Here is a 144,179-nt window from a genome sequence, read left to right on the forward strand (position 1 = left end):
TAAGAATTTTTTTCCTTTTTTTCGAATTTTTTTATTTTTTTTCGAAATCAATGTTTGGCCATAAAATTTCCAATTTTCACTTGAAGATGAATTTTGAAATTTTTCGAAAATTTGAAAAACTCCAAAAAACTGTTCTTCAAAATTTTCACTCAGATAACTTACAAATTCAAAAAAAACCCAAAATTATATTCATGTCCAAACACAACTCTAATTTTCAAATACCATTTTTACTTGAAAAATAAATTCACTTTTTTTTGGAATTTTACAATTCTTATGTCCAAACGCCCACTAAGTGTTCTGATCCGAACCCTTCCAAACCCGAACTAATCATCCCCGCAAGTCATAAAACAGTAAAAGTACATACGGGGAGTCTTATTTAGAAGAATGGGGATCTAGAAAGCAAAACGACCGGTCTAATCGTTACACCAAGAAATCAATTTTCATCTCTTAAAATGAAGTATTCTTTTAAATTTGTTAGAAAATACAACTTTTATCACGTTTGTATTTTACAATGACAATAAATAAAGCACGTGAACAAATGTTAGAGTTTATTTGTCACAACATATTTTTCTCACACATGCAATTAGATGTGGCACTTACAAAAAGGGATATCAACGCCGATAACATGCAAGAGTTTTGATATGATGGAGCAGTTAAAGCATCAAAGAGAACATACACCATAACATTGATTATAAAGAAGTCTTAGATCGGATACGATTACATTGCATATTTCTATACTATATCTAACTAACTAAAGTAAATTGATCATTTTGCATATTAGATGATGTCTAATCATTTTGAATTCTAGTTGGTAATGTGATAATACTGACTTTGAGCATTGAAATGATTATTGCATTTTTTCATGTCAATTTTCTAATTAAATCAATTTGTTGTTACTAAATATAAATAATTGACTGAACTCATATATAAGATATTATTATTATTTTTATTACTATTATTTTTGTTATTATAAAAGTACACATGTTCAACGCGAAATGTCGATGGGCTGAATATTTACATGCAATTATTAACTTTGCAAGGCACCTGTTTACAGTAACTATTTAATTAAAACTTGCATATTCGGACAAACTACAAACTTGACTCATAGTAAGAATTACTAAAACATGCAAAACAATACGAATATATATTTGAAAGAAGAGTAATTCTCCTACTTGGTAATTAGTGCAACACGAAGTTACTATTATTTGTGGAATCTAGTAATTAATACTAGCTAGTAACATATCATGTGAAGAATTCAAGGATTTTGATTCCCAATTGCTGCATCATCTCCTTCACCTTGGCCACCAGCAAATACACCATTACCATTAGAACTACTACCTCCATCGTCACCAAAACCAAAACCTCCGCCATTGCCAAAGCCTACACTAGATCCGAAACCTCCGGCACCACCAATGATGGACCCGAAACCCGTTCCAGCTCCAAAACCTAATCCACCACCGCCTAGGCCACTTCCACTAGATATTCCCCCAAAAGGATTATTACCAAAACCGCCTCCAAAACCCGGCCCTACACCAAAAGCGGGCCTACCAATCCCGTGACCGCCTATGCGACCAAGGTATGGCGGTAAAGGGCGGCGAAAAAGCGTCTTCTGTTCATCTTCGGCTTTTGTAGCTTTCATGGAAAGGCTCCTTGCATTGGTTGGTAAAACAAGTGCACTAGCAACAAGGACCACAATAATTAGGAGAATATTGGTAACTGCCATTTTCAGAGTTAATTAGTAGTACTAGAGATGTAAAAGATGTACTTTTGAGTGTGACAAGTTTGAGATTGGGAGCTGAAGTTATATAGTAGCCGAGAAATTGAAGTAATAAGGAAGAATGTGAGAGTTAGGATGACATATACTCATCATGCATTGCGCGTTAATTGTCTATATTTTGTTTACAAAAAGCCAACTACGTCTTTTCAGAATTAAGAGACCAAACCCTCTCAACTTCATGATCAACCTAACTCTTCAATACAGCAAATTAAAGCAAATCAAGTTATTACTTCAAATTAAATGTACATCTTTATTCATTGTATTCTGGTTCTTCTTCCTTTTTTATGTTGGATATTAATTATATCACAGCATTCACTTTTTCCGTTGGATGCTTTATATAGTATAAGTACCTTAACAAAAACTTAACAAGATATATGGTGTGTTGAATTGGGTGATCTCCCCTAAGATCTCCTAGACTACACATAATTTAGATTAAGACCTGCAAATGCCAGGGACCATGGGCAGCATTCATGATTTAATTTTTTGTCGGCTCAATTTGGTACTTAACGAAAAACTTTACAAGATAGTATGGTGACTTATATTCATGAGTCACCATCCCAATATTTCCAGACTACCATAATGTAGCATAGTAGTATATCTAGAATGCTACGGACCGTGGCAGTAATATTACTCCATTTTTTTGTCGGTTTTTTTCTTTTCTTATACTACTCGGCAAAAAAATCTAATAAGATAGTGTATTGAATTGTATGACCGCTCATTATCTAGAATACATACTCCTATAATATAACATAGCATGTACTATCAAAGTGGTCATATATAGTTAATTAGCTTCAAGTTTCATTGTCATCCTTAATAAAAAACAACCAGCACATGCTTAAGTCCATAAAATTAACTCATGAGAGAAAGGGTAAGTTGAAGATATAATAAAATAAAATAAAATGTATTTTCTGTACAGGATCAATTTCACATACCACTGTACTTTACCCACTATATTAATAAAGTCATGAAACAAATTTTTTTTCTTATCAAAGTAATTAAACTGTACCCACCAAAATTTTATACAAAAACATTTATATTCTTTGTTAACTTTCATAAGATTTTAAATATACGAACTTCTTATTTGAAATCTTAATTTATCTTTTGGTTATTCTACTTTAATATACTAAGGGATATACATTTTGTTGTTCAAAACTAATTAGTACTTGTCACCCTTTTAAAATGAAAACATTATTTAAACTAATTTTATATAGGATTTTCATTGTACAATGAGGTTAAGTGTATGATTTTGTCATTTTGAAATACAAAAAGTGTATCTACGACTTAATTAATCATATTATGCAGGTGGGTGAGTGTAGTTTACCGTTTCATAAACTATTGTGTGATAAACTCTGTAGAAGTTGTGACCTCCCATTTCCTTTTCTTGAAAGTTTGGCAGTTTATAATTTATACATGGGACTTTGATTAGCTGCGTTTTCTAATATATGACTAGTGGTGTTGTGAATCTGGTACCGTTGGCGCTCCACCGGTTTTGGGTGCATTTTTGGCCAATAATGTCAGGGCAAACATAGGACCAGAGGTACTTGTTTTTCTTTATTTGTCTGTTGCTATGTTTTGAAGTGACATGACTTCTCCAAATTTGCAATATTACTTGCTTTCGAGGAACTTAAGCCGATTACGAGCTTTATTTGGTTAATTATTTTTTTTCCTTGAGACAGATAACTCCAAATAAAATTACTCATTTGTGAATTCTTTGGCTGCTAATTAGGATGAGCAGATCCACAAAATACTTACGTTGAGGCTGTGCAATCCGAAGAACATTGGAATGAATAAGTTACTAACTGCCACTCTTTTTAAACCAAAACAACCTTATAATTAAGCGCTTCACTAGAAAACCTCAAGGATTTTCCACTCTCTTTTCTTCCCATGATTGAAACTTTTCTCGCTACTGATCTTGATGAAAAATCTAGGGCCACTCAGGGGGGGCGGTGCAATGGGATTGGTGGCCTGTATCCAAACCTGGAGGAAAAAGAATGTGCAATTCAAATTGTATTTCAATGACCCTTGTTTTTTGGCAAGAATAAGTAGACAAGCTTGAGGAAGTGGAAAAAAGTAGAGGGCATGATTTTATGAAGTACAAGTATTGAATAAATTGAAAGCTGCAAACCTTGCTTGTAGCTCACTTGTGTGCTCAACTACCTTCCAATTGTAACGTGAAAGTCTAGAAACATTGGTTAATTTATGGCATTTGCTTAGTTTTAACAGAGTAGTAGTGATGTTACTTTTCTTCTATCTAGACAGGGCAATTTTAATGAAGCAAAATAACAAATCCATGGAATATTTTGATCTATTTTTGAGAATGGTAAATAGATCCCAATTAAAATCTAGCACTAAGATGGTGCTAAACAAACTGTACGAGTTTAGCAAAAAGCAAAAGTTATATCCCTTTCTCTATTCCTGTGGGATTCCATGAGTTCTGCAATTGATTTTCAGCCTCATTTCCAATTTCTGGTCTACAACAAAAGTAAAACTAAAGAAAATATAGTTAACTTCATTTTCTTGAAAAAATTAGCTCTATTTTTAAAACATTTGTTGTTACTTTCTCTCCAAATAGTCCACGAAATGCGTGTTGGGACGGATTTCCACGAAGCTGTCTTTCTTTACTCAAACGTTTCTGATTGCAGCAACTTAGAAGGTCTACAGCAAATTCAGGCATTACCCATCAAAGACCTGAAATGTTCAAGAATAGCCGTCACAGTTGGGTTGTGACAGAACTACGTAGGAATAAGTGATTTGCACATTCTGGTTGCTCCCCACATAAGTAGCATTTGCAGCATAAGGTTATGCATCTTCTCTGAAGGTTGTTTTGTTTAAGGCAGACATCCTTAGCAACTATCCATGTAAAAACAATCACCTTATAAGGGGTTTGTTCTGTTGTTCTTTAATAGTTAAAGATATGCAACATGATTGCATGGTGAAAAAACCTTGTGTTTACCCTTAAAATGGATACCAATTAAATTTGTATACGATTTTAAGAATATGTGAATTGATTCAACACAAGTAATCAAGAATGTTAGATAAACGAATCAAAGATAAAATAAATAATCAAACCAGTTGTGGCATTAAGTCCGGGCTCGGATTTAAGCTTAACAATAGTTTTGCCCTCGATCGGACCCTCGATTCGGAGCCAAATGTTTATGAAGAACTATGATTAAAATAAGAAATTCTCAATAACTAGAAAGCAGAGAAACAAATTTATATTGCTTTGATATGCGTATTACAATGTGTATTGAATGAAAAAACTTCCTCTTTATATATAGTAAGGGAGTTTCATCCCTAATACAACTCTAAAAAGGGTAAAACAATCATTCTTTCTCGTCAATTACTGATATGCTACCGATGCCGGGCGAGATTCGCGCCGTGATATCCGGTCGGGTGCGGATATCACGGCTTTCTGACAGTCATGTGCAACCGTTCGTAGTGCTTTCTGAGGTTTAGGAGCTCGCTCTGGGTCCCGGTGGCGAGCACTCTGTTCGGCCCCTGGTACGAGAAGTCCCTGGCTTCGATTACGATCCCATGCAGTCATGTCTTCACTTCGTTTGACCCACCGGGAAATCGGGGTATATGTTACCCTCGGTTTTGCCCGTATACAGATAGTCCTCTCGTTTCCTAGAGAATAGGTTTGCCGAAACGATGGAAAACGATAGATGTTCCCTGGTTCCTTCCTTCGTACGTTACAACCGAGACGACGAAGGAGCCGAAATATCCCATCAGTCGCGTCATTCTGACTTTGGACACGTGTCAACCATCGGCTGGTCGCCTCCGAATGTGAAACGTCGCGTAATGATTACGTTTTCTCCTATAAAAGCTTCGACCTTTTGTACCTTTTCCACATTTCGAACTTAACTCTTATGTTCGAATTCCCTAGCAGCTTTCAACTCTTTTAAATCTTCATCTTTTTACCTCCAACCTTCAAATCTTCATAATTGTTCTTAAGTTTCTACCCAGATCTTCATCCTACCTTCAAACCTTCATACATTTTCTTGGATTTTCAACCCAAAACCTCATATCTTCACTCTCAAACTTCAAATCTTCATAAACGCTTTCCAAATCTTCACATATTTTCCAGATTTACGATGGCCAAGACTTCCAAATCAGTTCCTCAACAGGCTGCCTCTTCATCTTCTCACCCGACCACAGGTACCGAGGACGCCGTCCCCAAAGTAGTTGTTCTCGAGACGGCTGCTCCCGAAATGGCTGCCGCCGAAACGGCCCTAGAGACCCCATGAAAAGTTTTATTCCCGGGGGTTGTTCGATCTTAAACGACTTCAAAGTTAAGAAGGCCTCATCCAAACAAGACCGAGGTGAAGGGGCATTGAGATATATATGCTGTGTCACCGAAGATACCCTTCCCATTGTCCAAGAGGGCTCTAACTGGAGAGGTAAGAACGTGGTAGTCCCCGGGCCTGAGGACGATATCACCACTCATGAGTCGGGGTATTTAAGTATTTACACTTATGCCTTCACACTAAGTCCAGTAGACTCAATTGTTTTGGACTTCTGCAAGAGATACGAGGTGTGCCTTGGGCAAATCCACCCGTCTCTTTGGAGGATCGTGATCCTCCTTCGTTATTTTGTGAATAACATTGAGTCTCCTCGGTTCACCCTCGACAACCTACTCCATCTATAAAGTCCCCAAATTTTTCAGGGGGGACTAATCAATCTCACCCGCCGAGCCAGCAACGCCCCCTTTTCGAGTATTGACGAGGATCGAGACCGAGGCTGGTAGGGGCGCTTCATTTGGGTGAAGACTGAAGATTTGATCCCTCCCAAGTTTCTGCCATTCCCTGAGAAGTGGAATGCATCTCGTAAGTGTACTCCTTCCTTAAGTGTCGAGTTTTATTTGTTCCCTTTCTCACAGTCAATATTTGTGATCGTGCAGCTCGAGCTCGGGTTCCCAATGTGGTCCCCCAGCTCAAGGAATGGATCGAAGGCATCTGCAAGCAGATGTCGTATTTTGAGTGCTCTTGGCGCAAGCTTTCGAAGGGCTGATGGGAGGCCCGTTCACATGGTAAGTGTCTTTTTAGAACAGATATTATTACACCCCGAGCATATATAACGCTGACCCTTTCTCTTTCCTTCGCAGGTTTGCCTAAGACAACTAAACTTAGGCTGCTGAAAGGGGACGAGGATGTGTCCTTGTCTATTGATCCCTCCACTACAGGGCAGGCCCAGGCTGCTGCGGAGGATAATAAGAGAAAAAGGAAATCCTTGGGCTTAGAGGGGCCCGAGGTGAAGATAAAAAAGAGGTCAGCCACTTGGGCCCGTAAGCCCAAGAAGAATACCGGGTCCCGGACTACGATTTGCTTTACCGGCTCAGGGATGAGACTGAAGAAGATGATATCTTTATCTCCCACGGATCGACCCCTGCCAGGAAGCAGGTGGCAACCGAGGAAGCGAGCCATGAGGTCGATCTCCCTCTGACTCGAGAGGCCGAAATGGAGACCTGAAACCTCCCAATAAGCCGCCTCTGTTCCAAATGAAGCGACCAATTTGATAGACATCGTGGAGACGCCCTCCTACACTGAGTCCATGCTTGAAGAGGCCCAAGTAGGAAAGGAGAAGTCAAGTGAAGGAGTTCATGGTGCGGAAGACCTCTCCGTTCCTTTTTTGATGGTGTGGACATGTCCACTTTGGACGACTTTATCGGGCTGGGCGACCTGGAGATCCCGAAGAAGGACATTCCTTTAGAAACTGGCGGACCGAGTTCAAGCCCAAAACTGGTGAGGCAGTTTCCTGCTCTGAGTGTGGACCCCGGCCACAAGAGAATAGTCATTCTTACGGTCCTGGAGGATGCTTGGGTTTTATCTACTCCGGTGGGCATAGCTAGTTACCTCTGATGTCTGGTGACCGAAGAGGATCAGGCAAAGATGAATGAGGTGGGCGCGTCGAGTCTCTTCAACGAGGCTCATCGGGCGTTGAACCGGGTAAGCATCAATACTCCTTTGTGGATTCCATTTAGGCTTCAATATCTCTTATTGTTTTTGTTGCTTTGTAGGCCTTAGTGCTTCACCAGGAGAGCTTTCTCAGGTTTCACTCCGAGATCAATCAGCTCGAGTTTGAGTTCAAGGAGTATGTTTGAAAGAAGGATATGTACAAGCTCCCCTGTGATCAACAAGACGGGGCCATCAAGGACCTCCAGGCTGAGCTGAACCATACTTAGAAGGAAGCTTCGACCCTGAGGCTAGATCATGCCGACCTGGTCAAAAAGTTAAAAGTGTTTGAAGTTAAAATGAGGAGCTAGTCATGGTGGCTAACGACAAAACCTCGCAAGTCCAACAGAAGATCGACCAATTTCGAATAGAGATGAATGAGGTCCAAGCCATGGCCGATGGGTGGAAGAGTAAAATGGACCTGCTGGCATCGGTAGAGGTCCAACTATGGGTGGCGAAGGAGAAAGCTGACAAGTGGTCTTAGCTGAATGATGACCTCCGAGCACAGTTGAGCTCGGCTATCATGGAGAGAGACACCCTCGGTAGAGAATACGAGGTAGTGAAGTCTAGGTTGGATACAACCTCCGCCGACGCTGATGAAATGGTGGCCCAATACAAGGCCGATGTGGAGGCAGCCGAAGTTCATGTGAAGGCAAATATCAAATATATGAAGCGGCTATCCCAAAGAGAGACCCTCGAGGAGATCCACGCCCGAGGTTTTGACCTATCGTCTGAGATCTAAGAAGCTAAAAAATCCGAGGCCGAGGCAAAGAAGCTTTATGAGTGCAAAGGTGCTGAAGGCTCCGAGGGATCCGGAGGTTCTGACGGCACCGGCGAAGAGTTGGGCCCTGGCAAAGATTAGGCGTAGATGCTTTAGTACTTTTTTAGTTTTTTGTCTTATGTACATTGTTTTGTTTATTTTGAGGCCGTTTTTATTGGGCCTTTGTAAGTATATTCCGGAATATATAAAACTTTTCCTTTTCTGGCAATTTCAAGTCTTTACTTTTTCAGCATCTCTTCATAATTTTTATTCTTGCAATGTTTCTAATGCCTTAGCATAGAATCAAATGTAGTTATAGGGCGTCCGATTTTTAGAGGTCTGAATGAAGCCTGACTTCGATACAACGAGGCTTTAAAAGCTCGGTGTGACCGAAAGTTTTTTCAAGATTCTTAAGTGAATTTAGATGATGCTTTTGCCGAGGGTAACCAGCAAGTTTCAATTTTTTATAAAGGCCTTAGTTTCTGATTACAAGCTTCGTGCGTCTCCGAGTCATTTTTAGGGCGGTCGTAGCCTTTTGCATTTTGTCACCGCCTAATAGGTTTGGTGCTTCCAGGATTTGATAGCCCAGTTTATCCGAATATTTTCCGGACGGTAGTCCCTGAGTAGGGGTAGCCCTTGGGCTCGATAGAAAAATGATAATTCCCGAGTAGGGTAGCTCGTGGGCTCTTATGATCTGGAATTTAAGAGGCAAGGAAATGTGTAACAGCAAGGGTTAACTTTCTTTCATTTCTGTGTGTAAAGTACATGACCGAAAGCGCGTAAAAGCTTGTGTTATGGCTAAAGTGGAGTATGTGGGCACGGTTCACACGACCGTTTGGCCCTTACAATGAATCCTAACCACCGATCCTTAGCTTCTAACATACAAGGTTTTCTTTTTTCAATTTCTAAAAACCACATTAACCCGAGGTGATGGCCCCTACTATTCGAGGTCAAGCTTGAGAGGGTTCGAATACTATTGATGCGAAATGAACGCCCATTGACTCCAGTTTGATACCGGCCTTCGAATCTAAGCTAGCACGTTTTACTGTTACCTAGTTAAAAACATTGTCGAAAAACCCATTTTGGGACAAAACCGGTTCAAGCTAAAAAGAGTGCAACACATGCTTTCAAACTTAATAGCCACATCCATTCTTGAGCGTTGCCTTCAAGTGTCAGTCCGATTGATAACATGATTAAAGAGTAGTTGAGATCATACCTTAGGAGTAGTACCATTTTAAGTGTGTCCCAATTGTTTTGTAGTTGCACACCATTTCCTGCTTCGTGTTTGTATGAGCCTTTGTCGGTAATTCCGATGACTCAATACGGTCCTTCCCAGTTTGACCCCAGCTTTCCCTCATTCGGGTTCCGGGTGTGTAATGTTACTTTCCTCAACACCAAGTCCCCGATCTTGAAGTATCGGAGGTTGGCTCTTTGGTTGTAGTGTCTTTCTATCCGCTATTTCTGGGTGGCCAACCGGACTAAAGGTGCCTCACGCCTTTCATCTAATAGTTCTAGGATCGTGACCATGGCCTTGCTATTTGACCCTTTGGTTGCATATTGGAATCTGAGGCTCGGCTCTCCCACCTCGACTGGTATCAAGGCTTCGGCCCCGTGGACCAACAACAACATAGTGGCCCTGGTACTAGACTTCGAGGTTGTACAATATGCCCATAGGACTCCGGGCAAGATTTCTTTCCATTTCCCTTTGGCATCGGTCAACCTCATTTTTAGGTTTTGAAGTATGGTCTTGTTTGTTGACTCCGCTTGTTCGTTCCCACTAGGGTGGTAAGGTGTTGATATTATCTTTTTAATCTTGTGGTCTTTGAAAATTTTGTTTACCTTGTTGCAGATGAATTTCTTCCCATTATCACACACAACTTCGGTCAGTATCCCAAATCGACATATTATGTGGTCCAAGACAAAGTCAATGACTTTCTTCTCCCAGACCTTTTCAAATGCTTGGGCCTCGACCTATTTGGAAAAATAGTCATCCATGAACAGTATGAATTGAGCTTTACCGGGGGCCCATGTCAAGGGACCGACGATTTCCATCCCCCATTTCATAAACGGCAATGGGGATAGGACCAAGTGTACTAGCTGCCCAGGTTGATGGATCATTGGTGCGTGTCTCCGGCCCTGATTAATTTTTGAACCAAAGACTTTGCCTCCGAATTGTTTCCTTAAGTGCCTTCGTGAACTTCCCTCAAGGATTACTCGGTATCTCCCGGCCCCAAGCATCTGGATAACGGGCCATCGAATGTTCTTCTGAATAATGCCCCTTCGACCAGGCTAAATTCAACAGCCTCGGTATGTAGGGCTCTCGATTCTTTGAGGTCCGAGGGCAATTTCCCAGTTTTTAAGTAGTCTATGTACTTGTTCCTATAATCCCAGGTTAAACTTGTTGAGTTTACTTCGGCATAGCCTTCTTCTATCACCGACTTCATGAGTTGTACGACTGTTCCCGAACTAAATTCATCATCATCAACCGATGATCCCAAGTTAACCAGAGCATCGGTCTCGCTATTTGGATCTCGGGGCACGTGCTGTAGGGTCTACTCCTTGAATTGATGCAGCATTACCTGTAACTTGTCTAAATACCTTCTCATTCATTCCTCTTTTACTTCGAACATCCTATTGACTTGATTTACCACATAGAGGGAATCGCACTTAGCTTCGACCAGCTCGGCCCCAAGGCTTTTAGCCAATTCGAGACCTGCAATCATCCTCATACTCTGCCTCATTATTAGTCAATTTCACAGTTCTAATAGACTGTCTAACTACATTCCCTATAGGGGGCTTCAGTATGATGCCGAGCCCAGACCATTTTGCGTTCGAGGTGCCATCCGTGAAAAGGGTCCAAACTCCAGAGGTAGTCCCTGAGGCTAACAATAATTCTCTTTCGACTTCGGGCACTAAGGCCGGCGTAAAGTCAGCCACGAAGTCGGCCAAGATTTGAGATTTTATGGCAGTTCGGGGTCGATACTCGATATCGTACCCGCTGATTTTGACAGCCCATTTGGACAATCGGTCCGAGAGGCCGGGCTTGTGCTTAATGTTCCTCAATGGGTAAAAGGTTACGACACATATGGGATGACATTCAAAGTACAGTTTTAGCTTCCTGGAGGCGCTTAACAAATCGAGCCCTAATTTTTCTAGGTGAGGATATCTTGTTTCGGCCTTGTCTAGAGTTCTATTGATATAGTAAATAAGAAATTGTGTACCTTCCTCTTCCCGGACTAAAACTCCACTTACTGCCACCTCAGACACCGCCAAGTAAATGTACAGTTGATCATCCACCTTCAGAGTGTGGAGCAGGGGCGGACTCAAAAGGTATCGTTTGAGTTTCTCCAAAGCTTGTTGGCATCCCGGGGTCGAGGAAAAATTAATCTTCTTTTTCAATAGTGAGACAAACTGATGGCTTTTGTCCGAGGACCTCGATATGAACAGGCCTAGGGAAGCCATACGTCCGGTCATCCTCTGAAGGCCTTGACGTTGTCCATCACGATGATGTTTTCTATGGCCTTTATCTTGTCAGGTTTAATCTCGATCCCCCGATTGGATACCATGAATCCTAGGAACTTTCCCGATCCGACCTCGAAAGCGCACTTCTCCGGGTTCAGCTTCATATTATTTTTTTTCAATATGTCGAAGGTTTCCTGCAAATGTTTCAAATGGTCCTCTGAATTGAATTTCCTATCTGTTCTTCGAACATCCGGTTTACTGGGTGTTGATAGGTGGCACCAGCATTCTTTAATCCGAATGGCATTACATTATAACAATAGGTGCCAGATTTAGTAATAAAGGAAGTCTTTTCTTGGTCGCTCTGGTCCATCCGAATTTGGTTGTACCCGAAATAGGTATTGAGAAAGTTGAGTATCTCGTGCCCGGCCGTCGCGTCAATCATTCGATCGATGTTAGGCAAAAGAATAGAATCCTTAGGGCATGCCTTGTTCAAGTCTTTGTAATCTACACACATTCTTAGCTTATTTCCTTTTTTAGGTACTACCAATACGTTAGCTAGCCAGTCCGGGTACTTAACTTACTGGATGGACCCTATTTTAAGGAATTTAGATACCTCGTCCTTGATGAATGCATGCTTGACCTTGGACTAAGGTATCCTCTTCTACTTAACCGGATGGAACTTTGGGTCCAAACTCAACTTATAAGTGGTTATCTCCGGCGGGATCCCTGTCATATCAAGATGGGACCAGGAGAAACAAGATATGTTAGTTTTAAGAAAATTAATGAGTTCTTTCCTGAGCTCGAAGGTTAGCCCCGTACCCAGATATACCTTTCGATCTGGTAGGTGTTCGGTCAATATGACTTGCTCTAGTTCTTCGACCATTGATTTGGTGGCGTCGGTATCATCAGGAGGTATGAAGGATCTCGGAATTTCGTAATCATCTTCCTCGTCAGCTCCTCAATCCTTCGGCCCGACCAGGACCGACATCAGTGGTTGCTATTTGACTTCGGCCTTTCTGATCGGCTCTGTGTGCCTTAATGTCAGGACGGCGGGCATCGGGAGCATTTCATCGACTGCGAACATTTCCTCTGCAGCCGGTTGTTCTCCATATACCGTCTTGCTTTCTTCTGGAGTAGGGAATTTTAATTCCTGGTATAAGGTCGAAGGTACTGCTTTCATGTCGTGAACACATGGTCTTCCGAATAGAGCGTTATATCTCATGTCCCCTTCGATCACATAGAACTTTGTTTCCTAGATGGTCCCGATGGTGTTCACAGGTAGGGTTATCTTCCCTTTAGTGGTTTCACATGCCATGCTAAACCCATTCAATACCCGGACTGTTGGCACTATTTGATCTTGTAACCCCAACTACTTTACGACTCTCGATCTGATGATGTTGGCCCAGCTACCTGGATCAATCAACACACGTTAACTCGAGATTTATTGATAAGTACGGAAATTACTAGTGTATCATTATGAGGTTGTGCGATGCCCTCTACATCCTCGTCACTGAACGAAATGGTTCCTTCAGAGATATAATCTCGGGTGCGTTTCTCCCTTGTGATCGATACTTTAGTGCGTTTTATCATCGGCCCTTGAGGTATATCGCCCCCTCTAATGATCATGTTGATGACGTGTTGGGCTTCCTCTTGTTCAGTTTGTTTGTTGGCGTCCCTGTTTCTGATTTGGTTTTTGACTCGATCACTCAGAAATTCTTGTAGGTGTTTGTTATTAAATAACCGGGCAACTTCTTCTCTCAATTGTCAGCAGTCCTCTGTCCTGTGGCCATGAGTGCCATGATACTTACACATCAGATTAGGGTCTCTCTAGGTAGGATTGAACTGCAATGGTCGAGGCCACTTGGTCTCCTTGATGCGCCCGATGGCTGATACGATGCTGGCTGCATCAACATTGAAGTTATACTCTAACAATATCAGAGCTTCCCTTCCCCCGCGCGGTCTATCGAAATAATTTTTGCTCATCAGGCCTCGGCTATTGGGCCCTCGATCGCTTCTCCCTTCGTTCCTTGTAGAGTTGCGCCCAGACCCATTTCCCTTTCGATCTGTACCGTATAGTTGGTAACGATCCCAGACCGGCCTTGATTCATGGTCGACGACTCTCTTAGACCTGTTGTTGGTTCTGATGGGATAAACGGATCCAGAAGTGGCTCCGAGTTGGTCATGCTCGACTTTGATTTTTGACTGATACTTGTTGTGGACGTCGGCCCAAGTTATTGTCGAGTACTCTACCAAGTTTTGTTTTAGCTGCTGTGAAGCCAAGGAGCTTCGGGGGTTAAGTCCCTGAGTGAATGCCTGAACGACCCAATCGCCCGCAACCGGAGATAAGTCTATTCGTTCCATTTGAAATCTTGACACGAACTCCCTAAACATCTCGTTGTCCTTTTTCTTAACCTTGAAAAGATCTGATTTTCTGGTCTCGGCCTTAATGGCCCCTGCATGAGCCTTTACAAAAGCATCTGCGAGCATAGCGAACGAATCAATGGAATTCAGGGGCAAGTTGTGGTATCATATCATTGTTCCTTTTAATAGAGGTTCCCCGAACTTCTTTAGTAACACATACTCAATTTTGTCATTTTCTAAGTCGTTACATTTGATGGCGCACGTATAGGAGGTCACGTGCTCATTTGGATCCGTGGTTCTATTATATTTTGGAATATCGGGCATATGAAGCCTCTTCGGGATTGGCTTCGGCGCCGTGCTCTGAGGAAAAGGCTTTTGGACAAATTTCTTGCAGTCTGGGCTTTTCAGCATTGGAGGCGCTCCTGGGATTTGATCGACCCTTGAATTATATGTCTCTACCTTCTTGTCGTTTGACTCTATTTTCTTTTCCCCTGATTTCACCCATTTCGTTAATGCTTCAAGCATCTTCATTACTTCGGGTCTGACACCGGTCTCAGTTCCAGCCGGCTTTTCGGTGATCTGCTCATTTCTCTAGGTGTTTTCCCAAGATAGTTCGGGCTCAACCCTGCTGGGGGCGCGACTTTGATTTTGCAGCTGCGCTATCGCCGCCTGTTGGGGCTGTAACATTTCGAAGATCACTCGTAGAATGACCCCGTCGCCTTTGCCTTCGAGCACGCCTTGAGTCGTTGGTCAGGCTCCTCCGCGGAAGCTGTTCTCAAGGTCGGTAGACAGGTTGGCGGCGATTGCCACATGCAAGTAAGCATCGACTGGTTCTACAACTGGGACTCCGTTGGGATCAGCAGGGGGTACCTCATTGCTAGGCACCATATAGTTGTTCTCGCCATGATGGCCATACTCAACATCAATTTTCAAGTGAGCAGATTGAGAGTTTTACATTTTTAAGGTGTCCTGAAATTGAAACCTTAAAGAACAAGCGTAAAATAAAGTGTATTATGGAAATTTGTATCAAACTACCACTATTACCCTTATACCCACGGTGGGCGCCAAACTGTTTGAACTTAAAATGGATAAAAATTAAATTTGTACGTGGTTTTAAGGATATGTGGATTGATTCAACACATGTAATTAAGAATGTTAGATAAACGAATCAAAGAAAAAATAAATAAGCAAACCAGTTGTGACGTTAAGTCCGAGCTCGGATTTAAGCTTAACAATAGTTCTGCCTTCGACCGGACCCTCGATTCGGAGCCAAATGTGTATGAAGAACTATGATTAAAATAAGAAATTCTCAATAACTAAAAAGCAGAGAAACAAGTTTATGTTGCTTTGATATGCGTGTTACAATGTGTATTGAATGAAAAATCTTTCCCTTTATATAGTAGGAGAGTTTCCTCCTTAGTACATGTTACAACCCATGTTTTCGTACGTACGAGTACGTCGTAAGTCAATTGATGTAAGCTCAGAAATGAAATCATATTTGAAAAGTTTACAAAGTAAGATAATCATGTTACCTCTGAGGTTACAAATATTTAAGATCATGAACAACAAGTACAAAGAGGGTTGGACGGTTCAGAAGCTAAAGCAAATGCAGAAAACAATGCTTCGTCGAAAGTCGACAAGTTGGGAATGTTATAACATGTACCTTTGGGGTGAGACTAGGGTGCTTAACATAATAAGGAGATTATGTTATGATTTATATTAGTCGTACGACATCCGTGTGTCATGTTTTGAAGTCAAGCGAGTTGAGGAACAAAAGTCGATGAAAGTCATCACAAGTTACATTCATACGTTTTACTGAAACTTTGGGTCCAATGTAACTGCAATATTCTCCTAATACTCTTAGAGTTATGGGGTGTTATACCCATCAAATTAAAGATCTATGAGTCTATTTTCCAACGCATTAAACCGTTTGTCAATACGACATCGGAGTAGAGAGATATGGTCATTGTTGCGATACTGCGCAAGCTGCTAGGTGACAAGTAGGTGTGTCACCTACTTGCTTAAATGAGAGCCCAAAAATGGGCCATTTCGGGTCATCCAAATAGGCCTTTTAAAGGCCTATTTTCTTCATATATTAGACTTAAAATAGAGCATAATAACCAGACATAAGCTCTGCAAAATTCCTCCCAAAAAAACTTTCCCACAAACCCTAATTGATTTTCTCTCCATTTCAAGTTCTAATTGGAGGTAAAACCTAGAGTTTGAAGAACCAAGATAGGAGCTGAGTTATCCAAAAAATAAGGTGAGTTTACTGCTCTCTTTCATCCATTTTTTCTGCTATAAATTCATGGTAAGTCATTCTATACTTGTAAGAACTCACGGGACGGTGATCGGAAGCCGTGAGTTTGAGTTATTCACTTGTAGCGGACTATTTTGTGGACTATTTTATGGACTGTTTTGTGGTGCTGCTGGGCAGCGTGTTTTACTACTGTTTTGTGGAGTTTTGGAGGAGGAAGGGTGTGGAGAAAAACCACATAAATGCAGGATGTTGGGCTAGTTGTTCATCGTAACAATTTCGGGTTGTTGACACTACTACGGTGGTCGTTTTGTGTACGAAGAGATTGGGGTGTGTTGGGCTGTTTTGTAGTATTGTGTGGTGTGCATAAGGTTGGAAACTAATGTATATATGTTTTTATTATTGTTTTTGGTGTTGTAGTGTTATCTTGAATTTGGAGGAAGTAAGGATTATAGGGGAGATGCTGTCCGTTTTAATACAAAATAAGCTTATCGTTCGTTGTGCGATAGTTGTACCTTTCGTAACTTAACGATAGCATTATTATCATTCTTGTAGATTAAGGTGCAAAGAGGTGAGTTCAACTTGGTGATTGGAAAGATTGTGATAAGGTATGTTAAGGCTAAACCTTTCTTCATTTTGGCATGGTCTCGTAACTACATGAGTTTGATAACGAAGCATAAAGAGAAGTTTGTATTCCTAAATTTATTCACATTATCCTAGTCTCAGAAGTTATAGTATTCTCCCTTATCGGGACTTCATATTCAGTTTAGTATTGGCTTATTTCAGCCAATAGAGCATAGAGTGTATATATATATACAGTGTTACAGTATTTTTACCACCATCGAGCTATAATCGGTGGGCAGGCCCCTATTGGGCAACCTCTGATCAGATGGTAAGTTATATACCGAGCCTACTGTGGCCGAGCGCCTATGAGCGAGCCCAGAATGGCCGAGATACAGAGCCTAGTATGGCCGAGCGCCTATGAGCGAGCCTACTACGGCAGGGCAGTTACACATACCGAGCCTTATAGGGCCGGACAACTATTTTGTATACTATATGGAGAGAGTTGAGTCAGTATCAGCAGGTAAGCATATCTTCAGATTATTTGTGACTCCCAGTTACATTTCGTTATTATATCATCAATTCAGTTTAAGCTTTTAGTTATTTTGTTGCCTTACATACTCAGTACATTATTTGTACTGATGTCCCTTTGCTGGGGACGCTGCATTTCATGCCTGCAGGTCCTGATAGACAGCTGGATAGACCTTCCCAGTAGACAGAGCCAAATATCAGCTTGGTTGGTAAGCTCCACTTCCCCGGAGTTACCAGGTCTAGACCTTGGAGTCCGTTTTATATATATACAGGTTTGATAGGTAGGTCGAGGCCCTGTCCCAACCATGATACAGTTCAACTATATCTAGAGGCTTGTAGATAAGTCCTGTATAGTTTGTATAACACTATATGAGTTTTTGGGTATGTTTACCCCTTAGATGAGACAAATAATATTTCCAGATGATTCAGAATATGGCCTCATCGGCCTAGGTTGAGGGTTATTCCTCTAGAGTTCACATTTACAGAGTGGTACGCTCGGGCCGAGTATGGTACCGGGTGCCGGCCACGCCCCTTCAGGTTTGGGACGTGACAAACTTGGTATCAGAGCAGTTCTATCCTAGGGAGTCTACAAGTCATGTCCAGTAGAGTCTTGTTTATCGGTGTGTTGTGCACCACACTTATAAGCAGGAGGCTACAAGGCATTTAGGAGTCTGTTACCCTTCATTCAAATCCAAATCGTGCTATAGAGCTGAGTCATAAGAGTTCGAGCCAAAGCTTATGTTTGCTAATGATATAGCGATGCTTTCAATTAGAATAATTATTGCTAGCTAAAGGTCTAATACAACAACAGGTAAAAGCATTAGTAGAAAGAGAATTCTTGACTACGTGGCCCTGTTTGAGACCCTATTAGATTGTGCTTATCATATGTGCGAATTTCCCATTTACCCTAAGACGGGAATATCTAACATACCCCGTGAATAGCAGGCCATGGGAGTATCATAAGTTAAAACTATAAGTTTCAACATGTAACAGAAGCATGGTGAAGAAGGGTACGAGGTACCTAGTTAATTAAGACTGTCCGAATTTCCACGTCAGGCAGAGAAATAAAAGAATTCTAAGTTACCTTCAACAGAAATAGAGGTATGTACAATTGGCCACACACATCTCAGTTATGCCCTATGGGAGCTAACATATATAGTTTAAGAGAAGGATGGGATATCAAGATCCAGCTTGGGTTAGAGTAACCCGAAATGGTGGATTGAGCCAGGGGAGCTAAAAGTGAAACAATGTTTTGTTGAAGTTTTCAGAATAATGCGATAAACAGAAGTATTAGCAAGAGAATAAGAAGAGAAAAATGAAGTATTATGAGTAAGATGTAATAAATGGGTGATAATGGTAAATCAATATATGATATGATGACAGAGTTTATAGTCAAGTGAAAAAAAAAAAAACAAGAGGTGACAGGAGGTCTTGAGACAATAAAAGAGTATAGGCCAAAAGTCATATTCTAATTTTGAGAAATGAGTTGGTGCGTCCAACGTGATTACCAAGACAAAACAATTTAGACCGCCCGGAGTAATAGAAATTAGCATGGGCTTGTGAACAAGATAAACTGAATATCAATTAGGGATCGAATGAGGTGATGATAGTCGACATCAAGTGAATTTCAAAGATCGCATTCCGGCAATAATACAATAGACAACAGAAGAATAACCTTTAAAGGTCACTCAGGAAGACGCTTCCCTAAAGCAAGAACTTTGAGCAAAGTTAATCTTAAGGGACTAAGTGTTCTAGTTACACTAGGTATCTTATACCATCGTGTGTAAGATATTTAATTATCCTTGTTACATAAGGGTTACTGCAAGGCAAGTAAGAGTCAATAAAGACGTGAAAAGACGTCGAAGATGAAGAGGTAAAATATTTATAAGTAAGTTTTTATAGCATTACATGTTAATACTCCCCTAAAGGGGGGAAGATGGTGTAATATGGTATTAAGTCAGTGTTAAGTGGTTCAGGTAACTGTGGAATAGTAAAGGAAGAATGCAATAAATGATGAAAGGAATGATATTGCATTTATTCAGATCCTACAGACATGATACGAGTCCAGAACATTATGCAAGCACGACACCGAGGGGAGGCAGTAAGGGTTCCCACACTAGATGTTATTGATAAATAAGAACAAATGAACACTTGATGAATTAGGAGCCAGTGCAAAAGTTAAGTTAAGGTAGAAGACATAACCCAAGAGTGGTTACCCAGAAGGTAAATATGAGCATGGACTGACGAGTAGTTAGTAGTTCATTCAGGAATTCAGGAAGAGCCTAGTCATGGCTAGACAAGAGGTTCAGATAAATCAGTAGATTATGCAAGATAAACGAAGTGAAACCCAGCATAGGAAAGTCGATGTCGTATCTATAAAGCCTGATTAAAAAAAAAAAGTACCAGTCTCATAAGGAGTAAGTATGAAGCTCCAACCAGATTGTGTACACACTAGAGTTGCAAGTTTATAGTAGAGCTTCAAGTTGTGGATGTGAATTCTACCTATGTGGAAGAGAGGTTATGAAAGAGACAGAAGATACAATGCGAGATTAAAAGCTAAGTAAGGTAAAGGTTAAGACGGTACGAGATGCACAAGTGTAGGAGGTTGTGAATAGTCCATACATCAGATAGAGGGCTAAAAGCACCGTGATTCAGTATCCACAAATGATAGTGGTGTTGTCAGTGGAATATCTTCTAGCCTATAGTTTCCAAGTACCGAGAGGTCTGGTTAAGAGATTAAAGAAGAGTTAGAGACGGTTTGATGTCTCGCTTGAAGTTCCATAATAACATAATGAAATGTATGGTGCTAGAAAGTTAAAGGAAGGTTGTGAGTACTATAAATAAATATGTGTAGGTCACAAGATAAAGTATGGTAGAGCAACAGGGTTTTAGGCTGACATGAGTAAGGATAAGCAGAGGTGGCTGAGAAGCTGACGAGAATAGGTAAGGCCTCAGAATTAAGCCCATCAAAACAAGAGAGCTGATGGTTTCCGTAAGTTAAAAAAAAACAAAAACTCAGTATAGCCTGAATGAACTTAGAGGAGTCTAAGACTATGAGCAATTTGAAGAGATGCAATGTTGCCCTGGTAGTAGAATAAGGGTGTAATTATGATAGATAAGAGGATGACGTTAAGGCCATTGATTGGTTAATGATTCAAAAAGAAGGGATTTCATGAATTGCATGAGATTAGAATACCCCTCATAAGATGAATCACGTTGGGATGCGATGAAATACGGTTATTGAAGTATAGTATCGCCCCTAGGTGGATCGAGGAAATAACTTCAGATGTTCTCTGATGAGACGTGATCCCTAAGGACAATGTATTACCTAAGAGGTTTCAATTTATCAGTGGTAGATTATAGATCAACATTAAGATGAATCAACAATAGGCAGATAAAAGTTCCAAAGTATGAGATGATATTAGGCCGTCATTCTTAAGATGAACAGTAATGAGGAAGAACTAAAGGACTTAGATTTATACATATAGGATAAGCAGCGAGAGGGTAACCTGGAGTTGGGTAGCAAACCTCGACAATAATAAAATGAAGTAAGTGTGATGGTGTAGTATAACCTACCTAGATGTAGTAAAGCCATAAGGATATATTTATAAGGCTACGAAACAAGATATCGCAACAGTCGTAAGTTTGACAAAGTACCGAGCAAAGAACTTAACTACACCTATATATACCGGGAGGAACAACTTGTCATAGTTCTATATATGTTCCCAAAGTGAGGCCTAGAGATTGGCTAAAAGCTGGAGGAAAAGGAACAGAAGAGTCGCATAGGCGCACATACAAGGACAAAGTCGTACAGGCTGCATGACAGAATGTCGCAATAATTACGAGGTTGGAAGGATTCAGACCAAAAGTCGTAGTGTCAGAAAGAGGCCTAAAGTGGGGAATGCCCTGGCCTATGGATTTATTCATAGAATAGTTGCCTAGATGGAAAGGCCAGCAATAAAGTATTTATGAGAGCTATAGGTTATCAGACTGATAAGTGCACTAGTCAACATTCGAGGACGAATGTTCCAAAGGGGGGAATGATGTTACAACCCATGTTTTCGTACGTACGAGTACGTCGTAAGTCAATTGATGTAAGCTCAGAAATGAAATCATATTTGAAAAGTTTACAAAGTAAGATAATCATGTTACCTCTGAGGTTACAAATATTTAAGATCATGAACAACAAGTACAAAGAGGGTTGGACGGTTCAGAAGCTAAAGCAAATGAAGAAAACAATGCTTCGTCGAAAGTCGACAAGTTGGGAATGTTATAACATGTACCTTTGGGGTGAGACTAGGGTGCTTAACATGATAAGGAGATTATGTTATGATTTATATTAGTCGTATGACATCCGTGTGTTATTTTTTGAAGTCAAGCGAGTTGTGGAACAAAAGTCGATGAAAGTCATCACAAGTTACATTAATAAGTTTTACTGAAACTTTGGGTCCAATGTAACTGCAATATTCTCCCAATACTCTTAGAGTTATGGGGTGTTATACCCATAACTCCCAGATGGAAAGGCCAGCAATAAAGTATTTATGAGAGCTATAGGTTATCAGACTGATAAGTGCACCAGTCAACATTCGAGGACGAATGTTCCAAAGGGGGGAATGATGTTACAACCCATGTTTTCGTACGTACGAGTACGTCGTAAGTCAATTGATGTAAGCTCAGAAATGAAATCATATTTGAAAAGTTTACAAAGTAAGATAATCATGTTACCTCTGAGGTTACAAATATTTAAGATCATGAACAACAAGTACAAAGAGGGTTGGACGGTTCAGAAGCTAATGCAAATGAAGAAAATAATGCTTCGTCGAAAGTCGACAAGTTGGGAATGTTATAACATGTACCTTTGGGGTGAGACTAGGGTGCTTAACATGATAAGGAGATTATGTTATGATTTATATTAGTCGTATGACATCCGTGTGTTATTTTTTGAAGTCAAGCGAGTTGTGGAACAAAAGTCGATGAAAGTCATCACAAGTTACATTCATAAGTTTTACTGAAACTTTGGGTCCAATGTAACTGCAATATTCTCCCAATACTCTTAGAGTTATGGGGTGTTATACCCATCAAATTAAAGATCTATGAGTCTATTTTCCAACGCATTAAACCGTTTGTCAATACGACATCGGAGTAGAGAGATATGGTCATTGTTGCGATACTGCGCAAGCTGCTAGGTGACAAGTAGGTGTGTCACCTACTTGCTTAAATGAGAGCCCAAAAATGGGCCATTTCGGGTCGTCCAAATAGGCCTTTTAAAGGCCTATTTTCTTCATATATTAGACTTAAAATAGAGCATAATAACCAGACATAAGCTCTGCAAAATTTCTCCCAAAAAAACTTTCCCACAAACCCTAATTGATTTTCTCTCCATTTCAAGTTCTAATTAGAGGTAAAACCTAGAGTTTGAAGAACCAAGATAGGAGCTGAGTTATCCAAAAAATAAGGTGAGTTTACTGCTCTCTTTCATCCATTTTTTCTGCTATAAATTCATGGTAAGTCATTCTATACTTGTAAGAACTCACGGGACGGTGATCGGAAGCCGTGAGTTTGAGTTATTCACTTGTAGCGGACTATTTTGTGGACTGTTTTATGGACTGTTTTGTGGTGCTGCTGGGCAGCGTGTTTTACTACTGTTTTGTGGAGTTTTGGAGGAGGAAGGGTGTGGAGAAACACCACATAAATGCAGGATGTTGGGCTGGTTGTTCATCGTAACAATTTCGGGTTGTTGACACTACTACGGTGGTCGTTTTGTGTACGAAGAGATTGGGGTGTGTTGGGCTGTTTTGTAGTATTGTATGGTGTGCATAAGGTTGGAAACTAATGTATATATGTTTTTATTGTTGTTTTTGGTGTTGTAGTGTTATCTTGAATTTGGAGGAAGTAAGGATTATAGGGGAGATGCTATCCGTTTTAATACAAAATAAGCTTGTCGTTCGTTGTGCGATAGTTGTACCTTTCGTAACTTAACGATAGCATTATTATCATTCTTGTAGATTAAGGTGCAAAGAGGTGAGTTCAACTTGGTGATTGGAAAGATTGTGATAAGGTATGTTAAGGCTAAACCTTTCTTCATTTTGGCATGGTCTCGTAACTACATGAGTTTGATAACGAAGCATAAAGAGAAGTTTGTATTCCTAAATTTATTCACATTATCCTAGTCTCAGAAGTTATCATATTCTCCCTTATCGGGACTTCATATTCAGTTTAGTATTGGCTTATTTCAGCCAATAGAGCATAGAGTGTATATATATACAGTGTTACAGTATTTTTACCACCATCGAGCTATAATCGGTAGGCAGGCCCCTATTGGGCAACCTCTGATCAGATGGTAAGTTATATACCGAGCCTACTGTGGCCGAGCGCCTATGAGCGAGCCCAGAATGGCCGAGATACAGAGCCTAGTATGGCCGAGCGCCTATGAGCGAGCCTACTACGGCAGGGCAGTTACACATACCGAGCCTTATAGGGCCGGACAACTATTTTGCATACTATATGGAGAGAGTTGAGTCAGTATCAGCAGGTAAGCATATCTTCAGATTATTTGTGACTCCCAGTTACATTCCGTTATTATATCATCAATTCAGTTTAAGCTTTTAGTTATTTTGTTGCCTTACATACTCAGTACATTATTTGTACTGACGTCCCTTTGCTGGGGACGCTGCACTTCATGCCTGCAGGTCCTGATAGACAGCTGGATAGACCTTCCCAGTAGACAGAGCCAAATATCAGCTTGGTTGGTAAGCTCCACTTCCCCGGAGTTACCAGGTCTAGACCTTGGAGTCCATTTTATATATATACAGGTTTGATGGGTAGGTCGAGGCCCTGTCCCGACCATGATACAGTTCAACTATATCTAGAGGCTTGTAGATAAGTCCTGTATAGTTTGTATAACACTATATGAGTTTTTGGACATGTTTACCCCTTAGATAAGACAAACAATATTTCCAGATGATTCAGAATATGGCCTCATCGGCCTAGGTTGAGGGTTATTCCTCTAGAGTTCACATTTACAGAGTGGTACGCTCGGGCCGAGTATGGTACCGGGTGCCGGCCACGCCCCTTCAGGTTTGGGACGTGACAGTACAACTCTAAAAAAGGTAAAATATTCTCCTTTCTCGTCAATTACTGATATTCTAGCAACGTCGGGCGAGATTCATGCTGCGATATCTGATCGAGAGCGGATATCATGGCTTTCTGTCAGTCGTGTGCAACCGTTCGTAGTGCTTTTCGAGGTTTAGGAGCTCGCTCTGGGTCCGGGAGTATTTTCTTTCCAGGCCCGTTGGCGAGCACTCCGTTCGGCCCCTGGTACGAAAAGTCCCTAGCTTCGATTCTGATCCCATGCAGTCAAGTCTTCGCTTCGTTTGACCCACCGAGAAATCGGGGTATATGTTACCCTCGATTTTACCCTTATACACATTTGTTGTGCATTCTCTAGATCAAGCTTCTCATCATTGGAATTTTGTCGTTACGACTTAGTTCAAGTGGTAACGATTGAGGGGCTTATCACCAGGGGCGTAGGTACCTTATCTCAAGCGGTGTTCCGTGACACCGCTTCGTCAAATTTTTTCGTAAATATGTATGTAAAGATCATAAGAAAAATAAAAATATTTAATATGAATATATAAAATTACACCACTTATTTCTGGAAAGTCAATGGAATAGCGAACTACTTAGCCAATTTGGATTAATACACAAAGTAGAGTTCTTTTTTCACACAGGATTTGGATCTCCCTCTGGTAGCTAAAAACCTTTTGAAGAATGAAATTAATCGTTGGCCAAGCTTTAGGATCAAAGCACAAAGAAGACTCTTTTCTTTTGATTATGGATAATTGTGATATAGTAGTAATTCAGTTCATAGATGTTTTGGTACATTATCATAGAGTACAAATTGTAAAGGAGTTGTACTCCTCAACATTACCTCTTCAGACGTATGTATGTAGTAATCCTTATCATCAGGCATTGGAAGGTAAGGTTTACGTCCTTTTTCATGTACTCTTCTTTTGTTATATATACAGGTAGAGGTCCAGCCTAACCCCACACCGATAAGGTGACCTTTAAAAAAATACCGCTTATTATTATAGTGATTTATTTATTTGTTCACTTCTTCAAATGTTGACACCGCTTGTCAAAATGCGTACGCCACTTCTTATCACTTAGGTCACATGTTCAAGCCCTCACCATACAAACTAAGCCTGATATTTAAGTGGATAAGGCTAGAGGGGTGGGCCTATTATCCACTAGTTTCAAAGAATGCGGTTGGTCCTAAGGGTTAGCCGCAGTCAAATTTCTCGTTCATAAAAAACCCTCATATTGAATGTAGTATCTGTGAAAATTCAGTTGTCCTCTGTATCTTGACGTCGTATAAGTTTCTTCTAAAATTCAATTATCCACATATTCATTAAATGATTTGCCTAGGAAGAATCAGGTATCTTGCTACTCTGAATAAATCAGGGAATTGTTAATTCAATGGTGAAATTTTTCTGATCTTTACCATGTCAGTTTATGATAATAAAGTTCTTGTCATATCTTGTTATTCCTTTAATCATACATTGTCTTCATACTAAAACCCTGACATATAGATAGATGAAAAACAATATCTACATGATTATGCAACTATATAATTTTGAATAGTTTAGGATCTTCAACAGTAACTTTCATGGTTATACAGAAAGGGGCATTGGCTTTCCTTTTCTGATTTTTTGAAATCTTTTTCTCTTCCTTCTTCATCGGGTCAGGTAATAATAATAATAATAATAATAATAATAATAGTCTTAATAGTTTACATTGTTTCAATGATGGGATTTAAGCCGCCACCTAAACCTTAGAAGCCAACACTTACCTCCATCGTCTAACATCCCCGTTCCACCATTATGCCACCATGATTCTCATCTAATTCTTTTTTTAAAACTAATCAAATTGTATGTATTCAGTCTTGTCTGCTCTTTGTGGCAGTATCTGTCCTTTGTGAGTGTGGGTTAGTGAGTTATTTTGTTTTATAATTATTTTTATTTTTATTCATGACTGGTTTGGTTTTGCGATGAATATTGAAATGGATGATATTTCTCATACAGTTGAGGAGCTAGAGGGGTTAGATTTGGGAGAACCAAAGGTCACAGAAGAAACCAATTATGATCTTTGTCTGGTATGTAAATTGCTAACAGGCAGATCTATCAATGTTCAAGCAATGAAAAATACTCTAGCAAGTATCTGGCGACCTAGGCATCGTGTGAAAATAAAGGTATTAGGAGGGTATTGTTGCCTGTTTTTCTTCAAGCATGAGTTTGATATTCAACGTGCTATTGAGGGAGCGCCTTGATCCTTCAATAATCATTTATTATTATTACAGTCTAGAAAAGGGAGAGGATCCGGAGCAAGTGAAATTATTTCACTCTGAGTTCTGGGTTCAAGTGCATGATCTTCCTTCAGATTACATGTCTAAGGTAGTGGTTTGACAAATTGAAAATTTTATTGGGTCCTTTTTTAGTTGTGATTCTCGAAAAGTTACTTAAAAGCCTAATATTTTTATTCATATAGGGTACATATTGGTATCCGAGAGCCATTGAAATGTTATAAGAATATTGCTAGGTGTGGCAAAAATATTGCTAATATTAATTTTCGTTATGAAGGACTACCATTTTTTTGCTTTATTTGTGGTCATTTGTGACACGAGGATAATATTTACGAGACTAATTTCATGTTACCACATGACAAGATTATTAAAAATTGGGGGCTTTGGCCGAGGGCAACTCCAAAGCAGAGGGTGTAGGCGGCGGTGTCATGGTTAGATAAAGATGATGCAGATAGTAACTTTAAATATGCAAAAATCTTTCCAAGAGAAAGGGCCTACGTGGAAAATATGAAGTTAGGGCAAAGTGCCGATCTAGTAAAGGGTGTGGCGTCTGACACTGTTGTTTCAATTGAGCCTAAGCATTATGGAAATAATATTGAAGACTCTATGCTGGAAGTTAAAGATTGACTCTGAAGTTCAAGTTTGGGAGTACCATCTTTCACTCTACATGTTTCTTCAACAATAGAGCCAATAAAAAAGGCCCGCTGACAACCATGAATATCCTTAGTTGGAATTGCCTTGGTATGGAAAATTCGCGAGCATTTCGCACTCTTAAGGAGCTAGTTAGAGGGAATAAGCCAGATGTAATTTTCTTGATTGAAACTCTTGATGTTGCAAAACTTGAGGAAGTTCGCAATGAAGTTGGTTTTGTTTATTCTTTTGCTGTAAATATAATTGGTAGGAGTGGTGGTTTGGCAGTATTTGGAAATAATAATAATCTTATGCACATAAAATATTATTCTAATAATTTTATAGACCTTATTATTTCTCATATAATCGAGGAGGAGTGGGGATTAACGGATTTCTATGGCCTTCCTGAATGTCATAGAAGGAGAGACTCTTTGACTATGTTGACTCATTTGCCTTCTATTTCTCGGTTACCATGGTGTTATATAGGGGATTTTAATGATATTTTTGTTGTTAGTGATAAAGAAGGAGGTGCGGTCTATCTCAGTTATTTAATTGATGATTTTCGAGATACTCTGAGTAATTATTGTGATCTTCATGATTTGTGTAATGCCAACCGGTCATTTTGTATATTAGAATTGTGTTTCCTTACGTGATGCTTCCCGTATATGTATTTGATGTCTTATGACTTGTGGAGATGTTTGATTTGATTTTGGGAAGGTTTAAGAGTGAATTTGAATACTTAGTTTTATTTTAAAAAGCTTAAGTTGTAAGTTGACCAAGGTTTGATTTTTGAGTAAATGACCTCGGAATGGGATTTGATGGTTCCCAATAGGTTCGTATGGTAATTTTTGGACTTTGGCGTATGTTCTTATTTGGTTTTGGATGTTCTCAAAATATTTTGACTCTATTTGTCGAAAGTTATCAATTTAATGAATTTGAGAGTTTTTAAGTTTGACCAATAGTTGACTTTGATATTATCAGACTCTAATTAATCTTTCGAGATTGAATAGGTTGGTGTTGTTGTATGGAACTTTTATGTGAAGTTTGGTTGAGATCTGAGCTGCGTGGGCATAAATGAGACGCTTGGTTGGAAGAATAGAAGTTCTTGAACTTAAGAGAATTTGAACTTGTAGTTTGATCTTTGATTCTTAAATGTAATGATCTCCTATGTCTTTGGAGGCTTTGGATAGATCCGTATAGTATTTATAGACTTTTTGGTATGATTGGATGGGGTCCTAGAGGGCTAAGGTAAGTTTTGGACCACCCAGAGAATGTTTGAAGTTGGCTGATGTGCTAGAGTCTTGTGTTCATCGCATTCGCGAGGGGTTTCTCACTTTCGCAATGAAGGATTTGGGGTGGGGGTCATTTGTTCTTCGCGTTCTCAATGGGTGAGTCACGTTCGCGAAGGCTTGTGGTAGTGGTGCTTCTCGTTCGTGATGAGGCAGTCACGTTCGCAAAGAAGGAGCTGAGGTTGGGAGATTGGCCTTCACATTCGAAGGCAGGGCCGCATTCATGATGAAGGCTAGGTAAGGGGTTTCACGTTTGCAAGAGTGATATCGTGTCCGCGAAGAAGGATTTTGTGCAGTGACATTTTGTGCTTCGCGAACATGAGGATTGAGCCGCGTTTGCGAAGGGTATTGTTGGGCAGACTACTTAAGTACTTATTTCCGGATTTTTGACCATTCTCTCATATTTTGAACCCTAGACTTGGAGAGAGGTGATTTTTCAAAGACCACAAGGTAGGTCCCCTTTCTCTCATCTCTTTCCGCTCCCCCTAACTCTCTCTCTCCTCTCCTCTCTATTCTTTTTCTTTGTGCACTTCTCCCACCGCTGGCGACCTCGCCAGTGCCAGCGCCGTCGCTTTCTTTATCCTCTTTCCGCCTTTCTCTCTCACACCCTCCCGTTCTCTCTCTCTTTGTGTATATGTGGGTACGTGTTTTCGAGCGTACAATTAAGAGGGCTGATTGAGTTCCGACAAGATCCAGTCACGCGCTGGCATGTCATCACCACTACAGTCAGATTTTCAACTAGATTTTGCATCACTGGTGGTCTCCCCCTCAACTGGATCTGTCCCACCCGATGTCACACCACTTCCGACATGATCCAGCAACTCCGGTCATATCTCCGGCGAGGTCCATTGTCTCCAGCGACTGTCATTCCTCCCTCTACAAAACCAGGTTCTATCGTTCTTGTTTTTTTTTTTGGATAAACTTTGTTACAGTTTGTTTCTAGTGTTTTCGTTATTAGTCGTTTTGTTCTATTTGTGGCTACTCTTTTTTTTATCACTTGTATTTGCATCCAGGCATTTTCGTATCGCTTAGCATATTTAGTCTCGCTTATCTTGGTGCTACTGTCATTTCTAGTACATTAGTCTTCCTTTATTTTTTGTGCTTTTTATCTTTGGACTATATTCCCTTTTTAATTCACTGCTGGTTTTGTGATAGTGCTTGCTTAGTGTGTCTTAGATTATAGTGGCTGTAACGAATGATGATAGGCTAAAGTCATGTCCTCGAGGGTCCTCGGGGGCGGGGGTAAATGGGTAAAGGTGGTAAGGGGCCCCCCAAGCTGAGAGTTGGGTCTTGAAATATAGGGACTTTGACGGGTAAGTTTATAGAGTTAGTGAAGATTCTCCAAAAGAGAAAGATCAATATAGCTTGTCTCCAGGAGACTAGATGGGTGGGAGCATTGAGCTCCCATCACATTCCATATGATGTAGCTAACCATCATTTTGTAGTTGGAGGGGCTGACTATAAAGAAACCTTTTCCCTTCCCTAAGGAAGGCTTTGTTCGTAATCACTTGGTCTTTTCCCTCTTTTACTAAAAACGATCAGAGTCATTGAAGTGGTTGGGTAGTTCAGCCCCTGTTGGAGCTGGAGCGCCATTAAGAATCTGGCGAGATCATTCGGGCAAAGTACAATAAATGCTTCGTTGTAATGCTCTTTGAATTCGACCATCTTGAGAATGTCTACTGTTAGAGACTCTATCCTTGTTATGCTAGAATCTTCTAGTACTTGAATTGTCATTGCGTCGGGGCGTTTTAGGATGTCCAGAGCATGACTTACCCATATTTCTAGGTCATCTAGGGGTGACTGGTTAATTGAAGGCCAGATCTGCTGGTCTGGGCATAGTTGAACCGAAACAGGTGGTTCTATCACCAAAAAAAAGAGTTGTAGGGGAATATACATGCTCGTATCTCGAAAAAAGGATATTTGGAAAAGCTCGGCTCATCAGAGTATAGATAGTTTGGGAGTTGAGGGTGAAATACCCTTCCATGTTCTCGGCTTGGAGGCCGATGTTTGACGGACTAGGTTCATGGCCTCCATAGTCACCCAAGCTAAGTGATCCGGGTGCTAGATTTGAATTTTAATTGCCTTGTACCCTCGTGGTGAAAGAGTAGTCCATGGTCTATCCCTGCAATGCTAGCTCTAGCCATGAGCTTGGTACATGCTTCGATAGGGGAGGAGTCGTGACTATTGTCACCGGCATAGTTGATGAGGGGGTAGGAAGATGATTGGCAGACATCACGATGCAAGGTGGGTGAGATATAATGCTCGCGTTGATATTAAGGGTATGACCATTTTAGAAGAAGGATTAGGGATTCTATTTGGTGACGAATTAGAGTCATAGTGCGCTATGAGAGATTGTGCACTAATTGTGATATCCTATATAGTGATTGTGTGTATCACTTCAGTGGTGAGGGAATAATTATTTAGGTCAGATACTCGATTTACCATGGATATTAGTGAGTTTCAAGTGTCGAAGTATTCAAGAGAGAAATGAATAGGAGCCAAATAGGCCTTGTTAAAGACAAGTACTCATATAGGTGTAGACTTGAGACTGGGCCCTAATTCCTTTTTTAAAACTAGACCGCTCTGTGTTAGAGCACCATATATGGGTGCTGAAAGAAGATTTTTGGCTTTGGAATATTGGGGCATGAGCTCTTGAAGGGGTCCAGTTTTAGAAGGGCCTGAAAGGTCCGTCCTTTTATCTAAAATTCTGGTCCGTATTTTTCTTTTTAGACTGGGCTTGTCTGCACACCCTAATTTTGGGTTGCTTTTATTTTTTACATGCCTACCATCATTCCAGCCCGTAACAGTAGAAATGTCCAAAGTTGACTTTAAGATCTTCATAGTTAGAAGAGAAAATTGGGCTTGTCATTAATATGAGTATTCAAATTTTTTAAAGAAACTTACTTGTATTGGTATTGTATTATTTTATCTGAGTTGGGTGTTGAGCATCAAAAACAATAGCTTTTGTAAGAGCTTTCTAATTTTTAATATGTGAGAATTTTTTTGCCTTCTTGTAAATGGGACTGTTTTTCATTCTCCCAGGTCAAATCCATTGTGATGTTGCAACGATGTGCTTGCTACTTCCCCCACCGGTTTAGTGGTGGTGTATGTGTAGTTATTGAAGACATGCATAATCCTTCCACATCCTTTACATAAAACACCCTCTCTCACATACATGATTGTTTGGTTGTGTTTTCCAGTAACTACTGAAGTTCGGACAAGGATATACAGTGGAATGTGAATACAAATTCTTGCATATCTACCCCTGAGAGTAGAGGACATGAACATATCTATTCCTAGGAGTTTTCCTAACTTTCTACCCACCTTCTTTGGGATTGAAGTATCATAAAATTCAGTAGGTAATTGAGGAATTCTAACCCATATAGTTGTGTAAGATATTATTGCTTCCTCTAAAATAAAACTCAGCTCCACTTTCTTACTGATAGAAAGTTGCTTGAGATAGACTATAGCCCCGGGTACAAAGCTTTTATCATTTTTTCTTCGAAGCGGAACTTAATGGTATAGATATCCCAACCTAAATCAATCAAAATTAATTTTTTCAGAAGCTCTTCATAGCTCATTCAGAAGGAATTGATACACATGCCTAAAACTTTTATGATTATGGAGAAACGCCATGGCTGGCACAATATTTCCTCTTCTTCGGCTAAGAGCGAGATGTCATCTTGAAGAACTTTGGGATGCATTGAGGATTTCGCATTATTCTCCAAAGTGTAATAGGTGTTGGTTGTAGTGGGTGTTTTCTGTATTAGCATTTTGCGGTAGGAAAATGTAAGAGTAATTTTATCTATCAGAGTATTTGTTTCATCCGGTGATTTGGGCGGTATTTTGGATAGGGTGTCCACCATAGGTGGGTTAGGCATTCTTTTGGGCTGGTGACTTAGAGCTTTCACTATCAGTTATATATCTTTTATTTTTATTTTTTGATTAGATAAATGTAAATCAATATATATGTAATTTATAACTTCAGGGGATCGTATCATTGAGTATCGCATACTATGCGCAATGGAGAAAATATAACCTATCTTTGTGACTGCTTTCAATCTCATCATAATGATCATTGTTACCGTAATGGGGTCTTTCGTTCTTGCGCCAAAATTAAATACAATCATTTTGTCAGAAAAAATTACGGAGGTAAGCAGTATTACTGTTGTAATTTGATTGGGGCGGTTCTTTATAAACCACCACAATTAATAGGGGCAAATTTAAATGCAGGGGGTTTTCAGAATGGTCGTGACAATAGATGGGATTGACAATTCTCCTCAATTTATCCCCGCAAAATAACCTTTTTGGAAATAATTTCATATCTTTTATATGGTGATGATAAACTAGTCTTATGTGATTCTAGTGTAGAACAACTAATACATTTAAGGTTGATTCTGATTATGTGATTGTGTTTGTGGTAGCTTTTGGACTACGTGTGAACTGAGTGTTATAGAATGAATCTAGACACTTGTTATAGACTGAATGTAAACTCTTTCTTAGTAGTGTACATAAATAGCAGATTTTTAGGAATGTCTTTTATTTCTTTCCTTAGTTAGCACCTGATAATATAAATTATTCTCTCCATTTTGTGCACATGGTATCAGAGCTGGTGTTGGGTCTGAAATTCGGGAGAGAAATAAATGATCTCACTAGAACTTAACTGGTTTTAGGTCAGTCCTTTGGTCTGGCGAAGTAACTCTCACCACCAATCCTTTTGATATACATGTTTCCAGAATCTGGTGGCCAGATTCATTGTTTGTGAAGTCCATGCACCGGTAGAGGAATTATGATATAGTCTGCTCCGACGGCGCTTGAGGGCATGTAAAAGATCGATTGGAGACTTAGTTCATGTTCCTAGGTCACGTCATTATTTTTTTGGCCTGTCTCTGGTGGTTTATACTCGAACTAAACACGATTTTAGAAGGTTTTCTTGTTCCCAGGAAGTGCTGCTCATTAACAGTCTCGTCGGAAAGTCCCAGGTTACTGATTTCCAGCTAAACTTTGTTTCTTCTATCTTGGGTTTGGTCCTTCGTAGCTACCTACCTATTTGAAGTCTGAAGATAATATGGTATTTTTGAGTTCTTTTAGTGGTGGAATAAACTTAATTATTCTTGGTTGTATTTTCTGGTGGAGTATATTACTGGTTTATGTGATTTGTTGGTGCATCATTGGTTCTTTGATTTTGGTCATATTTCTGGTGGAGTATATCTTTATTGACTATCTGCTTAGAACTTATTTAATCTCTCCTTGAATATATTTCGTGAGTTTTGTTAGTTGAAAATACAGAATGACTATAAACAGTACGCAAGGAGGAAATAATTCTACAATTCCCAGTCCAACAATCTTGGTTACGGATGAGTTTCTTGAGTTCCTTCAATATCTTAAATCAATGAAGGAATCTTCTTCAGTTACTACTTTTGTTGGGTCAGATAAGACATGTCTTATCTCCTATTCATATAAATGGGTGATTGATTCAGGTGCCACAAATCATATGACAGGTAAATCAAATATTGTTTCTAACTTTCGATCAAACAAAGTACCCTCTTCAGTTACTGTAGCTGATGGAACAACTTGTAGCAGTGTTGGATCTGGACTGTTAAACCAACTTCCTCTATTACCCTGTCATCTGTATTAAGTCAACCAAACTTGGCCTTTAATTTGATTTCTGTTAGTAAATTCATCAGAGACCTTAATTGTTGTGTAGCATTCTTTTCCCAATTATTTTTTGTTTCTAGATCTTATGACGAAATAGATTACTGATAAAGGACATGTATCTCGTGATATATATATCCTTGATGAATGGGAGCCACAGTCTATTACATGCTCTAGTATCGTGTCTCCTTTTGAAGCACATTGTCGATTGGGGTATCCCTCTCTATCTTTATTGAATAAGCTTGTAAGGCCCCATAAAATTTTACAAAGGAAAAATAATGTTTCATAGTGCCGGAGTAGGATCACGTATATTTGTAGATTGTAGAAATTCTTCACGTCGAGCTTGCGCACCGCGGCTCAGACTTTTTGGGTTGAACAATATACCGGATGGTAAAGAAAACTTTTTGGCAGAAAAGTGTATTTCTGCAGTCCATTATGCGATCGCAGAATCACTCTGCGGGCCGCATAATGGCTGCAGAAATGAGGCAGGAGAGGGTCAGCCTGGAAGCAATTATGCGGTCGACTATGTGACCACATAACTATTCTGCGGTGCATTATGCGACTGCAAAATAATTATGCGAACCGCATAGTGACCGCAGATACGGACAGATATTTGGTCATTTTGGTCAGCAATTATGCGACCGATATGCGGTCCGCATACTGATTATGCAATCGCAGACCTTGTTCCGGAACTCCATTTTAAGATTTTTTAAACCCGACCTTATCTCGTTAAAACACACCCCATGGACCATTTTGAGCATATTTTCTGATATTTTTAAAGTAAGAGAGAGGGTCCTAGAGGGAGAAGTGATCTTCATCAAATTGTTCTTGAATTCTCACTTAAAACTTGTAGATTATCAAGAGAGGCACCTAGGTCTTCTTCCTAATAGGTAAGATTCTATTACCCAATCTCTTAATTTCAAAATGTAACTAGAATGGGCCATTAATAAGGTAATTCATGGGGATTGGAGTTCTTACCTTGCATGCATGTATCCTTGTAGTATGTGGGAAGATTGTGAGCTACTAATGGTAGAGAGTCGGTTGAGAAATGATTGAATCTTCCACAAAAAGAGCCTTAAAACATTGATGCACACCTAGTGTTTGATGGTATGCTCAAATGAGCCAAAACTATGTTCATCTTCCTAATTTTGGTTCAATTTTATTATATTGCTAAAATAGATTGAATTTGCTAATAGTCCGGAACATCTTAGAGTTTTAAGAGGCTCAATTGAGGTATATTGGCTAAACCCCCCCTTCTTCTTAGAATCTAATCCCACGGTGTTCATGTAATTGGAGTAAGTCCTTGATCATTATTGAATTGGCTTTTCCTAATGTGGTTGTGTTGAAGGATGTTTGTTCAATGTTTATGTTAAATGCTTCATCATGTCATCTTGCCATTTGAGAATATGTTCAAAATGTGGAATATGTATTAGAAATGTTAAGACTTCATGTCAAGATTGAAATAAAGGTTGTTTTGCCAAATTGTATGAAAGGCCCCTATGTGCCTGAGATTTCCCAAATTGCTCATATGTGAATTAATGTCTTGAATGGGAAGCCCTATTGATGACGATAATGATAATGAAATTTGAAGGTGGAAAAGAGAACTGGAACTATGAAATACAGCCAAGTGCCAAGAATGACTTTGTAATCGTAATCACTAGTGCCAATAAATTGAAAGTATATGAAAGAAGTTCGATGTGAGATGATTGACTGAAGAAGATAATATCTCAAATGAGATGGCCTAGCCGATCGGGCCGAGATCGGATTCCGTGTAAGAACATGGTGGTATTGTGAATGAAATTATGGTAATGTCTCAAATAAGATGGCCTAGCCGATCGGGCCGTGATCAGACGCCATGCCGCACACATGGTGGTACTGTACCGGAAATTATAATGAAATTGTGGTAATGTCTCAAATGAGATGGCCTAGCCGATCGGGCCGAGATCAGACTCCGTGTAAGAATACAGAGGTATTGGGAATTGTGGAATATTAGTACTAAAGGTCACCCAACCTAGTAATATAGAAATTGTCTTGAAAATGTATATGATCCTTAACTTGTTGTTTTACTATTATTTGAAGCCCTTATTGAATTCTTGATTGTCCCTCTTGTATTATTATTCATTCTATTGAGTTGGTGTTTAGCTATACATACTAGTTCTATTCGACGGTACTAACGTCCCTTTTGCCGGGGGCGCTGCATCTTTAAATGGATGCAGGTGGTCACATAATAGACAGTGCGGATCTTAGATAGTGCTACATCCTCTTCTCAGCGGACTCGGTGAGCCCCATTTCATTCCAGGGTCATGTATTGTACCTTTTGTTTATATCATGGTCATTTTTGAGGTATAACCAGGGCCTTGTTGCCGGCACCATCTTTACTCTCTTTTGTATCTTTAGAGGCTCCGTAGATACTATGTAGGTTATATATGGGTGTTGGTTTGATCACTTGTTCCACTTGAACTATAAGAAATATGTATTTGGACACTTAAAGGTGCAATGACTAATGGAATGATTTAGGATTGTATGAATGAGATTCCTACTGTATAATTAATGAAACCACGCCTTTTCTTGATCATGGGTTAATTGGGTAGAAAGTATCTAACATGCTTGCTCGGCCGAGTTCACTCGGTTGAGCGTCGGTCGCGCTTCCCGAGGATGGGGCGTGACAAACTTGGTGTCATAACCTAAGGTTTTAAAGTGTCCTAGGATGTCTCGGAGCCGTGTCTAGTAGAGTCCTTCTTATCGGTGTGTTGTCGACCACATCTATAAGTTGGAGGCTACTTGGACATTTAGGAACAATAGCCTTCTTTGATATTCTGGATCGTGTGATGAACTAATCGTGCAACTGTTCCTCCTCTAACTCGTGCATTCCTTTAACTTTCAGTATATGGCACCTAAGAAGAGAGCAAGAACTAGCCCAGGAGCCAATGTCGCCCTAGGAGTGGCAGTTGACCCTTTACTTGATGATACGGGTGAACACGGTGAGGATAATCCCCCGACTGCTACACTACCTGATTCCACTACACGGTGAGAATATCCTTTACCTGATATTCCGATTCCACCTCCAGCCCCGGCTTCCGGCTCTGGTATTTCTGATGGGGATCTTAGGGGAGCTATTCAGATGCTAACTCAGATAGTGGCTTCTCAAGCCCAAAGGTCGAATGTTGTACATACATCCTCTAGCCAGCAAGGGGATTCTAGTGGTTCCAGGGTGAACAGGTTTCTGCAGTTGGATCCTCCAATGTTCACGGGTGCTAATCCCGAGGAGGATCCACAGGACTTCATTGATGAGATGCATAAGACTCTCTGGGTTATGCGCACTACTGAGATGGAGGGAGTGGAGTTGGCCATCTGCCGCCTGAAAGGGGTGGCATATTCGTGGTTTGAGTTGTGGGAGGACTCTCGGGAAGAGGAAAGCCCTACAGCGAGATGGAGTGAGTGTGTGGATGCCTTTATGGACCATTTCTTGCCTGCCGAGACTAGGGCAGCCCGTGCTATAGAGTTTGAGAATCTTGAGCAAGGGAGTAGGAGTGTGTGGGAATATCACATGGAGTTCGCGCGCCTGTCAAAATATGCCATTCTCATGTTGCCTACTATGGAGGCTAAAGTTCATCGGTTTGTGCAGGGCCTTAGCCCCTTGGTTATCAATGAGGCCTCTACAGCTACCTTGAATTCGAATATGAACTATGGAAAAATGGTAGCGTTTGCTCAAGCTACAGAGGACCGCAAATTGAAGAACAGAAGGGAGCGAGAGGATACGAGCAAAGCCCGGTCAACGGGCAACTTTGGGGAGTCATATGGTTGGGGAAGATCAGCTTTCAGGGGAGGGTTATCAGGGCCAACCCAGTCTCATGCTCAATCTTCAGCTAGTGCACCGCCAGCAGGGCACAGTCAGCAGCAGGGGAGTCGCTTCAGGCCCAATCAAGGCAGCAGGGGACCCCACCATCAGGGCCGATCAGGAGGGAGGTTCCCGCAGCAGCGGAGGCCCCTATGTCCCAGGTGTGGGAAGATGCACTCGGGGATTTGCTACATGGACTTACCTATATGTTACGGGTGCGGATTGAGGGGTCATATTCAAAGTGAGTGTCGTTCATCCCGCCAGGGTGCGGGCAGAGGCACATCACAACCATCAAGTTCTGCAGCTGCTACATCTTTAGCACCCCCTTCTAGCTCGAGGCCCTCCGGCACCAGCAGGGCGTGGTGCAGATAGGGGTGGTGTGCAGAGTTCAGGAGGACCCATCCGTTTCTATGCTATGAGCGATCGCCGGAATACAGAGGCTTCTACAAATGTTGTCACAGGTATATTAACTATCCAAACTCATGATGTATATGCTCTTATTAATCCTGGTTCCACCTTGTCATATGTTAACCCTTATGTTGCTATGGAATTTAGGATAGAACCGGAACAACTTCATGAGTCGTTCTCTGTATCTACTCCAGTTGGTGAGTCTATTGAGGCCGCATGAATGTATAGGGGTTGTGTTGTCACGGTGTGTGGTCGGGACACCGTGGCCGATCTCATTGAATTGGGGATGGTTGATTTTGATGTATTTATGGGAATGGATTGGCTTTATTCATGTTTTGCTAAGCTCGACTGCCGAACTAGAACTTTGAGGTTTGAATTTCCAAGTGAGCCAGTTATTGAGTGGAAGGGGGATAATGTGGTGCCGAATGGTAGGTTTATTTCTTACTTTAAGGCCACGAAGATAATTAACAAGGGGTGTATCTATCACTTGGTCCAGGTTACGGACACCGATGCTGAGGCACCTACACTCGAGTTAGTGCCTGTTGTGAATGAATTTCCGGAGGTCTTTCTTAATGAGCTCCTTGGGGTTTCGCCAGACAGGGAGATTGATTTTGGGATTGATGTGATGCCAGGAGCGCAGCCTATATCTATCCCGCCCTACAAAATGGCACCAGCAGAATTGAAGGAACTAAAGGAGCAGTTGAAGGATTTGTTAGAAAAGGGTTTTATCCGACCGAGTGTGTCGCCATGGGGCGTACCGGTTCTTTTTGTGAGGAAGAAAGATGGATCACTGAGGATGTGTATTGACTACTGGCAGCTCAATAAAGTCACAATCAAAAAAAAATACCCACTACCAAGAATAGGTGATTTGTTTGATTAGTTACAGGGTGCTAGATACTTCTCCAAAATTGATTTACGATCTGGGTATCACCAATTGAAGATCAGGGAGCAGGATATTCCGAAAACAACTTTCAGAACTCGGTATGGGCACTTTGGATTTCTGGTAATGTCTTTTGTGCTAACAAATGCCCCTGTAGCTTTCATGGATCTTATGAATCGAGTTTTCAAGCCTTTCCTCAACTTCTTTGTGGTAGTGTTCATTGGTGACATTCTTGTGTATTCACGAGGTCGGGAGGACCACGCCGATCATCTCAAGGCAGTGTTGTAGACTCTTCATCAGCACCAATTGTATGCGAAGTTTTCAAAGTGTGAATTTTGGATCGAATCTGTCACATTCTTGGGTCATGTTGTCTCTAGAGAAAGAATCAAGGTTGATCCTCAAAAGATTTCAGCAGTAAAGAATTGGCCTAGACCTACAACGCCCACCGAGATTCTCAGTTTCTTAGGCTTAGCAGAGTATTACAGGAAGTATGTGGAGGGGTTCTCTACTCTTGCCTCCCCGTTGACTAAATTGACTCAAAAAGAAGTTAAGTTCCAATGGTCTGATGCTTGTGAAAGGATCTTCCAGGTGTTGAAATCGAAATTGACTACGACGTCGGTGCTGACCCTGCCAGAGGGTATAGAAGGGTTTGTGGTAAGAATTGGACTTGGGTGTGTATTAATGCAACACGGCAAGGTTATAGCCTATGCTTCTAGGCAACTCAAAAATCATGAAAAGAATTATCCAACACATGACTTAGAACTAGCGGCAGTGGTTTATTCATTGAAAATTTGGCGACACTATTTGTATGGGGTCCATGTGGATGTATTTACAGACTACAAGAGTCTTCAATATAGTTTCAAAAAAAAAGAGTTGAATCTGAGGCAAAGAAGATGGCTTGAGTTACTCAAGGATTACGACATCGATATTCTATATCACCCGGGGAAAGCCAATGTTGTGGCAGATGCTCTTAGTCGGAAATCTATGGGTAGTTTAGCACACTTGGAGGTATATCAAAGGCCATTGGCCAAGGAAGTCCATCGATTGGCTAGTTTGGGGGTTGGCTTTACGGACTCTGGTGAAGGAGGTGTAATTGTGCAAAATAGGGCTGAATCATCACTTGTTGTGTAAGTCAAGGAGAAGCAATACAATGATCTATTTTTGGCGCTATTGAGGGAGGGGATTCAAAAACATAAGACTACGGTTATTAATCTTGGCATGGATGATGGTACATTAAGGTACCAAGGGCGACTATGTGTTCCGAATGTAGATGGTCTCCGAGTAAGAATCATGATCGAGGCTCACGCTTCTAGGTATTCTGTGCATCCAGGTTCTACGAAGATGTATCACGACCTCAAGGAAGTCTATTGGTGGAATGACATGAAAAGGAATATGGCGGACTTTGTGCCAAGGTGTCCGAACTGTCAACAAGTGAAGGTCGAACATCAACGACCTGGTGGGTTGGCACAGAACATAGAAATTCCAATGTGGAAGTGGGAAATGATTAATATGGACTTTGTGGTAGGATTACCGCGCACTCCGCGCAAGTTTGACTCAATTTTGGTGATTGTGGATCGACTCACGAAATCAGCACACTTCTTGCCGGTTAAGTCTACCGATACAGCGGAGCAGTATGCTTAGTTGTATATCAAAGAAATAGTCAGGCTACATGGCACTCCAGTTTCTATCACTTTTGCTCGAGGGGCTCAGTTCACGGCCAATATTTGGAAGGATTTTAGCAAGGTTTGGGTACTCAGGTGAATCTTAGTATAGCTTTCCATCCACAGACCGACGGGAAAGCAGAGCGGACTATTCAGACGCTTGACGACATGTTGTGTGCTTGTGTTCTTGATTTCAAGGGTAGCTGGGATGATCATTTGCCACCCATAGAGTTTGCTTATAACAATAGCTTTCATGCAAATATTCAGATGGCACCATTTGAGGCATTATATGGTAGGAGATGTAGATCTCCTATTGGGTGGTTCAAGATTGGGGAAGCAGAGTTGATAGGGCCAGACCTTGTGCATCAGGCTATGGAAAAAGTTAAAATCATAAAGGAGTGGTTGAAAACTGCTCAGAGTCGTCAAAAATCATACTCAGATGTTCGTCGTAGAGACTTAGAGTTCAAAGAAGATGATTGGGTATTCTTGAAGGTTTCCCCCCTGAAGGGTATTATGCGGTTTGGAAAAAAGGGGAAATTGAGACCGAGGTATGTCGGACCATAAGAAATCATCCAGAGGATCAGTCAGGTGGCATATAAGCTTGAGCTACCACCCGAGATGGCATTAGTGCACCCAATATTCCATGTCTCCATGTTGAAGAAGGTAGTTGGAGATCCGTCAGCTATTGTGCCGGTTGAGACCATTGAGGTTAATGAAGAATTGTCATATGAAGAGATTCCAGTTGCCATTCTTGATAGGCAAGTCCGAAAGTTGAGGAATAAAGAAATTGCCTCCGTGAAAGTGTTATGGCAGAACCAGCGGGTTAAAGAGGCTACTTGGGTGGCCGGGGAAGAAATGAAGAAAATGTATCCTTATTTGTTTGAATGACAATGTATTTATAAAGTTGTGATCTAGAAAATATTATAAGACTTACTTTCTATGAATTATGTATGATTTGTAAATTTGATGTTAAGGGTGTTCGGTTCTGGTAATATAATTACTTGTGAGGCCACAGTTGGTGTTGTTTTGTATTATGTTACATCGTTGGATTATGTATATGATGTTAGGATGTGTGACAGGTGGATAGGCCTAGTTACAAAGGGAACTCTGGCGAAACTTTTGGAAATTTAGGGAGTTAGTCAAATTTGGGGTTGCTGGTGTGTGGTATGAAAACCTGAGTTGCATAAGATGCTAATAACAGATTTTGACCCTCATTCGGGGACGAATGATCCTAAGTGGGGGAGAATGTAAGGCCCCGTAAAATTTTACAAAGGAAAAATAATGTTTTCATGGTGCCAGACAAGGCTCACGTGTTTGTAGATTGTAGAAATTCTCGGACTTTTTGGGTTGAACAATGCACCGGAATGTAAAGGAAAGTTTTGGCAGAAAAGTGCATTTCTTGGTCCATTATGCGACCACAGAATTACTCTGCGGGCCGCATAATGGCCACAGAAGTGAGGCAGGAGAGGGTCAGTCTGGAAGCAATTATGTGGTCGCCTATGCGACCGCATAACTGTTCTGCGGTGCATTATGCGACCACAAAACAATTATGCGAACCTCATAGTGACCGCAGACACAGACAGATTTTTGGTCGTTTTGGTCAGCAATTATGCGACCGATATGCGGTCCGCATATTAATTATGCAATCGCAAACCTTGTTCTGGAGCTCTATTTTTGGGTTTTTTAAACCCGACTCTATCTCGTTAAAACACAAACCAAGGACCATTTTTATCATATTTTCAGATATTTTTAGAGTGAGAGAGAGGGTCCTAGAGGGAGAAGTGATCTTCATCAAATTGTTCTACAGTTCTCACTTAAATCTTGTAGATTATCAAGAGAGGCACCTAGGTCTTCTTCCTAAGAGGTAAAATTCTATCACCCAAACTCTTAATTTCAAAATGTAACTAGAATGGGCCATTATAAGGTAATTCATGGGGATGGGAGTGCTTACCTTGCATGCATGTATCCTTATAGTATGTGGGAAGATTGTGAGCTAATAATGGTACAGAGTGGGTTGGGAAATGATGGAATCTTCCACAAAAAGAGCCTTACAACATTGATGCACACCTAGTGTTTAATAGTATGCTCAAATGAGCCAAAACCATGTTCATCTTCCTAATTTTGGTTCAATTTTGTTATTGCGAAAATAGATTGAATTTGCTAATAGTCCGGAACATCTTAGAGTTTTAAGAGGCTCAATTGAGGTATGTTGGCTAAACCCCCACTTCTTCTTAGAATCGAATCCCACGGTGTTCATGTAATTGGAGTAAGTCCTTGATCATTATTGAATTGGCTTTTCCTAATGTGGTTGTGTTGAAGGATGTTTGTTCAATGTTTATGCTAAATGCTTCATCATGTCATCTTGCCATTTGAGAATATGTTTAAAATGTGGAATATGTGTTAGGAATGTTAAGACTTCATGTCAAGATTGAAATAAAGGTTGTTTTGCCAAATTGTATGAAAGGCCCCTATGTGCCTGTGATTTCCCAAATTGCTCATATGTGAATGAATGTCTTGAATGGGAAGCCCTATTGATGACGATAATGATAATGATATTTGAAGGTGGAAAAGGGAACTGGAACTATGAAATACGGCCAAGTGCCAAGAATGACTTTGTAATCGTAATCACCAGTGCCAATGAATTGAAAGTATATGAACGAAGTTCGATGTGAGATGATTTACTGAAGAAGGTAATGTCTCAAATGAGAAGGCCTAGCCGATCGGGCCGAGATCGGACTCCGTGTAAGAACACGGTGGTATTGTGAATGAAATTGTGGTAATGTCTCAAATGAGATGGCCTAGCCAATCGGGCTGTGATCGGACGCCATGCCGCACACATGGTGGTATTGTGCCGAATATTATAATGAAATTGTGGTAATGTCTCAAAGGGGATGGCCTAGCCGATCGGGCTGAGATCAGACTCCGTGTAAGAATACGGAGGTATTGGAAATTGTAGAATATCGATAGATAAGGTCACCCAACCTAGTAATATAGAAATTGTCTTGAAAATGTATATGATCCTTCACTTGTTTTTTTACTATTATTTGAAGCCCTTATTGAATTCTTGATTGTCCCTCTTGTATTATTATTCATTCTATTGAGTTGGTGTTTAGCTGTACATACTAGTGCTATTCGACGGTACTAACGTCCCTTTTGCCGGGGGCGCTGCATCTTTAAATGGATGCAGGTGGTCACATAGCAGACAGTGCGGATCTTAGATAGTGTTGCATCCTCTTCTCAGCGGACTCGGTGAGCCCCATTTCATTCCGGGGTCATATATTGTACCCTTTATATATATCATGGTCATATTTGAGGTATATCCGGGGCCTTGTTGCCGGCACCATCTTTACTCTCTTTTGTATCTTTAGAGGCTCCGTAGACACTATGTGGGTTGTATATGGGTGTTGGGAATGTTAAACAAGTTATGTTGTGTTTGATCACTTATTCCACTTGAACTATAAGAAATATGTATTTTGAGACTTAAAGGCGCAATGACTAATGAAATGATTTAGGATTGTAAGAATGAGATTCCTACTGTATAATTAATGAAACCACGCCTTTTCTTGATCATGGGTTAATTGGGTAGAAATTATCTAACAGGCTTGCTCGGCCGGGTTCACTCGGTTGAGCGTCGGTCGCGCTTCCCGGGGATAGGACTTGACAAAGCTCTGTCCTTAGTTTCAGAATATTTCTTCATTGGATTGTGAGTCATGTCAATTTGTAAAACATCATCGCATATCGTTAGGCCCAAGGGTTAATAAACGACCTGAGTTAGCTTTTGAGTTAGTTCATTCTGATGTTTGGGGACCATGTCCTGTTGTTTCTAAAACCAGGCATACGTATTTTGTCATTTTCGTAAATGTTTTTTTTCGGATGACTTGGATTTACTTTATGAAAAGTCTCTCTAAAGTGTTTACTCACTTTTCTGCCTTCTGTGCTGAAGTCAAAACTCAATTCAATGCTTCGGTGCATTTTCTAAGGAGTGATAACACTAAAGAATACATGTCAGAGTTATTTCGATCCTACATGAGGCAACATGGTGTACTACATCAGTTTTCATGCGTTGATACACCCTTTCAAAATGGAGTTGCTGAGAGGAAGAATAGGCATCTACTTGAGACAACTAGGGCACTTTTGTTCCAAATGAAGGTTCCTAAACAGTTCTGGGCTGATACAGTCTCCACGGCTTACTTATTGATTAATCACATGCCATCTTCTGTGCTTAGTGGTAATATGCCTTACAATGTTCTTTTTTCAACCAACTCATTATTTTCCGTAGAACCTAAGGTGTTTGGAAGCACATGTTATGTTTGAGATGTTCGATCATTTGTTACCAAGTTGGATCCCAAGGCATTGAAGTGTATTTTTCTTGGTTATGTTCGCCTTCAGAAGGGGTATCAGTGTTATGCTGTTGAACTTGGCAAATATCTGGTGTCAACTGATGTAATATTTTTAGAGACTATACCATTTTTATATGCACCTCCCGTCTCTACAAGTTAGGGGGAGGAAGATGAGTGGCTAGTATATCAGGTTGCCCGTACTTTGACAGAACAATCAGATGATGTTCCTCCATCTCCTAGCTCTTCTATCGAGCACCAATCAACTATTGTGCCTTTATCACCTGGTTCAACTGTGTTAGCAAGACCACCAATTATTCAAGTTTACTTGCGAAGGCGAGAGACAAATGGTACATGTCATGCACCAGTTCCTTCGTCATCTGATCCTCTTCCGCCTGATCCTCTAGAAGACCTTGACCTTCCCATTGCTTTATGAAATGGTACATGTACTTGCAAATCCACATATTCTATTGCTAATTTTGTTTCCTACGATCATTTATCCCTTGCGTCTAGATCTTTGATTGCGTCTCTAGACTCCATTTCTATACCCAAAATGGTGAAAGAGACACTGAATCATCCTGGATGATCTGAAGCCATGCTTGAGGATATACATGCCTTAAAGGAAAATCATACTTGGGATTTAGTGAATTTAGCTAGTGGAAAGAAAGGAGTGGGATGCAAATGGATCTTCACGGTCAAAGTTAATCTAGATGTATCTGTAGCGAGACTTAAGTCCAGACTTGTGGCCAAAGCGTATGCTCAGACTTATGGAGTGGATTATTCAGACACCTTCTCTCCGGTTTCTAAACTTACTTCTGTCCGTTTGTTCATTTTTCTAGCAGCTTCTAAGAATTGGCCTTTGCATCAATTAGATATTAAAAATGCATCTCTTCATGGTGATCTTCATGAAGAGGTGTATATGGAGAAACCACCTGGTTTTGTTGCTCAGGGGGAGTATGATAAGTTTGTCATTTGAAGAAGTCCTTATATGGCTTGAAGCAGAGTCTCCGGGCTTGGTTTAGAAAATTTAGTGAGGTAGTTCAAGAATTTGTGCTGAAAAAGAGAAAATGTGATCATTCAGTCATTTACAAGCAATTAATAACAGGATCTATTCTCCTGGTTGTATATGTTGATGACATTGTTATTACAGAAAGTGATTATGCAGGAATCTATTCTCTCAAGTCTTTCTTGCATACTAAGTTTCATACGAAAGACTTGGGACAACTAAAATATTTCTTGGGAGTAGAAGTAACTAAATGCAAGAAGGGGATTTTTCTATCTCAGAGAAAGTATATCTTGACTTACTAGAAACTGGTAAGTTGGTTGCCAACCTTGCAGTACTCCAATGATTCCTAATTTCTATCTTATGAAAAATGATGGCGATCCATTTAATGATCCAGGTAGATACAGGAGGTTAGTTGGGAGATTAAACTATCTCGCTGTGACTCCTATATATATTGCTTTTACAGTAAGTATGGTTAGTTAGTTCATGTCCGCGCCCGCAATTAAATAAGGGAGGTTTTGGAGCATATCCTATGTTACTTAAAAGGAGCTCCAGGACTTGCCATATTAATAGCAATCACGGTCATTCTCACATTGATTGTTTTGCATATGCGGATTGGGATGGATCCAAGATTGATAGAAGATCTACTACTGGTTATTGTGTATTTGTAGGTGAAAACTTGATATTATAGAGAAATAAGAAACAAAACATTGTATCTTGGTCCAGTGTAGAATCTGAGTAGAGCAATGGCACAATCAACATGTGAGATAATGTGGATACACCATCTTTTAACTGAAATAGGATTGAAGCGTCCTACTCCATCAAAGCACTAGTGTGATAATCAAGATGCGCTCCATATTGCCTCAAATCTAGTGTATCATGAAAGAACCAAGCATATTGAAGTGGGCTGTCATTTCATTCGTGAGAAGATTCATGAGAACCTGATTTCCACTAGCTACGTGAAGACAGGAGAGCAACTAGCTGATTTGTTCACTAAAGCATTTAATTGCACTCGAGTTGGTTACCTTTGTAACAAGCTGGGCATGATCCACATATATGCTCCAGCTTGAGGGGGAGTGTTATAGAATGAATCTGGACACTTGTTATAGAATGAATGTAGACTCTTTCTTAGTAGTGTATACAGATAGCAGATTTGTTGGAATCTCTTTTATTTCTTTCCTTAGTTAGTACCTGATGTACATATATTTATATTGCTTACCTCTTGGAATGATAATATAGGTTATTCTCTCCATTTCGTGCACATTGAGGAAAGACCTTACGTGGCTTTCTTTTGTACTAATAAACGGTGGTTTCAGGATGGGAAACGGTTAAAATGATAAATGGTCATGGACCTTTGGAAGAGCAGTTTCTTGATATTTTCAATTTGGTTCAACAACTAGAAGCTACTTTGGACGCTTAGAAAAGACAAGATGGATGGAACATAAACTTTAGGAAACACTTAAAATGATTGGGAGATAGACAGAGTAGTTGATTTCCTTAAGAATTTAGAACATTTCAAGGAGTAGAGAACAATAAAGATAGACTACACTGGAAAAACACATAGTAAGGATGTTTCAAAGTCAAGTCATCTGTCACTACACTTACTATTGGTGGGCAATAGACAAACTCATGTCCTTGATATTTCTTAATGTTCCACAAGAACTAACTTACTTTTCTTAGTTGATAGCCAAGAAAGCATGTTTAACTCTAGCAAATCTCCAAAAGAGAGGATGCCGACTATGCTTTAGATGCTACTTATGTGGAGAGAAGTTAGAAAATATTTGTTCATTGTTCCAACATTGCTCCTTAACATAACAACTATGTCAGCTTTTGAATATAGTGGGCAGAGGAAGAGCCAAAGTTTTTAAGTTTATGGGTTCTGAAATTGTTATGGAACCATAACTCGTCTTAGTTACTAGGTTCGTAATTAAATATTTATATTTATATATATATATATATATATATATATATATATATATATATATATATATATATATAAAAATAAAAATAAATTTTCTAATATAAATACAGTGTTTAAACAAAAGTGGCTGGGTTCGGCCGAACCTGCACCTAATGAGCTAGCTCTGCCTCTGGTGGTGGGACTTAGATGAACAAGTCCTAGAAGTACATGAGAGATACTTAAATACTGGAGCTGCGAAGATCTAAAGGTACTTGAGGCAAATAAACAGTGGAGTGTTCTCCCTGCTTGCATATGGTGGATAGGGAGAAAGAAATTGTGATGACCCGACCGGTCGTTTTAATTATTTGCATTCCGTTCGATGGTTCGAGGTCATGAGTAGCTTTGTATGATATATTATGACTTGTCTGTATCATCGGTCTTAGATTTCGGGTAATTCGGAATTAATTTGAAGAATGATTCTCATTTTATAAGTTTTAAGTTGGAAGAGTTGACCAAGTTTGACTTTTGAATATTTGACCCCAGATCGGAATTTTGATGGTTCCGTTAGGTTCGGATGGTAATTTTAGACTTGGGCGTACGCCCAGATTTGCACTTGGAGGCTTCTAGAAGGTTTTGACCATAATTGGCAAAAGTTGTCAATTTGAAGGTTTGAAAAATTCATAGGTTTGACCGGGAGTTGACTTCATCGGGTTCGGACTGTTGTCTCAGGAGTTGGAATAGGTTCGGTATGTCATTTGAAACTTGAGTGCAAAATTTGAGGTCATTCCGAGTTGATTTGATATGGTTCAGAACGAGTTTTGAAAGTTAAAAGTACAAAAGTTTATTAAGTTCGATTTGATGTGCGGTTCGTGATTTTGATGTTGTTGTGTGTAATTTGAGGCCTCGAATAGGTCTGTGTTATGTTTTGGGACTTATTAGCATGTTTGGGCACGGTTCCAAGGGGCTCGGGTTTTTTCAGACGAGTTTTAGATTATTTTGGTCATGTTGGCAGTTCTGGTGGTGGTTCTTCACACCTGCGCATATTTGGCCACAGGTGCGGACTCACTTATGCGATGGAGTGATCCCTTCTCCGAAAATGAGGTGTCCAGGTGAGTTCCTCTTTTGAGAAGGATTTAGCACAGATGCGGAAGCGCTTCTGTGAGGTTTGGGTCGCTTCTGGGAGAATTGGGCATGAGTTGGGTTTCCGCTTCTGCGGTTGCACATGCACTTCTGCTGAGTCGCAGGTGCAGAAGATTTTTGCGCAGGTGCGGTCTTGGTATTTTAAGCTTTAGTCGCAGATGTGATAATTTTTCTCACAAATGCAAGGCTGCAGGATCGGTATTTTGTCCGCAAATGCGGAAGTGCTGGGCAGGAGCATATATATCAAGGTTTAGGTTTATTTTATCACAACTTGAGATTTGGAGCTTGATTTTGGGTGATTGTGGAGAGAATTTTTACCACATGGATTAGGATAAGTATTTTTTACTCGGATTTGATTATATTTCATGATCCTATCTTCGATTTTGGCATTTGATTGATGATTTCAAAAGAGAAATTTGGGGGATTTTGTCTAAACTTTGCTAAGGTGAATATTTGGGATTTGAATATGGATTCGGGGTCGGATTTGAGTGAAATTATAGCTTGTTTGGCCAAGCTTCTCAGCATGCCAAAAGTACTTTTTTCTTCTCAATTTGAGGTATTTGACCAAGCTTTTTTTTTTTTGAAAAAAGTGCTTTTGGCTAGAAGCAAAAATAATTTTGAAGAAGTAGAAAAAAGTAGCTTCTCCCGAGAAGCAGAAACAGTTTTGACTTTTCTTCCTATCAAAAATGCCCTTTGCAAAATATTATATATACCAAAATAACCTTACTTAGTTTAAACTATTAAGTAATATAAAATGACTTTTGGGATGAACTTTCATATTTATTAGATGTTTTTTGATATATTTAAATTATCTTGAAAGAATAAAGTACTTTTCAATTTTATTTTTATATTTTACTTAAATAAAATAAAAAACTTAATTATTATCTTTAATAATAATAATTTATAATTATTTATCTACTTATATAATATTAACTATTAAGCAAATCTTTTCATGTCCTTATTTATAATTTGACACATAAAAGCACTTTTTGAAAAGCTTGGCCAAACACAAATTATTGTTCAAAAGTGCTTTTCAAATTGATTAGCCAAACACAAACTACTTTTCTCTAAAAGTATTTTTTTGAAAAGCACTTCTCAAAATAAGCTGATTTTTCCAGCTTGGCCAAACAGGCTATTAGTATAGTTGTACTCATAATTGAATGGGTTGTAAGAATTTGTGAGTTTTGTCGGGTTTCATGGTACGGGCTCGGGTTTGACGTTTTGGTTGACTTTAAGTATTTGATTAAAGATTCGACCTTTATCGCTTGGGTTTGTTTCCTAAGGCATTATTTATTGTTTTTGAGTTGCTTTTGGCTAGTTTCGAGCCATTCAGAAGTTGATACGCGCGGGATGGCATTTCTAGAGTATTGTTTGGCTTATTCAATATTTGTTTTGGCTTGCTTAAGGTATGTATATCTAAACTTGATTGAGGCACTAGTTGTTTGAATTATTTGTGATAGCTACGTGCTATGAGTGGGCATATGTGTGGGGTGTGAGCCCATGTGAGTGTACCGGGGTATTCACTCATGCTTAGGGTAGTACTTAAGCTATGATATGCCTAGAAATGACTGTTAAGCTTTAAGTCATAATGTTTCTCATATTTGTAACCTTGTTGTGAACTATTTGAGCCATGTTAGAGGTCACATAGAGGCCAATTCCCTGAATGAAGTTGATAATTGTTATTTTTATGATGAAATTGCCGATTTGAGCTATAATACAACACCTTGCACATGCCTACACTTTAGCGTGTCATTTATACCAGCCCTAGAGCATGAGATATGTTATTAATTCATCCTATACATGTATCCTTGTACATCTACAAGTATACATGAGTTATCCGTGTGATTGTTATATTATTAGCACATGAGTTGTCCCTGCAACAAGTGAGTTATCCGTGCAGATCCGGTTATTGATATTATTGGCACGTGAGTTATCCATGCAGCACGTGAGTTGTTCGTGAGGTTTATATTATTAGCACGAGAGTTGTCCATGCAGTACCTAAGTTATCCGTGCAGCGTGTGGATACAGATCCATCCATCTAGGGTCACCCTCTCATGTTTCTCTCTTGATTGTGTACATGCAATTGTGAGAAACCGACGGGTTTCTAGTTGATGTGAGCTCTGGGGAAGCTGGTTATTTTTGGATTGGGTTGCTCACCACAACATGCCTTATTGGCTTATTGGTAATTGGATCGGGTTGCGCGGCGTGATGGACTGATATTGGATTATTGCATTTCTTCTTTACTAGCAATTTCCTTGACTGTTTACCTAATTTACTTAAATATCTTCTTTATATGCTGGATTGTTGACTGAGTAGAACACTTTAAAAAAAAATTGTGAGCACCAAGGTGGTTTTTACCTGTGATTTCCTAATTTGATCATATATCTGTTCTATACCTGTTGGAAATTGATAAACTATACAAGTGATAGCGAGTATCATTTATAATTATTGCTTCTATTACCTCGCCAAGGTTAGTTAGGATACTTCTTGAGTACATGGGGTCGATTGTACTCATACTACACTTATGCACCTTGCGTGCAGATCGTGGAGTTGATGCTTGTAATGACCCAACCGGTCGTTTAGACTTTTAGAACCCCATTCCTCTAAATAAAACTTCCCGTATGTGCTTTAAATGATTTATGACTTGTGGGGATGGTTGGTTCGGGATTTGGAAGTGTTTGGGTTGAAATCGGAACACTTGGTTCCTTAAGTTAGGTTTAAAAGGCCAAGTTTGACTTTGTCACAATTTTGAGCAAACAGACACGGATCAGTGTTTTGATAGTTTTTGTGGGCCCGTATTGTGATTTGGAACTTGGACGTATGCCCGGAATCAAATTCCGAGGTCCCTAGCCCGAGTTATGGATTTTTGATGAAAAATATTAAAAGTTTAAGTTCAAATAGTGATTGGATGTCTAATTATGTGCAAACGATCTTGAAATAAACTTTTGATGATTCCAACAGCTCCGTATGGTGATTTTGGACTTAGGAGCGTGATCGAAATTTTATTTAGAAGTCCGTACTGAAATTAGGATTGAAATGGCTAAATCAAGAATTTAAGTTTGGAAATTTGACCGGGGAGTTAACTTTTTGATACTGGAGTCGGAATCCAGTTCTGAAAATTTTCATAGCTCAGCTATGTCATTTATGACTTGTGTGTAAAATTTGAGGTCAATCGGAGTTGATTTGATAGGTTTCGACATCAAATGTAGAAGTTGGAAATTTTAAGTTTCATTAAGCTTGAATGGGAACATAGTTTGTGGTTTTAGCGTCGTATTATGTGATTTGAGGTTTCAAATAAGTTCGTATGATTTTTAGGACTTGTTGGTATATTTGGTTGATGTCCCGAGGGCCTCGGTTGAGTTTCGGATGGTTAACAGATTAAAAGTTGGACTTAAAACAGATGCTGCAATTTTTCCTTTCTGCTGGAAATTCTGGCCCAAAATAGAGGCCCAAAATCGAGGCCCAAGATCGAGTCCCAAAATCAAGCTCCCAAGATCGAGGCTGAGCATCGAGGCCGAGGATCGAGGTTGTGGATCGAGGGCTGCCTGGGCAGAATTATAAAAGAGGGCATTCGTCTCATTCGCCATTTTTAACAAACTGGAGCTTGAGCAGAGGCTATTTTTGATAGATTTTCAGGAAAAAGACATTGAGGTAAGTGATTCTAACTTGGATTTGGTCTATAAACACAAATATATCATTGTTTTCATCATTTAATTAGTGTTTTGAGATTGAAATTTGGGAAATTTTTGGAAATCTCATAGAAACGAATTTTTGAGATTTCGGTATCGATTCGGAGTCGGATTTGTGTGAAACTGGTATGGTTGGACTCATAATTGAATAGATTATCGGATTTCATAATTTTCGCCGAATTTTGAGATATGGGCCCCACAGATGAATTTTTAATTAATTTCGGGATTTTTATTGAAAATTTAGTATTTCCTTATAGAATTGATTCCTATAAATTTTAATGATTGTATCTAATTATTTTGGCTAGATTCGAGCTAGACATAGTTGGATAATCGAGGAAAGGGTCTACTAGTAGATTAAATTGGAGCAAGATGGGGTAAGTCTCTTGTCTAATCTTGTGAGGAAAAAATTACCCCATAGGGATTAAATTGAATAATTGTTGCTAATTGCTGGGGCTACATACACAAGAGGTGACGAGAGTCCGTGCGTAGCTACTATAAATGCTAAAGTCCGGGTAGTTTAGGACTCAAAGCATAAATTACTTGTGTAAATTGTATTCCTTGATTAATTAATATTAATTGATATATATGAAGATATTGTATATATATATATATATATATATATGAATATGAATATGAATATATGAATATATTGTGAATTGTTAGATAAAGATATTAAAGGATGGAAATCTCATACGCTTGATTTTCTGTTTAAATCAATTAATTGTTAAGAGAAATTGTTCTTCCTCGTGAATTTTATCTTATAATAAATATACTCTGATTTCGGAGGTACATAAGAAAATGTCCTCCTCTCTTGTGGAGCGGGCCGAATGCTTCGGCAGGATAGATGCATCAATGGATCGTGCCGCACGTCCCTCGGCAGTGTACACGACACTCTGGATCGGGCCGTACGTCCTCGGCAGAAATCGTGCTTAATAATAATAATAATTACATGATACTTGAACAGATTATTACAGCTTGTAAAGCTATTTGATAAATTAAAAATTTATTAAAATTGAATTGCAGCTTGTAAAGCTATTTGATAAATTGGAATTTTTATTGAAATTGAAGGATTTAATTAATAAATTAGAAATTATTTGAATTGAAGGAATTTAATTAATATATTGAGAATTTTTGGAATTGAAGGAATTTAATTACTTATGCTAGTTCAATAAAATTATTGTTAACTCTGTGAATCACGTTGATATAAATATTTCTATTCATGATTATTTAATATTATTGACCCATAGTGAATGTCATAGTCGGCCATCTCGTCTCTACCTCTTCGAGATTAGGCTTGATACTTACTCAGTACACGTAGTTTTCGTAGTCATACTGTACTTGCTGCATATTTTATTGTGCAGGTACATATAAGTATAGCGGCCTTGTGGGCGCAGAGGTGTGGTTAATAATTGTGGGGATATATATGAGCTGCATTCTATATTACGATCCGCAGCTAACAGAATCTCTTTCAGAGTTATTATATTTTCCTGTCTAATTTGTATTCTGGACAGATGCTGTATTTTATTTTAATTCCCTAGTAAATGCTCATGCACTTGTGATACTGAATTTTGGGAATGGTTGTGAATTGTTTAGAAATTTAGTTGCAAAAATATTTATCACTTACTCTATGAGTTTTATCTCTACAATTTTATTAAAGAAAATTTTTATTCCAAAAATACTAAAATGAGTAATTAAGTTAATTGATTATGGTTGGCTTGCCTGACAGTGGTGTCCGGCGCCATCACGGCCTTTTTTTGGATTTTGGGTCGTGACAACATGGTATCAGAGCACTAGGTTCACTTAGGTCTCACGAGTCATGAGCAAGTCTAGTAGAGTCTCGCGGATCGGTACAGAGACGTCTGTGCTTATCTTCGAGAGGCTACAGGGCTGTTAGGAATACTTCCCTTTTTGATTCCTCATCGTGCGATTCGATTCCTTTGAGGCTTATGCCTTCATTTCCTTCCTACTCAATCTTAGGCGACGTGAAGTGCTTGTTATAAATTGGTGATCGAGGAAATTTTTAATGGTACTACAGATGTAGTACATGATGCTTCTCCCTGTGTAATTAATTGGGCTATTGTCGTCATCTTGCGAAAGGCCGCTCTGTCATTTAAAATTAAGTATCAGTACTACCTAAGGTTTTGAGATTTGGCATTGATCGTTATGATGGTTTGTGCGTTGTTATCGCATAGTGTTTATGAAATGGTAAAATGCCCGTCTATGTGTCAGGGTAGTAAACGACTTGAAAGAAGGTTTTTCTTAGTACATGATTCAGAGGTTTCATGTTTTATTTCCAGCAGAGAAAAAGGCAATTGGGCTGTGAATGTTCAGGTTTGGGGTTGATAGAGTAACGAAGCCTGATATTTTCGAGCGTGGTAGAGTTCTCAATTTTGATGTTGTGTCATCGCCTTGTAAAATGCGTTAAGGTTCGCCGGTGTTATGGTTTTCTTCAACTCGCCTTCACGACAGGGTGTTAGGAATTGGTATAGTGGAAGCAGTCGTTAGAGATCGCGGTGTGCAGTGATTCAGGATCGAAGCTGCATTTCTAGTATTGATGTCTTGAAAAGGATGATCGTCAGAAAGGTTTAAAGCTGGTAACAAGCTATTGGTTCAAGTGCTATAGAGACGGATTTTGAGTTAAGGCAACATCTGGGCAGCGAAGGATGAGGAAGGACATGTGGAAGGTGTCTTGCGGTGGTTAGGTTCCGAAAAGGCCAAGTGTAAGAAAACAGAAGTCGAGTAGTTGCTTAAAGGAGAAGGGTTTGACCAAAGTGGGAGAGTGGCAAAGTAGCATATGGGTTACCTGGTAGGATGATTACACGTCTTGAGAAAACGTTTTGAGTGATTTGGGATGTAGAATGGACAGTGACTAGGTCTACGGACTTAAATTGTAATATTAGCCGCTACATTTAGGAAGATTGGATACAACATGAGGGAGTTGCTTGATATGAAGAAGGATACAACATGGCTTTGGATTGGAATGCATTGTCGCACCTTTAGTTGATGTCCACGAGGAGTGAACAGACTGATGCATCTGGTGAATGAGCTTGGACTCATGATGATCTACTGAATTCATAGTAATTACACCCAGTGCAGTGACGTTGGAATATGTCAGCATGTAATTTCCACATGTGGGTTATCTCCTGTAAACAGGTTAGCAGTCGCGTGGTGTTGACGAAGCTTCTGCGAAGAATTATACTGGCTACCCGATAAGAGATTTAATATGTAAATGTGGCTACTGGTTCGGAGTGTCTATTAAAGGTTAATAGAAGGATTTCAAAAGGAAAAAATTTTTGGCGAGTTGCGTGTACAGGATCATGTCAACGATGAAGAAAGAATCTCGGTGGATTCCAAAATTTTGTAATTGTAGCTTCAAGCTAAGTAGGAGAGCCCCACCGTCTATGATTGGATTACGTAGTGTTAACTTGTGCGGTTTCTGGTTATCGATGTATTGGTGGGTCATTGCAATTTGGGGAATGTGTGCCATATTTGGCCTTATCAATTCATATTCAGGTTGGTGGGAAGACTCAGAGTTTATGCTTCGTGTAGATGTAATGCACAGGGAAAGTGATACAGTCAGGTGTTTCCTTGAGAAAGTGTCCATGTGCTAGCAGGGCCTTGGAGTTGATCATGTATGGGAACAAGTCAGAGCAAGTGACTCAATAACAGTCCTAGTGGATTCAAAAATTTAAAGTGTGGTTTCTAAGGATCTCGAGTCTATAGTATGGTTGAGTATCAAGCTTTTGCAGCAGAGTATGAAACGGGGCTTGGAGTACTCTACGTTATCTTCAGGTTGTGGTGTAGCATTGGAAAAATGGAAGAAAATAACTTCGGATTCATAAAAGAAGTATCAGAATGGGTGTACCAGTTGAAGATGTAAAAAGTGCGCACAAGGAGGGATATGAGATAATTAGTGGGTTTTGAAATAGCGTGGTCTCGTGAAATAAGGTCACTTGGGATGAGTGCGGATTTGAGTTCGTGATGTAATGAATGGAGCTATTATTATTTCTAAGGCAAGTTGAGAGTAAATTGATAAAATACGGATCAGCTAACAATAGTTGAATCGGCATGATGGTGGCAATGATCAGTTCCTTCAGCGCATAAGAGTTATGCATGTAATTTGTGGCGGTATGTGCGAGGCTTGGCGGCCACCGTAATTGATTTTATTTGGATGAATTCAAGTATTATGACATGTTATGTGTAGAGGGATCCCATAAGAGTTATGATGGTTTAGACCACTACTTGAGGCCGGTAATTTCTACGGATATGGGAATTCAGTCACGTGTTGCAATGGTTCTCTTGAAATGAGTTAAGAAGAAGGTTTCTATATGATGAAGTGTTTACCCTATTAGTGGTTCGGGAGTTATGATGGAATTCTTGTACTCCTGCGCATTGGCGTGGTTAAGTGCACTAAGTAGCATGGGATTCGAAAGTTGAGGATTTAAGATTTCAGTTCGGTGTTGACCAGGATGTCATGAGCTCGGATGAGCAGGAAAGGGATTTAGATGTTTAAAGTAAGATGGTATTGTTTTTGGCATCATCTAAGGTCGATGTTAGGTGTAAGAGACCTTGTATATTGATTTGTGGATTCTTGATATGCTTTACAACATTAGTGTAACCGGTAGCATGGATGTGCAGACTTGTTACCTGGTGCAAAAGGTTGTGGGAGCATGTCTCACGGCAAGATTGTGTAAGAGTGACATGTAGTCACTTGATTGAGTAAAGATTGAAACCAAGTATGAAGATTGTGGTAATATCGTTGATTTGAGAATTTATGCCTGGAGGGCGCTCTGTTCATTTGGTTGTGGACTGTGGAAATTTGTTCCGATTGTGATGGCTATTCTTGTGTGCTATGGGAAAAGGGGTTATTATGGATCCTTGAAAGGTTATTAGCCTAGCACAGTGCGATCAGAATCGGCTTGAGGTCTGTGGATGGATTTAAATATGAATACAGGCTCTATATCAGGTCGGATGTGTCCATTTCAGCATAAAAGCTCCCTATGGAGGACTATTTGGACGTTGGATGTCGTTTCATCGTCGGTTATTTCATGTAATACTATATTGTGTCGTGTGAGTTATGAAACGACTTGATAAATTTCTTATGTGATGAGGTTTCGCGTAGCGATGTTGTTATGTGAGCAAGATGGCTCTCGAGATTCAGATCATATATCGCACCTTAGTTGTGCTTGAGTTTTGTAGCGTATGGCATTGTCGGTCCTTCCAGGGATGATATTATGCACTGAGCGTGCTTGTGTCCGATATTCGGATATTTTGTAGTAATGAGAATTTTAGCTCGGTAAGTATTTTCTTATTGATTCTTTTTGTGCGGATCGGGTGGCATGCCGCCACGGGTATGTTGTTTGGATCGGGTTGCACGCTGCAACGATATCATGTGTGGATCGGGTTGCATGTCACAACAGTGTGATGTTGAGTATAGTCCCCTATATTCTATTTTGTGTATTTGTGTCCCATTTTCTGAGGAAGGTTCATGACACCTTTTCAGTTGTCTAATTAGTCACGTGGGTTGAATAATCCTTTCCAGAGTTTGATTTTCTTATGTATCGGAATCGAGTCTGTAGCTTATTAGCTCATTGTGGCGTCATATGAGGCTTTTTGATCATGTTTGAGGTGGTTTATTGCCTGATCAGCTTATACTTGGTGAGACGAGATTATTGGATTTGGGATCAGTGCGATCGGATTATATGGAGTGTAATAAAGAGCAAATACCATTATTTGGTTATAATGAGGCAATGGTTCTTGTCAGAAGGAGAAACTCAATAATTGTTGACTCGGCAGTTGATTATGAATTTCTACACATTTCTTCCATCGTGGAAGCATTTCAAGAGTTGGAACAGGACTTATATGTATCATGAGGTGTGTTGTGAACATCATTTTCGTGGAATTTTGGCTATTGTTATCAGAGGATGTTATTATAGTCATATGAATAATGCGGTGCATGGTCTAAACTCAACAAAGGTATCCAATCCTGTATTGGTGCATCGTGTAGTGATTGATACGACATTCATATGTTGGAAACAGACATGGTGGAGAATTCTGGATGTTAGAATTGGGCTTTAAGGCTTATTATCCTAAATAGAGTGGAGAATTTTCAGATTGGCTCAAGTTAATGTGCTCAACTGGGTGTGGTAGCATGGGTAGGTGCACGAGGTGTTAAACAGTGATTTTGGATAACTCTGGAACACTCCTTAGCATGTTCGAGGACGAACGTATATTTAAGTGGGAGAGAATGTAATGACCCAACCGGTCGTTTTGTCTTTTAGAAACCCGTTCCCTTAAATAAAACTTCCCGTATGTGCTTTAAATGATTTATGACTTGTGTGGATGGTTGGTTCGGGATTTGGAAGTATTTGGGTTGAAATCGAAACACTTGGATCAGTGTTTTGATAGTTTCTGTGGATCCGTATCGTGATTTGGAACTTGGGCATATGCCCGGAATCAAATTCCGAGGTCCCTAGCCCGAGTTATGGAATTTTGATGAAAAACATTTAAAGTTTAAGTTCAAATAGTGACCGGATGTCTAATTATGTGCAAACGACTCCGGAATAAAATTTTGATGATTCCAACAGCTCCGTATGGTGATTATGGACTTAGGAGCGTGATCAGAATTTTATTTGGAAGTCCGTAGTGAAATTAGGCTTGAAATGGCTAAATCAAGCATTTAAGTTTGGAAATTTGATCGGGGAGTTGACTTTTTGATACCGGAGTCGGAATCCAGTTCCGAAAATTTTCTTAGCTCTGTTATGTCATTTATGACTTGTGTTTAAAATTTGAGGTCAATCGGAGTTGATTTGATAGGTTTCGACATCAAATGTAGAAGTTGGAAATTTTAAGTTTCATTAATCTTGAATGGGAGCATAATTCGTAGTTTTAGCGTCGTATTATGTGATATGAGATTTCAAATAAGTTCGTATGATATTTTAGGACTTGTTGGTATATTTGGTTGATTTTTCGAGGGCCTCGGGTGAGTTTCGGATGGTTAACGGATCAAAAGTTGGACTTAAAACGGCTGCTGCAATTTTTCCTTTCTATTGGAAATTCTAGCCCAAAATCGAGGCCCAAGATCGAGCTCCCAAGATCGAGGCTGAGCATCGAGGCCAAGGATCGAGGCCGAGGATCGAGGCCGTGGATCGAGGGCTGCCTCGGCAGAATTATAAAAGAGGGCATTCGTCCCATTCGCCATTTTTTAACAAACTGGAGCTTGAGGAAAGGCGATTTTTGATAGATTTTCAAGGAAAAGACATTGGGGTAAGTGATTCTAACTTGTATTTGGTCTATAAACACAAATATATCATTGTTCTCATCATTTAATTAGTGTTTTGAGATTGAAATTTGGAAAAAATTTGAAAATCTCATAGAAACGAATTTTTTAGTTTTCGGTATCGATTTGGAGTCGGATTTGTGTGAAACTGGTATGGTTGGACTCGTAATTGAATGGATTGTCGGATTTCGTAACTTTTGCCAGATTCCGAGATATGGGGCCCATAGACGAATTTTTAATTAATTTCGGGATTTTTATTGAAAATTTAGTATTTTCGTATAGAATTGATTCCTATAAATTTTAATGATTGTATCGAATTATTTTGGCTAGATTCGAGCCAGACATAGTTGGATAATCGAGGAAAGGGTCTACTAGTGGATTAAATTGGAGCAAGATGAGGAAAGTCTCTTGTCTAATCTTGTGAGGGGAAATTACCCCATAGGGATTAAATTGAATAATTGTTGCTAATTGCAGGGGCTACGTACGCACGAGGTGACGAGAGTCCATGCGTAGCTACTATAAATGCTAAAGTCCGGGTAGTTTAGGACTCAAAGCATAAATTACTTGTGTAAATTGTATTCCTTGATTAATTAATATTAATTGATATATATGAAGATATTGTGAATATATATATAGTGAATTGTTAGATAAATATATTAAAGGATGGAAATTTCATACGCTTGATTTTCTGTTTAAATCAATTAATTGTTAAGAGAAATTATTCTTCCTAGTGAATTTTATCTTATAAAAAATATACTCTGATTCCGGAGGTACATAAGAAAATGTCCTCCTTTCTTGTGGAGCGGGCCAAACGCCTCGGCAGGATAGATGCATCTATGGATCGCGCCGCACGTCCCTCGGCAGTGTACACGACACTCTGGATCGGGCCGTACGTTCTCGGCAGAAATCGTGCTTAATAATAATAATAATTACACGATACTTGGACAATTTATTATAGCTTGTAAAGATATTTGATAAATTGGAATTTATTGAAATTGAATTGCAGCTTGTAAAGCTATTTGATAAATTAAAATTTTTATTGAAATTGAAGGATTTAATTAATAGATTAGAAATTATTTGAATTGAAGGAATTTAATTAATATATTGAGAATTTTTGGAATTGAAGGAATTTAATTACTTCTGCTAGTTCAATTAAATTATTGTTAACTCTGTGAATCACGTTGATATAAATATTTCTATTTTCATGATTATTTAATATTATTGACCTGTAGTGAATGTCATAGTCGGCCATCTCGTCTCTACCTCTTCGAGATTAAGCTTGATACTTACTGGGTACACGTTATTTTCGTACTCATACTGCATTTGCTGCACATTTTATTGTGCAGGTACATATATGTATAGCGGCCTTGTGGGCGCAAAGGTGTGGTTAATAATTGTGGGGATATAGGTGAGCTGCATTCTATATTACGATCCGCAGCTAACAGAATCTCTTTCAGAGTTATTATATTTTCCTGTCTAATTTGTATTCTGGACAGATGCTGTATTTTATTTTAATTCCCTAGTAAATGCTCATGCACTTGTGACACTGGATTTTTGGGAATGGTTGTGAATTGTTTAGAAATTTAGCTGCAAAAATATTTATCATTTACTCTATGAGTTTATCTCTACAATTTTATTAAAGAAAATTTTTATTTCAAAAATACTAAAATGGGTAATTAAGTTAATAGATTATGGTTGGCTTGCCTGACAGTGGTGTCTGGCGCCATCACGGCCTTTTTTTGAATTTTGGGTCGTGACAACATGGTGATTATGGTGGAAGCCAGTGTTGAAGACGTACCTGACTTCCAGACATAACTACCACTTGTTCTTGGTAGTTTAGACTTGAGTTTCGTTTATGTATATTTCAAACAGATGTTGTAAATATTATTTCATACCAGCTTTGTTATTAAAATTCCGTTATTTACTGTTATTTGTCTTACATAGCGGGTTGGGTTAGGTGCCACCACGACTAGTTGGATTTTGGGTCGTGACAAGTTGGTATCAGAGCTCTAGGTTCATAGATTCTACGAGTCATGAGCAAGTGTCTAGTAGAGTCTTGCGGGGTCGGTATGATGACGTCTATACTTATCTTCTAGAGGCTACAGGGTATTTAGGATAAACTTCCCATCCTTCTTTCCTTATCATGCGACATTAGTTCAGCTTGAAGTGTATCTTTTTGAATTCCTTCTACTCACCCATATGTTATGTTGAGCGCCCGATATCAGCTGTGCATTAACGACTTGTGATCCCACGGATGAGGTGCGTGATATGTTTTCTATGAAGTGGTAATGGGCCAGTCTGGAGAAATTGAGGCCAGGTTTAGACATTAGCTGGGGCTCGATGGTTTCGGTTATGTGAGTATGTACTTTTTGATTTATATGTCCGATAGTGTCCCTAGAAGTAGGGCTAATGATTCAGTGATTGGTTGGATAGTTATACGATGAGTATGATGTGGCTGCGGGATGTGTTTAGATGGCTTTGATATGACGAGAAGATTTCGCTTGGAATGTGAAAAAGGACTATGGGTGATTGATTTCTCTCTGGATGTGTTGTACAGTCTCGAGATATGTGCGTGTTGAGGGTTCTTTCATGTTGTTCATTTATGGAATGAGTTAGATTCTCATGTCTTGTTGATGAGTTCAGACTCAGGAAGATTAAGTGATTGCATAGAGGATGTGGCCATGGTAGGGCATGGTGAAATTCCAGTTTGAGGCTAAGCAGATGGGTTATCTCCTGCAGGATCACTACTAAAAAATTAAGTTTTAGCGACGGACAAATTTTGTAGCTAAACAGAAAAATCTGCCGCTAATCTCATTTAACAACAGATTAGCAATGGATTATCAAGAAATTCTTCTATCTACGAGCGTTTTAGCAATAGATTAGCGACGACATTCATAGCTAATTCTAGTTTTTTTTGTAGTGGGTGGTCTACGGACGTGTGATCCCTATGATGTTATGTGGAGAGTTTCTTTCTACCAGTGGGTGGTATATATGTTGTAATTTCAATTTGGATAGATTGAAAAAATTGGCTTGACTGTCACGTGGATGAATGTGAGTTTCGCAGATGATTTAAGGTATTGTATGATTAGCGCTACATGAGTTCATGAAGGATTTGGCTAAGTTACGGTGCGAGATTGTGGCATTTATGAAGTAAGGGCATTGTGGGTTATTGGATTTATGTTCTATGGCTTTGAGCCAAGTGGGGGAGTCTGCTACAGACGATCAAATTGCTTAGTTGTATGTTGTATTGGTTTCGGTATGGGGAATAGTAGTGGATCGGTTATGACTTGAAGAGGTTGGTTTTGAGGAAGACTTGAGCAAGAAAATTTTGGGGTGTATGATGTATTACACGTTATGGATATAGGGAAATAATGGAATGCTTTGAGTTTGTTATTCGTGACGGATGTAGTGTGCATATAGTAGAGATTTACTCGGTTGCATTAAGATGGGGTTACTTCTTTGGGGGTTGTTGTGTTAATGGAGCACAGATCGTTTAGCTCGTTTGGGTGGAGCATTTAAGATTAGAATAGGGTGGATAACTCTCGAGAATGGTTCTAATAAGTTCAAGAGTCATATGTGGTATTTAAGGAATTTTCGGATTTGTATATGGCTAAGTTTGAGATTTGCATCAGAGGATGTCGGGACTTGCGGTATTTCTGTATCATTTGTGATTCTACATTTCAGCATTTAAGAGATTAAATAAACAACTTTAGATTCACATAAGGTCACTTCAGAGTGGGTATCTCGGGTACGCTATTTTGAGTATTTAAAAGGGAATACAATGGCTTATGGGCTTTAGGACGACGTGGTTTCATGCTAGGATCTCCTGTGGTGAACATTGAGCTAAGGATCATAGTGTACTGGCAAGGAGAAGTGTTAACTTGAAGACAATTTGGAAGGAACCCGGAGAGGTAGGACAACTTGGTAGTAGGTTGGATCAGTATGGTAATGGATATGATCAGTTCTTTTGGTTCTTAAGATGTAGTGAGGCTTTACAGGTACTTTGTGGCAATTCTCTTGTGCTTGGCAATCTACGAGACTTGGTTGAGTTAGAGGAATTCAGTTCTGATGGCTTGGTTATGTACTAATGGGTTTGAAGATTTCTCAATGATTTCTACCACGACTTGAGATGGGTATTTTCTACCGGTATGAGGAATACGTTATGCGTTGTAATTTTCTCTTGGATGGGATCAAGTGGAAGGCTTCTAGCTGATAGGGTATGTATCCTACTTATGATTCAGAGTTGATAATGAGGTTCTCGTATTTTCACATGATGGCATGATAGATGCGATGCTAGTATGGATGGTCTCAAATATTTAGATGAATGCTAGCAATACTTGGTATTACCTGAGAAGAGTATACAATTCAGAAAGGCGCATTGTCTTTTGACTTGTGGGTGCTTGACTGGTATTATGGTAATCGCCTAGTTGATCAACTGTTGATGTTCAGATTTTGCTATGTGGCACGGAATGATTATGGAAGTAATTCTCATAAGATGATTCTGCATGAGAGATATGTCGGTCATTTGTGTGGTCGAGTCAGGATCAGATATGGAGATTTTTGTATTCTCGTGATTCGGAGACTGGAGTCTTATAGGCAGATTGTTTCTTGGTCGCGGACTGTGAAGATATGGCCAAAGTTAGTCAGCTGGGAGTATTGTTATGGTTACATTATTGTGGACCTTTGGAGGGTTATTTATCTATTTGAGGATTTTCGGAGTTGATTTGGGGACCCATTGGTAGGCTTAGTGAGGATGCGTATTCTACACTAGGTCAAATTTGTTGACTCAACACTGTTATTGTTGAGAGGTATGTCCTTCGGTTAGAGTTGATCTTGTTTATGTTATGATATTTTCTATGTGCTACTCTTCCATGCTATGATGGGTTGTGATCTATTGGTTATTTGCACACATGATGCGTTCTGTTTGAGCCTCGTGGCAAAATTCGAGCGACATGGTTTTCATGGTGTTGAATGGTTGATTGCGCCTTGGTTATGTTCTTACGGGTTATGGTATATTGTTCTATCCGTTCCTCCATGATTAAGGTCATGCACTTCATGTGTTTGTTGTTGATTTGCGTATGGTTGTTGATTTTGAGCATTATGGCTCGAGGCATTTCATGTTGACCGGAGTTTAAATTGGGTCACGCCCTTCAGCGGAGTTATGTTGGGATATGATCCTTTATGTTGATTTTGTATTTTTTGGTTCTCCATGTGTGTTGGGTTTATAGCATTGCGCTTATGGTGGTACTTGTTGAGCTTGCGGAACGGTTCTCTCATTTGAGTCATTTTTCCATTTTGGGTACATTTGAATTGTTTCTTTTTAGTGCACGATTTGTGGATTTAGGTTGTATTGGTGTGTCATGTCAGTAGAGTAGCTGTATTTGATGAGATGAGGTCATTGGACCTAGAATGGGTGCTATCGGATTTGATTTACGTTATATTTGGAAGAATCATGTCATTAGTCAACTTAGAATTTGGCCATTGTTCTTATCGGACGAGAGAACTCCATGACTGTTCATATGATGAGTGATTATGAGTTTCTGCATGTTTCTTTCATCATTGGCAGTGTACGAAGTTTTAGAACAAGGTTTTATTTGATATGAAGTTTGTTACCGGTACCAGATTTGTTAATGAGCAGTTATTGTTGTTGGAAGATATTGCAATGAGTATCTGAATTATAGGGTATATCATGTGATTACATCTTGGATTACGGTTATGGCTTGATACAGTTTGTTTAGACTTATACAGTGTATAGATGCGAGAATCGGGTCTTGTAATGGATTCCGAATGTTAGAAATTTGGTTCCAAGGCTTATGGACTAAGGTTGAAGGAAAAATCTTTAGTTATGTGGAGTTGACAGACTTATGTTGATTGGAGTGACGTGGGATTACTCTCGGGTATGTGCATGGTGAGTTTACATAGTGATTTGATGGCTTTGGAATGACTCTTGGCACGTTCGAGGATGAACGTATGTTTAAGTGGGAGAGAATGTGACGACCCGACCGGTCAGTTTGAGCATTTGCATTCCGTTTGATGGTTCAAGGGCATGAGTAGCTTCGTATGATGTATTATGACTTGCGTGTATTGTCGGTCTTGGTTTTCGGGTATTCGAAATTAATTTGGAAGAATGATCCTTATTTTAGAAGCTTTAAGTTGGAAGAGTTGACCAAGTTTGACTATTGTGTATTTGACCCCAGATCTTAGTTTTGATAGTTCCGTTAGGTTCGGATGGTGATTTTGGACTTGGGCGTTTTTCCGAATTTGCATTTGGAGGCTTCTAGAAGGTTTTGGCCATAATTGGCAAAAGTTGGCAATTTGAAGGTTTAGAAAGTTCATAGGTTTTACCGAGAGTTGACTTCGGTGTTATCGGGTTCAAATTATTGTCCCGGCAGTTGGAATATGTCTGTTATTTCATTTGGAACTTTTATGCAAAATTGAGGTCATTCCGAGATGATTTAATATGGTTCTACACGAGTTTTGGAAGTTAAAAGTTTAAAAGTTCATTAAGTTCGATTTGATGTGCGATTCATGATTTTGATGTTATTGTGTGTGATTTGAGGCCTTGAGTAGGCCCGCTTTATATTTTGGGATTTGTTAGCATGTTTGGACGGGGTCCCGAGGGGCTCGGGTGTGTTTCAGATGAGTTTCGCATTAATTTGGTCATGTTGGTAGTTCAGGTGCTGGTTCTTCGCAACTATGCATATTTGGCCGCAGGTGCGGACTCGCTTATGCGATAGAGTGATTTCTTCTGCGAAATGGAGGTGTCCAAGTAAGTTCCGCTTTTGTGAAGGATTTAGCGCATATGCGGAAGTGCTTCTGCGAGGTTTGGGTCGCTTCTGTGAGAATGGAGCATGAGCTGGGTGTCCGCTTCTATGGTTGCACATGCGCTTTTGCAGAGTCACAGGTGCGGAAGCTTTTGTCGCAGGTGCGGTCTTGGTCTTTTAAGCTTTAGTCACAAATGCGATAATTTTGCTTGCAAATGCAAGGCCGCATGTGCGGTATTTTGTCTGCAAATGTGGAAGTGTTGAGCATGAGCATATATATCGAGGTTTAGGTTTATTTTATCACAACTTGAGATTTGGAGCTCGATTTTGGGCGATTTTGGAGAAGAGTTTAACCACATGGATTGGGGTAAGTATTTTTGACTCAGATTTGATTATATTTTATGATCCTATATTCGATTTTGGCATTTATTGATGATTTCAAAAGAGAAATTTGGGTGGGGGTTTGTCTAAACTTTCCTAAAGTGAATATTTGGGATTTGAATATTGATTCGGAGTTGGATTTGAATGAAATTAGTATGATTGGACTCGTAATTGAATGGGTTATCCGAATTTGTGAGTTTTTTTGGGTTCCGAGGTGCCGGCCCGTGTTTGACTTTTTGGTTGACTTTGAGTATTTGATTAAAGATTCTACCTTTATCGTTTGGGTTTGCTTTCTAAGGAATTATTTGATGTTTTTGAGTTGCTTTTGATTAGTTTCGAGTCGTTCGGAGGTTGATACGTGCGGGATGGAATTTCTAGAGTGTTGTTTGGCTTGATCGGTATTATTTTTTCTTGCTTGAGGTAAGTATCCTATCTAAACTTGATTGAGGCATTAGTTGCCTGAATTATTTGTGATAGCTATGTGCTATGGTTGCGCATATGTGTGGGGTGTGAGCCCATGTACGAGTACCGGGGTATTCACTCATGCTCGGGGTAGTGCTTAGGCTTTGGTATGCCTAGAAATGACTGCTAAGGTTTGAGCCATAATGTTTCTCATATTTGTAACCTTGTTGTGAACTATTTGAGCCATGTTAGAGGTCACATAGAGGCTAATTCCCTGAATAAACTTGATAATTGCTATTTCTGTGATGAAATTGCCGATTTGAGTTATGATAGCACACATTGCACATGCCTCCACTTTAGTATGTCATTTATATCAGTCCAAGAGCATGAGATCTGTTATTCATTCATCATATACATGTATACTTGTACATCTGCTTCTATGTAATATGATTTTGACTGGATGCCTGTGAACACGCTAGGCGGCTTATATTGTTATGCCCGAGACTACGCCGGGCGGATTGTGATATTGTGCATGTGACCACACCGGGCAGATTGTGATATTGTGCATGTGACTAAGCCAGGCGGATTGTGATATTGTGCATGTGACCACACCAGGCGGATTGCAATATTGTACTTGAGAGCACGCCAGACGGATTGTGATATTGTACATTTGACCATGCCAGGCAGATTGTGATATTGAGCCTGTGACCACGCCACATGGATTGTGATTATTAGTCTATGAGTTATCCGTACAACACGTGAATTGTCCGTGCAGTTGTTATATTATTAGCACGTGAGTTGTCTGTGCAGCACGAGAGTTGTCCATGCAGATCTAGTTATTGATATTATTGTCACGTGAGTTGTCCGTGCAGCACGTGAGTTATCCGTTCAGCAAGTGAGTTGTCCGTACAGCGTGTGAATACGGATCCATCCTCCTAGGGTCACCCTCTCATGTTTCTCTCTTGATGGTGTACACGCGGATTGTGAGAAATTGACAGGTTTTTGGTTGATGTGAGCTCTGGGAGAGCTGGTCATTGTTATTTGGATCGGGTTGCACACTACAACAGGCGTTATTGGCTTATGGGTAATTGGATCGGGTTGCGCGCCTCAACAGACTGATATTGGGTTATTGTATTTCATCTTTACTTGCAATTTTCTTGACTGTTTACGTGATTTAGTTGTATATCTTCTTTATATGCTGGATTGTTGACTGAGTAGAGGCGCGTTGGTGGGAAAGTTGCGTTGTTTACGTGATATTGACTGGCTTATGGGTAATTGCATTTTTTATTATAGGAAAGAATAATCGTTTTTTTACCTGTGATTTCCTGATTGATTATATATATGTTCTATACTTGTTGGAAATGTATGAATTTTATAGCGAGTATCATTTATAATTCTTGTTTCTATCATCTCGCCCCGGTTAGTTAGGATGCTTATTGAGTACATGAGGTCGGTTGTACTCATACTACATTTCTCTACTTTTTAACTCTTATCATTATCATTAAATTGTGTCTATTGTCATTTGGCTTAGCTAGCGGGTTTGGTTAGGTGCCATCACGACTAGTTGGATTTTGGGTCGTGACAGAAATGCGAGATATTTTGAAGGAAAAGTCAGCTCCGTCTAGAAAATCAAGCTAAATTGTATACTTTAATTTTTATTTTGGTGTAAAGAGGACTTCCAATTGATGGAAAACAGTGTTAGATACTTTTGCTATTTGGACTATCGTATGTTTTAAAGCACAGCCTTAGTGCTGGATTAAAAAAACGGTTATTCTTTCCTATAATAAAAAATGCAATTTTATATGAGACATGTTATGTTTTGTTTTCTTTTTACAAATATTCGTGAAATCTCACTAGTTGAATAATGGTTGAGAGATTGACTGAAGGAGTAACTTGACAGCTGTAGCCTAGTAATAAAGAAATTTTGCCGATTCCTTTAGCTCAGCATTGCTCTAAATAAAGTGATAATGATGATTATGAAGTGTTTTATGGGTAAAATTCATAGTTCAGTGGATGTTGTGAATATAACTTTTATGATCCCCTTTGCCTTGTATATTGCAGGTATGGTGGAAGCTATGTTGACTCTGGCATCATAGTGTTGAATTCATTGTCATCACTTAATAATACTGTTGCATGTGAGAATGACCTATGTGGAACTGTGAATGGTGATGTAATGGCATTTAGAAAGCACAGGTAATTATTTCTACGCCTGTAACTTCACATAATTTATCCTCTTCTCTCACTCAATATAAAATCTCATTTTAGACTTTCATATATCATAAAAACTATATATATTAAGAAACGAGTTGCTTCATACAATCCAAGATTCAGAGAATTTAAGTACTTGTGCAAAATTGAAAGCTTAATGCATCTGAAATATATAATCAAGCAACAATCGTACATGAGCAGATGGTTTGTTTCCACCTAGTGACGATTACTGACAAATTGAAGCCTAATTTTTCTAAGTGCTGAGAGAGCATCTTCCATGCTAATTCTTGCATCAGGTTTCACTAAGGTGCAGCTCAAGGCTAATTCCATGATAGATAACATACACTGCATCTTTGTGTCGTTTTTTTCATTCCCTGCCTGTACCAAATTAGCATCCACCACCTTATGAATTCCATTTGGAAAAGAATCACTAACCCAGCATCGTATGCTCAAGTCTCCAGTAAATGCTTCATCACTTGGTCTCATTCTTGTAAGCGTCTCCATCATCAAAATGCCAAAACTATAAACATCGCAGCTTGTGGATACTATTCCATCTTGTCCATACTCTGCAATCATGGTCAAAAATGATAAGAAAAGCTTCCTAGTTATGGAGGAATATGCTAAAGCTTTGAGTATCAAACTATTTCCCAGGGGAGAAAACTATTTTGGGTATTCTAAGGATATAAAGAAACTTTTAAAAAGTTCTATTACCTGGAGCAATGTATCCAATGGTTGCAATAGTCCTTGTTTGGACAAAAGTCTCCCCTGCACCTAGCAATTTGGCAATGCCAAAATCACTGACATGGCCAATCATGTCTTGATCTAGCAAGACATTGCTTGGCTTCAAGTCACAATGCACCACAGGTGTTGAATAGCCATTGTGGAGATAGTCTAATGCTGCAGCCACATCTATCATTATATTCAATCTCTGTAATAAGTCCAAGAATAAGTTGTGAGAGTATAACCATTTATCAAGTGTCCCATTGGGCATGTATTCCAAAATTAGGGCTTTGAAATCAAGGTTGGAGCAGCTGGTGATGACTTTGGCCAGATTTCTGTGGCGAAGGTTCCGAAGCATCTCACATTCTGTGTCAAAACTTTTGAATGCACCCTCCAATTGCACTTTGAATACCTTTGCTGCCAAAAGAGTACCATCCTTAAGTGTCCCTTTGTAGACCATGCTGAAACTCCCAATACCAAGCAAGTTGCTTTCATTAAATCCTTCAGTTGCTTGTTCAAGTTCATAATAGGAAATTCTTTCATGTCCTTTAAATTTCACCAGAGACGAATCTGCTTGACTTGCATTCTTCTTCATCTTTCGCAACCTCAAAAATACATAAAAGAGGGCTAATGCAAGAAATACTAGACCCACTCCCAAAACGACAGACAAAACCAAAATTTTCTTTTTCCTCTTGGGAGATTTGGTGACACATGGTGGCACGTGAAATTTAGAGTCACCGCAAAGTGCATCATTGGGCAAGAAAGATTGACTTGTGGCATTTGCAAAAGGACCACCAGTGGGAATTTCTCCACTGAGTTTATTGAATGAGAAGTTCAGGTACTTGAGATACACAAGAGCTTCTAATGACTTTGGTATTTCACCAGTAAGATTGTTATAGCAAAAGTCCAAGAATTCCAAGGCCAACATTCTTCCAAATGAATTTGGAATAGGCCCATATAATCTATTATGTGCTAGAGAAAGTTTGATCAATCTATCCAGACCCACTAGAGTGTTAGGGATCTCACCAGAAAAATTATTTTTGGATAGATCAATGAGTGTTGCAGCCTTTATATTTCCAACCTCCAGAGGAATTTTTCCACTTAATAAATTGGATGTAACGTTGAATTCTACGAGATCTTGAAGGCTTCCTAAACTTGCAGGTAATGTTGAATTCAGCCTGTTATAAGCTAGATAAAGATTCCTCAAACTGGTAATGTTCCCTAAGCATGGAGGCACTGAACCAGAAAGCTGGTTTTCCGACAAGTCTAATGCACCGAGATTCTTTAAAGTGCAAATAACATCTGGTATGGTTCCTTCTATCTTGTTTCTTTGTAGGTAAAGTTGTTGAAGATTCAACATGCGTTGGATAGTTTTTGGAATATGTCCAGTCAACTCATTGTTAAGCATATTCATCCTTGTCACTCCAGTAAGATTACCAATTTCTTCAGGAATAATTCCCTTTAGTTTACAAGCATAGCTTTCAAAAATGTGCAGAGAGTCAGAGAAATTTCCAACAGATGTAGGAAAAAACCCATGCAGGGGATTCTCAGATAAACCTATTACTCTTAGTTTTCTACAGTTTGTCAACGATGTCAAGAAGCTCAATGTTGAATCACTATAAAAATTATTATACTGCAAGTTCAAAAACTCAAGATGTTCTAAGTTACCAAGTGATTTAAGAATTGGACCTGTGAAACTGTTGGCACTGAGATCAAGTTTTCTGAGTCTTGAAGAATTTGAGATAGAAGCAGGAATAAAACCACTCAGATTATTCAATGCACAATTGAATTCTACAAGGCTGGGCATTCTATGGCCTAAATCTGAAGGTAGAGTACCTAAAAGCCTGTTTCCGTCAAATGATAGGTACTGAATTGCTGACATGTTGAAAATGCTTGTAGGGATGGAACCAATAAACTCATTCCCGAATAATCCCAGCAACTGTAGTTTCTTAAGATTACCTAGCTCCACTGGTATCTCTCCTATCAAGTGATCGAGGGAAATATATGAGTACCAGGGAGAAAAGGAGAACATTATGTTTAAGATTTATTATAAGGAAATATCATATTAATTACCTTCCAAATGCATATCTCCAAGATATAATTCCATAAGAGCTGTTAAGTTGGCTATCTCTTTTGGCACAGTTCCAATGAAATCATTGCCAGACAATGACAACATCTGAAGCTTTCTGCATTTTTCTAAGTTTGGTGGAATAGTGCCATCTAGATAGTTGTACGAGATGCCAAATTTTTCCAAGTTTGGAAGGTGGTCACATATCGTTGTTGGAAGCTTACCAGTAAGATTGTTGTAGGTGAGACCAATCTTTTGCATTGGTGTAATGTTATAGATTGATGGCGGTATAGAGCCAGTGAGCCGGTTGAATTGCAGGTCTATGAAAGTCATATGACGAAGATCACGGAGTTCTCGAGGGATCACTCCTTCGAGAAAGTTTTCCTTTAGTGTCAACACCTCCAGTTTTGTTACATTGGAAAGGGAAGATGGAATTTTCCCCGAAAATTGGTTGCTCGAAAGGTACATGTATCGGATGTTAGATAACAAACTTAAAAATGGTGGGACGCCACCAGTGAAGTTATTGATTGTGACATCAATCAGTTTCAACCTCTGCAAATGAGCCAATTCTTCTGGCAACTCCCCATGGAAAGTGTTGTTACTGATGTCGAGGAAAACAAGAAATGAGAGGTTTCCTAGATGCGGAGGAATGGTACCATGAAGTTGCATGCTAGAAATGTCTAAAGCTGTGACTCGATGGTGGCGAGAGCTGCAAGTGATGCCAATCCAGCTACAAACTGGGCTGGAAGAAGACCAGTTGCTTTGTAACAAGTTGTTAAGATCAGAAGAAATGTGAGATTTCAAGGCAAGAAGAGCTGCTTCATCAGTGTTAATGTTGGGTACAGTAGCCACTGAAGTATGGTGATGAAACAGAATGAGAACTGCAAGAGCAAACAGGAAATCGAAACTTCTGCCCATAACTATAACATGCATGTTTCTGTTTTTCCTAAAACAAGAATGGATATGGAAAATCATTAATCTTAGATTGTCTATTTATGGAAGTGGGCATTGGCCACGCTACAGGCACAGTTCTCTTTTGCCTTAATGAGATGTGCCAAAACGTCAACCCGGATGCCCTTTCTTTCTCTACGGCATTAAATTTATAAGTTGACTATTTAATGATTTCAAACTCATGATTAAGACTTAAGAGTGTCAATTATGAGCAGAGGTGGCAGAATGGGTAAAAGAAAATAGTTATCCAATCATATTATCCATTAAAAATGGGTTGGATGATAGAACTTTTTAAAAATGGATTGAGTATGAATAAGAACTATATTATCCACTTAGAAAATGGTTAACCAATGGATAACTAATGTGTTTAACTTTTACATTTATAAAGCCTCAAATTAGGGTTTCTCAAGTTTGGGAGACTAGGAATTCCCCCTCAAGTGATCATATTCAAGAAGCCATGGATAATATGGATATCCATATTATCCGCCGAATAACTCCTTTTTTATCCGTCTCAAATACGGATCGGATCGAATAATTTATCCATTTTTTGAATTATCCGTTTTTAACCCGCGAATATCCGGCACGACCCGCCCATTTGCCACCCCTAATTATGTGTATTACAAGTTGTATTAGTGAAAGTCAGTCAATTTGTACTGCGTGGGGCTGCTGATTGTTGAGGACTAGTAAGCTACAATATGGCATTGAACGACCCATATCATTTGTGCAACAACCTAGTAGTCATTACAACGTATAGCAAACTAATACGTGTACAACTTATTGTGCAAAAGAAGATAAAAGAGGAAAAAGATGGGATGATTTTGACAAATAGCCACTTTTAAGGCTGCTAATGTAGAATATAACCCACATTTGTACACTAACTGAAAAAATAGTCACAATTAAAAAGTAACAGACACCCGCTTCTTTTTCATCGTCTCCGCTTCTTCTGCGCACTGTTAAATTTGATGGCACTACCAAGCTACACCAGATAACTATGGAGAGTTTCCTGTGAAGTTTTCCTTTCTTTACCTAGTTCTAAAAGGGGAAAAAATTAAAGGAGAAGTAGGGGTGGTGGGAAATGGTGTGGACTGTTTATGATTGCAACTCAGTTAATCACTTTGTATTTGTTTGGTTTGCATCAAACTTGCAAACCATCTTTCCAATTGTTGAATAGCTTGGTTATTTATGAAAGTACAAGGGGGAGGAGGGGGATGAATTGTAGCCAATTAAAATCTTGGTTGACTAAGTGTGAGTTTAGTCGACTAGGTTTTGTATAGTGAACAATTTCAGTAGGAATGAAATAAACAAACGGAAAGGTTAAAAAAGGCACAACAGTTTTGATACTGGTTACCTACGTCCAGTTCCCTTGGGTCACAAGGGTTCTCTTAGATCTTTGGATTACAATAGTGATGGTTTTAGTACGTTCACCATCAACGATATTCAGCAATAATGTTGACACAACTCTCTTTTTGTGTTCTAACTCTTTCTATCTTTTGTGACAGTTGTAGACTCAAGAATACAGTGTTTGTACTAAGAACTAGAAAGGCTTAGAGAACAGTTTGTGTAGTTGCGTGAATCTTCTTCTTGAGATTGCCTGTCTTCTTATAGGAGAGTTTGAATAGTCGTTGCAGATTGATCTTTGATTGAGGCACAGAATCCTCTAAGAGATTTGACCCAAGGGGTGCCTCTGAATCCTGCACGTAAGATGGGTTGCATTCGTTTACATCCTTTCCCTTTCATATCCAAATTTCGGGGAGTGATTTGTGGCTTCGATTTGGTTGATCAATATTCTGATTCTAATTTAGTCCTTGAAGTATGGCCTGATATTCTCTAGCAGCTGCACTTGATATGTTTCCTTGTTGAGACAGCCTAGATATCCTTTGATTGAGACTAAAACGTTTGGACTTATTTTGTTTCCTTTTTTACGGCTTTGACTTCCTTTGATTTAGCATTGTTCATGTTGCCTTTGATCTCGTTTCCATTCTGATATCCTTGTCTTTGAACTTTCCTTGACGATTAGATTTGCACTATTGTTGTCATTGAAACTTAGATGTAACAATTTACACATTAGTCTTCAAAATATATGAGCATCTGAAACAAACTACACATAGAAAATTCTTACAAAGCATTTAACGATTGTAAGAAAATTGCAACAGAAAGCTAAGAAGAAATAGGATAGGTAATCAGAAAGAGATGAGAACTAGACAGAATAGGGGATGAGATACATACTTAGAAGATAGGTGAGAAACAGAGACTTGAGTCGAAGGTGTAACATAATTCGCATCCTTCCTTCTTTTTAACTCTTAGTCCTTTTTAACCACTTGCTAATTGGGTATGGATCCCAAATAAAACTCTCTAATAATTTACTTGACCCAATAATCCCAATTGACCCAATCTCATTCATCTCTTCTAGTCCATAGGCTCTTACGGAGTCAGCTTGGTTCACACAACATATGAGACGAAAACTACTGTACTAGTCAGCTGGATATATGTCCTAAAGTTCTGTCCGGTAAGAATCCGGACCTCGTCCTAGAGTTTACTTGTATAAGTTTCGAAATCCATGACACTATATTGGCGAGATGGTTTTGCTTTTTTCTAAAACAAGAATGGAGATGTCACAACATTGATCTTAGTCTATAGGGATGGCAATGATACAGTGTGAATGCAGGGTGGTGCGGCTTTGAACATGTGCATGTTGCGGGTTTCGGGCGGGGGCAAGTTCAAATCCCGACACAAAATTAAGAAAGAGATGAATCTATTCAACACAAATCCTATTGTTGTATTGGTGAAAAATCTTTTTGCTGGCCATTTTAAAATCAACGCCATCCCCTCGAACACACCCCCTACCCCCGAGAGAGAAAAAAGTAGTTAACTAAGCAGATGAAATGACAAGTATGCTTTGATAGTTGAACAAGGAAGTGCCAACAATTTCTTCTAAAAGAAGTTCTTTTGATTTGTTTCGTCTATGTAATTCATCTAGATTAATTATTGTCAATTTTTTTCTATCTCTGTTAAAGTCCTAATAGCTCAAAAGTATATTCTTCAGCAAGACATATGATTGAAGCAACCGAAATGCCTCTAGTCTTAGGTTAAATTCCCAGATTTGAAATCCCAAAAGAAACATTCATATTGATAATAGATACTCCCTCCGTTCACTTTTAGTTGTCAAGTATTCTAAAAATAAATTTTTATTTTTACTTGTCACTTTTCGCATATCAAGAAAAAAAATAATTTATTTTTCCTATTTTACCTTAGCATTAATTACTAATGCCAAATTATTTTCCAAATCCATTAAGACTATACATCAATTAATATGGGTATCATGGTAAATTATGCACTTAATTTATTATTTTTTAAGAGTGTGCAAAGTCAATAATGAACAAGTAAAAGTGAAAGGAGGAAATACCTAAGAAAAAGGAAAAATGAATTAGTTTAATGATATTAACTAGCTTAAACAGTTTGTGCAGAAAATTTAAAGTAATTAAAAAAATAACTTTTGTGGGGCGGGTGACCGCGGGTGCAGGTGCGGGGCAGGTGGATATGGGTGCACATGAAATTTTGTGGGTTAAAACAGAACCGGCACCGTACCGCCCCCATTGCCATCCTAGATTGTCTATTTAAAAATATCAAATTCATTAGACTAATAATGTTGTTAGTCTCTGGAGTGTTTTCTGGTTAATAGTGTCAGTTGTGTACTACATGTTGTATTAGTGAAAGCGCCACTGACGGGATATTTTTGACTGGTCTGTCTCTCTTTCATTTCGAGGAAATCGGGGGAAGGAGTCTGAACTGAAATAAACACTAATATCTCTAAGAGGGACGTGGAGGCTGGAAAACAAGGAGGATAGGAGTTTCTTAGTGCTAACGGAAATAAACAGTAATGTGGTAAATTAAGAAAGAAAGACTTTAATTTGATGTGCTAAAATAGATTGTTAATTAAGAGACAAGTTCTTGCATTTGTTCATAGTTTAAGGTGATGGATAAGATGAAATCTTTCAGCCTCTCTACTTTTAGTTTGTTGGGAGCTCAATAACAGTTCCTTCTCCTATAGTGTTGTTTTTCCTTTTGCTTTGAGAATTCTGAATTCATGCAAGTTTTGCCATTTTCTTGACATATATTTGATGAATCAAGGAGTAAATAATTGTCAAGATAATTCTTGAAGAGGCAAAATTACGAACAAATAAGACAGAGGAAGAAAATGTCAAAGTAAAACCAAGTCAAAATTGTGTACTCCAACTTATGGAAGAGGGCATTTGTGACCCTACAGTAAACATGTCTCTTTAGCCCTTATGAAAACGTCAACCTGGTTGTCCTGTTCTTCCCTCAGTTCTGGCATTGCATTTATAAATTGACCATGTAATGATATCAAAGTCATGGTTAAGACTTTAGAATGTCAATTTTGGTACTAGTGAAATTAAAGTCGGTCAATTTGTACTAAGTATATTTTTGAGTGGTTGTGAGGGAGCACAAGTCTGTCTCTCTTTATTTATCGTGGGACTTGGGAGGAGGAAAGTGACAGCAGAACAGTGCTGCTGCATTATTTTTTCCTGGAAAACTGCAACATGGCATGGACAGCCCTTATCATTTGTGTGATAACCCAGAGTCATTGCAACGTATGGAATACTAATTACGTCTACAACTTATTTGTGCAAAAGAAGAAAAAAGAGGAAAAAGAAGGGATGATTTTGACAACTAGCCACTTTTAAAATTTTATCAACAATTGTATAGTAATTGAAAAATAGCCATAACAGGGCCGGAGTGAGAGTTTAGGTTATGGATTCGGCCAAACTCAGTAACTTTCATCCAAATTTTGTATTTGTCTAAAGAAATTTATTTAATATATATGAAATATTAATTTAGAATCTATTAATATAAAAGCCTAAAATCTCGAACTCATAAGTTTCAAATACTAACTCCGCCTCTGATCACAACTAAATAAAGCAGCAGTCACATGCTTTTATGTGATTTAGACAAATAGCCACTTTTAGAATCTAATTAACATCGTTGTTTTAACCTCTAAGTCTTTCTTTAATAGTATTCCAACAACATTTGTAAATTGAGTATGCATCTCTACCTTCACAAGGTAGGAGTAAGATCTGCGTACATATTACCCTCTTCAAACCCCACTTGTGAGAATACACTGAATATATTATTGTTGTTAGTAAATTGAGCCTAAAGCCATTAAAGGAGGTATGGAAAAACATTGATAACACTTTTACTGATTAGAGAAGAGCTGAATGGATGACTAACCCACGATATATCCTCTAAGGATTTTGTTGAAAATAAGCAAGTAATAAGAAGGTTGAAAATTTATAAAATGTTATTAATCATAAGGCTTTAAATAGGCATATAAATAAAGTAGCAGACTCCTCCTACTACTAAAGTATTACTCTTACTAAAACTAATAGATCGAATATTCCAATAGATCAAATATTAAACTCCTCCTACAACTTAACAACTAATCATCCTAAAAAAAACTATAGTAGTAATAGATGCAACATCCAACACTCTTCCTTTCTTCGGTTGGTGCAATCCAAAAGAGCTGCTCCTCCTCAATTTCTGATTTGGCGATTTGTGCTTGTGGATTCTTTTGAGTGTTTATGAACTTGCATCCTTCCGCAGCAAGACTTTTTCTTTTCTTTTCTTTTACTTTTTCCTTTTGGTTTTGTGCATAAATAACAGTCTCAACAATTTTATCTTGTTTGAAAGTGCGTCTATGTAAGCTTTCATTTGAGCAATAATAGGATTTGCAAGGAATGGTTGCAAGGATCTTTCTTTCATTATAACATTTCATAAATAATAGGTTTCATTTTCACATATCAAATTTGATAGTTTTTACCGTTGAAAGTTTATGGGGCATTCAAAGATAGACTATTGCTTCTCATGATTGCAAAATAAAATTAAAAGTTGATAAGGGTTAACATGGGTATGACTTATAAATCAACATGAGTATAATGGTTTAAAGTGGTTGAAATGGTTCTTTTTCAGTGAACTTATAAATCCATCAAGATTAATAGAGGCTCTGATACCACAATTAGGATTTTTCGAAAGAATGTAAGTAGCAAAATTACGTTTACTTATCCTTAGAAATTAGAGTAAAGAATATGTTCACTTAATGACTAGTAACATTAATATGAAAAATCAAAGGTGAAAGGGACTTGTGGACTATAGCTTTCATTTGAAATTTCGATGGCAAGACACGTGCAAGACTGGTAAACAAAAATATTAACACTCATCTCTTAATGAGCTTTTCATGTAGTGTTTGCTATATATTCTAGATTTGGATTAAATTGTTTAAGTAAATTCTAGGCTGAGGAAGTGGTGAAATTCCTTGAGCTAATGGATTTTCAATAGAAAAGTGATCTTTACAATTAAGAATACTAAGACGATTAATTTAACATAGCCCTTTTGGATTATGAAGTAACTAGTAAATTTAATATGGTTGACGAGATCAAAAGTTAGGACAGAAGTTCTTACTTAAGAGGTTCAAAACAGCCATTTCTGTCTAGATAGAAAACATTCTATATATCATGTCTATTCAAGTTTCACAAAAACTCAATATATCGTAACTTATATAGAAAAAACCATCACACTCTATCATATGAGTGATGTCTAATGTGAAGATTAACACCCCTTTTCATAATGTCCCTCTGCTTGGGACTTATGAATTTAGGCAAGATATAGAACAATCTAGTAGAGAGTATTTTTAAGATAATTATTATGTTAAATGAAACATAGCAAAGTTTGTGGATATAACTTAAACACATTAAAAGATATACTTTTGTCGACTAAGTTTGTGCTACAATATCATATACTAAGATCTTCATCTACACTGTCAACTAGTTAAAACTTTACCTTTCTACTTTTCGTTTTAGTTTCTTTGGTACCAATTTTTATTTCTATTTTTTTTAGTTCAAGAAGTAGAGAAAAGACTTGAATAATATATTTACAAATAGCCCCAAAATGCACAACATTTTAGGGTGTAGAATACTATCACTAAAACAATAGCATTCTTTTGAAAGGATTTGTGTGTTGTAGCCAGGGACAAAGCTATGGTATTAGTTATTGATTTCAGACTAACCAGTAGCTTTTACTTAGACATGTATTTTATATTAGAAAAATCCATTAATATTTATGTACTTAATTAGGAACTCGATAACAAAAATAAGTTAAGGGTTTGGAATAATATCGCAAAATTAGATATGAGATTAATTTATCACGCATTTGTTTAAAAATTTTCTGATTCAAAATTAGTAATCTCGGGATTAATTTATCTCACAACTGCAGTATAATACTATCTCACATTGAGGGTGAAAAAATAATCATGAGATTATGTTGTGTGCTAAATCAATCGAGCACACTACTATAGCTCTAAAGAACTAGTTAATTTGAGGAGAATAGTCCCTGAACGATGCTACAACTATGGAAAATAGAGAAAGGTTGTGAATAGAGAAGAGAGAGAAGAGTTTATTATCAGTAAAATTGTTTCCCACTCTTTACAGTTGATTCACTTTATATCTTCCCCCAACCTCAACTACTAACTATCCTTTCCCCTTATTAACCGACTAACAACTTTTCTAACAGCTCTTAACCGTATAACTAACTTCTCTGTAGTGACTGAACTGCCCTTATTATTCCTATACAATTGGCTATTGTACCCTCCTTATTACGTTGGTACACAAAAAAGTCCCCCCTACTTAAAAGTCTTTGTCCTCGAGGACAAAAGAAGGAAATTGCTACTTAAAAGAATGAGCATCCAACCAAGTGCTATCCTCTTTGGGACAATTAAACCATTTGACTAACAACATCTGCCTGCTATGCTTCATGATTTTCCTAGTCTCCAAAATTTGCTCTGGTTCCAAGATAACTTGGCCATAAGAAGATAAAGCAACTGCTAGTCTGACACTGCTGGTGCATTACTAATGTGTTTTTTGAGCTGAGAAACATAGAAAGTAAAGTGAATTTTAGTAGAGGGAGGTAGCTGTAATTGATAGGCAACATAATCAACTCTTTTGAGAATTGGGAATGGCCCAAAGTACTTGAGGTTGAGTTTGTGGTAAGAATGTCCCTTCATTGATATTTGTCTATAAGGTTGTAACCTTCATACACCATATCACCAACTGCAAACTCCCTGAAAGACCTCTTCTTGTCCGCTTGTGTTTTCATTCTGGACTGCGCTACTGCTAGGTGATGCTTCAGGAGCCTAATAGTGCTCTCTCTAGCTTGTAAACTCATGTAAACTTCATCCACCATGGAGCTATAAGGAACATAAGGTATTTGAACTGGGGTTTCTGACCATGCAGAATTTCAAAGGGAGTTAACTTGGTGGAAGAATGGTAGGTAGTATTATACCACCACCCCGCCAAAGAAATCCAATAAATCCAGTCTCTAGGCCTGTCACTGCATATACATCTGAGATACCCTTCCAAGCATTTGTTTACAGCTTCAGTCTGGCCACCGAATTGCTGGTGATAGGCAGCTGAATGGTGCAACTGGACACCTTGAACATCAAACAAGGACTGCCAAAGTTTTGTCATAAACACCACATCCCTATCCGGGGCGGCCCGACGTATTTTGGGGCCTAAAGCCAAATTTTAACGAGGGGCCTTAATGTTTTAATTTTTTTATTATTATTTGAAGTCAATTTTTCTAGCTTTTTTAGATGCAAAGTTACTAATAATTTTCTTATAATTAATTTCTCCTAATAAATCTTTCTCAATTGACAATATAGCTAACCCATTTAATCTCTCTTGAGACATTGTTGATCTTAGGTAAGATTTTATCAATTTTAATTTTGAAAAACTTCTTTCCGCTGAAGCAACGGTAACTGAAATTGTTAACATTATTCTATAAGCAATATAGGCATTTGAAAAAGAATCAAATCTCTTTATTTGATTGAGTGTATCGATTAAACTATTATCTTCTACTTGTACTATTTCTAAAAATACTTTCAACTCAGAAAATAAATCTAAACTATCAATATCGGATTGATTATTATGCTTTAAGAAAAATTCAAGATTAAGACAACGTGTTTTTAAATTTCCATCATTTAGTGATCTTAGTTTTTTACCACTAAATAGAAAACCAAAAATATTTTCATATGCTTCAAATTGTTCAAATCTATTTTGAAGTGAAACAATAGCCTTGTCTACAATGTATAAAAAGTAATCAACTCTAAAGGACTCTTCAAGAGATTTTGAGATTTCATTATCAACATTCTCATCAAATTTTTTCTTCCTAGATATCACACGTTTCTTACGAAATTCGGATTCGATATTCATTTCAAATGCAATTTCTTTGGCAGAAATCATCGCAGTTACAAATTTTTCTTCTCTATATTTGTTAAAAAAAGAAATCAAACCTTTTAATTGATCTATGGCAACATCAATATGCATGTCTTTTGACTGCATACTTTTGCTAACTGAATTAACAACAAATAATATATCATACCAAATAGTCATACCCAATAAAAATTCAAAATTTTCGAGTTCATATGTTACTAAGGAATTAGCTTCACTTTTAGTTTTTGGATCATCACTAATTTCTACTAATTTCAATAAAGCATCTCTTATTTGTGGAGTTTGAAATCTTATTGCTTTAATACTTTCAATACGACTTTCCCAACGAGTTTGTGACAATGATTTAAGAGTTAGACTAGGTACACTATCCTTTAATAATTTCCATCGCTTAGTAGAAGATGAAAATAGTGAATATATACGTTGTACCACTCCAAAAAATGATATAGCTTTTGTACAAGAATTAGCCATATCACAGAGTAACAAATTTAGATTATGACAACCACATGGTGTATAAAATGATCTAGGATTTACATCAAGAAGTCTTTTTTGCACTCCTTGATATTTTCCCTTCATATTTGACCCATTATCATATCCTTGCCTTCTTAAATTATCAATATCAAGTCCAATATTTTTTATTTCATCTATAATAACTTCAAAAAGACCTTTTCCGCTTGTATCATCTATTTTTAAAAATTCTAAAAAATATTCATTAATTTTTATTGGAGTTGCCGAAATATCCACACTCCGCAGTATAAAAGGCATTTGTTCTTGATGACTTGTATCTGGAGTGCAATCAAGTATGATAGAGAAATATTTTGCTTCTATAATTTTTTCTATAATTTTATTCTTAATTTTACTTGTCAATAAGTTTATCAATTCATTTTGTATTTTATGCCCAAGGTAATGACTATGAATTTCATCATGCTTAATTCGTCGAATATGTTCTTGCATGACAGAGTCAAATTCTGCAATCATTTCAATTAAACTTAAAAAATTTCCATTATTCTCTTGATATATCTTTTTATTTTTTTCTCTAAATGCTAAATTATTTTTGCCAAGAGTTTTGATCACGGCAATAATTCTTGACAATATATTTTTTCAATACTCTCTATCTCTATTGATTTGTTCTTGAACTTCTTTATCGATTGTTTTATCTTTTTGCAGTCTTATTTCTAAATCAATCCATGCAGCCATGTTAATAATATGTTCATTTGTTGTTTCATGAGTTTTGAGCTTAGTACTAATATTTCTCCAATCATTACTACCTTCACTAGCTAGTTTACTACTATAAGTTCCGGAACTCAAACTAAACAACTTACAACAAAAATAAAATACTTTATCTAAGTCTTTAGAATAAACTAACCATCTTCTATCATGTCTTTCACCATTCACCAATTTTTGAATATAATGTGTAGTAGAAAAATGTCTTGAAAATGTATCATTCGGAAAATTTGTGTCAGTTATTCTAATCGGCCCCTTTTCTACTAATAGATCTCTCAACTTTGTATCTACATTTGTCCATTGACTAGGATCATATATATTTATATGAGTTGAATTATTTATTTCATTCATAAGCATCAATGTATTATTTTGAGGATCTATTTATGACTTGTCACTTACTTGTTCTTTTTCTACTTGAATATTATTAATTTTTGAATTATCTAACTCAACTGAATTACTAACTTGCTCATCTAGAGAACAATCTCCCAAATTTTCTGATTCAAGATTTTTATTATTCAATAAAAATTTGTCAAGAGCACCTTTTTGAGATTGTATTAGATTTTGAATTTTTTTTCTTTTCTTGAGTTTTTCATAACCAGATTCACACTTTCTATTTGACATACTTATCTTCTAATAAGTAATAAATAATCTAAAAATGCACTAAATAGCAAAATATTAAATTTTAAATGAGAAAATAATAAAAAGATAGAATAAATAGCAAAATATTAAATTTTAGATGAGAAAATAATAAAAAGATAGAATAATAGAACCTGGTTCAAAAACGGATAGCATGATATGAAATTAAATTTTCTGTTTGAGTATGCTTGTTGTAAGACTTGAATCATGAAAATAGAACAAACAAAAATACTCCACTATTTCTTGAATCAATACACTGAACTCTGAAATCTGAAGATCCACAATAAAACTTTGATCTTTGGCTATTGAAGAATGGAGTGTGATTAATTGAAGAACAAAGTATAAAAATATAATATAGTGGCATAGTGTTCTTCACTTTGGTCGACAAAGTCAGTTAGTCACGTTGTCCTCACTTCAGCAGCTCCACGATAATGTTGGCTATTGAAGTTGAAATGTTGAAGAATGGAGTAAGAACAAAGTATAAAATATAATATAGTGGCATAGCTATTAGTGCACACGTTGCTCAACAAAGTTTTGTGAGTAAGAACAAAGTATAAAATATAATATAGTGACATAGTTATTAGTGCAGAGTGCACACGTTGTCTACTTGTCTTCACTATGCTCAACAAAGTTTTGTTTGAGAAAGTTGTGGACTTGTGGTCCACTATCTCAAATTTGTGTTCAAACTTCCCGTTTTATTTTATAATTTTTATTTATTTATATATATAATATAGATATAACCAAAAAATGGGGCCCCCATAAATGTGGGGCCTAAAGCAATTGCTTTACCCGCTTTATGGACGGGCCGCCCCTGATCCCTATTAATCACGATGGTTTGAGGCAGACCATGCAGTTTGTATATGTTCTCTAATAATGCATGTGCTACTGAAGCTTCAGTATAGGGGTGTTTCAAATAATTGAAGTGGGCATATTTGCTCAGCCTTTCCACCACTACCATAACCACTGATATGCCTTGGGATTTGGGTAACCCCTCTATAAAATCAATAGTGATATCTTGACATACCTTCTTAGGGATTGGCAGAGGTTGAAACAGTCCGGGACTCTTTGCATGCTCTCCTTTGCACTTCTGGTATACTTCACGCCTTTTAACATGTTCATACACATCTACCTTCAACTTTCTCCAATAGTACACTTGGCTGGCCTTTTGCAAGGTTGCAGCTATACCAAAATGGCCCCCTACTGCTCCATCACCTGTTGTAGTATCTCCTTTCTGATTCTTTATCTGCACCTACTACTATTCTTCCCTTCTTGTAAAGCACCTCATCATTCAACAAATATAGGGGATTCATCATGGGATTCTACTGTAACTGTTGTAAGATTTGTTGCAAATGATCATCAGCAACATAGGAAGTTCTGATCATCTCAACAAAGTCAGAAGAGATATGGGATATAGTGTGTAGTTGTACTTGTGTTGTAGGTATTCTAGACAAAGCATTTGCTACTAAATTATCCTGGCCTTTCTTGTATGTAATGGTGCAGTCATACCCCATTAACTTGGCTAACCATTTCTGCTGACTAGGATTGGAAATTCTTTGCTCCATAAGATACATCAAACTTTGATGATTAGTCTTGATAGTAAAGTGTTTCCCAATCAGATATGATCTCCATTTCTGCATAACTACTACAATGTCTATCATTTCTTTTTGATACACAGATAACTGCTGGTGTTTTATTCTTAAGGCCTTACTCATATAGGTCAGAGGGTGTCCCTTTTGTATCGAGACTACCCCAAGCCAATGCCACAAGCATCAGTTTCAATCACAAACTCCACAACCAAGTCAGGAAGAGCTAAGACAGGAGTTGTAGTTATTGCTCCCTTCAGCTTCTCAAAGGTTGTTGTAGCCATTTCAAATCATATAAACCTATCCTTCTTGAATAATTCTGTTAATGGTTTGGCTATTATTCCATATCCTCGCACAAATCTCCTATAATACCCAGTTAAACTAAGAAATCCCCTTGGTTCTTTCACTGTTCTGGGTACAGGCCAGTCCACTATAGTCTTGATTTTACCAGGGTCAGCTACTACTCCTTTTTGATTGATTATATGTCCTAAGTATTCTACTTCAATCATCTTAGAAACCAAGCAATTGTTCTTCGGAACTTCAAAAGCTTTTTTTTTTAAGTGCAACAAGTGATCTGACCATGAAGAACTATACACCAAAATGTCATAAAAAAATAAACTTACTCAGGTAAGGCTGAAAGACTTTGTTCATTAAGCTTTGAAAGGTAGAAGGTGCATTTGTAAGCCCAAAAGGCATGACCACAAACTCGTAGTGACCATTATGAGATCTCAATGTCCCTTTCATCCATTCTAATTTGGTGGTAACCAGATCTAGATCCAACTTGGAAAAGTATTTAGAAACACCCCTATTCATCTAGCAATTCTTTAATGATCTTTGATTATGTGACTGTTTAGCTGCCTATAGTCAATGCATAATCACCAAGTCTCATCTTTCTTTTTTACCATAACAATAGGAGAAGAGTAGGGACTTACACTGGGTCTCACAACCCCTGCATCCAGCATTTCTTGGCTAATTTTTTCAATCTCATTTTTCTGACTTGCTAGATATCTGTAAGGTCGGGCATTCACTGGTGATACTTCTTCCTTCAAAATGATCTTGTGGTCTTGTGCTCTATGAGGGCGTAGGCTGGCGGGATCTCAAATAAGAATGAGTACTAGTTTAGCGTATTCTGCAAATCATCAGGGGCTTCTACTTACTGGAATTGCAAGTAGGCAATATTTGTGGTCATAGGCTACACATTAGCAACTAACATCATACTCAAATCAACACACCTATGCAGTAATTTATCAATTTTCTAATTGTCAATCACCCTTGTTCCCCAGGTTGACTGCTCCTTAATGAAATTTTCTTCCCTCCAATTTGGAACTCCATCTTTAATTTCTTAAAGTTCCACCTTATGTCCCCCAAAGTTACCAACTACTGAATTCCCAATACTACATCAGCACCACCTAAGGGCATTACCAACATATCCACCTTGAATTTTACGCGTTGCGTTTTCCATGTGACCTCTTTGCTCGTGTAAGAGTTGTGCACTTTAATGCTATTGGCAATAGAGACAAAGAATGTTTGAATTGTGTCCAGTTTACACCCCAACTTCCTGACAATATTGATGTTCATGAAGTTATGGCTTGATCCGGAATAAATCAAGACATGTACCATCTTTTCTTTGACTCCCCCCTTGACTCTCATAGTTCTATAGTCAGCTGTGTCATTTAAGGCATGAACTGAAATTTGAGGACTCAATGCAGATTCATCAACATTTTCCTCTACCTCCAAACCATCATCCACCTTCCATTCTTCCACCTCTGCCTCTACTTCTAAAATGTATAGTTGTTTCTTCTTTTAACAATTATGGCTAGGGGTGTATTTATCATCACACCAGTAGCACAACCTCTTGGCCTATTTTTCATCTATTTCAATTTTTGTAAGTCTTCTTGAAGACCTCACTGAAGGTCTATTTTCTATTCCTTGCTACTCTCAGGAATTTGAGTCTGAGAATAGTTCCTTGAATGTGAAATCCGGGAAGAATTTGGACTGGAAAGTAGTGGCTTGGAACTCCTCGTAAACGACTAATTTTGACTTCTTTGTAACTTCAAAGAGTATTCAGCCAGTTTAGCCAAACTATAAGCCTTCATTAGAGTTCTTGGGCCAACATTCTCACATGCACTTCAATTTCTGGCTTCAACCCTTTCAAGAAACAACTAACGTTCTTCGGACAATTTCATCTGATTTAACAACCCATCAAACTAATCTAGAAACTCTTGAACACCCCCTATTTGTTTCAAGCTAATTAGTTTAGCCATGGGGTCTTCATGTAACGTATACCCAAATCGATGGTATAAATTTCTAAGATAATCACCCCAATTGGGAAATCCCCTTCCCACTCAATCTTTCATCATCGCACGATGCCATTGCAAAGCTCAACCCTCTAAATTGATTGCGGCAATTTTAACCTTCTTTTCCTACGATGTTCCCTCATAATCAAAATACTGCTCACACCGATAGACCCATCTCTCTAGGTTGTCCCCATTAAACAATGAAAATTCCAATCTAGAGTATTTATCATGCGGTTGAGTCGCAACTGGTGGAATTGGGGCTTGATTTTTAGTGGTAACAACTATCATGCGTTATCGAATCTCTGTAATCACGTCATCATGTCGTTCACCTAAAATCCGAATTTGTTCTCTGATTTCGTCCACCTCCCGACAGAGTTCACCATTTCTTGTCGTTTCCAGCATGGTTCCCGGCCAAGGTACGGTGGGCTCTGATACCAAAATGTTATGTTCTAAATCAATCGAGCATACAACTATAGCTCTATGGAACTAATTTGAGGAGAATAGTCCCTGAACGATGCTACAACTATGGACAACGGAGAAAGGTTGTGAATAGAGAAGAGTTTATTATCAGTAAAATTGGTTCCCACTCTTTACAATTTATTTACCTTATATCTTTCTCTAACCTCAGCTACTAACTATCCTTTATCCTTTTTGACCGACTAACAACTTTTCTAACAACTCTTAACCGTATAACTAACTTCTCTGTGTAGTGACTGAACTGCCCTTACTATTCCTATACAATTGACTATTGTACCCTCCTTATCACGTCGGTACATAACAGATTATTAATCCATACTACAATAGCAAATATGCCTTTCTCCGAGGCTCTTTCCCCAAGGTCCTTTAAAAATCCAAGATTAAAATTAAAAATAGAGTTTATCCAACTTATCTAGTATACACCAAACACATGTTTTATACTATACCTCATATATTTCATTTTTAGTCTAATGAACAAAACAAATACCAATAAAAATATATCCACTAAATAGTCCCCTCACTAATTAATCCACGTATTATAATCTTGAGATAACTTGTTCCCGACCAAACGACCCCTAAGATATATTGCAAAGAGAAACATTGAAAGGTTGTGTTTTTTTGTTTTCTTTTTATTTCTTTTTTTTTTTTTTTGGAGAAACTAGACAAAAGTAAAAGATTGAGCATATCTTATCCAAAAAATAAGAGTGTTTTTCCACTCTGATTCCGGTCAACACGTTAGTTGCCCAACCATTGAAAATTCGACAAGCACATGGAAACTTAGGGAGCATAAAATAGAGCCATTTAACTATGCCGGACCAAGGGAAACCTTTTAAGACTTAGAAGAACAGGTTTTTCAATCCTTCTTTTCTTATTCAATTATTCGCCAATACTTGATTGGAATATGCTAAAGAGATATATGACATATTTATTCCCAAAAGAAATATGCTTCTGTGCTTAAGAGTTATTATAAAGTTTTCCCTGCATTTATGAAATTCTTATTCATGGAGAATTACCTTAGAACGACGGTCAATTTTTCAAGAGATGAATTTAGGGACCAAGTCATGTTAAAATGTCCTCATCTTTGTTGATCAAGGGTGATGACATCATTTTTTATTGCTAAGGCTAGTGCTGGAGATGCACTTGTACGATAGAAACGACAGTAGAGAACTGACAGAAGTTGATAAAACAGAAGCCCCAACAGAAGTTCCAACAAATGGAAAATGAAGCACAGAAGTGATATTATAAGAAGCTGGAAGGCATAGAACATACAGAACTGACAGAAGTTGATAAAACAGAAGCTGAAAGGCATAGAACTCTACAAAATCCGCCGTACATACATGAGCACTAGTAATGTACAAAAAAAAGTGCTCAGCAAAAGCTTTTAAGACCCTTAACATTGACTACTGGTTATATAGACCAAAACTGCACTATAACGAGAGAAGGATAAGGGGAGGCAAAAGAAGCACTGTGATCATCATAAGCGACACATTTATGAACTTTGGACTACTGAGGAGAGATCCCCAAAAGTAGGCCAAAATGATCGCTAGGCAAAACAGGTAGTATCAGTCTCTTTACTTCACCCTTCACTGTCTTCTCCTTGATATATGTGATATTTGGAATTGCATCCTTCCCAATCATACTAATATTACTTATGCAGAAATCTTGTAGTTTGCAAACACACCTGTCCAAACGTTTCTGTAGTTTCTAGTTAGCACTTAACATTATGTTTGACTTGGTGTCATATGTCCATCCAATTTCCTCGGGCTTCATTTTTTCCCAAGCATCAATCCAACCATTGGGTAGAGGAAATTGACCATCCCATTTTGCATCCCAGTTCATGTCACCACAAAAAACTACATTTTGTTTTCTGTTAAGTAACTTGAGAGCTTCCTTGGCTTGCTCCACACGTTCCTTGCTGAACATTTGGTCCCACGTGGGTGGCTCAGGAATGGGACACTCAAGATGGCTGGTAGCAACAACCATCGTCTTATCTTTCTGAACTTCGATCTTAGCAATGCAGAGTTCCCTTCTCATTATCGAATTGCTAAATGGTTTGCAACTGTAGGATTTCACTCCAAGTTTGCTTAACTGCAAAAGTTTGTCAAAGAACAAGTTTAATTAGAAATAAACTGAAGTTTCAAGGAAACTGCAAGTTCATGTTGGGCAATTATTGAGATGTTTCAACTTGAAAGCTCTGTTGTGGTACGGGACTGCAGGAATGGGACTCTCAAGAATACCAGAACAGTTGTAGTTCCCAAAACAGGTTGACATCAAATCACCTGCATGCAGAAGTAACTTCTCCGAAAGTTTTTCTCCTTTGGAATTGAACAGGAATACATTTTCCACCAACTAGAGTGCTGAAAAATGTCATATTTTTGGAGTAACCTCCTGGATAAGTGATGAAGAACAACTTACAGAGTCAATTAACTTTCATGCAAGGCATAGTTTCTCTTGCATATTGACATATAGGTAAATAATGAGTAGTTAAGGCAACATACTAATTGCTAATGAAACACTTCTTTTCTACAATATAACAAGTTTAACTAAGATATAAAACTTAATATATATATATATAGGTAAATGATGAAAACCTGAAAGCACATAACATCCGGGCAATGCAATTCAACGAAGTCACCTAGAGCTTTCATCCTCTTGTGCGTCTCTAGATCTCTAAACCATACATTGTAGGTCAAGATCTTCAACACTTCGGAGTTATTGACTGAGAAAGTTTTTCCAGGTTCCCATTCGACCGAGTCTGCAGCACAAATTATTGCATTTATAATGAGGAAAGGAATTGGGCAGCATAAAGCCGAATTTAAAGGAGCAAGAGACCAATTGATCAGCTAAACAAAGTATGTAATAGCATCAAAAGGCTTAATGCAATAAACCAAACAGAAACCATAGGAGAAGTTCGGAGATGAGTGATCTCACGAGCCAAGAGTTACTACTGGCTTAGTCAACTAAGCCTCAAACCTAAACTAGTTAGGATCAACTATTGAATCTTTCATATCCATTCTTGATTCTGCTCCATTCTCTCCCATTTCATTTCCAATATAGGGTTTCAAGCATCCAAAAATTTACACAGAAATATACTAAAGGAACCGCCCCTAAAACAGAATTTGTGATAAATCTCTGAACCTGCTGCAGCAACACCATTATATGCAAGAAAACAACAAAAAAAAGGAATATTTTTATCAGCTAAGCCTTCAAACGCTTTTATAAATCACTGAATCAGCAAGAGGAAATTAAAATGTTCAAGTCTCTACAAATGAAAGCAAAATTAGAAGAGGAAAATTTGTGGTATTCTTTGCTTTGAAGAGAACAAAATCCTGGTTCGTTTCTCTTGTAAGTTCCGTTTTTATCTCTAAATTAAGTCTTGCAAAGCGTCTCACTGCTATGTTTTATGAATTCTTGTAGATTCAATTTTTACCAATAAATTACGAAGTACTGGAAAATGTCTCACTACTAGTTTCTGAGTGTGCAGATTCATATAAAGAGATGGTTGATATAGTTTTGCTAAATTCTTTGGAACTGCTTGGGACCTTGATGGATCTAACCTTTAAATTTTTAAAATTATGGATTCAAATTAGTACTCAATTTATTAACATTTCATTAATTTTTCACATATGTTAAAAATTATTGGGCTCAAATAAACTCATTGCCGAAAGGCTACATCTGCTTTTGACATCTGCTCTTATGCGTTTTCCTGGTCAACCTAGCCAAGCTCTTTTCCTGACTCACCTATCACTTGCTGGGAACAGAAAATGACTCCGTTTAAAACTCACGGAAGTTTGGACAGAGATCATAAGTGCACCGTTTTGTTATAAAAATATGGACTAAAGAAATAAACTATTTTGGACATTTTCTCTCCTAAATTCCTTAGACGATCAATCAGAATTAAACAGAAAGAAGTCAAATATACCGGATACATCAACTGCCTTTACACGCCTATACCCGACAGACTCAATCTTATCCTCATTAACCCCAACTGGGTCCTGCCCATTTTTCCTCTTGGTTGCAGTTGCAGTATTTATACTGTCATGGGCGGCTTTCCAACCATGCCCCATGACCCCTTGGACGCGCTCCGTGGCGTCCTGGCCAGCCTCCCAACGCCCGTCGCTACGGTCGGCCCCGTGGTCTCGGCAGCTTCAAGTGACAAGCGCCCATGTGCCTCTGTCGCCCCACCGATAGCCATCGCCAGCGCCCAGCCACAGGCAAAAGCCAACAGCGCCGCGCGCGCAGACAATGCCGCGCGCGCAGACCCTGATGCTAAAGACAAAGTTGCTGCCAACGGACTTACTGCTGCTTTATAGAAGACTAAGTCCTTTTCATTGTAAATATAGAGTAGTTTTGCTGCATTTTCTTTAAGTGTGATTTTCTAGCTTTCATAGGTCTAGTCATGTAACTTTGGTTTATTTTTTTTAAGCATTATTAAGGGGGACCAAGCAATCAAAACTTTCAAGCAAGCAAACAATTCTCTGTACTGGTGTCTCTCCCCCCCCCGACACCGTCTTGTTTTCTGTAATAGCTTTCATTCAATGCAATCAAGCTTTCTTTCATTCTCAATTCTCTTTTTTGCTCTCTTTCAATTGCTCATGACATTGGTTTTCCCGTACGGTACTGACAATCTAGTCTAGCGTACGGAGGAGACCTCAGTTGGCGGACAACAACCGTACTGACATCGGTTGCCTAGCCTTACGTCGCCCTTCCAAGGAACTTCAGGAAGGCGTCGTGTAACAGTTGGTATCAGAGCTTAGGCTCGACATCGGACGGGGGATTACATTGCAATTACCACCATTTCTGACCATGGTGAATTATGGGGATCGCATCGCGACCCTTGAGGGAACGGTTGACGCATTACGGCCCATCATGGAAATGGTGCCCGATCTAAAGACCAGCCTAGTGCAAAGGTTGGACGACCTGGACCGCAGACTCATCCAGGCCGAAGTTGACATAGAAAACATCAGCCGCGACTCTGAAGGAGACCGACAAACAGCAGCCACAGAGGCAGCTGAAATATTTGATAAATTTGAGGTCCCTCAGCAGGAGCGTGCCGAGGATTTAGCCAACAGGGAACAAGAGGCAGACAGGGTGACTGCCATGCAACAAACCATAGACAACTTGACAGGCCAGCTCAATGTTGTCAATGCTGCTTTACAAGGCCTACTTCGAGGAGGCGGAAACCAATTTGGGGGTGGTGTGAACCTCGCCCCCATGGCACAAAAGCTGAAAATTCCTGAGCCAAAGCCATACAGTGGAGCTCGGAATGCCAAAGAAGTGGAAAATTTCATTTTCGACATCGAGCAATACTTCGATGCCGTGGGAAGCCTGGAAGAAGCTAAGAAGGTAGCAACTGCTGCCATGTATCTTCAGGGTGATGCCAAACTCTGGTGGCGGGTGAAGTACGAAGCCATCAAGGCAGGTGAAGATGCCCTCGACACATGGGCGGAACTGAAGGCAGCCATACGCCTACAGTTCTTCCCCGAAAATGTTGAGTACAATGCCAGGAGAAAGTTGCGGGAGCTCCGCCAGACCAAATCAGTGCGAGATTACGTGCGGGAATTCTCCGCGCTCATGCTGAACATCCGTGACATGGGGGACAAAGACAAACTCTTCACCTTCCTGGAAGGGTTGAAACCTTATGCCCGGATGGAGTTGCAGAGACAAAGGGTAGACACGTTGCCTAAGGCAATCCAAGCAGCAGAGTGCCTTGGGGATTACCAAGTGGAAGCCCGGAAGGATAGGCCTCAACAGCCTGTCCGAGGAGGATACAAAGGGGGCCAACCAAACACTAGTGGCCCTAGCAGAAGTGGAGGAGACCGGAGTGCACCCAAATCCAAGACTCCCTCTTCCGGCAGTACTAGTGCTGCATCTAACAACAATGATCGGGGGAGGAAGCCCCCTCAGGATGTCGCCATTGCGGCGGACCACATTGGAATAATGAATGTCCACATGCACAGATGAACGCCCATCAAGCTTTTGAGGATGGGACGGATAACGACGCCGATGATGCGGACCAGACCGAGCCAGTAGGTGCATTCAATGCAATTGTTGGCTCCATTTCTGAGCCCTTAGCGGGAACCAGTGCCGGTATCCGCAAGAAGAAGGACCCCTGTCCAATTGCCAGGAAAGGAAATAAGAAGGCGAATTTGAGGACTCCTCCTCATCAAGAGAGGACCCTAATGTTCGTTGACATGAAGGTAAATGGCAAGCCCATTCGGGCAATGATAGACACGGGTGCCACCCACAACTACTTAGCCTCGACTCAGGTGGAGCGTCTTGGACTAGTTGTAGGAAAGGGCAAAGGCCGTGTGAAGGCTATCAACTCACCACCTCAACCAGTGGGTGGAATAGCCAAAGAAGTACCAGTGAAGCTTGGCCTTTATGAAGGGAAGTTCAACCTGCGCGTAGTGATCATAGATGACTTTGAGTTAATCGTGGGGTTGGAATTCCTGAGACAAACCAATACCGTGCCCGCACCATATGCAGACATGCTACTGATGATGGGGGCAAATGGGGCCAAGCCCTGCATTATTCCGTGCATTCCCATGAAGATGGCAGCCGAGAACATCTCGGCCTTGCAGTTGAAGAAGGGGGTAAAAAGACATGAACCCACGTTCCTGGCTACCCTCTGCATGGAAGATATAGAACGCTCCTCGGGTCCCATTCCTGCACCCGTGAAGGAGTTACTTCTGGAATTTGAAGACATCATGCCACAAGACATGCCAAAGCGTCTTCCGCCTAGGCGAACTGTGGACCATGAGATTGAGTTGGTGCCGGGTGCGAAGCCACCTGCCCGGGCGCCATACAGAATGTCACAACCCGAACTCACCGAGCTTCGGAGACAATTGACGGAAATGCTAGACACAGGGATCATTGTGCCCTCTAAGTCCCCATACGGGTCCCCTGTGCTATTCCAAAAGAAACATGATGGTAGTTTACGACTCTACGTGAATTACCGGGCTCTAAACAAAATCACCGTGAAAAACAAGTACCCTATTCCGCTAATGGCAGACTTGTTTGATAGACTGGGTGGTGCGACGGTATTCACCAAAATAGACCTGAGGACAGGTTATTGGCAAGTTCGGATTGCAGATGGTGATGAGCACAAGACGACCTGTGTGACAAGATATGGGTCGTACGACTTCCTGGTTATGCCCTTTGGCTTGACTAACGCGCCAGCCACATTTTGCACCTTGATGAACCAAGTCTTCCGAGAATACATTGATGAATTCGTCGTGGTTTATTTGGATGATATTGTGGTATATAGCCAGACACTAGAAGAACACCTGGAGCATTTGCGGAAGGTCCTAGCCCGATTGCGGGAGCACGAATTATATGCGAAGCTATCCAAGTGCTCCTTTGCTCAGAAACAAATTGACTTCCTCGGACATGTCATTGAGGAAGGAAGGATCAAGATGGACCAGCAGAAGATTCAGGCCATTACAGAATGGCCGCCTCCTAAGGATATACATGCCTTGAAGTCGTTCCTTGGCCTATGCAACTTCTATCGGCGGTTTGTGAAAAGTTACTCCCTCATTGCAGTGCCGCTGCCAGAACTTCTCAAGAAGGCCACCCCGTGGGATTGGGGCCCCAAGCGGGCAGAAGCCTTCGACGCATTGAAGATGGCTATGTCTAGTAGCCCAGTCTTGGCCCTCCCTGACTTGGCCAAGCCATTCGAAGTGCAAACGGATGCCTCCGACTATGCACTTGGTGGAGTATTGCTACAAGAAGGGCATCCCGTAGCGTACGAGAGCCGGAAACTGAAGGATGCAGAGCGACGCTATGCCGCCCATGAGAAAGAATTATTGGCTGTCGTTCATTGCTTACGCCTTTGGAGGCATTATCTACTGGGAGCCCCATTCGTGGTCAAGACAGACAATACAGCCGTTAGCCATTTCATGACCCAGCCAAAGCTGAATGGACGACAGGCTAGGTGGCAGGAACTCCTAGCGGAATTTCACTTCAACCTGGAGTACCGAAGTGGAAAGACCAATCATGTTGCTGATGCACTCAGTCGGAGAGCTGATCTAGCATCGATGTGTGTTCTCGCCGCCCTAAAGGGAAGCGAAGTAACCACCACCATAAAAGACCAGATACAGGATCTACTCATCAAGGATCCTGCTGCACAGTATTTGGTTGATTTGGTAGGACAGGGCAAGACTCGCCAGTTCTACACCGAAGATGGGTTCCTGAAGGTGAAAGGGAACCGACTTTATGTTCCTAAAGGAGGAGATCTGCGACGGACTCTTCTTGCAGAATGCCACGATACTTTGTGGGCCGGTCATCCCGGCGAGGAACGCACCATGGCATTACTTCGCCGTGCATATTATTGGCCTCAAATGGTCGATGACGTCGCTCAGTATGTGAAGACTTGTCTAGTATGCCAGAAAGATAAGTCAGACCGCTTGACGCAGGCAGGGCTCTTGGAACCACTAGCTGTACCAAAAAGACCTTGGGAAAGCGTTTCCCTGGACTTCATCACCGGATTGCCCAAGGTCGGAGATCTCACAACTATCTTGGTTGTGGTGGATCGGTTTTCCAAGTATGCTACCTTTATAGCAGCCCCACAATATATATCAGCAGAAGATACAGCTCGACTATTCTTCTCTCATGTCGTCAAGTATTGGGGCTTACCTAAAGACATTGTTAGTGATCGCGACTCACGCTTCACTAGCAATTTTTGGACCCAACTCTTTAAGTGCCTCGGGTCAAAATTGAGTCATAGCTCAAGTTTTCATCCGCAATCTGATGGCCAGACGGAGCGATTCAATGGCATGCTAGAGGAATATCTCCGGCACTTTGTGACCGGATCGCAGAAGAATTGGGTGAAGCTTCTGGATGCTGCTCAACTGTGTTTCAATTCACAAAAGAGCTCAAGTACCAACAAAAGCGCTTTTGAAATTGTTACCGGACAGCAACCGCTACTCCCACACACAGTGAACGCACCAAACATGTCAAAATCTCCTCGGGCTGCCAGCTTCTCAAAAGAATGGAAGCAAAATTTGGAGATAGTGCGGAGCTATCTTGTCAAAGCCCAAAAGCGGATGAAGAGGCATGCTGATCAGAATCGCCGCTTTGTGGAATACCAGGTGGGAGACAAAGTGATGGTCAAAATCCCAAAGCGGTACTTGTTTGCAGGGGTCCATGACCCTCGCCTATTGCAAAAATATATTGGACCCTTGTCCATTGAAAGGCGCATTGGGAAAGTTGCATACCGGGTGGATACCCCAGCTTGGTGGAAAATCCATCCTGTTTTCCATGTCAGTCTCCTGAAACCTTTTCGGGAAGATATGGAGGATCCTTCACGAAGCCAACTCACAATACCAAGTATTCGAGGCCCCAATTCAACCGGAAAAGGCGTGCTGAAGCTATTCTTGATGATCGAGTGATTCACGCCTCAAGAAAAGATCACCAGGAGTTCTTGGTGAAATGGCAGGGATGTGATGCAGAGGAGAATACTTGGGAGAGGGGAACAAACCTCAAAGCCTACAAGAGCCTGATTGATGATTACCTTGCAAGGAAGGCGCCGAGGAAGTCGCCAACTCAGGTGGGGGAGAATGTCATGGGCGGCTTTCCAACCATGCCCCATGATCCCTTGGACGCGCCCCGTGGCGTCCTGGCCAGCCTCCCAACGCCCGTCGCCACGGTCGGCCCCATGGTCTCGGCAGCTCCAAGTGACAAGCGCGCATGTGCCTCTGTCGCCCCACCGATAGCTATCGCCAGCGCCCAGCCACAGGCAAAAGCCAACAGCGCCGCGCGCGCAGACAATGCCGCGCGCGCAGACCCTGATGCTTAAGACAAAGTTGCTGCCAACGGACTTACTGCTGCTTTGTAGAAGACTAAGTCCTTTTCATTGTAAATATAGAGTAGTTTTGCTGCATTTTCTTTAAGTGTGATTTTCCAGCTTTTATAGGTCTAGTCATGTAACTTTGGTTTATTTTTTTTAAGCATTATTAAGGGAACCAAGCAATCAAAACTTTCAAGCAAGCAAACAATTCTCTGTACTGGTGTCTCTCCCCCCGACACCGTCTTGTTTTCTGTAATAGTTTTCATTCAATGCAATCAAGCTTTCTTTCATTCTCAATTCTCTTTTCTGCTCTCTTTCAATTGCTCATGACATTGGTTTTTCCGTACGGCACTAACAATCTAGTCTAGCATACGGAGGGGACCTCAGTTGGCGGACAGCAACCGTACTGACATCGGTTGCCTAGCCTTACGTCGCCCTTCCAAGGAATTTCAGGAAGGCGCCGCATAACAATACACATGGACCTAACAGGTAAGCACATTTGGCATTTTGATTTTTGTTTCAAGAATACATGGTGGTGTGCACCAGGGTTTTGGTACAGGAGGAGCTTAGGAAGAACTGATTTCATTTTCAAATTCTGTTCAGTCAACTAAATCTATAGACTAAAGAGTTTTATACAGCTAATTAAAGAGTTTGGTCGGTTTAGGCCTGTCCGCGTGTCATGTGAATCCAAATCCGCGTGCAGTTCTTTTTTCACTTCAATTTGACACGTCAAAATCTCCATCGAAATTTGATTTCAGATGATTTTTTGGTGGAAGGAGTAAGGACATCTACCTACTTGGTATTGACTGAATATTGTTAATCATGTATGTATACCATTACTAGAATTGTATGTCCGTACTAAGCACGGGCCCAACAACATCCTGTGGATATTCAACGTTTTGAGAGAATAGCGGAATCAGGAACAAATAACATGAAGAAATTTAAAGTCTCAGAAATGTTGCTGGCAAAGTAAGAGCATAAGTTTGAATGTAGTAGACACGAATGTTTATACATCATCATATTTTATAGGAAGAAAAGTTCAGTGTACAGTTATTAAACAACACCAATTTGCTCTTGTGAACGGTACTTATTAAACACTATTAGAGTTCCACTACTCATTTAAAAGAATTCAACAAACCAAAAGAATTACGAATTTAAACAATATATCCAAGGGATTATAACCTATTAATTTTTGTTTCCTTTAATTCTTGCTCTCACAAATATCAGAAGCTTTTTTCAGACAGTGCACCAAAGCCACCTATAGAGCTGCTTTCATGCTCCATGAGCATTGAACGTCAACTTTCCTGCCATAGGATTTAAATCAAATAAGTTTTGTAGAAATGTCTCCCATGCCCTATTAAGGTATTTAAAATTTCATAAGAATTGAGGCACACTCCAGATAATAGAACTTCCAAATGTCAAATGAAAGAGGAGAAGGTAATTGGATAATAACATTACTCCCTTTGAAGTTGAGAAAACCACTTTAGGAGTAGTGTCATTCCAAATGATGTTAGTACCATGTTCTAGATCTCTTAGCCATCTCACAGTGAAGAAGTAAGTGGCTTACTGTTTTCTCCTTCTTTCACACATCAAATGGCAGAATTGCACCATAGGCTACTCCAATTGATGACAGCTACTTTTAAGGTATCTTCTTCACCATATTGCCTTCCAGGGATCTCTACCTGCGTCATTTCTAATAGGACTGTAGTAGAAAGATTTCAGTTTCACCGACAAATGGCAACTCCAAGAGAGCTAAAGTTATAGTCACAACTGCAAATTGTATAATTGATACTTTAGTAGTATTATTTTTAGTCCTCAACTGGAGATGATACATTAACAGAGGAAGGGAATTAGATTACATGACCGGAAATATATTTACTTAATCCAGTAACGTTATAAGATGTGTTTCTTCTACCAAAAAAAAAAAAGATTGACATATAAAGAGTTCTGACTGGTCAGTTTAATTCTATACTGCTCATCCCCATTCTCAATAATATAAATTTGTCTTTAAACAAATAATACAAAATCCTTTTTTATCTAAGCTTTGTTGAATATGTAGATAAACTTATTTTCTCATGAAGACATTTCTCTAATTTACATCCCCTTTTCTCTCTGTACCTACTAAGTTGATGGCATGATACAAATATATAGTGTTACTAATACTACAGGAAAAATGACCATTTTTCTTTGTCCATCTGATTACCCGATAGATCATTTTGAGTATTAGCCTTTAATTCCGTGTTCCGAGACCTCAGTTAGCTTTGTTTGATGTTTTTTGGTTTGCCTGAGTAGTCCGTGTCACTATTTAAAAAGCTTTTATGTGAAAATTTGAAAAAAATATGATTTTTGGCTTTAAAAACAACTCGAGTTGATCACGGTCAATATTTTGTGAAAACGGCCTCGGATCGGTATTTTGACGATTTCAGTAAGTCCGTATCGTGATTTTGGACTTGGGCATATGCCCAGAATTGAAATTGGAGGTCCCTAAATTGATTTGACTCATTTTGCCGAAAACTAACATTTTGAAGGTTTGAAAATTTACTAAGTTTGACCGTAAGTTGACTTCTTAGCTAACGGGTTCAGATTTTGATATTGAAACTTGGAATACGTCTGTAGCGCTGTTTGAAACTTGCCTGCAAAATTTGGTGCAATTCAGAATTGATTTGACATGATTTGGACGTTTAAATGTGATTATAGTTATTCTTAAGTTTACTTTGAAATTTCATTCGTTTTGAGGGTTGATTTGTTGATTTAGATGTTATTTTGGTGATTTGATTGCACGAGCAAGTTCTTATGATGTTATTACATTTGTGTGCATATTTGGTTTGGAGCCCGAGGGGCTCGGGTGAGTTTCAGACGTGTTTCAGATGAGTTTTGCTAATGTGAAGATTGTTGGTGCAATACCAGCTCTGGTGTCTGCTGCAGATCTCGCATTTGCAAGGTCTGGCTTGCAATTGCGAGCCTCGCTTTTGCGAACAAGAGTTCGCATTTGCGAGCATGGGATGGACTAGGTAATCTCGCATTTGCGAGGAACATATTCGCATTTGCGAACTATCAGAGTCGCATTTGCGACTCAGTGTAGCCTGCTTCGCATTTGCGAAGCTCCTGGCCGCATTTGCGATGGTGGTGTCTTCGCAATTGCGATTTTTTTGTCGCATTTGCGACTTCTGTTCTTCTGTGACAAGGTTCGCATTTGCGACCCTTGTCTCGTATTTGCGGTGTTCGCAATTGCGAATATGACTTCGCAATTACGACACCTGCAGCTGGGTAAAAGAGGGGGAAAACGAGACTTAGCTCATTTCACACAATTTCTCAACCTTAAATACTCTAGAGGTGATTTTTCAAGAGACTTTTCTTCCCAAATTCATTGGTAAGTGACTTTAATCCATTTATTTTCAATTATCCATTACATTTCCTGAGATTTCAACATCAATTTTAGGATTTTCATGGTAGAAATTAGGGATTTGGGTAAAATTGAGAATTTTTGTAAAAGTGAGATTTACACCTCGAATTGAGGTCGGATTTCAGAACAAATTAGATAACCAGGCTTGGGGATGAATGAGTAACGGATTTTGGTCCGAACCTCGGGTTTTGACCAAGCGGGCCCAGGGTTGACTTCTGTTGACTTTTTAAAAAATGATCAAAATTGAACCTCTTTCATTTGTGGGTAGTTTTTAAAGTTTATTTTTTAATCATTTGGTCAATAATTTGCTAGATTAGGTTGGTGTGGAGGCTTGTTCAAAAGGCAAGGCCATGATAGATTGATTGTTTGAGTTGCCGAGTGAGGTAAGTGTTGGTCCAACCTTGAATTTAGGGAATTAGGAAACCTTGAACTACATGTTATGTGAATTATGTGGGAAACGACGTATATGCGAGGTGACGAGTGTATATACGTTGTTATGTTATTTGCTTCCATATTTTCGTTAATTCATAATATATCTTGTTTTATGACTTAATTGCTACATGCTTTATTGACATCTATGCCATAATTGTTACTTGTCATTTAGTTATTCTTGTATTTAAATAACCATCTATTCCATGACTCCATGCTTACTTGCTACTTGTTTTAATTGAAATATCTAAATTTTGATATGTCTTACTTGCCTTATAGTTTTGTAATATTTGTTGTTTCTATAACGTGGTTTTACTTGTATGAGTTGTCTAATTGATAGATACCGATGAGTTGGTAAGGTTGAGACATTTGAGTTGTTAGAGATTCTTTGATTATTATGTGATTTTTCATTGCTTCGTACATTTACTCTCTTGATGTAGAAATTCATGTAAATTTTTGTTTTTGAGTTGCTATTGTTGATTGAAATTGTTTGGGGAGCAGGTTACACGCCGCAACGAAAATTGAAAGGTAATGAATTGAAATGGCAGAATAAGGATGAACTATGATATTGACAGATGATGATATGGTGGGATCGAGTTGCGTACCGCAATGGATTGTGTATGTTGTATTTGTTGGTGATTGTTGGATTTGCCTCAGTATTTTTGGGATGCGTTTATGAGACTTGTTATTCTGGGCTCTCTGGTAGTTGGATTTCGAATTTGTTTTTATGAGTTAACTGCTTTACTTCCACTTTCTTCCTTTTCTGTTATTATTATTATTATTATTATTATTATTATTATTATTATTATTATTATTATTATTATTATTATTATTATTATTATTATTATTATTATTATTATTATTATTATTATTATTATTATTATTATTATTATTATTATTATTATTATTATTATTATTATTATTATTATTATTATTATTATTATTATTATTATTATTATTATTATTATTATTATTATTATTATTATTATTATTATTATTATTATTATTATTATTATTATTATTATTATTATTATTATTATTATTATTATTATTATTATTATTATTATTATTATTATTATTATTATTATTATTATTATTATTATTATTATTATTATTATTATTATTATTATTATTATTATTATTATTATTATTATTATTATTATTATTATTATTATTATTATTATTATTATTATTATTATTATTATTATTATTATTATTATTATTATTATTATTATTATTATTATTATTATTATTATTATTATTATTATTATTATTATTATTATTATTATTATTATTATTATTATTATTATTATTATTATTATTATTATTATTATTATTATTATTATTATTATTATTATTATTATTATTATTATTATTATTATTATTATTATTATTATTATTATTATTATTATTATTATTATTATTATTATTATTATTATTATTATTATTATTATTATTATTATTATTATTATTATTATTATTATTATTATTATTATTATTATTATTATTATTATTATTATTATTATTGCATACAGGTTATTGTAAGTGACCCGCCTTAGTCTCGTTACTACTTCGTAGAGGTTAGGTTCGGCACTTACAGAGTACATGGAGTCAGTTGTACTCATACTACACTTTGTACTTCTTGTGCAAATACCGAAGTTGGTCCTAATAGCGCTGAGTGAGATTTCTCGGATCTAGCTATCTGTGGAGACTTGAGATATAGTTGCACGACATCCGCATCCCTAAAGTCCCCTTCTTTGTCATCCTAGCTGTTTACTTTGATTCAAACAGTTGTGTTTTATTCAGAATTATCTGTAGTACTCTAGACACCATCGGGGTCACTCTGGTGGTCACAAGGGAGACTGCTGGTGGAATGGAGAGGTGCAAGGAAAAGTAAAAACCAAGAAAGTAGCGTATCTGAAGCTAGTAGAAAGTGTAGACGAGGAGGAGGAGAGAGCGAGTAGGGAGCATTATAAGTTGGCTAAGAAAGAGGCAAAGCTAGCAGTTACGGCGGCCAAAACTACAGCTTTTAGTCGTTTGTATGAGGAACTCGAGGGTCGAGATGTGGATATGAGGTTGTTCAGTTTATCCAAGGCACGAGAAAGGAAGGCGCGTGACTTGGACCAAGTAAAGTGCATCAAGGACGAAGAAGGTAGAGTTTTGTTGGATGCGGGGCTTATCCGTCGGAGATGGCAGACCTACTTCCATAGTCTCTTGAACGAGGAAGGGGACAGGAGAATTGTACTGGGTGATTTGGAACTATCCGGGAGTCATTGTAACTTTGGGTGTTGTAGGAGGATTAGAGTTGATAAAGTTGAGGGGGCTATGCATAAGATGAGCAGGAGAAAGCGGCCGGGCCGGATGAAATCCCGGTGGAGTTTTGGAAGAGTACGGGTAAGGCAGGCTTGGAGTGGCTCACCAGGATATTTAATGTCATTTTTAGAACGAAAAAGATGCCCGAAGAGTGGAGGTGGAGCATGATGGTTCCTGTATACAAGAACAAGGGTGATATCCAAAATTACAATAACTAAGGGTATCAAGCTTCTTAGCCATACTATGAAAGTCTGGGAGAGAATGGTAGAGCTAAGGATGAGGAGGAGTGTGTCTATTTTTGAGAACCAGTTTGGGTTTATGCCAAGGCGTTCGACTACAGAAGCCATCAACCTTGTTAGGAGATTGATGGAGCAGTATAGGGAGAGAAAGAAGGACTTGCATATGGTGTTCATCAACTTAGAAAAGGCATACGATAAAGTTCTGAGGGGGGTTTTGTGGAGATATTTGGAAGCTAGAGGTGTACATGTTGCCTACGTTAGGTTGATTAAGGACATATATGATGGAGTAAAGACCCGAGTGATGATGGTGGGTGGGGACTCGGACCATTTTCTGGTTATGATGGGGTTGCATCATGGGTCGGCACTCAGCCCTTTTTTGTTTGCTCTGGTAATGGATGTACTTACGCACCACATCCAAGGGGAGGTGTCTTGGTGCATGTTATTTGTAGATGAAATTGTATTGATTGACAAGATATGAGACGGTGTGAACGCGCAATTAGAGGTATGGAGGCAGACCTTGGAATCTAAAGGTTTCAAGTTGAGCAGGACCAAGACAGAATGCTTGGAGTGTATGTTCAGTGGTGAGACTCAAGGAGGGGAAGGAGAGGTAAGGCTGGACTCGCAGGTCATCCCTAGGAGAGGGAGTTTTAAGTACCTTGGGTCTATTATTCAGGGGGATAGGGAGATTGATGAAGATGTCACACATCGTATTGGGGCAGGATGGATGAAATGGAGACTCGCTTCCGGTGTTTTGTGTGACAAGAAGGTGCCACCGAAACTTAAGGGTAAGTTCTACAGAGTGGTGGTCAGACCAACGATATTGTATGGGGCTGAGTGTTGGCTAGTCAAGATCGCTCATGTCCAGAAGATGAAGGTAGCAGAGATGAGGATGTTGAGATGGATGTACAGACACACTAGGTTAGATAGGATTAGAAATGAGGTCATTCGCGACAAAGTGGGTATGGCCCCTATTGAGGACCAGATGTGGGAAGCGCGGCTTAGGTGATTTGGTCATGTGAGGAGGAGGAGCACAGACGCCCCGGTGAGGAGATGTGAAAGGTTGACATTGGAGGGCCTACAGAGAGGTAGAGGTAGGCCAAAGAATAGGTGGGGAGAGGTGATTAGGCAAGCCATGGCGCAACTTCAGCTGACCGAGGACATGACCCTTGATAGAAAGGTATGGAGGTCGGGGATTAGAATAGTTGAGTAGGTAGTATAGAGTGTTCATAACAATAGTATGGGCACGCAGTCTCGCTTTCTGTTGGTAGTAGGTTTCTGTTATTTTCTTTTATTGTTGACCACTTTACTATCTTTTTATTTTATCCTGCTTTTATATGGATTTTTGGTACTGTCTCTTCTTGCCTATATTTTCATTAATATGGTTCTTATACTTTCCGGAGACGAGGGTCTATTGAAACAACCTCTCTATCCTCACAAGGTACGGGTAAGGTCTGCGTACACACTACCCTCCCCAGACCATACGGTATGGGATAATACTTGGTATGTTGTTGTTGTTACTCTAGACACTCATGTATTCGTGACACCAGCTTCTGGATTATATTTTGGTTACGTCGTTTATTAGTTTATCACCTTATTTCAAACCATTCAGTTTTATTGTTATCATTTAATTTGAATTATTAAAAATGGTTAATAATTATAGCTAACGTTGGCTTGCCTAGCAAGTAAAATGTTAGGCGCCATCACGGTCCCGATGGTGGGAATTCCGAGTCGTGACAAGGTGGTGTCAGAGCACTAGGTTGCCTAGGTCTGATGAGTCATGAGCAAGCTTGGTAAGGTCTGGAGGATCGGTGTAGAGACGTCTGTACTTATCTTTTAGAGGCTATAAGGCTTTGGGAAAATTTCACTTCTTTCTTTCTCTATCGTATAGTTTATTTCTATTATTGAAGTTTGAACCATTTTACTCATGTTCTCTCGCTAATGGTGAGAACTTGCACAACGTGTACAGCTGGGTACGAGCAAGAAACCCTAGTTGCAACCACTACCAGGGGTAGGGGCCGGGGTCGAGGTAGAGGCATAGCTCAGCCAAGAGCACGAGCAGCTGTAGCACCCATGGTGGAGCCTCAGCCTGACCATGAGGAGGAGGTCCCAGTTCAAACCGCTCAGGTTGGACACGCTCAGATCCCAGAGGGATTCATAGTCAGTCTCGTACTTCAGGACGCTCTAGTCCGCTTAGTTGGACTCATGGAGAGTGGCTCAGACCGGAGAATTTCCAATGGCACCAACCATCTCTCAGACTGGGGGAGGAGCATAGAATCCCGCCACTCACACTCCGAAGCAGATGGATCCCTTATACAAGACTCCGGAAGCTCTAGCAGCTGGGGTAGCTCAACCCATAGTTGCTATATATCCCGAGGAGAGGCCCGCGATATCTTCTGAGGGATTGATGAGGTTGAATAAGTTCACCAAGCTCTTTCTTGTTCATTATAGCAGTGCACCCTCTGAGGACCCACAAGATTACTTGGACCGTTGCCACGAGATGTTACGCAACTGGGTATTATTGAGACCAATGGGGTCAACATTGTAGTGTTCTAGATGGCCGGTTCTGCCAAGAGGTGGTGGCAGGATTTTGAGTGGAGCAGACCAGCTGGTTCACCTTCACTTACCTGGGATCAGTTTTCGCAGCTATTTCAGGAGAAGTTTATTCTTTTCACTCTGAGAGAGGAGTACCATAGGCAGTTTGAGCGCCTTCAACAGGGTGGCATGACCGTCACCTAGTACGAGACCAGATTTGTTGACCTGGCCCGTCATGCAGCTATGTTGATTCCTACATATAGAGAGAGGGTGAGGTGGTTTGTTGATAGTCTTACCTTCGGCATCATGCTTCAGATGGCCAAAGAGACAGGGGATGATATTTCTTTCCAGAAGGCCATAGAGAATTCTAGAAGGATCGAGATTCTTCGTGGTCGGGATAGAGGGTCGACGTTTGAGAAGAGACCATGTCATTTCGGTGGCTTCAGTTGTGCCTCATCTGGAGGAAGAGGTTCTTTTGGTAGAGGCCCCCCCTACTAGAATGATTCAGTCAGCTCTTCAGGTAGCCCACGGTGCTTCATGCGGTTGTGGTTCCTATGGGTCTCGTCCTGAGCAGCCAGCATTCAGTGCACCTTCAGCTCCTATCAGTGAACCACCACTACAGAGTTACTACAGTGGTTATCCGGGCCATCATGGTCAGTCTCATCTTCAGTAGCTTCAGCAGCCGAGGAATTGCTTTGAGTGTGGGGGCATAGGTCACATCAGGAGGTGTTGCCCTAGATTGATGAGCAGCATACATCAGCACAGTTCTCGTGCCATCATGCCAGCATTGGTTGCTCCACTGTCCGCACAGCCAGCTAGAGGCGGGGGTCAGGTTGTTAGAGGTGGAGGTCAAGCCATTAAAGGCAGAGGCCAGCCAGCTAGGGGTCGTCCGAGGGGCGGAGGTGAGAGTGGTGGGGCCCAACCCTATTTTTATGCATTCCCAGCTAGACCTGAGGAAGAGTCATGTGACGCCTTCATCACAGGTATTGTTCCAGTTTGCCATAGAGATGCTTCAGTTCTATTTGATGCGGGCTCTACTTACTGTCATCCTATTTTGCTTTATATCTGATTGTGCCTCGTGATTCTTTGAGTGCTCCTGTATATGTGTCCATGCCTGTGGGAGATTCTATTATTGTAGATCGTGTTTATCACTCTTGTGTGGTTTCTATCGGGAGCCTTGAGACTAGTGTAGATCTCCTACTTCTTGATATGGTGGACTTTGATGTTATTTTGGGCATGGATTGGATGTCATCTTATCATGCTATATTGGACTATCATGCCAAGATGGTGACCTTAGCCATGCCGGGGTTGCCCCGATTAGAATGAATGGGGACTCCTCGACATTCTACTATGAAGGCTCGACATATGGTCGAGAAGGGGTATCTAGCATATTTGGCATATGTTCGTGATTCTAGTGCGGAGGTTCCTTCCATGGATTCAGTACCTGTTGTGCATGAGTCTCCATAAGTGTTTCATGCAGATCTGCCAGGGATGCCACCCGATAGGGATATTGATTTTTGTATTGACTTGGCTCCGAGAACTCAGCCCATTTCTGTTCCACCATACCATATGGCACCACCAGAGTTGAAGAAACTGAAGGAGCAGTTGCAGGATTTGCTTGATAAAGGATTCATTAGAGCTAGTGTCTCGCCCTGGGGTGCGCCAGTGTCGTTTATAAAGAAGAATATGGATGTGTAAAGATTATCGACAGTTGAACAAAGTTACCAGCAATAATAAGTATCCCTTGTCGAGGATTAATGACTTATTTGATCAGCTTCAGGGTGACAAAGTGTTTTCGAAGATTGATTTGTGATCTGGCTACCATCAGTTGAAAATTAGGGCATCAGATGTCCCTAAGACAGCTTTCCAGACTCGGTACGGGCATTATGAGTTTCTAGTGATGTCATTTGGCTTGACAAATGCCCCAGCAGCATTTATGGATTTGATAAATCGGGTATTTAATCCCTATTTGGATCCTTTCATGATTGTTTTCATTGATGATATCTTGATCTACTCCCGCAGTCGAGAGAAGCATGAGCAGCATCTTCGGTGGTACTTCAGACCCTGAGAGATAGTCAGTTATACGCCAAGCTTTCAAAGTGTGAGTTTTGGTTAGACTCGGTTGCCTTTTAGGACATGTTGTATCTGCAAAGTGCATTAAAGTGGATCCTAAGAAGATTGAGGCAGTTCAGAACTGGCCTAGTCCTACTTCAGGTATAGAGATTCGGAGCTTCCTTGGTTTATAGGTTATTATTGTCGGTTCGTGGAAGGGTTTTCATCCATAGCATCCCCATTGACTAGATTGACCTAGAAGGGTGCTCCATTCAGGTGGTCGGACGAGTGTGAGTTGAGCTTTCAGAAACTCAAGGCTGCCTTGACTACAGCTCCGGTGATGGTATTACCCACGGGTTCGGGATCATATAATGTGTATTATGATGCATCGCGTACTGGGCTTGGTGTATTATTGATGCAGGATGGCAGGGTGATTGCATACGTATATCGGCAGTTGCAGGTTAATGAGAAGAATTACATTGTTCGTGAATTAGAATTGGCGGCGATTGTTCATGCATTGAAGATTTGGAGCATTAAGTGTTGCGGCCAAATGCACATACAAATATACGCGGTCGTCAAGTAATGAAGTGACTAAAAGTCGGATGTCGAACCCACGAGGACTTGTGACTGACTATTAACTAAATTAGACTATCCTAATTATCTAAACAAGAACTAAACCTAGAAGTATTTGATTCTAAACTAATAAAAATAAGAAGAAAATAACTAATGAACTTTAAACAGAGCAAGAGCAGAGTTTTATTTTATCAATGTGATGAAAACGATCTAGGGTTGTGGGCTATCTAACATTCCTATTGTATTCTTCAATTGAATTGACTAACTAATTTATCTAGTTTATTGGTTAACAGGGTTAATATTGCTCATAACAATCTGTCGAGTTCTTACTCGCCTATTCAGGCTAACCTAATGCCTATATGTCTATGGAATTAGAACTAACAAGAACGCGTTTATAATTCCTATAAATCAACCAAGCAAGACAATTAGGTATATGTCTATCCTAACTACGACTCTGTTCCCCGATGCCCAGGTTCAAGAACTTACTCTACTCAATCATATATGCAATCTAGAATTCCCAATTTTGAGTTCAATTCTATATTCGTAGATAGAATTCAAGTGGTGATCAAGCAATCAAATAATTAAGTGCAGGATTGAATAAATTAACTAATACGACAAATCAAGAAATCAAAATCAAAATCAATATTCGAATAACAATATTCATGAAAGAAACACAAGCCTAGAACGTGAAATTTAGCTCCACATAGACATTGTAGTCAAATAATAAATCATACAAAGAAATATAAAAATTACTAAGTTTGGTAGAATAAATATGAAACCCGGCTTCCACAACAGCTTTGTGCTCTCCCTTTGTCCAAAGTTGCTCTCAAAAATGTCCTCCCCCTCCAAAATAGGTTTAGACTTCTTTTTATACGAGTTGGGACCATACAGGGCCAAAATAACCTTATCCCGGACGAAAGAGGAAAAATCTCGCACGTAGTGTCCTGGCCAGCGCCACGTGTCGAGCGCTGGATGTAGAATGTTTTTGCGTTTTTCAAATCCGTTTTTCACCTAGAATTGTATTTCTTTTTTTTATTGTCCACACTTGGGGGGACAAAAATCAAAAGGTCTCCCCCCTTTTCTCCTCCTTTATTTATTCTTTTATTTTCCTTTATTTTTTCTCCTGCGTTTTATTCAATTGTGCTCCAAATATCTTCATCTTCACATCGCTTTATTCCTACACAATTAAAATATGATATTAAGCATAAAGTAATATAATAGTACTCAAAAGACGATTAAAAGAACTAGAATGTGAGGCAATAATTGTTAAATATACGCATTATTTTGGCCGAACATCACCACCCTCGTTCAAACAAAGACAACATGTTCACAATAATCCTAGCCTCAGAAACCGACTCAATGTCACAATGCACGCATGGCTTGAACAAACATCCTAGAGAAGTCTAATACTGTTACCTATCCCTCGTGAAACTATGTTCCCTTGCAACAAAAGCAAAGAGAGTAAGTTGAATCCACATATCCGAATCTCATGATCAAATATAGTTTAAGGACTCACTTGTATATAAAAAAAATCTCTCACTCTCACAAAGAAGTCACATGCATGCAATTGGTACCATAGGCGTGTCCTTAATGTTAATCTCTACTAATGTAAGATCGCTCGATCTAAAATCAATTATGACTTTTTCATGGTTGTAATGTGGGCTAAGAGATGGGTCGAATATATTTAGGAATAGTGGTTCACCCTCCTAAGCACTTTAACACATCACATAATCAACTTTAAACGCATATTTCCTCAATCGAACTTTAACTTCACAAACAATATCACCCCCAAAATTATTATTTTTCTTTAAGCACTATCATCATTTACACTCCACTAGCAAAAACAAGATATTTATTCATCTACATTTATTTCTTTTTCTCTTTTGTAATTTCCACTAGTGGCATATTCTTTTACGAAATAAGTGCACCTTTCTTTCTTTCATTGGTTTTATTCAAAATCCACCCCACATTTAGTCCATTCTTACTTCTTTTAGCGCATATTTTACAATTAAAGTGCTTTAAGAGGTAAAAGGATCAAAATAATATCAATTAGGAACAAAAAGGGTATTTGCTTGTAATGTGGGTGCCAACTAAAATTCTATAGGCTCAAAAGGGTTAACTAAGGATAAATTTTATTTGTCATAAGCAATAAGCTCAAAGAGATCAAAGAAAGCCTAAAATCATTTTTCAAACCGAGCATCACCTAAAATTTTGCTTCAAATCACATACCAGGCAAGTTCTAAACACAAGTACAATACATAGGCTACACAAAAACTTTACCACACATGGCACATGACTCACTAGGGACAGTCCCATTCCGACTCTCAACTAATGCAAGTATTCACAAAGCCATGAGATATTAAGCATTAAGCACAAAGTGAACATAAGTCAAGTAAATGAGACATAAGCATCAATAACATGCTATCCAGTTTGTAGAGGCATCATAGACAATTTCAAAATATAGAGAAGATACTACACATGCCAAAGCCTAAATATGCTACTATCAAACAAGTCAAGGGCGCCTAGGAATCTCATCTTTCTTCCATTTATTCCCGAAAGTCTAATCTACTCTAAAAATTCAAAAACTACTACCCGGTTCAAACTACATCCCATGAAAAAGAACTAAGGCAAAAAAAAAATCACGGGGGATTATTGCTACCTAAGAAAAATTAAAAGACATATTTTTTTGTGTTTTTCTATTTTTAATTTTATTTTTTGTTTAGAGTTTAATCCCTCAAGAAAACTGTCTAGGAGATCCATCGTCGAGAAATGTCCAAATGTTTTCAATTTTTTTTTGTTTTGATTTTTCTATTTTTTTATTTTTCTATTTTTTTAATTAAGCTACTAAAACTACTATTACTATACTACACTACTACAAAAATAAAAATAAGAATCTAAAATCAAAATAAGAAGTTAATATTTTTACTAAAATACTACTACTAATCCAAAGAGAGACCCCCACCCCACGCTTAAAAGAGTGCAGTGTCTCCAATGCACAAATAAAGTAAAAACAACAAGGATGGACAAAAAACTCTCTGGAAATCCAAAGGACGAAGCAATAGCAACTCATGGGATACTCAGACTTCTCCCAAGGATGGTATTTTGTGCGGGTGCCTTACACTAGTTCCAATAATCTGACTCGCTTTTGCACCTTGCAATAGATTTTCTTCTTATACTCATATTCTTATAAAATAAAACAACACTACAAAAATAATAAAACAATAAAATAAACAAAAATAAAAGAAAGCAGTAGAGTTGGGTTGCCTCCCAACAAGCGCTTAATTTAACGTCGCGGCACGACGTGAATCACTTTTTCCTCCACCTTTAACTTATGAATTGTACCCCTAACATGGCATCCAGTCTGCGGCTATGCTCCAGTGGTGGAGCTACAAAGATAATCAGGCCGAGTAATAAATTTTTCACTCTGCATTTCTCGGCCTTTAGGTGAGGAATGTAATTTTTACTTTTTGGCACAATAAATTCAAGAGTATAGGAACTCTCATCCTCACCCTGTGACCCTTCAAACCTAATAGGCTCATATGGCTCGATTTCTATCTTACTATCTAAACACAATGTAGAAAAATAATTGGAATGAGGTCTAATGCGCCCTAACTCAAGAATTGTACTACTATTTATATCCCCATATATACACACACTCAATTCTCCAAAAGTAATGTTATCTACTCTCTCACATGACTCTAGAGCACTCTTCTCAATATTGGCATCATCAAGAAAAATATGTTCTAATGATTGGTATTCTCGTTTTAGCTCCTCAATTTGGTCTAGAAGATTTTTTTTAGTTTCACACAACTTGTCATTAAATTGTTGGGCGTTACACGCATCAACCTTTGCACTCAAATCTGCATCCAAGTTATGCATAGCCGAGCCAAAATTGTCAATTTCATGTACAAGATCAACTTTCTCCTTTGACCAATCATTCACCAACGTTGTCAGAAGACAACGCCGTTCCGCATATTCTCCTAATCGAGAATATTCATCCCAATACCAAACCTTACTCCCATATTTAAATTCATACCTCCCAGAGTTCAGGTCATGACAAGCCCAAAAAGACGGGACATAAAAGTCTTCCGTTAACCAAACGTCTTATTCAATAACCTTACCTCCGATATTTCATCCCCATATGTCATGTTGAGAGAACTAGAAACACACCAAGAGAAAGATCAAACCCACGAGGATTTGTAACTAACTATTAACTAAATTAGACTATCCTAATTATATAAACAGGAATTAAACCTAGAAGTATTTGATTCTAAACTAATTAAAATAAGAATAAAATAACTAATGAACTTTAAATAGAAGAAGAGCAGAGTTTTATATTATCAATATGATGAAAATGATCTAGGGTTGTGGGCTATCTAACATTCCTATTGTATTCTTCAATTGAATTGACTAACTAATTTATCTAGTTTATTGGTTAACAGGGTTAATATTGCTCATAAGAATCTGTCGAGTTCTTACTCGCCTATTCAAGCTAACCTAATGCCTATATGTCTATAAAATTAGAACTAACAAGAATGCATTTATAATTCCTGTAAATCAACCAACCAAGGGAATTAGGTATATGTCTATCCTAACCACGAATCTGTTCCCCGATGCCCAGGTTCAAGAACTTACTCTACTCAATCCTATATGCAATCTAGAATTTCCACTTTCGAGTTCAATTCTAGATTCGTAGATAGTATTCAATTGGTAATCAAGCAATCAAATAATTAAGTGCAGGATTGAATAAATAAACTAATACAACAAATCATGAAATCAAAACCAATATTTGAATAACAATATTCATGAAAGAAACACAAGCCTAGAACGTGAAGTTTAGCTCCACATAGACATGGCAGTCAAACAACAAATCATACAAAGAAATATAAAAATTACTAAGTTTGGTAGAAGAAAGATGAAACCCGGCCTCCATAGCAGCTTTGTGCTCTCTTTTTGTCCAAAGTTGCTCTCAAAAATGCCCCCCTCCCTTCCAAAATATTTTTAGACTTCTTTTTATATGAGTTGGGACCGTATAGGACCAAAATAACCTTATCCCGGGCGAAATAGGAAAAATCTCGCACGTAGGATCTAGGCCAGAGCGCTGGAGGCAGAATGTTTTTGTGTTTTTCAAATCCGTTCTTCACCTAGAATTGTATTTCCCTGTTGTTTTGTCCACATTTGGGGGGACAAAAACCAAAAGGCGTCCCCCCCCCCCCCTTCTCCTCCTTTATTTATTCTTTTATTTTCCTATATTTTTTCTTCTGCATTTTATTCAATTGTTCTCCAAGTCTCTTCATCTTCACATCTCTTTATTCCTACACAATTAAAATATGATATTAAGCATAAAGTAATATAATAATGCTCAAAAGACGATTAAAAGAAGTAGAATATGAGGCAATATTGGTTAAATATATATATTTTTTGGCCGAACATCAATTACCTCTACGGTGTGTCGTGTGAGGTATTCACAAATCTTCAGACTATGCATTATTTATTTAAGCAAAAGGATCTCAACTTGAGGCAGCGAAGGTGGTTATAGCTGTTAAAAGACTATGATATCACCATTTTATATCTTCCCGGGTAGGCCAACGTGTTGGCCGATGCCTTAAGTAGAAAGGTTGTGAGTATGGGTAGCCTTTCATATATTATAGTTGGTGAGAGACCGCTAGCATCAAATATTTAGGCCTTGTCCAATCAGTTCGTGAGGTTAGATGTTTCGGAGCCTAGTCGGGTTCTTGCTTGCACGGTTTATTGGTCTTCTTTATATGAGCGCATCAGAGAGTGTCAGTATGACGACCCCCATTTTATTTTCCTTAAGGACACGGTGCAGCACGGTGATGCCAAGAAGGTTTCTATTGGAGATGATGGAGTGTTGCGAATGCAGGGTCGAATCTGTGTGCGCAATATGGATGGGCTTCGTGACTTGATTCTTGAGGAGGCCCACCATTCGCAGTATTCCATCCATCTGGGTACTGCCAAGATGTATCAGGATTTGAGGCAATATTATTGGTGGAGAACAATGAAGAAAGATATAGTTGCGCATGTGGCGCGATGTTGGAATTGCCAGCAGGTAAAGTACGAGCATCAGAGGCATGGCAGTTTGCTTCAGAGGATTGAGATTCCTGAGAGGAAGTGGGGGTGTATTACCATGGATTTCATTGTTAGGCTCCCACGTACTCAGAAGAAATTTGACACAGTATCAAGTCGGCACATTTTATTCCAGTAACAGTTACCTATTCTTCAGAGTGGTTTCCTGAGATCTATATCCTCGAGATTGTTCATCTGCACGGTGTGCTGGTGTTTATTATTTCTGATCGGGGCACGCAGTTCACATTGCATTTCTAGAGAGCCGTAAAATATGAGTTAGGCATGCGGGTTGAGTTGAGTACAACATTTCACTCCCAAACGGATGGGCAGTCCGAGCGCACCATTCAGATATTGGATGATGTGCTTCGTGCCTGTGTTATGAATTTCAGGGGTTCTTGGGATCAGTTCTTGCTTCTTGCGGAGTTTTCCTACAACAACAACTACCAAATGAGTAAACATATGGCTCCCTATGAGGCATTATATGGGAGGTGGTGTCGTTCGCCAGTTGGTTGGTTTGAGTTGGGAAAGGCTCGGTTGTTGGGTATCGATTTAGTTCAGGATGCCTTGGAAAAGGTCAAGATGATTTAGGATCGACTTTGCACAGCTCAGTCTAGGCAAAAGAGTTATGTTGATCGTAGAGTTCATGATGTTGCATTCATGGTTGGAGAGAGGGTTTTGCTCTGGGTTTCACCCATGAGGGGTGTGATGAGGTCCGGAAAGAAGGGCAAGTTGAGCCCTAGGTATATCAGACCTTTTGAGATTCTTGAAAGAGTGGGTGAGGTGGCCTACAAGCTTGCATTTCCACCTAGCTTATAAGCAGTTCATCTGGTGTTCCATGTGTCCATACTCTGGACGTATCACGGTGATCCGTCCCATGTTTTAGATTTTATCTCAGTCCAATTGGACAAGGATTTGACTTATGAGGAGGAGTTGGTGGCTATTCTAGCCCGGTAGGTCCAGAAGTTGAGGTCTAAGAGTTATCCTTCAATTAGAGTGCAGTGGATAGGTCAGCCGATCGAGGCAGCTATGTGAGAGTCTGAGTCCGGTATGCGGAGTAGATACCCACACCTTATCACCAGTCCACATACCTTTCTATGTTCGTTCGAGGACGAATATTTATTTTAGAGGTGGAGAATATGATGACCCGATAGGTCATTTTGAGTATTATTCCTTAATTCTGTGTTCCAAGACCTCTGTTAGCTTTGTTTGATGTTCCTTAGTTTGTGTGCGTGGTCTGTGTCACTATTTGAAAACGGCCTCGTATTAGTATTTTGACGATTCTGGTAGGTCCGTATCGTGATTTTGGACTTGGGCATATGCCCGTAATTGAAATTGGAGGTCTCTAAATTGATTTGACTCATTTTGCCAAAAACTAGAATTTTGAAGGTTTGAAAATTTACTAAGTTTCACAGTAAGTTGACTTCTTAGCTAACAGGTTCGGATTTTGATGTTGAAACTTAGAATAGGTCTGTATCGCTATTTGAAACTTGTCTGCAAAATATTTTGCAATTCGGAATGATTTGACATGATTCAGACGCTTAAATGTGATTCTAGTTATTCTTGAGTTTACTTTGAAACTTCATTCGTTTTGAGGGTTGATTTGTTGATTTAGATGTTATTTTAGTAATTTGATTGCGCGAGCAAGTTCGTATGATGTTATTGCACTTGTGTGCATGTTTTGTTTGGAGGCCGAAGGGCTCGGATGAGTTTCGGATGAGTTTTGCTAATGTGAATATTGCTGGTGCAATACCAGCTCTGGTGTCTGCTGCAGATGTCGCAATTGCGAGCCTAGACTTTGCGAACTAGAGTTCGTATTTGCGAGGAACATGTTCGCATTTGCGAACTATCAGAGGTTGCATTTGCGATCTCAGAGTCGCATTTGCGACTTAGTGTACTCTTTGGTCTGCTTCACATTTGCGAAACTCCTGACCGCATTTGTGATGGTGGTGTCTTCGCAATTATGATATTTTTATCGCATTTATGACTTCTACTTTTTTGTGACAGGGTTCGCATTTGCTACCCTTGTCTCGTATTTGCGATGGTCGCAATTGCGAACAAGACATCTCCATTCCGACACCTGCAGCTGGGTAAAAGAGTGAAGAAAACGGGACTAAGCTCATTTCTCACTATTTCTCAACCCTAACACTCTAGAGGCGATTTTTCAAGAGGCATTTCTTCCCAAATTCATTGGTAAGTGACTTTAATCCATTTCCTTTGAATTACGCATTACATTTCATGAGATTTCAAAATCCAATTTAGGATTTCCATGGTAGAAATTAGGGATTTGGGTATAATTGAGATTTTTGTAAAATTGAGATTTAGACCTCAAACTGAGGTTTGATTTCGAAACAAATCTCATAACCGGGATCGGGGGTGAATGGATAATTGGGTTTTGGTCCGAACCTCGGTTTTGACAAAGCGGTCCCAGGGTTGACATTTGTTGAATTTTTCAAAAATGATCAAAGTTGAACCTCTTTCATTTGTGGGTAGTTTATAAAGCTTATTTTGAATCATTGGTCATTAATTTGGTAGATTTGGTTGGTCTGGGGGCTAGTTCAAAAGGCAAGTAGATTGATTGCTTAAGTTGGGGAGTGAGGTAAGTGTTGGGTCTAACCTTGATTTGAGGGAATTAGGAAACCTGAAACTACATATTATGTGAATTATGTGGGAAACGATGTATATGCAAAGTGACAAGTGTATATACACCGTTATGATGTTTGCTTCCATGTTTTCGTTAATTTATAATATATCTTGTTTCACGCCTTAATTGATACATGCTTTATTGACATCTATGCCATAATTGTTACTTGTCATTTATTTATTCTTGTATTAAAATGTCCATCCCTTCCATGACTTATTTTTGGAGTTGTTATCACTTTGTGTCATTATGTGATTTCTTTTATTGTGGAGCTACTCTTAGTTGAAATTGTCATCACATGATATTCTTTGTTGTTGGGTTGCTCTCGTGCATTTAGACGTAGTACTAGTTCGTGTCATATATTTTATTGTTAGCTTAATTCATACACTAAAGTCTGAAGTTTGCCATTCCATAGAAGTACTATCACTATCGAGGTTATCCTTAAATAATTAATTAGAATTGAAGTTATCGAGAGTCATTAATCTATTCTAATCAAAGTTGTGTTTTAAAAGGTGTTGTTCCTTGTTGAATTACTTTTCCGTTCATTTTGTTGTTATTAAGATTTTATATACGTTGTGTTGAGTCGTGGGCTATTTGTTGTGAAAATATTGATATTGTTGAATCTTTGGAAAGGTTGTAGCCTACGGGCACTTGTGATACGAGCTGATATGTAGTGTTATTGTGATGATAGAACACGTGGTTTGTTTTGTGGTTTGGTTGTTGTTATGCGGAATAAAAGGGTAGCATTTCACCGTTGTTGTTATGCGGGGCATAAGGCTGGAAACTCATTGTTGTTAAATGTACGGAGTGATACGGGTGGCTATTGTGTTATTGTCCGAGCGGGGCGATAAGGATTGCTGTTATACGGGTGTCTATAAGAGAAATAAGGGTGGCTGATAATAATGTCACGGTGGAGTGATACGGGTGGCTATATGAGAGATAAGGGTGGCTAATGATTATGTCAAGGCGGAGTGATACGGGTGGCTATCGGAGAGATTCAGGGATGATGTGTGATGGCTTGGGAACATTGTGTTGATGACTTTCATATGATGGAATGTTTTTCCTTGTGTTTGTCATACACCTTGCGTGACTTGCTTTGTTGTTTCGATGAGTTATTCAATGTCTTTGATATTACTTGTTGACTTGGGCTGCAGTAGTACACTCGCAAAAGCATACAATGAAGCCTACCACTTATACTAGCTCACGAGTATGAAACTTGACATTTATTGATCATCCCATATGTTCTTGTATTATCTATTTCCATGTTGATATTGAACATGCGACCATGCCGGGCGGATTATGATTGGGAGCCTGTGATCATACCGGGCGAATTATGATTGTGAGCCTGTGACCATGCTGGGCAAATTGTGATTGTGAGCATGTGATCATGCCGGACGAATTGTGAATAAGAGCATATCCGGGAGGATTGAGATTTTGGCACGTGAGTTATCCGTGCGGTTGTGATGTGTGATGTGGGCACGAGGTGCCGTGAGTATATGATGGTAGGTTGAGAGCCGTCACTTGTGACTATGAGATGAAGTACTACAGAGTGATTTCGTTGTGAAACCTTTGTTAGAACGGCTTGATTAATTGATTGTCCTTTGTGTTTCCTTATTTGGTTTTAATGATACCTCACGGTGTTCTTATTTCTTTACTGTTTATATCATTTGTTGGTTCTTGTTGTTATTTACTGATTTTTGCTTTCCGTTATTAGTTTTATACTCCTATACTGCATAGGTTATCTTGTCTAGTGAGTGTCTTCACTTGTACCTCGTCACTATTCCACCGAGGTTAGTCTTGATACTTACTGGGTACCGACTGTGGTGTACCCATACTATATTTCTATACATTTTTATATAGATCTAGGTACTCGGAGTCTATGGATTGTTAGATAGAGGATCAGATATTGCTGTAGAGACTTCAAGGTATACCTACCGTCGTGTTCGCAGGCCTCGGAGTCACCTTCAGAAATTATATTTGTACAGTATATTTCTATTCCGGAACAGTTGTACTTAGAGATTTTCTTAGTAAACTTAGTAGAGCTTGTGGCTTGTACTATTGGTTTTGGTATTTTTGGCTTTGTATAGAAATTTTTGTTTCATATTTGATAGTCGTTAGTTGAATTTTGCCATTAGTTCTGTAATTGTTAGGTTTACCTAGTCTTAATGACTAGGTGCCATCACGACATCCTACGGAGGAAAATTGGGGTCGTGACAAGTTGGTATCAGAGCTCTAGGTTCATAGGTGCTAGGAGTCATAAGTGAGTTTAGTAGAGTCTTGCGGATCGGTATGGAGACATCTGTACTTATCTTCGAGAGGCTACAGAACTATTAGGAAAAATCTCCACTTATTTCATTCCTGTCGTGCGGATTTGTTGATTTCGAAGTTTGAGCCTTTGTATCTCTATTCTCTCACAGATGGCGAAGACACGCGCTACCAAATCTGCTGAGCAGACACCCACGTACCCTGCTAGAGTCGCGAGAGGTCAGAGCCGAGGTAGAGGCTGAGGAGGGGCACGCGCCGCAGCTAGAGCAATTGACAGAGCAACAGTTAAGGAGCCGCTAGCAGCTTCGGTTGGGGGACAGGCACCGGAGGCACCTGTTGTTACCCCCGAACTTCAGGACACTTTGGTGCAGTTCTTGAGCATGTTTGGTACATTGGCTCAGGCGGGATTGACCTCTATTGCAGCAGCTACTTCGCAGATTGGGGGAGGAACTCAGACTCTTACCGCCCGTACTCCAGAGCAGCGGGCTCACATTGGTCAGGTTCCGGGTGTGTTGCCGGTATAGCCTATTATTTCGGTTCAGCCTGAGATCAGGCTAGGGGCATCAAAGGAGGAGCAGAAGAGGCTTAAGAGGTTCAAGAGGTATAGTTCACCTACTTTCAGCGGCACATCTACCTAGGATGCACATGGATTCCTAGAGAAGTGTCACTGTATTCTCCACCATGGGTATTGTGGAGGTGGGCGGAGTTGCTCTTACAACATTTTAGCTGTCGGGAGCAGCGTATCAGTGGTGGCAGGTTTATGAGGAGGGTAGACTAGCCGATGCAGCACCACCCACTTGGGCTCTGTTTTCAGAGATGTTCTTGAGAGAGTGTGCTCCTCAGACCCTTCGGGATGCATGGCACGTAGAGTTTGAGCAACTGCATCAGGGAACTATGATAGTGTTAGAGTATGCCATCAGGTTTAGTGACTTATCCCGTCATGCACATACTTTGGTTCCTACAGTCAGAGAGCGAGCTCGCAGATTCATTGAGGGGCTTAGTTATGATCTTAGATTATGCATGGCTCGGGAGTTGCTGGCTGATACTCCATTTCAGTAGGTGGTGGAGATTGTCAGGATGTTAGGGCGTATTCAGGGTGAGGAGAAGGAGGATAATGAGACCAAGAGGTCTCGAGGTTCTGGAGGGTTTAGTCGATTCTACTCTTCAGCTATGACCCATCATGGCGGAGGCTCGGACAGTCAGCCAATCCAGTCTTTATTGATGTGATTTATAGATGCTGTGATTTTGTTTCATAGAATTGAATCCGTGTATGGTTTCGGTTGGTATGATGTGTATTGTACTTTTGATTCAGAGTTGAAGATGGGATTCTCGCATTTCATGCGGTTTGATATGTTTGGACCGGGCTGCGTGCTACGGTAGAGTTATATTAGGATGAGATCCTTGTGATTAGTTCATATGTTTTGATTCTCCCTTGTGGATTTGACTCGTAGTATGGTACTGATAAGGAGTTATGCCTATCGGGCTTGTTTGATAGTTCTCTCATGTGTTTCTCTTTGCATATTTGGTCATATTCATGTTGTGCTTATTGGGTTTTAGCTTACGAGGTGTGTGCCCAGGTGGTGTTAGATGTGACTTGTTGATTCGGGTGAATGATTATGAGGTCCTCATGTTTCTTGCATCGTTGTCAGCGTTGTGAAGGTTTGGAATGAGATTTGAGCTGAGATGAGGTTATTTGTCGGTGCTGTATTTGATTATGGGCAGCTATGGTGGTCAGAGATGTGGTTATGGTCATATGTGTGATATGTTACGTCGTGTGGTTGTACCTTGTGGGTGTAGGCTTGAGTTGCTGCAGTCGGTTGAGTTTGATACCGTGTATTAATGTAGGAATCGAATCTTTGGGAGATGATCGGTTAGTGAAAATTTGGTTCTAAGGCTTTTTAGTGTGGTTTAGAGGAGAAACTTTCAGTTGAGATGGTGTTGTCAGGGCCTATATGGATTGGGGTGACATGGGATCACCCACAAGTATATGTACGGTAAGTTCATTCAATGATTTGATGACTTCGGAACGGTTTTTGACACGTTCGAGGACAAACATTTGTTTAAGAGGGGGAGGATGTAACGATCCGACCGGTCATTTTGAGAATTTGCGTCTCGTTCAGTGGCTTAAGGTCTCGAGTAGCTTCGTATGGTGTAGTATGACTTGCATATGTAGCTGAGTTCGGATTTCAGACGATTCGGGATTAATTTGAAAGAATAATTTTTATTTTAGAAGCTTAAGTGAAAAGAGTTGACCGGAGTTTGACTTTTGTATAGACGACTCCGGAATGGTGTTTTGATGATTCCAATAGCTCCGTATGGTGATTTTGGACTTAGGCGTGTGTCCGGATTTGGAGGTCCATAGGTTAATTTGATGCATTTAGGCAAAAATTGAAAAGTTGAAGGTTTGGAAGGTTGAGAGGTTTGACCGGAAGTTTACTTTATTTATATCGGGTTCGGATTTCGATTTTTGGAGTTGGTATAGCTCCTTTGTGTCATTTGAAACTGGCATGCAAACTTTGACATCATTACGGGTTGATTCGATATGATTCGGTGCGAATTGTAGAAGTTGAAAGTTCATTAAGTTCGATTCGAGGTGCGATTCATAGTTTTGATGTTGTTTGATGTGATTTGAGGCCTCGAGCAGGTCCGCGTTATGTTATGGAACTTGTTGGTATATTTCGACGGCGTCCCGGGAGTTTCGAATGTGTTTCGGATGGGCTACGGGCCATTTCTCCATGTTATTGAACTGCTGATTTGCTAGTGCCTGATGTCCTTATTCGTGATCGCGAGATGCAACCGCGATCGCGTAGGCTGTTTGGTGGGTGACCCCGTTTTCCTTATTTGCGTTTGCACTGAATGGTTCGCGATTGAGTACGTGTGAGTTCTGCTTCATCACATTTGCAGTTGTTGTTTCGCGATTGCGTAGCGGGCGACCATGCTGGGGAGGCCGATACTTTGTTATTCGCGTTCGCATAGATACGTTCGCGATCGCGTAAGTTGAGGAAGTGATGAACCGCGTTCGCATCTTTTGTTTCGCGTTCGCATAGTGCTTTTGTGGAGGCAGTTCTATTTCTTCTTCGCGATCGCATGCCTATTTTCGCGATCGCGTAGTGCCTTTTTTGGGTAGTTATGTTTTCTTCTTCGTGCTCGCATTCTTATTTCCGCGATCGTGTTGTGCAAATGTCTGGGCAGCAAAATATTAATTCCCAACTCGAGGGTTTTGTTTCATTTATCATCTTTTGAGCTAGAGACCTCAGATTTGAGCGCTTTTTTGAGGGGTCGTTCACGTGTTGTATTGGGGTAAGTGTTCTTCACCCGAATTTGATTTTATTTCATGATTCCATCTTTGTTTTTATCATTAAATTAGTGGTTTGAGTTGGAAAAAATGAAAATTTTGTGAAAACTTTCAAAAAATATAAAATGATGATTTGAAGGTTGAATTGATGTCGGAATTGGATAAATTTTGTATAATTGGACTCGTATCGGGATGGGTGTTCGGACTTTATGAATTTTATCAAGTTCTGAGATGCGGGCTCGGGGTTGACTTTTTGGGTTGACTTTTTAGTTTTTATTAAAGATCAAAGCTTTATTATCTGGAATTGTTTCCTATGGTTTTTATTTATGATATTATGTTATTTTGGCTAGATTTGAGCCATCCGTAGGTTGTTTCACTCGAGAAGGTCATTTTAGAGTATCGGTCTAGCTTCTTTGACGTAAGTATCTTGCCTAACTTTATGTGAGAGACTACCCTTTAGGATTTGAGTCGTTTGTGCTATTTATGTCATGTGAAAGCCGTGTAACGCGAGGTGACGAGTACATACTAGGGCTTATATGTGAAAAATTGACCGGCTTAGACTCTTAGGCTTCTTTCATGTACTTATTTGGAATTGTTAGCACATGTTATATCTTTTATTCGTCATGTCTACTATCACATGCTTTATTTGAAGTTATCATTACATGTCACATTCTTTACGAGTTTGCTCTTACATGCTTTATTGGGAGTTGTTATCACTTTGTGTCATTGTGTGATTTCTTTTATTGTGGAGCTACTCTTAGTTGAAATTTTCGTCACATGATATCCTTTGTTGCCGGGTTGCTCTCATGCATTTAGACGTAGTACTAATTTGTGTCATCTTTTTCATTGTTAGCCTAATTTATACACTAGAGTCCGAAGTTTGCCATTCCATGGAAGTACTATCAGTATCGCGATTATTCTTAAACAATTAATTGGAATTGAAGTTATCGAGAGTCATTAATCTATTCTAATCGAAGTTGTGTTTAAAAGGGGGTGTTGTTCCTTGTTGAGTTACTTTTTCGTTCATTTTGTTGTTATTAAGATTCTATATATGTTGTGTTGAGCCGTGGGCTATTTGTTATGAAAATATTAATATTGTTGAATCTTTTGAAAGGTTGTATCCTACGGACACTTGTGATACGAGTTGATATGTTATGTTGTTGTGATGATAGCACATGTGGTTTGTTATGTGGTTTGGTTGTTGTTAAGCAGAGTATAAGTGTGGCATTTCACTATTGTTGTTATGCGAGGCATAAGGGTTTCATCTCACTGTTGTTGAATCTACAGAGTGATACGGGTGGCTATTGTGTTATTGTTCGGGCGGAGCGATAAGGGTGGCTATTGTGTTATTGTTCGGGCGGAGCGATAAGGGTGGCTATTATACTAAGTGATACGGGTCGCTATATGAGAGATAAGAGTGGCTAATGATAATGTCAGGGCGGAGTGATAAGGGTGGCTATAGGAGAGACAAAGGTGGCTAATGATTATGTCAGGGCAAAGTGATACGGGTGGCTATTGGAGAAATAAGGGTGGCAATGTAAGGGATGATGTATGATGGCTTAGGAACATTGTGTTGATGACTTTCGTGTGATGGTGTGTTTTTCCTTGTGTTTGTCATAAACCTTGCGTGACTTGCCTTATTGTTTCGATGAGCTATTCATGTCTTTTATATTACTTGTTAACTTGGGCTGCGGTAGTACACTCGCACAAGCATACACCGTAGCATGCCACTTATACTAGCTCAGGAGTATGAAACTTGACATTTAATGGTCTTGCCCATGAGTTCTTGTATTATCTGTTTCCATATTGATATTGAGCTCATGACCATGCCGGGTGGATTATGATTGGGAGCCTGTGATCATACTGGGCGGATTGTGATTGTGAGCATGTGACCATGCCGGACGGATTATGATTGTGAGCCTGTGATCATACCGGGCGGATTGTGAATGTGAGCATGTGATCATGCCGGGTGGATTAAGATTTTGGCACGTGATTTGTCCGTGCGGTTGTGATGCGAGATGTCGACACGAGGTGCCGTGAGTATATGATGGTGGGTTGAGACCTGTGACTTATGACTATGAGATGAAGTAGCACGGAGTGATTTCATTGTGAAACTTGTGTTAGAACGGCTTGATTAATTGATTTTCCTTTGTAAGTACCGAACCTAACCTCGATGAAGTAGTGACGAGGCTAAGGTGTGTCACTTACAATAACATGTACGCAGCAATAATAATAATAATAATAATAATAATAATAATAATAATAATAATAATAATAATAATAATAATAATAATAATAATAATAATAATAATAATAATAATAATAATAATAATAATAATAATAATAATAATAATAATAATAATAATAATAATAATAATAATAATAATAATAATAATAATAATAATAATAATAATAATAATAATAATAATAATAATAATAATAATAATAATAATAATAATAATAATAATAATAATAATAATAATAATAATAATAATAATAATAATAATAATAATAATAATAATAATAATAATAATAATAATAATAATAATAATAATAATAATAATAATAATAATAATAATAATAATAATAATAATAATAATAATAATAATAATAATAATAATAATAATAATAATAATAATAATAATAATAATAATAATAATAATAATAATAATAATAATAATAATAATAATAATAATAATAATAATAATAATAATAATAATAATAATAATAATAATAATAATAATAATAATAATAATAATAATAATAATAATAATAATAATAATAATAATAATAATAATAACAGGAAAGACAGGAATGGAAATAAAGCAGTTAACTCATAACAACAAACTCAAAATCTAGCTACCAGAGAGCCCAGAATAATAAGTCTTATAAACTCATCTCAAATACCGAGGCAAATCCAACAGTCACAAACGAATACAACTTATACAATATGTTGCGGTGCGCAACCCGATCCCACCATATCATCATCTGTCAATATCACAATTCGTCCTTATTCCGCTATTTCAATTCATTACCTTTCAATTTTTGTTGCGGCGTGCAACCTGTTCCCCAAACAATTTCAATCAATAATAGCAATCCTACAACTATAATTTACAATAATTTTTACATCAAGAGAGTAAATGTACGAGGCAATGAAGAATAACATAATAATCAAAGAATCTCTAACAACTCGAGTATCTCAACTTTACCAACTCATCGGTATCTACCAATTAACAACTCATACAAAAGAAACTACGTTATAGAAGGCAACAAATATTACAAAACTATAAGACAAGCAAGACATAGTACAATTTAGATATGTAAGTAAAGCAAATAGAGACAAGTAGAAAATAAGCATGGAATTATGGAAGGGATGGACAATTTAATACAAGGATAACTAAATGACAAGTAATAATTCGTAGAAGTCAAATAAGCACGTACTCCCTCCATTCCAATTTATCTAAACTTGTTTGACTGGGCACGGAGTTTAAGAAAAAATGAAGACATTTGGAATTTGTGGTCCTAAACAAATCAAAAAGGGATCCAGAGTATTTGTGTGGTTATAAAAGCTTCTCATTAAGGGTAGAATTAGAAGGGTAAGCTAAATTATTTCTAAATTTAGAAAGGGGTCATTCTTTTTTAAACGGACCAAAAAGGAAATAGGTTCACATATACTGGAACGGAGGGAGTAGAAATTAAGGCATGGGACAAGATATATTATGAAGTGACAAAAACACGGAAACAAGTAACATAACGCCTTGTATACACTCGTCACCTCGCATATACGTCATTTCCCACATAATTCACATAACATGTAGTTCAAGGTTTCCTATTTTCCCCAAATCAAGGTTTGACCCAACACTTACCTAACTCTGCGACTCAACCCGAGATTCACATAACATGCCTTGCCTTTTGTACAAGCCTCGAAACCAACCAAATCTAGCAAATTATTGACCAAATGATTCAAAATAAGCTTTAGAAACTAATGAAAGAGGTTCAATTTTGATCATTTTTTTAAAAGTCAACAAAAGTCAACCCTTGGCATGCTTGGTCAAAACTCGAGATTCAGACGAAAACTCGATTACCCATTTACCCCCGAGCCCGGTTATGTGATTTATTTCAAAATCTGACCTCAATACGAGGTCTAAATCTCAATTTTATAAAAATCCTCAATTCTACCCAAATCCCTAATTTCTACCATGCAAATCCTAAATTTGATGTTGAAATATCATGAAATGTAATGGGTATTGAAAGGAAATGGAGTAAGCTCACTTACCAAAGAATTTGGGAAGAAAAGCCTCTTGGAAAATCACCTCTAGAGTGTTTAGGGTTGAGAAATAGTGAGAAATAGCGAGACAAGGGTCGTAAATGCAAACCCTGTCACATAAGAGCAGATGTCGCAAATGCGACAAAAAGATTACAATTGCGAAGACACCACCATCCCAAATACAGTCAGAAACTTCGCAAATGCGAAGCAGACTCCAGCGGTCAGTGATCGCAAATGCGACCACTTCCTTCGCAAAAGCGAAAGTCCACAATTCGCAAATGCGAACAAATTCTCGCAAATGCGAGATTCACCTAGCCAGCCCAGCCCATGCTTGCAAATGCGGATATTTGTTCGCAAAAGCGAGGCTCGCAATTACGATCCAGACCTCGCGAATGCAAAATATGCAGCAGAACACAGCAACAGAGTGCACCAGCTATCCTAGCATTAGTCAAACTCATCTGAAACACGTCTGAAACTCACCCGAGCCCCTTAGGTTCCAAACCAAACATGCAAAGAAGTGTAATAACATCATACAAACTTGCTCGCGCAATCAAATCACCAAACTAACATCTAAATCTACAAATCAATCCTCAAAACGAATGAAATTTCAAAGCGAAACTCAAGAATACTAGAATCACATTTAAGCATCTGAATCATGTCAATTTAATTCCGAATTGAACCAAATTTTGTAGGCAAGTTTCAAATAGTAATACAGAACTATTCTAAGTTTCAACATAAGAATCCAAACCTGTTAGCTAAGAAGTCAACTTACGGCCAAACCTAGTAATTTCTCAACTTTCAAAAATGCTAGTTTTCGGTAAAATGAGTCAAAACAAGTTAAGGACTTCCGAAATCAATTCCGGGCATACGCCCAAGTCCCAAATCACGATACGGACTTACCGGGATTGTCAAAATACCGATCCGGGTCCATTTATATAAAATATTGACCGTAATCAACGCAAACTATTTTAAGGCAAAAATTCACATTTTCTTTAATGTTTCACATAAAGACTATCCAAAATAAAATACGGACTGCGCATGCAAATCAAAAAATCCTAAACGGAGCTAATCGAGGTATCAGAACAAAGAAATAGAGTCTAAATCTCAAAATGACCTATCGGGTCATCACATTCTCCACTTCTAAAACAAACGTTTGTCCTCGAACGGACATAGAAAAGTACTCGAACTGGTGAAAAAGTGTGGGTATCTACTCCGCATATTAGAATCAGACTCCCACGTATCTTCCTCAATTGGCTGACCTCTCCACTACACTCTAACTAAAGGATAACGCTTAGACCTCAACTTTCGGACCTGCCGGGCTAGAATGGCCACCAGATCCTCCTCATAAGTCAAATCCTTATCCAATTGGACTGAGCTGAAATCTAATACATGGGATAGATCACTGTGATACTTCCAGAGCACACACACATAGAACATGGATAGACTGATGATAAACTAGGTGGCAATGCAAGCTTGTGGGCCTCCTCAAGAATCAACTCACGAAGCCCATCCACATTGGGCATATAAATCTGACCCTACATCCGCAAAACCCTATCATCTCTAATGGTAACCTGCTTGGCATCACCGTGCCGCACCGTGTCCTTAAGGACAAGCAAATAGGGGTTATCATACTAACACTCTCTGATGCACTCAAACAATGAAGACCAAGAAACCGTGCAAGCAAGAACTTGACTAAGCTCCGAAATATCTACCCTCATGAACTGGTTGGCCAAGGCCTGAACATCTGATGCTAGCGGTCTCTCACCAACTGGAATATATGCAAGGCTACACATACTCATAGCCTTTATACTCAAGGCATTGGCCTTCCCGGGATGATATAAAATGGTGATATCATAGTCTTTTAACACCTGCAACCACCTCCGCTGCCTCAAATTGTGATCCTTTTGCTTGAAAAAATACTGTAGACTTAGATGATCCGTGAATATCTCACATGACACGCCGTAGAGGTAATGTCTCCAAATCATCAATGCGTGAACAATGGCTGCCAAACTCCAAGTCATGAACAGGATAATTCTTCTCATGAACCTTCAACTGTCGTGACACGTATGCAATCACCCTGCAATCCTTCATCAATACTGCACCGAGCCCAATACGCGATGCATCACAATACACCGTATAGGATCCCGAAACCATGGGTTATACCAACACTGGAGTTGTAGTCAAGGCAGTCTTGAGCTTCTGAAATCTCAACTCACACTCATCCGACCACCTAAATGGGGCACCCTTCTGGGTCAATCTAGTCAATGGCGATGCGGTGGATGAAAAGCCCTCTACAAACCAGCGATAATACCCCGATAAACCCAGGAAACTCTGAATCTTTATAGCTAAAATAGGTCTAGGCCAATTCTGAACTGCCTCAATCTTCTTAGGATCCCCCACTTTAACGCCCTCTGTAGATACAACATGTGCAAGAAAGGCAACCGAGTCCAACAAACACTAATTCTTAGAAAACTTGGCGTACAACTGACTATCTCTCAGGGGCTGAAGCACTACCTGAAGATGCTTCTCATGCTCCTCTCGACTGCGGGACTAGATCAAGATATAATCAATGAATACGATCACAAAAGAATCCAAATAGGTCTTAAATACCCAGTTCATCAAATCCATAAATGCTGCTGGGGCATTTGTCAACCCAAATGACATCACTAGGAACTCATAATGCTTGTACCGAATCCAAAAATCTGTCTTAGGGATATCTGATGCCCTAATCTTCAACTGATGGTAGCTAGATCGCAAATCAATCTTCGAAATCACTTTGGCACCCTGAATGTGATCAAATAAGTCATCAATCATCGGCAGTGGATACTTTTTCTTAACGGTGACTTTGTTCACCTGCCGATAGTCTATACATATCCTCATCGAACCATCCTTTTTCTTCATAAACAACACTGGCATATCCCAGGGCAAGACACTACGCCTAATGAATCCTTTATCAAGCAAATCTTGCAACTGAAACCTTCAGTTCCTTCAACTCAGGTGGCGATATACGGTATGGTGGTATAGAAATGAGCTGAGTGCGTGGAGCCAAGTCAATATAAAAATCAATATCCCTGTCGGGTAGCATCCCCGACAGATATGTAGGAAACACCTTTGGAAACTCACGCACAACAGGTACTGGATCTATGGAAGGAACCTCCACTCTAGAATCACGAACATAGGCTAAATATTCTAGACACCCCTTTCGAACCATATGCCGAGCCTTCACATGAGAAATAACCTTGATAGTAGAATGGCAAGGAGTCCCCCTCCACTCTAATCGGGGCAATCCCGGCATGGCTAAGGTCACCATTTTGGCATGACAGCCAATCCATGCCCAAGATAACATCAAAGTCCACCATATCAAGAAGTAGGAGATCTACACTAGTCTCAAGGCTCCCGATAGAAATCACACACAAGCGATAAACACAATCTACAATTACAGAATCTCCCACAGGCATGGACACATATACAAGAGCACTCAAAGAATCACGAGGCACAATCAGATATGAAGCAAAATAGGACGACATGTAGGAATAAGTAGATCCCGGATCATAAAGAACTGAAGCATCTCTATGGAAAAACGGAATAATAACTGTGATGACGGCGTCAGATGACTCTGTGCTAGGTCTAGCTGGAAATGCATAAAATGGGGCTGGGCCCTACCACTCTGACATTCTCCCACTAGGTGACCCCTAGCTGTTCGGCCTCCACCTCTAATGGTCGGACCTCCACCTCTAACAACCTGACCCCCGCCTCGAGATGGATGTGCGAGAAGTGGAGCAACTGATGCCAGCATGATGGCACGAGAACCCTGCTGAGCTCTGCTGCTCGACAATCTAGGGAAATATCTCCTAATATGACCTATTCCCCCACACATAAAGCACTCCCTTGGTTGGTGAGGCTGCTGAAGTTGAGACTGACCCTGACAGCCCGGATAGTCGTTGTAGTAGCTCATAAGCGATGGTGAACTGATAGGAGATGAAGGTGCACTGAATGTTGGTTGCTCAGGACGAGACCCATAAGAACCACGACTGCCTGAAACATTGTGGGCTACCTGAAGAGCTGACTGAATCGGCCTTGGAAGATGGCATCTACCAAAAGAACCCCTACCGCCCCTATATACTGACAAATAACCATCTCAATCCTTCTACCAATCTTTACGGCCCTCTAGAAAGAAATATCATCCCCCGACTCCTTGGCCATCTGAAGCTTGATTCCGAAGGTAAGACCATCAATAAACCTCCTTACTCTCTCTCTATCTGTAGGAATCAACATAGCTACATGACGGGCCAAGTCCACAAATTTGGTCTCGTACTGGGTGACAGTCATGCCACCCTGTTGGAGGCACTCAAACTACCTACGGTACTCCTCTCTCAAACTGAAATGAATAAACTTCTCCAGAAATAGCTGCGAAAACTGATCCTAGGTAAGTGAAGGTGAACCAGCTGGTCTACTCTACTCAAAATCCTGCCACCACCTTTTGGCAGAACCGGTCATCTAGAACACGGCAAAGTCGACCATATTGGTCTCAACAATACCAATGTTGTGCAACACCTCGTGAAAACAGTCCAAGTAATCATGTGGATCCTCAGAGGGTGCACCGCTATAATGAACTGGAAAGAGCTTGGTGAACTTGTCCAACCTCATCAATCCCTTAGAAGGCATCGCGGGCCTTTCCCCAGGCTGTATAGCAACTACGGGTTGAACTACCCCATCTGCTGGAGCCGCTGGAATCTGGTATAGGGAAGTCTTCTGTTCCGGAGTGTGAGTGGTAGGAGTCTATGCTCCTCCCCCAGCCTGAGAGACGGCTGGTGCCATAGAAAATACCCCGGTCTGAGCCACATTCTCCATGGTCCAACTAAGTGGACTAGAGCATCCTGAAGTACGGGAGTAGCTATGAATACCTCTAGGACCTGGGCGGGTCCAACTGGTGCAGCCTAAACTGGTACCTCCTCCTCATTGTCAGGATGAGGCTCCACCATGGGTGTTGTTGCTTCTCGGGCTCTAGGCTGAGCTCTGCATCTGCATCTGCCTCTGCCTCTGCCTCTGCCCCGGCCCCTACCCCTGGTAGTGGCTGCAATAGGGGGCTCTGGCTCCTGCCCGGCAGTAGCCGTTGTGCGAGTTCTCACCGTCTACGAGAGAATAAGAGTAAAATAGTTTAAACTTCAATAATGGAAATAACCCGTACGATAGGGAAAGAAAGAAGTGAAATTTCCCTAAAGCCTTATAGCCTCTGGAAGATAAGTACAGACTTCTCCATACCGATCCTCCAGACTCTACCAAGCTTGCTCATGACTCCTTAGACCTAGGCAACCTAGTGCTCTGATATGAACTTGTCATGACCCGAAATTCCCACCCTCAGGACCGTGATGACGCCTAATATTTCACTTGCTACGCAAACCAAAATTAGCTATATCTATTAACCATTTTTAATAATTCCAGATTAAATGACAACAATAAAACTGAATTGTCTGAAATAGATGATAAATTAATAAATGATGAAATCCAAATACAATCTCGTAACTGGTATCACAAATACATGAGCATCTAGAGTACTACAAATAATAGTTTAAATAAAATAATATAACTGTCTAAATAAAAATAAATAGCTAAGATAATATAGAAGAGGACTTCAGGGATGCGAACATCATGCAGCTACATATCAAGTCTCCACTGACGGCTAGATCCGAGCAAATCTCACTCAGCACCGCTGGGACCAACTCTGGTATCTTCTCAAGAAGTGTAGAGTATAATATGAGTACAACTGACCCATGTACTATGTAAGTTCCAAGCCTAACCTTGACGAAGTAGTGAGGAGGCTAAGGCAGATCATTTACAATAACCTCTACGCAATAATAATAATAATAATAATAATAACAGAAAAGACAGGGATAGAAATAAAGCAGTTAACTCATAACAACGAACTCCGAATCCAGCTACCAGAGAGCCCAGAATAACAAGTCTTGTAAAATAATCTCAAATACCGAGGCAAATCCAACAGTCAAAAACAAATACAACTTATACAATTTGTTACGGCGCGCAAACCGATCCCACCACATCATGATCTGTCAATATCACAATCCATCCTCATTCCGCCATTTCAATTCATTACCTTTCAATTTCTTTTGCGGCGTGCAACCCGCTCCCCCAACAATTTCAATCAACAATAGCAATCCAACAACCAAAATTTATAAGAATTTCCACATCAAGAGAGTAAATTTACGAGGCAACGAAGAATAACATAATAATCAAAGAATCTCTATGTAACGACCCGGCCGATTATTTTGAGTGTTGTAGCCTCGTTGCCCACTTTACTCCTTATTTTGTACTCAATTGTTGTTATGTGACTTGTCCGGGTAGTTGGTTTGGTTCCGGGGATGTTTCGGAATTAATTGGGACACTTAGTCCCAAGGTTGGAATCCTAAGTTAAAAGAGTTGACCGGATGTTGACTTATGGATAAATGGCTCTAGAATGGATTTTTGATGGCTATGATGGCTCCGTATGGTAATTTTGGACTTAGGAGTGTGTGTATATTGATTTGGAGGTCCGTAGGTGATTTTGGCTTGAAATGGCAAAAATAGAAAAATTAAAAGTTTGGAGAGTTGAGAAGTTTGACCAAGGGTTGACTTTTGGTTACCGGGCTTGGATTTTGGTTTCAAGAGTTGGAATAGGTCTGTTGTATCATTTATGACTTATGTGCAAAATTTGAAGTTAATCGGAGTTGGTTTGATATATTTCGGCATTAGTTTTGAAAGTTACAAGTTCATAAGTTCATTAGGCTTGAATCGATGTGTGATTCGTGTTTTATTATTGTTTGATGTGATTTGAAGCTTCGAGCGAGTTTGAATGATGTTTTAGGACTTGTTGACATGTCTGGTTGAGGTCCCGGAGGCCTCGGGGGTGATTCAAATCATGTTCGGCGCATTTCGTAACTTAGAAGAATTGTTGAAGTGTTGATGCCTGTGTTGCTGGTTTCCTTATACGTGATCGCGAGTGGAGGTCCGCGATCACGAAGGTTTGTTTGGGTGACTGGGAAATTTGTTCTATGTGGTCTTGAGTTTAGGTCTGTGATCGCGGAGCTATGGTCAGAGGTACTACGTGAACGCGAGGGTTGTACCGCATTCGCGAAGAAGGAAAGAGGGGTGGCTGGAAGCCACACATTTTCTCACCGCGGTCGCATGAGGAGGATTGCGATCGCGTAGAGTTTAGTCCATGTGCTTCGCGTCCGTGCTTGAGTTTCTGCGTTCGCGTAGGGTTAATTTTGGCTGCTTGGATTTGTGCTTGCGATCGCGAAGCATTTTTCGCGATCGGGAAGAAGAGCACTTGGGCAGAATATAGGTTTTCAAAAATGAGGGTGTAACTACCCGACTTGTCATTTTGAGTAATTACTCTCCTTTCTACTATTTGAAGTCTTGAATAACTTCATATGATGTATTATGACGTGTGTGAATCGTCAGTTTTGATTTTTAGGCGTTTCGGGATTAGTTCGGAAGAATGAATTTCATGTTGGAAGCTTAAATGAAAAGGGTTGACCAGAGTTTGACTTTTTAACAACTCCGGAATGGAGTTTTGATGGTTCCAATAGCTCCGTATGGTAATTTTAGACTTAGGAGTATGTCCAAAAAATTACTTGGAAGTCAGTAGTTAAATTAGGCTTGAAATGGTTAAAATAAAAATTTAAAGTTTGGAAGTTTGACCGGGGAGTTGACTTTCTGATATCGAGGTCAGAATCAAATTTTGTAAATTGGAATAGCGTTGTTATGTCATTTATGACTTGTATGCAAAATTTGAGTTCATTCCAGATTGATTTGCTATGTTTCGGCATCGAACCTATAATGTTTCGATGTCGTTTCTTCAAGATTTAAGTGGTATCACATTAAGAAAATGAGCTATAAATTCAGTTTTGATTGAAGAATTAGATCCGTATTGAAATTATGGAGCCATAGCAAAAAGAATCATCGAATTCGGACAACGTATGTGAGAGTTATGCCTATTTTCATGTCGGGAAAGATTTTACGTCGCCGCGAACGCTCAGGGTAGCATGGGGCGCTAGCCCTAGCGCTGGGAAATTTAGAAATTCTGAAAACTGCACCACAGGCAGTGCTCCACGCTACATGTGCCGCTCGAAATAGCTGAGTCCCAATAAACGGGAATTTTCATCCATTTTTGACAAAAAACAAAGTTGGGGAGCTCGGTTTAGGCGATATTTGGGCGATTTTTACTGATAAACATTGGGGTAAGTGTTCCTTATCTTATATGGATTATATTTCATGATTCCATATTCATTTACATCATGAATCCGTGAATTTATGGAAGAAAAATCAGATTTTTATAAAATCTTCCAAAATGTAAAATGAAGATTTGAAGGTCAATCCGATGTCGGAATTTGATAATTTTTGTATGGTTGGACTCGTATCGGAACGGGTGTTCAGATTTTGTGAGTTTTGCCTGATTCCGAGATGCGGGCCCCACTGTTAATTTTTCGAGCGGAGTTGGGAATTTTTGTAAATTGTTAAACTGTAAGCATTAGAGTAAGTTGTGATTAATTTGCACGTTGTTTGAATAGATACGAGTCGTTTGGCTTGAATTGAGGAGATAGGAAGGCGTATGGAGGTTGATACGTGCGGAATGAAATTTTTGGAGTATTGTACAGCTTGCTCGGTATTGGATTTGGCTTGTTCGAGGTATGTAACTCTTCTAATCTTGGAGCTGAGGGTATAAACCCTGAATTATACGTGTTATGTGTTTGGTGTTGAGGTGATGCACATGCTAAGTGACGGGCGAGTGGGCATGCACCGTATGAACTGTGATTCCGTTATTCCTGTGGAACTGTGTAGTTACCTGAACTTATCTGAAATCATGGAGATCTCTACGTACTAGAGCTATTGAGCTGAGAATCATGTTAAAATCATGTTGAGGTTATATGCCAGTATTATTGAGACCCACAGAGGTCATATTGTTGTTGAATTTTTTTAAATTAAAATTTTAAAACTCAGTCATGTTCATTTTTTTCATATCATCTCTCAGTCTCTGTTGCTATTTATTGATTCATCATATCATCATTTGGGCTGATTTTCATGACATTGTGAGCCCGAGAGACTGGAGAGATTGATGACTGAGTGAGGCCGAGGGCCTGATTGTGAGGATAATCATGATATCGGGTTGCACGCCGCAGCAGGCGAGATTGGCTTATTATAGCATGTGAGTTGTCCGTGCGGATACAGATATTGATACTATAGCACATGAGTTGTCTGTGCTGCACATGAGTTGTCCGTGCAGATTATAGCGCTTGGGCTGAAGGAGCCCCTCCGGAGTCTGTACACACCCCCAGTGAGCGCAGGGTCCTATTGAGTGTGAGTGCCGAGTGCGAGTATCGAGCGCGAGTGTCGAGTGATTTGGGAGGATTGAGTGACTTTGAGGACTGAGTGACTGGGAGGACTGAGTGATTGGGAGGACTGAGTGAAATGATACTCTGAGAGTATGCATATGATTTTATCACTGAGTTGCATCGCATTGACATACACATTTGACATACAGGCAAAGTGATGCATTGTCCACTGGTTATCTGGAAAGGAAATAAAACATCTTATCATTGTTGAAAGGAATTTTGGGAAAAATTACTGTTTTCAAACTTACTTATATTTTTGGTAAACGATTTGGGTTTTCATTGATGTACTTGAAAGGCAGAACTATTTTCAGAAATCACGTTTTTGCTGAGCATTTGATTGTGGAGTTACTTCTGGTATTACTTGTTTAAGTTGTTATAAACTATTGTTGGTTATTGAAGTTGGAACCCGACCTTGGTACAAGCTCGTCACTACTTTTAACCTAAGGTTAGGTTTGTTACTTATTGAGTACATGGGGTCGGTTGTACTCATACTACACTTTTGTAGCTTGCGTGCAGATATTGGATGTTGATGTTTCTATGATCGACGGGAGCTGGATTTGAAGATGTACCTGTATTCCGATCATAGCTGCATCTTGTTCATGGTAGCCTTAGATTTATAAGAATCTATTTATGAACATTTCGAACAGATAATGTATTTATTTCATACTAGTTTTGTAAATTCTAATCTTAGAAGCTCATGATTTATACTACCAGTCCTTGGGAAGTGTATTAGGGTCAGTTATATATCAATGGAATTGGATAGTTATTAATTGGATTACCTGACGGGTTGGGTTAGGTGCCATCACGACTAGGTGGATTTTGGGTCGTGCAGAGGGTTAGCGTAAATTTTCATAATTGGACTTTGGGAGCTCGGATTGAGGCGATTCTTGGAGGGATTTTCAAGGGATTGATTGGGGTAAGTGATTCTAACTCGTATTTGGTTAATATACATGAATATATCATTCATTTCATCATTTAATTAGTGTTTTGGGTTGGAAAAATGGCAAAAAGTGTAAAAACTTCATAGGCTTTAATTTGAAGATTTGAAGGTCGAGTTGTGATTGGAATTGAGTAATTTTGGTATGGGTGGACTCGTGGTTGAATGGGTGTTTGAATTTTTTTAATTTTGTCAGATTCCAAGACGTGGGGGCCTGGGGTTAACATTTTGAGTTGACTTTTTGACTTTTGTTAAAGAACTTAGCTTTTTCATATGGAATTGATTCCTATACCTTGAGTTGATTGTATCGAGTTGTTTGTGGCTAGATTCGAGGCGTTTAGAGGCCGATTCGCGAGGCAAGGGCTTATTGGAGTAGACATTTCTACGGCTTGAGGTATATAACACTTCTAAACTTTATTCTGAGGGTATGAATCCCTGAATTACATGTTGTATGATCGGTGTTGAGGTGACGCACATGCTATGTGACGGGTGTGTGGGCATGCACCGTAGAAATTGTGACTCAATAGATTCTGTGGAACTGTTTAGTCATCTTATCTGAATATTATTACTTTACTATATGTGTTAGAGAAATTGAGTCATGATTTATATTAGAAATCATGTTTAGGCTATGTGCTGGTACTATTGGAACCCACAGCGGTCGTTCTTTTGCTGTTGAGTTATTTGCTTAATTTGCAGTTATGTACTCAGTCGCATTCATCATTGCACATCATATCGCAGTCTCTGTATCATTTATTATCACGTCATATATCATTGTTTTGGGCTGACTGGCATGAGTCTTGTGAGCCCGAGAGACTGGAGAGCTTGATGATTGAGTGAGGTCGAGGACCTGTTTGTGAGCTATATTGATGGGATCGGGCTGCACGCCGCAGCGGGTACTATTGACTCATAATGGGATCGGACTGCACACCGTAGCGGGTATTATTGATTCATGATGGGATCGGGACCTGCGCCACAGCATGTTTTATTAGTACTTGGGCAGGATCTACCCCTCCGGAATCGGACATACCAGCAGTGAGCGCAGGTACCGTACAATGCTGAGTGACTGAGTGTGATGAACGAGAATGGAGGCAGTCAGATTAAGTACTCTGAGAGTGTGAGTACGTTAGGTTTTCATTTTGGTGCATCACATATGACATGCACATTGACATGTAGATATAGAGATGTAATATTCCACATATTAGTCATACTTGGTATATTTTATCTGTACGCTTAACTGTTAAACCTGGAAGCATGTCTACATTCATGTACTGTGTACCAACAGATTATGAGATTCTCTAAGATATTATTGTCATATTTCCTGTAATTTATGTACTGTTAAATTATGTATTTGGATTGTATTAGCTAAGCTCGTCACTGCTTTCAGCTCAAGGTTAGTCTTGTTACTTATTGAGTACATTAGGTCGGTTGTACTCATACTACACTCTACACTTCGTGTGCAGATCTAGGTACTTCCGGGCACGGAGGTTGCTAGTGTTGGAGCTTATTTAGTTCGAAGACTATAGAGACAAGTAAAGCAAGTAGAAACAAGTAGCAAATAAGCAGGAAATTATGGAAGGGATGGACAATTTAATACAAGGATAACTAAATGACAAGTAAAATTTATGGCATGGAAGTCAAATATGCATGTAGCAATTAATACATGAAACAAGATATATTATGAAGTGACAAAAACACATAAACAAATAACATAACGGCGTATAAACACTCGTCACCTCGCATATACGTCGTTTCCCACATAATTCACATAACATGTAGTTCAACGTTTCCTATTTCCCTCAAATCAAGGTTAGACCCAATAGTTACCTCACTCTGTGACTCAAGAAATCAATTAGCCACGTCCTTGGCTTTTGAGCAAGCCTCCAAACCAACTAAATCTAGCAAATTTAGTGACCAAATGATTCAAAATAAGCTTTAGAAACAACCTACAAATGAAAGAGGTTCAATTTTGATCATTTTTTAAAAAGTCAACAAAATTCAACCCCATGCCCACTTGGTCAAAACCCAAGATTCGGACCGAAACCCGATTACCTATTCGCCTCCGAGCCCGGTTATTTGATTTGTTTCAAAATCCGATCTCAATTCGAGATCTAAATCTCAATTTTACAAAAATCCCCAATTCTATCCAAATCCCTAATTTCTATCATGGAAATCCTAAATTTGATGTTGAAATCTCATGAAATGTAATAGGTAATAGAAAGGAAATGGATTAAAGTTACTTACCAATGAAATTGGGAAGACAAGCCTCTTGAAAAATCGCCTCTAGAGTATTTAGGGTTGAGAAATAATGAGAAATGAGCTAAGTCTCATTTCCCCCTCTTTTACCCAACTGCAGATGTCGCAATGACGATGTCTTGTTCGCAATTGCGAATATCGCAAATGCGAGACAAGGATCGCAAATGCGAACCCTGTCACATAAGAGCAGAAGTTGCAAATGCAACAAAAAGATCGCAATTGCGAAGACACAACCATCGCAAATGCAGTCAGGAACTTTGCAAATGTGAAGCAGACTCGAGTGGTCAGTGATCGCAAATGCGACCACTTCCTTCGCAAAAGCGAAAGTCCACAATTCGCAAATATGAACAAATTCTTACAAATATGAGATTCACCCAGTCCAGACCATGCTCGCAAATGCGAACATTTTTTTTTGCAAAAGCGAGGCTCGCAAATGCGAGATCTGCAGCATAACACCAATAATAGAGTACACCAGCTATCCTAGCATTAGCCAAACTCATCCAAACTACGTCCGAAACTCACCCGAACCCCTCGGGTTTCAAACCAAACATGCACACAAGTGTAATAACATCATACTAACTTGCTCTCTTAATCAAATTACCAAAGTATCATCTAAATCTACGAATTAATCCTCAAAATGAATGAAATTTCAAAGTGAAACTCGAGAATACTAGAATCACATTTTAGCATCTGAATCATGTCCAATCAATTCCGAATTGAACTAAATTTTGTAGGCAAGTTTCAAATAGCAATACGAAACTATTTCAAGTTTCAACATCAAAATTCTAACCCGTTAGCTAAGAAGTCAACTTACGGTCAAACCTAGTAATTTCTCAACTTTCAAAAATGCGAGTTTTCAGCAAAATGAGTCAAAACAAGTTAAGGACTTCCGAATTCAGTTGCGGGCATACGGCCAAGTCCCATATCACAATACGGACCCACCGGGATCGTCAAAATATTGATCCAGGTCTGTTTACATAAAATATTGACCGCAGTCAACTCAAACTATTTTAAGATAAAATTCATATTTTCTTCTGTTTTTCACATAAAGACTATCCAGAATAAAGTACGGACTGCTCACGCAAATCAAGAAATGCTAAACAAAGCTAATCGGGGTTTCGGAACACGAAAATGGAGGCTAAATCTCAAAATGACCTATTGGGTCATCACAACAACGTAGGTTTTTGGGTCGCCGGGAAATTAAGCTATTAGCAAATCATTGCTTTCATCAACAAAGTCATTTTTGGTTGTCAGAATTACACGTGAAGTCACAGAAGATACATCAGAAAAACATGTATGTAGGTCTGGATAAGTAACTCTAAACAAGAGATCTATTGATTCATTTTCATAAGTGAAAGGAATAACAAAATAATCAGGGATTTGAATCTTATCATGGCTATCTATTTTTTCTTTTCCATTTCCTATTCTCATCAAATACTCACAAAAGGTAGGATCTGTCTTTACTCGCATGTTCTATGATAATCGTAGTTTTTTCAGTTGATTCAAAATCTCATAATATAATAAGCTTTCTTGAATAAAATCTTCTTTTGTTCCACTCCTAACAACCGGGGGAGTTTGTCTAAAATCGCCACCAAAAATGATCACTTTTACTCCAAATGGAGCATTTGTATCCATTAGATCCTTTGATAACGTCCAAATCCACTACTAAAAAGTAAATGGACACGGTCGCATGCAATATAATTTACCCAACTATGAGTCGGGGTCGAATCCCACAAAGAACAATATGTAGGCGATTAGGCGTGTAAGAGAATTATCACTTATTATGCTAAGCCAAACACTTAAAATGATTTTGAGAAAATATTTATAACTAATTGTGAAAATATAAACTAACATAGAAAGCAAGTAAAATGATCAATGGCTACAAGCATGGATGCATAGGGAATTACACTCAAGTAACGATCCAATGTATTTCACGATTTTACAAATATTAGCGAGTTTATGTTAATTAGCCTCGGGTAATAA

The 144,179-nt window shown here is 39.2% G+C and overlaps 3 protein-coding genes, 1 long non-coding RNA gene and 1 pseudogene across 5 annotated transcripts; 1 reads left to right on the forward strand and 4 right to left on the reverse strand.

Moving 5' to 3' along the window:
• Positions 1–1,047: 1,047 nt before the first annotated feature.
• On the reverse strand, positions 1,048–1,892 carry LOC104085295 (glycine-rich cell wall structural protein-like). Its single transcript, XM_009589294.4, has one exon. The coding sequence runs from the start codon at positions 1,721–1,723 to the stop codon at positions 1,256–1,258; it is 468 nt and encodes a 155-aa protein (XP_009587589.1). The 5' UTR covers positions 1,724–1,892; the 3' UTR covers positions 1,048–1,255.
• Positions 1,893–25,733: 23,841 nt separating this feature from the next.
• LOC117281706 (uncharacterized) lies at positions 25,734–72,503 on the forward strand. 2 transcript variants are annotated; one of them, XR_011414305.1, is made up of 4 exons: positions 25,734–26,097; positions 26,744–26,910; positions 70,339–70,470; positions 72,367–72,503. It is a non-coding gene; the product is annotated as an uncharacterized lncRNA (long non-coding RNA). The 2 variants fall into 2 exon arrangements; XR_011414306.1 differs by lacking the exon at positions 25,734–26,097 and adding an exon at positions 26,493–26,646.
• LOC104114976 (probable LRR receptor-like serine/threonine-protein kinase At3g47570) lies at positions 70,579–74,922 on the reverse strand. The gene is made up of 3 exons (XM_009625541.4): positions 73,279–74,922; positions 71,197–73,185; positions 70,579–71,051 (listed from the first exon to the last, which is right to left on the reverse strand). The coding sequence occupies exons 1-3, from the start codon at positions 74,246–74,248 to the stop codon at positions 70,702–70,704; spliced, it is 3,309 nt and encodes a 1,102-aa protein (XP_009623836.4). The 5' UTR covers positions 74,249–74,922; the 3' UTR covers positions 70,579–70,701.
• Positions 74,923–80,968: 6,046 nt separating this feature from the next.
• On the reverse strand, positions 80,969–89,871 carry LOC117281137 (uncharacterized). The gene is made up of 2 exons (XM_070196228.1): positions 86,402–89,871; positions 80,969–85,815 (listed from the first exon to the last, which is right to left on the reverse strand). Exon 2 carries the CDS (start codon positions 84,493–84,495, stop codon positions 82,852–82,854), a length of 1,644 nt encoding a protein of 547 aa, XP_070052329.1. The 5' UTR covers positions 84,496–85,815; positions 86,402–89,871; the 3' UTR covers positions 80,969–82,851.
• Positions 89,872–91,066: 1,195 nt separating this feature from the next.
• Positions 91,067–93,801, reverse strand: LOC104114978 (uncharacterized; annotated as a pseudogene).
• Positions 93,802–144,179: the final 50,378 nt, after the last annotated feature.

This window comes from Nicotiana tomentosiformis, chromosome 2, assembly GCF_000390325.3.
Source record: "Nicotiana tomentosiformis chromosome 2, ASM39032v3, whole genome shotgun sequence".
Lineage (NCBI taxonomy): Eukaryota > Viridiplantae > Streptophyta > Magnoliopsida > Solanales > Solanaceae > Nicotiana > Nicotiana tomentosiformis.

Excerpts from the sequence above, each read along its gene's own strand:
- LOC104085295 (XM_009589294.4), bottom strand. The coding sequence starts at position 1,723 with ATGGCAGTTACCAATATTCTCCTAATTATTGTGGTCCTTGTTGCTAGT.
- LOC104114976 (XM_009625541.4), bottom strand. The coding sequence starts at position 74,248 with ATGATTTTCCATATCCATTCTTGTTTTAGGAAAAACAGAAACATGCAT. Across the intron at positions 73,186-73,278 it reads TGGAGATATGCATTTGGAAG|GAGAGATACCAGTGGAGCTA; the intron begins GTAATTAATATG and ends ATCACTTGATAG. Across the intron at positions 71,052-71,196 it reads CATTGGATACATTGCTCCAG|AGTATGGACAAGATGGAATA; the intron begins GTAATAGAACTT and ends CCATGATTGCAG.
- LOC117281137 (XM_070196228.1), bottom strand. The coding sequence starts at position 84,495 with ATGATTGCAGAATTTGACTCTGTCATGCAAGAACATATTCGACGAATT.